Consider the following 144,179-nt stretch of genomic DNA (forward strand, 5'->3'; position numbering starts at 1 on the left):
AAAACGCAGTAAGCCTACAGAGGAGTCTGCCTACAAAATACTTGGCGTCCCATCTTAGTATAGTGCTGAAGTGTGTGGGGTACATACCAAATAGGCCTAAAAAACATAATCATCAGACCGAAAGATTGATTGAATACTACATTTTATTGTTATGCATAGTTTGGTGGTGGTGTGCTGTCGCCTTCCTCCAACGTTCTTAGCTACAGGGGAACCTGCAGTTTAACGTGGATTCCGAACCACGGTTTAACTGTCCTCGTTGGAGTTAATGAAAGTACACAGAGAAAGGCACTACGAAAGGTAGCATATGGGTTTGAGTTGTGGGAAGCGTCTCAGAAATGTTGAATAACCTGAATTAATAGCAAGAGCCAATTATCTCGCGAAAGCCTTGTAACAAAGCTTCAAGAATTAATATAGGCGCAGAACCTAGGAATGTAGTACTGCCCTCTAGGTATCACCTCCGTGGGGATCGAGAAAACGAGATCACACTACGCAAGCGTAGAGGCATTTAATCAGTCATTCTTCCCGTGCTCCATACGCGAAAGAAATTGGAAAAATAATGGCTCTGAGCACTATGGGACTTAACATCTATGGTCATCAGTCCGCCAGAACTTAGAACTACTTAAACCTAACTAACCTAAGGACATCACACAACACCCAGTCATCACGAGGCAGAGAAAATCCTTGACCCCGCCGGGAATCGAACCCGGAAACCCGGGCGTGGGAAGCGAGAACTCTACCGCACGACCACGAGCTGCGGACGGAAGAATAATACACGATTCAATAGGAAGTATCCTTTTCCATGCACTTTTAGTTGTTTGCAGAGTACATATGTAGATGCAAATACAGATGTAGAAAGCGTATTACTACCGGTTGGTTATAATGAAAGTGCAGCCACTCACGGAAGTCCAGTGTGGGCTGTAGTGATCCTATAGCATCGTAACTTACTAGATATGCTAATGTGTTCAAATGGTTCAAATGGCTCTGAGCACTATGGGACTTAGCTTCTAAGGTCATCAGTCCCCTAGAACTTAGAACTACTTAAACCTAACTAACCTAAGGACATCACACATATCCATGCCCGAGGCGGGATTCGAACCTGCGACCGTAGTGGTCGCGCGGTTCCAGACTGTAGTGCCTAGAACCGCTCGGCCACCACGGCCGGCGCTAATGTGTTAATGAGGAACCGATTTCTGTTGGAAAAAAATTAGTTCTACCAGGCGCACATCTGGCACTTTACTACATCTTGTTGACGTCTCCGTTGCTCGTGTTGATCTGTGAAAACGGCGATTAATAATAATATCAACATTATGGCTTTCTCACTTGTTTGACCACCTCTGCCCCCATCCCATTGCTAATGCATTACATTGGAAACACTTTATTTTTCTATGCCTTTCTTGGATTCACAACGCCAGATTTGCACCTGGTGGCCAAAATTGGAACTTTTTTTTTTCAGTGTAATTCGGTTTCTCATTAATGCATTAGAATATCTTCCAAGTTCCGCTGCCATACAGTAACTACAGACCACACTGGACCTCTAAGAGTAACTGCACTTTAATTATAACCACACTAGTACCAAAAATATCGCTAACCTCCAACTGGGTTGTTTACGGAATTAAAATCAGAGGCCGACAGGAAAAACAATATACTTTCTGCGAAACAGTTATCTCCCTACATAAATTCCCGGGCAAACGACAGCTGTAGTAAACAGGAGAGAAGCTGGTGTTAATGCTCGACTGCTCGCTGGAAGCCCCCGGACAACCCCCGTAGCGCGGTCCAGCCGACCCTGCCCGCCGCCGCCGGACTGCGTCTGACAGCTCCCAGCAGCAGCGGCAGCGGCAGCAGCAGCGGCGCTAGCTGGCCTATCCCTGCGCACAGCCACGGCGCAGCCCGGCCGCTCCTCTGTCACTTCAGTAGGCGTCCGAGCGCCGAACCGCTCGCGTCGCGGGAAGTGCGTGCTCGCAGTCGGCCGACATGGCTTCGGACATCTCCAGCTCGCTGCTCGCCTGTGAGTACCCGCTGTTTGTTCCACTACAGGCGCCTCCCAGTCCTCCTTTGTGTCACGCTTGCCTTTACTGCCGCTCCGTGCGCGTTATCAAGCGCGAGTGTTGACACTCGCTGTCACTTGTTCTTTGTTATGACAGCGGTACGGACTGTTCCTCCAGCGATGTTCTTGGCCGCCAACGAAAACGCAACTGGATAACGGAAACAGTTGGATAGATATTTTTGGGAAATAAAAATCTGTCGTGATTTTATTAACTAGACTCTTTCGCATAAGCTGCGGTAGCATTTTTATCACCTATAACTTCCTTTTACAGAACGCATATCGAAAACTTGCAACAATAAACCATGTGATCATCGTATCAGCTCTGTCGCAGACCGTGATACATTTTGTGATAGATACTGGTAGATGTTGTAACGCGTACCATAAATTTAACTGAACCCTTCATGCACTATCCTTCCAAATGCTTTGTTGAGCATTTCTTTGTTTCCACATTTTTCGCTCTTTCGCGAAATGTGTTCTCCTTTTTCTTTCAGTAAAATGAGTTTTGATATCGAACGGCCTATGTCAGTTTTCTTTGTTGTTGAGATGAAGTGGCCTTCCATTGTTACGCCAGCAACACAACTAGTTTCTTTAACTAATTTTGAGCTGAATTCAAAGGATATCGAAGTAGTGGAAATGGTAATACTCTAAAATTAGACCATTGTGAATCGGTCGTGAACTGGACACCGCGAACCACGAAAACCTTCCATTGTTATAGTAATGTAGCCATTGTTTGCGAACATGAAAATGTTACTCTGCTGTGTAACGTGCAAAAATTCGGACTTTCCACAAAGTACACTGTTGTCAGACACATTAAGAAGATAGTGTGACGTGAAAACATTTCAGAAAAAAGCGGATTGGACAGGTTCCTTTCCCAATGAAAACGTTATTTTTGTAATAATTTCTCTTGCTTTCTGATATCAATCTGTGTAACAAAGTAGTAACAGCATTGCACCTATAGTTTATATACAGAGTAGACACGCCTGTTTTTCTTGGAAACGTATAACATTTATATAATATCAAAGTCATAGGAATACTGTCTGTTTGCACCTTACGTAGTTTAACAATGCAATCCCAAATGAAATTTCGCAGATAGTGCTCTAATTTCCGCTATAGAAATCCAATGTAATTCCTCTTACACTGTGTAAAGCAAGCTTATGACAGTAAACAACGGAGACTTTTGTTGGGAGACGTCGCGGAGCGTCACAAATTTTGTCCGTGATGTTCCATCAAGTTGTGTTATTGATTTTATTTTGTCATTAAGTCAACGCTGTTATCGTTAATTGAAACGCAAGATGATTTTTTTTCTGTTTTTATCTATGGTTTCCTGTCACCTCGAAACACTTCAACAATGGTTCAAATGGCTCTGAGCACTATGGGACTTAAAATCTATGGTCATCAGTCCCCTAGAACTAAGTAGAACTATTTCAACCTAACAAACCGAAGGACAGCACACAACACCCAGTCACACTTCAACAATGAGTGGGCCGGCCGCGGTGGTCGTGCGGTTCTAGCGCTGCAGTCCGGAACCGCGGGACTGCTACGGTCGCAGGTTCGAATCTTGCCTCGGGCATGGATGTGTGTGATGTCCATAGGTTAGTAAGGTTTAAGTAGTTCTAAGTTCTAGGGGACTGATGATCCAAGATGTTCAGTCCCATAGTGCTCAGAGCCATTTGAACCATTTGAACAATGAGTGGTCAATAACTCTTAACTACGTTAATGGTTATTATTTTTGTAATGGTTCAGTTATTGCATCTGTTAACTTTGTTAAAGCACATAGTATTGTTTGCTTTAAATAATTTTGTAGACAGTTACAGGGGTAGCGCAGAGGACTGAGCCGTGTTGCCAGATGTCGTGCTTCACCCAACATTGTAGTCGGTAGACTTATGACCGCTCCGCTCTAAGTCGTGGAAGTCGGACGTTTCCGAAGAGCTGATTTTCATTGTTTGTTAATTCCGTACGTCGGTATTCAGCAGCTTTGCAGTATCCATTAGTAAAGGCTACATTTTGTAGAGCACATTTGTAGCTTACGACGATTACTGAAGATAGCAAGATGCCTTCAGTAACGATTATAATAACCTTTCGCTGCTTATTTTCCCCTTTTTATAGATGTTCTGTTCGAAACATACAGAATAGTTAATAGTGGCTGGATTGCGTGAGGAACGAGAGCATTGTTTCCTCTACCCTGCTCCTTTCCTGCAGCTATCCATTTGATGGGTAGAGTTTTTTTTCTCTGTTCTCCACAAAACACCACTATTAACGCTCATAAATTTGTGTTGATAATATTGTTCTTTTTGTCCTGTGCATCTCAGTAAATAAGACAACTTCACTAAATGTTCTCGAACACAGACGTCCGAATCAGTGACATTTTTTCTCCACTATTCAACTCACTTAATCTTTGATCATAGAGGTGCATTGATTTTCCAAAATCAAATATTGCGGACGATAGGTTGGTAACTTCAGAGGTTAACGAACTGAGCTATAGTTCTGTATCTTTCATAAACTGGTGTAAACGTTGCGTTAAGCTCGTGGCGATACTCTTTGTGATTGGAAAATGTTTAATATTTGCCGATGAAGGCAAATTTGTGAAAATATGTTACGAAATGATCCTTTTAAAGTCGATGAACGATTGATAATGTTCTGAGAGGTGAGGAATAACGTGAGAGGTGAGGAATACCGTGATCAGATTTCCTTTATTTGAATGGCTTTCGCCATGCACTTGTACATATTTAACCTCATTAGGCTTCGTCTGTTTGAGTGGCGTTCGCGATATACTTCTACACATTTAACATGACTCGACTCCCTTTATTTGAGTGGCTTTCCCGATGTACTTGCATTTCTTTCTGAGTACGGGAGGTATAACTTTTGAGCAAGGTAAACAAACTAATAGTACAGTACATTGTTTAGAATCGGTATTGTACGTTCAAAGATCTTGTCAAGAGACTAGACTCGTTACTGGGCGAATCGGGAATCATATTTCCGTCCAGTCATTAAGATTTTGGTATACCTCGATGTCTGTAAATAACGTTAAGTGAATGACGAGATGATTACTTTCTTGATTTCTTGGCCCATTCTTGCGAAATCTGTGCTTGTGCTTCGACTCTAAGCACTTTGTTAACGACGGAGCGTTAAATCTTAAAACACCTTTCTCGCTGTTTAAATCCCCGTTTGCCACCATGTCAGCTGGGATGATTCTTTAAAGAGGCTACGACCCACACTCGGCCCGCACGTCTAATGCGTCTCCTCCAGTGACCTCGGTGCCAACGAGACGTTGAACTTTGACTTTGTGCCCCCATCTAGCTCTGGTTCTCATTATTCCGTTCCTTCGACAATGAGGCTGATAACCTAGAACTGCAATCAGAATTATGTGGTGCTAGTGATTAAAAAAATGCTGTATTTCCCGACAAAGAGAATCCACATCCATAGTATTCAATACAGTATCTGAGATGCATATCGCTTAAATATTAAGCGAGTTTACTGATTAGAAATACGCAGCGCTTGATTAAATACCTTGAGGAGTTACTGCCTAAACGAGGTAGACTTCGAAGGCACGTGAGAACGTTGGGTCATATAGACTGTGTTCGAAGGTTGCATAATCCATTAGCATTCGTCGAAGGTGATAGCTTCAAAATGTGTCCAGTATCTCGATTTTATAGATCGTTATTCATAAACAGCGCCAAGGACTTTCACGTGATCACAAAAAAGAACGTTTGCTCTACATCCAACTGGCGCAATATTTAAAATATCAGTACGTTCTTATAATTTCCTTTAGGCGGTTAGCCACAATAATTTGACGTGTAGATCTTGTTAAGTTTCAGTACGGTACGTTAATGTTATCTTTCACCGCTGACAATATGAAGACAACGTTGCTGTTAAAGATGAATCTTACGAGATTATGTTTTTGTTGCAATCCCTTTGAAGTCCGAAACTCCGCTTCTGAGTGGCATCGTAAGTCAGACTTTTTGCCGGTACGTTTCTTACCCGCATAAAATTAGGTGATACCAGATGCTACAGGTACACCAACAAATACGTTCCTCGGCAGACCTCGGCCACTCCTAGAAAGTCAAACAGTCACTTTCATAGTGCTGAAACTATTCCTAAAAGTCCAGAGTGGCGCAATCGATTTTGAGGGTGACTTACGCCCCGTGTTTTATCTGGAATATTGGCTGTCACCTCGTGTAACGAATACCGTGTTATGGCCGTTATCTTGAGCAAACTGCCGCGATAACCGTGTTTTCCGACCAACAGCATGGCGGACAGAAATAGCGACCCTCCCAACTGGCTGCATTCTCTCAGCAGGAGTGATGAATCAGTCAACAAGTCCCCACTATTGTCTGGAAATATTATGCAGTTTCTTTTCAGATATCGAATGAATAATTGGAATGAAAAGTGACATTGGACGTACAACCTTATTCAGCATAGTTAGACGAATTTGCCGCTCCGCATTTGCATAGCAATTGTGCAGAAAATTAGATCCGTTGGGTAACTGTTACCCCTGATTGTGAAATAGTTTTGTTACATGTTTCTAATCAAATTGTGTCATACGATAAATTATTATATTCATCCTTAACGACATAGCAGTAAATGTTGTATTACAAATTATTTTTTTCGAGGCTGATTACATGCCATTTATCAGTTAATAAATAGACGATCTGTCTTCCTGTACAGCTGTCTCGAGCTGTAACTTTGGCAACAGCACATGCCTCTTTTTTGTGGGACTATGTTGAACGGAAAGTTTATAAGCAACGCCCAAACCAGTATCGAAGAGCTGAAAGATCGAATTCGTGAGTGCATTCGGGAGATTCCATGCCCACTTTTATTCGTTTCTCTCAGTTTACCCAGCAATGTATCACAAGAACAACGTCGCCTTTCTTTCTAAGATTCCCATTTCAGTTTCCCAAGCAAAAATTGTTCAAATGGTTCAAATGGCTCTGAGCACTATGGGACTTAACATCTATGGTCATCAGTCCCCTAGAACTTAGAACTACTTAAACCTAACTAACCTAAGGACATCACACACATCCATGCCCGAGGCAGGATTCGAACTGTTACACTTTGGTATAGGCATGTCGACCTGTTACAATCCCAGAAGCATTTCTCTGAACTCGTGTGATGTCTGCAATCATGCATATTTGATGAGGATTAAAAACGATGGTTCTGTACTGTAGAACTGGTCCCAGTAGCGACCTGTATGCGGCCTCGTTAATAGGTGCACTGCAGTTTAGCAGAGGCCTTTCCCAAAGGCTAAGTAATACATGCCCGTCCCTAATATGTGATTTTAAGCGTTCGCCCTACATTGAGGTGACAAAAGTCATGGGATACCTACTAATAACGCATCGGACCTCCTTAAAATGGTTCAAATGGCTCTAAGCACTTTGGGACTTTGCATCTTAGGTCATAAGTCCCCTAGACTTGCAACTACTTAAACCTACCTAACCTAAGGACATCACACAACCATGCCCGAGGCAGGATTCGAACCTGCTATCGTAGCAGCAGCGCGGTTCCGGACTGAAGCGCCTAGAACCGCTCGCCTACAACGGCCGGCGGACCTCCTTCAGCCCGGTTAGTGCAGCAATTCCACGGGGCATGGGCTGAACAAGTCGATGGATGTCCCTGCGGAAATACTGGGCCATGCTGCCTGTACAACGAACGTGTTGCCGGTAGAGATTTTTGTGCGCGAAACAACTCCCGATTATGTTCCATATCCTCGATGGGACTCATGGCGAGCGATCAGCGTGACCGAATCATTCGCTCGAGTTGTCCGGAACTTTGTTCAAACCAATTGCGAACAATTGTGGCCCGGTGACATGGCGCATTACGATCCATAAAAATTCCACCGTCACTTGGGAACATGAAGTCCATGAATGTAACACATTCCAAGTGAATGATGATGTGTTCAGTTGGACCAGAGGACCCAGTTCTTTCCATGTAAACACAACAAACGCCATTATGGAGGCACCACTAGCTCGCACAGTGCCTTGTTGACAACTTGAATCCATGGCTTCGTGGGATATGCACCACACTCGAACCCTACAATCCGCTCTTACCAGCTGAACTTGGACTCATCTGTCTAAAGAGTCTAAACGATATGGTCACTAGCACAGGAGAGACACTGCAGGCGATGTAGTACTGTTGGGAAAAGCACTCGCGCCGGTCTTCTGTTTCCATAGCCCATTCACCCCCAGATTTCTCCACACTGCCCTAACGAATGCGTTAGTCGTACGTCCCACATTGATTTCTGCTGTTATTTCAACGCAGTGTTGCTCGTTTGTTAGCACTGACAACTCTACACCAAAGTCGCTGCTCTCTCAGTGAGTCATCACAAATTCATAATACACACTGTGTTTCGATCAAGGACCGTCTTCACAGTGGAAAATATACGTCACAATGGCGTATACCATATGAAGTTGTCACAATAGATGTTCTACCACGCTGAAGATGGCCCGTGTTCGAAACTGGTAGCGAATAAATGTATTAAGACAGCATAGTGTGTATCATGCATTTCTGCAAGTATGTCGATGCTGTTGTCAATTGCCTCAGAAAAAATATTTCTTAGGGATATCTTCTGTTCTATACTGTAGTAGTCCTTTTGGCGTATTGCCTAAGTATCATGAAACTGTGTTAACTTAGAAATAACACATCATGCGAAAACTACTTTCATCCTCTAGTTTGCACACCAGATGTGTGAACTGTATGCGATGTTCGTCACTAACTGGACAATATCTTTTTCTTCTCCTCGTTTTGAACAGTAACTTGCGTGTATCCACATTTACTGAGAACTGCAATTTTGTACACAAAGTGGATATTTTGCCTAAGCCTTTCTGCGTTTCCTTGCTACCGTCCAACAGCAGCCTCATCTAACAATTTTATAGTGCTGCTGACTCTATTTGAAAAATCGTTTAGCCTTTGAGAGGCCTTCTTAGACGTCTGCTTCGACGTGAGAACATCTCAACCGTCCTAACTGCTGATAAAGAGGACATTAAACGCAGATTGTCTACAGCAAGAGAAGCGTTTCTGAGAAATACAAATTTGATGGCAGAGAATATAAATTTGAGTACTCTTTTATTTACATGGGTCTACAGCAGCTTCGAATTTCCTGGGGGAAGTCATTTTCTTGCGTACGTCGTTTAGATATTTAAACAATGTCTATTTTCATGCTTTAGCTATTAGCACACCGCTCTTGCGGCCGTTGTTGCTTTCTTGACCTTGGAACCGGTATCTCTCACTGAAGTAGCTTCTCAGTTGCCATCACGAGGCTGAGTGCATCCAGTCCCAGTCCTCTCACTAAGATAAATTCCCTGGCAGTTCCGGTAATCGAACCTGGGTCCTCTGCATAGCCGCCAGATACAGGGACTACTGAGCTACGAAGGCGGACTATGCGTAGGAGGGCTGTAGTATATTCCTAAATTCCATACGCAATGCTCGTTTTATGAAGCTAATACCGAACTGAAAGTGCTTCGCAATTGCTAAACATGCGTCCTAGCCTCCTTATCTCCTTCTCTCCCTCTTTCTCTGTCGCTATTCTCCCCCTCTCTCTTCCCCTCTCCTCATCCTCACCTTGTCTGTGTCCGTCGCTTTCTCCCCCCCTCTCTGTCCATCTTCTCATACCCCTCCCCCTATTCTCCACCGCCTCTTGCTGCCATTTCTTCGTGCCCCCCACCCTCACTCTGTATCTCCTCGTTCCACCTCGGTTTCCTCCTACCTCTTCTGTCCGCCTCTATTCCTCCCTCACTCTGATCTTAGGCCTTGTTTGTCGTTGGTGCAAATTAAAGATACGGTAATAGTATTCTAACTATATGCCGATAACCAATAAACAAAGGTTTACTGTTTTCTGTGAAAACTGATTGCAAGGAAGACAGCAAAACAGTACAATGTTGTGTATAAAATTTTTTACTTAAAAATGCATATAAAGAGAAAGAAACAATTTGCTTAATGTTTCAAATTTGCTGTTTCCGTAGTTGCAACTGGCTGTGAGAAACAGAACAAAACCGCGCATTTCCACAGCAGAGAGCAGCACATCACATTCTTTCTCGCGTCGGTACTAACAGAAAACCTGTGCATTGTTTTTTTAAAACGATTTATAGTACAAGCCCATGTGAATGCTCATTACAGTGTCGTGTAAAAATCCGAAGTACAGCCCAAGACCTTCCCGAATGCTCATTACAGTATCGTGTAAAGATTTGAAGTAAATCGACCAACAACTTTTTGAGATTTTGTTATGTCCCTCTAAATGGTCATTGGAGTGCTGTATAAAAATTTGATGTTAATTAGTCAAGGACTTTACGTGATTTTTTGGCAACAGTGTTTCTCATTTCTATACTACATGTATATTTATTATATATGTATTTAAGAAATTTATAGCCTGTGTCCCTCCATACAGCCTCTGTTCGTAATTCGGCCTGGAACTTTTGGGAGTTCTACTAACAATGTTTCTCCCTTGTAAACACACGCATATTTAAAAAAAAATTTATAGCAGAGTATCGTACAAAGTGTGAAGCAGATCGGTAACAACGTTTAACGACTTGTCTTTGTAGAGCAGTAACAACAACCACGAAACGACTGCTGCTTTCAAATAACGTTGGCTTATGCTGCAATCGGTAGCTGGGAATGCGCTCACTTTCAGTAACTGAAACGACAATGGAAAAGGAAGAAACTCCACTCGACGCGGCGGCGTTGCTGAGACCGCATAAAGGAGGCTTTGATCCCCAAATCGGCGTAGGCCACCGCCTGTTTTTGCTGGAGCGTGGCTCGTGGCTCGTAAACAGGCGCCCGCATGGGCCGTCGGAATGCGCTGCCAGATCAGCTGCCAGCCGCGTCCCCACGTGTCGCACTCACGTGTCGCTTAGCATACAATGAACGGCCAGCTGTCCGCCGTCTGGAGCGCGAGCTGTCAGCGCGGGATCCCAGAAACGCCGCCCTGATACACGGCGTTATATTAAACCTGCCTTGTTGCACGCGTTACATTAGCCTCTCACGTGGCACTATGTAATCGCGTTCTGTCAAACTCCCACGCACTTGGTCGAAAGATAGGCCCTACGTGCTTTTTGGACTTAACCCTAGCTAATCCTATCACATTTTCTTCACGTGTATTATCCATATTGTTCATCCCAATTGCCATAACGTAATTTCTTTCTCTTCGCCCACAGCCATATACCTTCCACACTTTGAGGTGGAAAGACTTCATGTTACAAGTCGAGGATGCAGAGAGAAAATTAGCTCCCCAATATACACTGACGGAGAAAAAATTGCAACATGAAAAAAAAATTAATGCAGAGTAGTGAAACGTCGTGAATACATTTGTCTAGGTAACATATTTAAGTGATGAGCGGTGCAAGATCACAGGTTAGATCTGGTGATCGAACAGGCCAGGGCAACATGTCGATACTCTGTAGAGCATGTTGCATTACAACAACGGTAGGAGGGCGAGCGTTATCCTGTTGGAAAAAACCCCCTGGAATGCTGTTCTTGATTGACGGCTCGACATGTCTAATCACCAAATTAACCTACAAATTTGCAGTGGGAATAGCTACGAGAGTGATCCTGGGGTCATACGCAGTCGCTCTCCAGACCATAACTCCAGGTGTGTCTAGCACGGCGAAGACAGGTAGGTTGCAGGCCCTAAAGATGCCTCCTTACAACCAGCACATGGACATCACTTGCACCGAGGCAGAACCAGCTTTCATCAAAGACAACAACAGGCCTTCACGTGCCCTCCAATGAGCTCTCCCTTGACGCAATTGAAGTCGCAAATGGCGGTGGTTTGGGGTCAGTGGAAAGCACGCTACAGGGCGTCTGTGCCGGAGCTGTCCATGAAGTAACCAATCTGCAACAGTTCTTTGTGTCACTGTGGTACCAACTGCTGCTCATATAGCTGCTGGAGGTACATTAAGATGCGCCAGGTCCATACGCCGAATACGATACGTACAGCGGCTATATTCCTGCCAAGCCTTTCTACAACATCGCAGAATTACCATCAAGGTTATGGTAGCGTATTACACGACGTCGTCCAAACTCAGCGAGGCGTTGATAACGGCATCATTGTTGCCTTAAAGGCATTCTCGACCAACATTCAATTCAATTTTTAAAACATTATGTACAAAACTGTAACAGTTAAGCATTTTATTGTTGTAAATATGCATTCTGTATTTGTTTATTCAATTATGTGTACATTGTCACTATGTTGCCGATGGCTAAATTGAGTACACACGCAAAGGCCAAATAAACAAAAAAAAAAAACATTAACTCACCACGTCTACTCTCAAAGGTAACTAACGTTCAGGAACGTTACAGCGTGTATTTAAAGCAAACCCTGATTTGCATCCTCATAGTGGCGCTGCTGGTGGCTTTCCAATGCAACTGGTGCGAAATTTAATTGACCATCATTTTTTAGATGTAGGAACACGCCGCCCAGATTTCGTTTATGTTGCACAACTCCTAGGTGCCGGCCGAAGTGGCCGTGCGGTTACAGGCGCTGCAGTCTGGAACCGCAAGACCGCTACGGTCGCAGGTTCGAATCCTGCCTCGGGCATGGATGTTTGTGATGTCCTTAGGTTAGTTAGGTTTAACTAGTTCTAAGTTCTAGGGGACTAATGACCTCAGCAGTTGAGTCCCATAGTGCTCAGAGCCATTTGAACCATTTGAACTCCTAGGTGTTGTGAATTTTTTTGTTGTCAGTATATTTTCGGACACTATAGTGTGATTTAAATTACTCGGCAACTGACGTTTAAAGACCAGCCGCGAGTAGGCACCCCGCGTCCTTCATTCGGCAAGGCACGCGCCCGCCATCGAATTCGCCCAGCGGATTAACGACGAGCGCCGGTGTGCTGGCCAGCCTGGATGCGGTTTTTAGGCGGTTTCCCATAGCTAGGTAAATGCTGGGCCTTTACCACGCCCTGCCTCATTTAAACGATTCGCAAATATTTGGAAAACATTCGGGCCCTTTCACGCGGGGGAACAACGCAAACGCAGTTCGGAAACGGAGAAATTCCGTGGGGGAGGGGGGCGGGGGGAGGACTGGCGACAGGAAGGGCATCTTTTTCCTACTACCAGCTCAAAAGCCAAATCTTAACGTGCCGATTCGTGAAAACACGGGATAAAGGTAAGGGAAGACAATAAGACATCTGGCGTTTAAAGCCATAAGTACCCAAAATTACTGTTAGCAGGCAACCGCTGTAGCACTCCGCCCTCCTTGGCGTCAGGCAGCCGCATTTACAATCCAGACCCTCGTTAAAAATAACTGAAATTCACGTATAGATTCTCTGTAGTGTGTATAACAATGTTAAAAATGTGTTCTTAATTTCAATTAGCAGTAAAGCAATGACTCTTATTATACATTTTTGAATCGTGTGACACTTTCCCTTCCGCGAAACAGCTTTAAACTTGAAACTTCCTGGCAGATTAAAACTGTGTGTCGGAGCGAGACTCGAACTCGGGACCCTTGCCTTTCGCGGACAAATGCTCTACCGTTTCATATCAGCGCACCGTTTCATATCAGAACTTGTTCTTAATTTCAATTAGCACTAAAGCTATAACTCTTTTTATACATTTTTGAAAGGTGTGACACTTTCCCTTCCGCGAAACAGCTTTAAATTTGAAACTTCCTGGCAGATTGAAACTGTGTGCAGGACCGAGACTCGAACTCGAGACCTTTGCCTTTCGCGAGCAAGTGCTCTACCGTTTCATATCAGCGCACACTACGCTGCAGAGTGAAAATCTCATACTGAGAAACATATCCCAGGCTGTGCCTAAGCCATCTCTCCGTAATATCCTTTCTTCCAGGAGTGGTAGTTCTGCAAGGTTCGTAGAAGATATTCTGTCAAGTTTGAAAGGCAGGAGCACACAGTTTTAATCTGCCAAGAAGTTTCACATCAGCGCACACTCCGCTGCAGAGTGAAAATCTCATTCTAGCTTCAAACTTATTGCCTATTATCAGTAAATCTATTGAAATCACTGAAATACATATTTTCGTTCATCACCAAAATATCTCGCTCGTTAACGCTTCTGCGTATAGCATTTCTTTTGCTATGTATAAAATTCAGAAACCTATTTCATCCCAATTCATAAAAAGTACGAAAATTAAAATCCATCTCCCACAAATACCACGTAAAAATTTTGAAATTCACTACATATGCCGTTGGCTGTTATCAGTAAGTCAACCATTCTTGTGAGCGTAATGTAAGAAAAATAACTTTCGAACACGTTATGCAAAAACTAATTAGGTTTCAAATTCGATCTAAACTTAATCCTTACAAGTATAATAGTCTGGTAGTAAGAGAACCAGAGAAACAAAACGATTTAAAGATTTAATTGCTAATTTTACGCATTTAAAATATACAAAATTGATACAAATGTGTATTTTACTATATGTAACCTCACAACAAAGCCGTTGGCTTAAGAAAGCGAGTGGATATTATAAATCTTGTGTGGCGCGCATGCGCTGTAGCTTAGGTCGGTTTTATAGGCGTAATTGAGTTTGTTTCCCTGTTTGACAACTCACAAGTGTTTTATATCAAACAGTTTGTCTCGACTTCCCCACACCACTGCGGCACTTTGGAGACAGTTATCGTTTACACCCTGTGTGCTTCTGTTGTCCATAAGCACGTCGAAAGTCTGTTCTTAATGAGAGCTTTTCCCGTAGGAATGACTGAAATCTTTGCATCTGGTAAAGTTTCCTACGCGCAGCGTTAATTGGCAATGCAGTAGAAGTCCAGGATCCCATTGGTGTATTGTTGGCGTGAGCAGGCGCTGTCGGTTTATGTTCGAATAATACGTGCATGGATTGTACGTCATACACGAGTCTGATCAAACTCTATTATTAATAGATGCATATGTGAAACTATTCATTATGAAGCACTTTTAAAATTAGTTTCTTCTTCCAGGCACTTTAGAACGTAGTTTTATTTTGATAAGCGCGACGCCTTGTGAGAATTTAGCCTCGTTTTCTGGTGCTTCTCCTTTTTGTATACCGTCGTCTAGTTGTGCGGTATTCGCGAGCAAAAAGAAAAATTACTATTTGGTAAGGATACCACTAAATTTTAATTTATGTTTCAAGAATCAGTTTAAAAAAATGTTCAAATGTGTGTGAAATTTTATGGGACTTAACTGCTAAGGTCATCAGTCCCTTAGCTTACACAGTACTTAACCTAAATTAACCTAAGGACAAACACACATACCCATGAGGACTCGAACCTCCGCCGGGAAATCAGTTTTAAGTTAAGAGTCTAGAAACACACACTGTGTCTCTCCAGTAGGGACGCGAAGATACGATTAGGTTAATTAAAGAGTGCAAAGAGTAATCCAAGCAGTCATTCATTCTCCCCGAGCTCCGTACGCAAGTGGGACGGGCAGAAAGCCTAACATTCTGTACAACGCTAAGTACCATCTTGCATGTTCTGCACAGTGATTTGCCGAGTTTACATGTGAATGCAGCAGTATTTATTGCGCCAGTTAAATCACTGATTCACATAGATATAACTGCAGCCGAAGCAGATAGTTGCCTGAATTTTACCACTTTTGAGATTATATGTATTATAGGCTAAACAGTAAGTCACAAAACTGTTCAAACAGTGCCATCTTCAACTCTAGGGTGTTGTTCTTGACATCTGATTTAAAGAATGGAAAGTCGGAGAAAAATAAACATACTACACCTAATTTTCGAAACGTATGCAACTGGTACAAATTTGAACTGTGATTTCCTAAGGGTACCAGTGGATGCATAAATTGTAACCCGTATAAACTATGTCCCTTAGCTTGAACTAGACGTATGGTAAGGAAATGTTGCATATTTTAGTTCTAACAGCTCTACTTGAAGATTGTTGTTGTGGTCTTCGGTCCAGAGACTGGTGTGATGCAGCTATCCATGCTACTCTATCCTGTGGAAGCTTCTTCATCTCCCAGTACTTACTGCAACCTACATCCTTCTGAATCTGCTTAGTGTATTCATCTCTTGGTCTCCCTCTACGATTTTTACCCTCCACGCTGCCCTCCAATACTAAATTGATGATACCTTGATGCCTCAGAACATGTCCAATCAACCGATCCCTACTTCTAGTCAAGTTGTGCCACAAATTTCTCTTCTCCCCAATTCTATTCAGTGCCTCCTCATTAGTTACGTGATCTACCCACCTAATCTTCAGTAGCACTCCTGCTCTCTTTGGGATTGGAATTATTATATTCTTCTTGAAGTGTGAGCGTATTTCACCTGTCTCGTACATCTTGCTCGCCAGATGGTAGAGTTTTGTCATGGCTGGCTCTCTCAATCAGTAGCTCTACTCCCGAGGCCTTGTTTCGTCTTAGGTGTTTCAGTACTCTGTCAAACTCTTCACGCAATATCATATCTCCCATTTCATCTTCAACTACCTGCCGCGTGGGGTAGCCGCGTGGTCTGGGGCGTCTTGTCACGGTCCGCGCAGCTCCCCCCGCCGGACGTTCGAGTCCTGCCTCGGGCATGGTTCAAATGGCTAAGTTCAGTCCCCTGGAACTTAGAACTACTTAAACCTAAGGACATCACACAACACCCAGTCATCACGAGGCAGAGAAAATCCCTGACCCCGCCGGGAATCGAACCCGGGCGCGGGAAGCGAGAACGCTACCGCACGACCACGAGCTGCGGACCCTCGCGCATGGATGTGTGTGATGTCCTTAGGTTAGTTAGGATTAAATACTTCTAAGTCTCGGGGAGTGATGACCTCAGATGTTAAGTCCCATAGTGCTTAGAGCCATTTTTTATTCATACAGATGGTTCTCTTTTCTCCAAAGGTCTCTTTAATTTTCCTCTAGGCAGTATCTACCTTACCCATAGTGGCACATGCCACTACATCCTTAGATTTGTCCTCTAGCCATTCCCGCTTAGCCATTTTTTAACGGTTTACAATATAAAATCTTCACGCCTTTCCTTGCTCCTGCACTCTTTCCGTGAAACCACATTTTCACCCCATGCATCGTTTTGTTACATTCTATCTGCCTCTACAATTCGCTATACCGTTCCTCCGTTTTGCGAATGAATTTGTATGGTAGTTTCGCAGCAGAGTCTTCATTCGATATTACCTTTTCACAGGTCAAGCTGTACTTACAGATTTCTTCTCCTTCGCTTCGACGAACCTTTTATTTTTTTCTCTCCAGTTCTGTGGTATTCCTTGTCTGGGCACCTTTAGCCGACATTTTACCTGCCATAACTTCAGCATTGAAATTATGCGGCAATCCATTATTTTCTGCAGTGTCGAACGCACGTTTCTTACCTCCGACACGCATAAACCGAACATTATCTCTTCAAATCTAGGAATATCCTCATCCAAATACATTTTTAACTTCGTTGAAAATCTCTTATTTTGCGGACAAAAATTTTTATGTCGCCGTTTGCATTTTTATTTTTGGCGTGCCTTTTAATTGTTGGCCTAGGCTCATTTTATATGCGTGCATATTCATCCAATCCATGATCCCAATGTACATAAGTTATAGTTAAATGCTATTTGTTTGTGCTCCATTTTCCCAAAAGCATTTCCTTTGCCATACTGTAATACAAAACAATTATTTAATTAATAACTTAGGGTAAGGGACGCATTAGAAAATTCACCGCATCCTTTCTGAACATTACACGTTAAACGCATTTTTTAAAGCCTGTATATTATATACAGCGTCCTCATTTTCTCTTTGTCAGTTTCCTACAAACGAATCAACAACGAATACAATTCATGACTGTTGGGTAACTATTTGCATTTCATTTACATTCACCCATAAATAAAACATTATGTTCATATTTAGCTTTTAACACGAATTCTCTTCGCAAAGTACACAGCTACGACATCAACAACGCTGTCTTCAGACGATCTGACGGAACTCATCGCTGTCAATAGGGGTCTAAGAAGAAAGTAGTTCACGCTGACGTTTATAAATGTCGAATAGTGCAAGTGGTACGAATTTTATGGCATTGGTACAAATTACGAGTCGATACAATGTAGACAACTCCCTCCTACATATTTTTAAACCGTAATTTTTTTTACAGTAAAAAAAGAGACCAAGGTAAGCGCAAAGTGCTTCATATCACTCTGTAATTGCAGTCAATGAGACGATCTTGTATACAGAATGCAAAAACAGACACCTGGAAATGAGACTAAATTCTCGGATCACGTAGTGCTTTTAAAAATAAAACAATATTCATAAAGTGGCAAAAATTCGTCTTCTTTATCATAAATATATCCACTGCCACGCTGTTTTCTGCCCAAAGGAAAGAGAAGCTGTGCAGGGTCAGTGATGTTTCTTTATATTTCATATTCTATCGTTAATTCGTTAGAAGAGCGTATAAAGATTTGGAGCACCTACACAAACAAATCATCCATCAAAACCATATAAAAGAATATTATGTATTTACAATCATGGAAATACTAATGCCACTGTGGGTTGCAATAGATAGTTGGTCCCAGTGTACGGCTACAGTTGCGTGTATTGTAATAGCGTGGACTTAAGTTCTGTGGCGTACTTGGAGGTATTAATCATTTTCGTATCCCTACCCGATTGTTAGAACAGCCACTACACACTTCTGCAGTACATAAGCAAAAGCACTTAAAGTAAATGTTGTGATCCGGTGATAGTTGTTTTACTGACTAACAAAATGAAGCGAAATACTAATGTAACTGCACAACCAGAGGGAAAAGTTTAATGGTACTGTAGCAGTATCTGGTTCGCATGGGCAGTCACAAATAAGGACTATCAAACTGAGCGAAACTGTTACGTCACATTAAGACGGTGACCGTGTTAGGCGAGTAGTGACTACTGCAGTCTAATCGGTAATCATTTTGGACGCTGGCGATGATCTTGACCTTAAAAGTGTGGAACCTGTTTCCTACACGGTGGCGGTTTCGCGGCCGCGCACACGTGATCCATCACCGGGGTGTAGTTATAATTTTCTGTTCCGGAACGAAAAGTGACGCAGGTAGAGGCCTGGAGTTTCTTTTTTGCGTCGTGCACACCTGCTCATTTACCGGGCTGCGCCACGGCGTCACCAGTGGCTTCGCTAGACCTCTGCCGCACATTGGGTTGCTCTGCGAACTGAGAGGCTGAAACGCTTTCCAGGTGTGGCAACTGTGGAGCGGAAAGCGCTGGGAACTCTGCGTGAGCTGAATAAACAGGCTTGGACGCCGCAGACAATAGGTAGGGACAAGTTACTTGCATTGCTGGCCACCTCAAATCAGTCTTTGAACAAAAATACCATAGCGTAATATCTTTTGTAGCCATAGTACTTACAAACTTTACCCTCTAAACTGATTTAACGATTAATTAGGAATGAAAGTTGAGAAATTAGTAATCTGCCGAAATTCGTCCAACATGACTTTTGGAACTTATAACAGACAGAAACAGAGAATATTCGAGCAGGTTCACTGTCTTCTAGCTCCCCTTTTGGTGATGAAACTATCAACATCCGACGACTACATTCCTCTCCCTGTCCTTTCCCATTATTTCCGAAGTTCTGTTTTTCATTGCTCGTGGTCAAACTCACAATTTTTACGTGATTTGTGTTTTGTCTCATTGTCGCATGCTAGAATTGGCTGTACGCTAATGGCTGTAGCTCTCTCGATCCAGGCTCATAGAACTTTAATTTAGTTTCCCAATTCAGTTTGCAGAAATAACTCCAAGTATCTTTGTGTGGTCGTGTTTGTCAGTATCTATCCACTCGAAGGATCTAGCTTCCTAATTACTTCAATGCTGCATTATACTACGTCATTAAATTGGATTTCTATGGAATTTGAACAGTTATATTTTAATGGCCTCTCCATTTTACTTCTGCCAAGAAAATATTAGTTTCTATCAGTCTTGGACATAACCATATCATTACATTGTAGCAGTAACATTACGACATAACGACGTTAATGCATAATGTAACGCAGCTGAATACTACCGTCATATTCTACAGCGGCCGTATAAAGAGCGAATACATCTGTTTTATTGTATTTCCGAAGATTGTTTCCTCTTCTTTTGTACTGAAGATCCGACTTATGTCCTAGCTTTAATGGTGATATCGTATTTTTTCCACTAGCCGAATGTAGCGTTTTTCACTTTACTTTTGATCACCGGCTGTAAGATATCGGTTTTGAGAAATCGTCATTTTATTCTCTATACCGACCATGGTTACTACATTTAACATTCTATTCTGTTGAGAATACTAAAATTCTTTCGTATTAGCCTACGTTCCTAAACAGACGCAGCATTCCATTGTCGGGACACTATGTGGCGTAGGGACACTAAACTCGCTCTCGAGTATGGCTGTTCCAACCTCGTGTCCGCAGCTCGTAGTCTAGTGGCTAGCGTTGCTGGCTCAGCTTCACAGGGTCGCGGGTTCGATTCCAGGCCGGGTTGGGGATTTTCTCTGCCCGGGGACTGGGTGTTCGTGTTGTCCTCATCATTTCATCATCATTCGTGAACGTGGCGAGATTGGACTGTGTAAAGATTGAGTCTTTGTACGGGCGCTGATAACCGCGCAGCTGAGCATCCCACAAACCAAATGTCATCGCATCAAATCTCGTCCGGCTATTTTGTTTTACGTATTTATTGGTTTTCTTGATTCGCCCAAGGAAACTGCTGGAATGTCTCTTTTCAAGAGGACGGAGTCGATTTTCTTCTTCAGACCAAACTTGTGCTGCGTCTCTAGTGAACTCGTTGTACTTGGCTCGTTAAACCCAAACCTTTCCTTTCTTTCCTCTTCTAACCCATAGTTTCCTGTCACACCCAAAGTGTTACTATACAGTCATCCATAAGTGGAAATAACTGATTCAGTCAGGTTCTTTGGGTCTATTAAAATGAGCACTGTAGCAAGGAACTACGTACCACAAATCTACAAAATTAAGAGTCGTAAAACCTTCGCACAGTTATGAGCAACAGCATATAACAAGTGATGATTCGTTTGCTTTTTTGATGTTGAATTTCACTGTGCAGCGCAAGAATCTATAGTAGTGCAGAGTTGTAATATTTTACACACGTGTGACGGCTTCCGTATATTTAGCAATATCTCCCAAATTTATGTATGCGCTCTCTTTGAAACTGAATAACTATTTAGAGCAGATAAAACTGAAAAGTTTTTGGTGTTGTAAAAATTAAGGTGTTACTTAAAAGTGACATTTTTTCACAACGACCACCTTCCACCACAATGGATCGCCAATGACTTAGGACAGAGCGAAATACCAGTTCTATTGCTTCTAATAGAATAGTATCACAGGCTTACAATTTGCATTTTTAGAGCATCCTGTTTTCGTGGTTTTGCGGTGTATAGTGTGTTGTTCACATTACCCCCAAAAATAGATGTCCAGCGGGCTTAAATCCGGTGACTGAACAGATACTCCACAACACTCTTCGTCCTGTGCATTCGTAAGGGAACGTGAGGCTGAGAAAGTTTCTCGTATCAAGTTGAAAGTAATGATATTCATTATCAGAAATATCGTTGGGACAAGGAGTTACCATCTGCAACATTTCTAGGTAAAAATTGATGCCCGATTAACCCTCTAGACCAAGGCTTCCCAAAGTTTTCCTCGGACGCAACACTGAGAATCCTAGTATTTTGATGAAAGCTTAATCTAATTTTAAAAATGAGAAAATCTTGTTTTATTCAGTGATTACTTAAATTTTAAATCACCGCTAATAACACAGAAATCATAACAATTTTGTCACAAACTTTAAAAAATAATTAGTATTCTCGCCTGACACTCATGGTTGGTTGCCGTAACACGACTTTCTTCAGTTACGTTACGTGTGGATTTTTGCTAGCTCAGTACAAACAGTACAATTATCGTGGTTAATTGTTCTGGTGGATGTAAAGATCTCATCAAGAATTTGGTCTCGAAACGTTCGTCGTCTTCAGATTGTTGAGAAACCACTCATAAAATTCACTTCGCCTACCGACGTCGTCCTCATTCGGAACAAGAAGTAGTATCGGAATATATCTCTGAATGTATCGAAATATATCTCTGAGTCTCCAAAATTCTGTGTATGCTTGCTTTGCTGATCCTAGTCTCACGAGAGCATTGCATCAACACTTTATCGTTATCTGTTGAAAGTCCCTTTCCTCCGCTACGTTCAAATGGCTCTGAGCACTATGCTACTTAACTTCTGAGGTCATCAGTCGCCTAGAACTTAGAACTAATTAAACCTAACTAACCTTAGGACATCACACACATCCATGCCCGAGGCAGGGTTCGAACCTGCGACCGTAGCGGTCGTTCAGCTCCAGACTGTAGCGCCTAGAACCGCACGGCCACTCCGACCGGCGCATAAATTTATCACTGTCATCTGAATTATTGTTGTTGTTGTTGTGGTCTTCATTCAGTCCTGAGACTGGTTTGATGCAGCTCTCCATGCTACTCTATCCTGTGCAAGCTTCTTCATCTCCCAGTACCTACTGCAACCTACATCCTTCTGAATCTGCTTAGTGTATTCATCTCTTGGTCTCCCTCTACGATTTTTACCCTCCACGCTGCCCTCCAATACTAAATTGGTGATCCCTCGATGTCTCAGAATATGTCCTACCAACCTATCCCTTCTTCTAGTCAAGTTGTGCCACAAGCTCCTCTTCTCCCCAGTTCTATTCAGTACCTCCTCATTAGTTATGTGATCTACCCATCTAATCTTCAGCATTCTTCTGTAGCACCACATTTCAAAAGCTTCTATTCTCTTCTTGTCTAAGCTATTTATTGTCCACGTTTCACTTCCATACATGGCTACACTCCATACAAATACTTTGAGAAACGACTTCCTGACACTTAAATCAATACTCGATGTTAACAATTTTCTCTTCTTAAGAAACGCTTTCCTTGCTATTGCCAGTCTACATTTTATATCCTCTCTACTTCGACCATCATTAGTTATTTTGCTCCCCAAATAGCAAAACTCCTTTACTACTTTAAGTGTGTCATTTCCTAATCTAATTCCCTCAGCATCACCCGACTTAATTCGACTACATTCCATTATCCTCGTTTTGCTTTTGTTGATGTTCATCTTGTACCATCCTTTCAAGACACTGTCTATTCCATTCAACTGCTCTTCCAAGCCCTTTGATGTCTCTGACATAATTACAATGTCATCGGCGAACCTCAAAGTTTTTATTTCTTCTCCCTGGATTTTAATACCTACTCCGAACTTTTCTTTTGTTTCCTTTATTGCTTGCTCAATATACAGATTGAATAACATCGGGGATAGACTACAACCCTGTCTCACTCCCTTTCCAGCCACTGCTTCCCTTTCATACCCCTCGACTCTTATAACTGCCATCTGGTTTCTGTACAAATTGTAAGTAGCCTTTCGATCTCTGTATTTTACCCCTGCCTCCTTCAGAATTTGAAAGAGAGTATTCCAATCAACATTGTCAAAAGCTTTCTCTAAGTCTACAAATGCTAGAAACGTAGGTTTGCCTTTCCTTAATCTTTCTTCTAAGATAAGTCGTAGGGTCAGTATTGCCTCACGTGTTCCAACATTTCTACGGAATCCAAACCGATCTTCCCCGAGGTCGGCTTCTATCAGTTTTTCCATTTGTCTGTAAAGAATTCGCGTTAGTATTTTGCAGCTGTGACTTATTAAACTGATAGTTAGGTAATTTTCACATCTGTCAGCACCTGCTTTCTTTGGGATTGGGATTATTATATTCTTCTTGAAGTCTGAATAATTACCCGTTAAAATTTATTTATATTCGGTTTTATTAAGGCGAGATTCAGTATCATAGAGTAATGAGGTGATTTTGACACTTACTCTTTACAAATACTTCTACTAGAGACGGGACGAGACAAAATATTTACTACTATGTACAAATTTTTATAGTTTATGTACAACTACGACAAAGCATTGTACAAAGAATTATTCATTGAGATAAAAGAAGGAAGCTCACATTGTTATACGCTCCTATATGAATTAAAACACAACGCAAAACAGAAAAAATAAAATGAATTTACCAAAAAAGTAATGTTCACTGTATGGCAGTAGTGTGTGCGTGTGTGTGAATGACGCTAAAGCAGTCATTATTCTTATTAAAATTTAATCATTTGGTAATCCTTGTTTTAAAGTTGACGGTAGAATACAGCGCAGTTTTGGTTATTTATTTTAAAACATCATAATATATTTGGCACAATGATGATTGTGTTTCAGACTAATACGAAGTCAGGTATTCTTAAAAAATGTAAAATAAAGTGACCATAAAAATAAAACTGTTCGTGTTTCGCTGCAGACCAATTTCGACACGTTGAAGTAATAAGGAGGTTGGTCACTACTAGATGATGCCTTTTCCAACGGGGCGGGGGGGGGGGGGGGGGTATTCTCTTACTGCAGATACGGAATGCTGCAACCTAACGTACACTTTCCGGGTGCAAAATGAATAGGCAATATTCCGTCCGTGAGACAGAAAATAATGCCTGCATTCGCTATCAGAAGTCGGTTTCTAAAAGGTATTTGTAAATTCGCACATGAGAGAGCACACTTTTCTATTTACGGTCACTTATTGGAGGAAAAGTGAGAAATGAAAGTGAGATGTCACTTTCGTCTCTTGACTGTTGGACGAGGAAGCGGACGACGACAGCGCAGTAAGAAACTCAGTTTAAATGAAGTTTTCATGGGCTTTAGGCTTGGGCGGCAGCGGACATCGTTCCCGAGACACACAGTATAAAGTACCGTGAATGGCTCTGAGGACTATGGGACTTAACATCTAAGGTCATCAGTCCCCTAGGACTTAGAACTACTTAAACCTAACTAACCTAAGGACATCACACAGCCGGCCGGAGTGGCCGAGCGGTTCTAGGCGCTACAGTCTGGAACCGAGCTACCGCTACGATCGCAGGTTCGAATCCTGCCTCGGGCATGGATGTGTTTGGTGTCCTTAGGTTAGTTAGTTTTAAGTAGTTCTAAGTTCTAGTGGACTGATGACCCCAGAAGTTAAGTCCCATAGTGCTCATAGCCATTTTAACCATTTTTTTGAAATCACACACATCCATGCCCGAGGCAGGATTCGAACTTGCGACCGTAATAGTCGCGCGGTTCCAGACTGAAGCGCCTAGAACCGCTCGGCCACACCGGCCGGCAAGGAATCGTTCATCGTCTACGTCTATTTGCTCCCCTTGTACAGTGGCTCCACTTGTACAATCGTCGATATTATAAGACTTGAACGTATACAGAATAAAAACTTTTCAAATTTCTGCATGGCAGTGTGCTGACAAACAGAATAGCATAGAAAGGAAGGTTAAGCTCCTTGAAGAGGTAAACTGAGTCGTAACATAAGGTTACCGAAACAGGCGGAGCGAGAAAATAGTGCCGGCCGCGGTGGCCGAGCGGCTCCGCTTCAGTCCGGAACCGCGCGACTATTACGGTCGCAGGTTCGAATCCTGCCTCGGGCATGAATGTGTGTGTTGTCCTTAGGTTAGTTAGGTTTACGTAGCTCTAAGTTCTAGGTGCCTGATGACCTCATATGTTAAGTCCCATAGTGTTCAGAGCCATTTGAACCATTTTGAGAAAATAGTCTGTTGCCGGTATATGAAGCCCACTCCTGCAGAATACAATCCTAACACGCTCGAGTCAGTTAGTACACAGACGAGTGTTCTCAGAATTTTGCTGCGCCACGTATCATCACTCCCATCATATTTTGCTACATCAGAAACTTCATGGCGACGGTTTTCGTAATTGCTCATATTTTGTCAGTCAGCTTGGGGCCCGATCAAAATAATTTACAAAGTTGGTCACATATTCAGCAAACAAAATGTTACCGCACAGTTTCTACATCAGACGTTTTACAAAACCAGCAATCCTCATTTTAGTTCTGCGATGGTCACTCAAGATAGTACTAATGGCTGGCTAAGCGAGGGTTCGCTAATTTGTAAATTGATGCCGCTAGACGATGCGGCAGAATTGTCAGTCCGTTGCCGCCTGCCTGTCCATTCGCATTATGGATTTCGTGTTGGGTGGACGCCAGAGCTCTAAACTGGCAGCCGTCCAGCCAGAATCTAATCTCCAGCAGTCATTTCTTTTCGTCTGTAACTTCTTACGCAATTCTCAGGCTCGACTTCAGCGTCACCAGCGGCTTCTAATACGGAGCTTTCGAGGTCGGTCACGCTATTGATAATCTGTGAACTCTGCGTAGCACAATGTTTCCTGGAGCAAATAACAATATATCTTTGTGGAATAGACTAGCGATTGAGTTCCGCGATATAAAGTCGCCCACTAGTGCTTGTCAAGCTGCCGTCTGTCAGAGAATCACGCTTTACTGTTGCGGAAATGTCGACCCACGTGGGACGGTGGTGGAGTTAGTCACTGATTAGCAGACTCGTCTTTCCAGTTTCAAAGTGAAACGTGCGCCGGACGACTTCCTACTGCTATAGGTGGTTTACTGACAAGATGCTCCCGTAAGCTACTGTTGAGCTGAACGGAAGATTGTGTGTAGCTATACTGAGGCAGTAGCCGGCCGCTGTGTCCGATTGGTTCTAGGCGCTTCATTCCCGGAACCGCGCTGCTGCTACGATCGCAGGTTCGAATCCTGCCTCGGGCACGGATGTGTGTGATGTCAGGTTTAAGTAGTTCTAAGTTCTAGGGGACTGATGACCTCAGATGTCAAGTCCCATAGTGCTTAGAGCCATTTGAACCATTGAGGCAATAACTGCTGCATGCGGGTCGTGGAACACATTTCAGGAAGTTATTTGTTCTCATTCCCTTCTCATCTTTACATATAAAAATTCAGCCTGCGTATATTTGTGCTTGCAAAACACGAAAAGCGGTCGGTCGAGTGACTTTAAATTTTGACATAACATTGCATGCCGAATACACACAAGTTTATTGTTGTTATAGAAAATGCAAGTCGCACAGGAAACTGCAATTGCTTTAAGTCGAAGGGAATTTTTAATTCATTTCTGCAAGCAAATTTTCGCAAACGTGACGTTTTCCCTTTAATAAAAGGTGGTAAGTTGCGCCACGTATTGTTACATTTTGCGATAAGTATCTTATTGTGCTTTTGGAGACTTCCTCTCCTATGGTTTCAAGTAGGGCTATGTTTGAGCACAACTCTTAACTATTCGAACAGCTTACCTCACAGTAGGGGAAATACCTGGTCCTGTTCGATCTTTTGATTTACTCGCGGTCTAGTGATGCTATATCCACAACTAACCTCAGCGTTTGTTTGTCGCTGTGGATTTTAATAATAAATGACTGTGAAACACGTTATAAAGTATCTTCTACGATGTAAGTCATATGTAACAACGGCAACAAATCAATAACGAAGAGTTCGCAACCATGGATGTGCCAAATTCTCGAGCTGTCGCTCGTCCCGCGATCTAGCGACGTCTGATGGTACTATCTCCAATACGGGTATTGTCGCTGTAATCTATTCTCGCGATAGGAATTACAGTTACCAAGATATACTCCGTTTATTAGGCATTTAATTTCTCATTAATTTTCTTCTTTGTTTCACCTGAATGAAAAAAATTTGAAGTAAATCAGTCAAGAACTGTTAGAGATTTCTGGAAACAACCTTTCCCCTTTATGTATTATGTTTACACTGAAAAACCAAAGAAACTGGTACACCTGCCCAATATCCTGTTGGGCCCCCGCAACCTCGCAGAAGTGCCGCAATATGACGTGGCATGTACTCGACTAATGTCTGAAGTAGTGCTGGAGGGAATTGACACCATGAATCTTGTAGGGCTTTCCATAAATCCCTAAGAGAATGAGGGGATGTAGATCTCTTGAACAGCACGTTGCAAGGTTCCTCAATAATGTTCACGTCTGAGGAGTTTGGTGGCCAGCAGAAGTGATTAAACTCTGAAGACTGTTCATGGAACCACTCTGTAGCAATTGTGGATATGTGTGGTGTCGCGATGCCCTACTGGAATTGCCCAAGTCCATCGGAATGCACAAAGTGCATGAATGAGTGCAGGTGATCAGACAGAACGCTTACGTACGCAGCACCTGTCAGAGTCGTTTCTAGACGTATCAGGGGTACCATATCACTCCTATTGCACACGCCCCAGACCATTACAGAGCCTCCACCCGGTTGAACATTCCCTGCTGACACCCACGGTCCATGGATTAATGAGGTTGTCTCCATACCCGTACACGTCCATCCGCTCGATACAATTTGAAACGAGACTCGTCCGACCAGGCAACATGTTTCCAGACATCAACGGTCCAATGTCTGTGTTGACGGGCCCAGGCGAGGCGTAAAACTTTGTGTCGTGCAGTCATCAAGGATACAAGATTGGGCCTTCGGCTCCGAAAGCCCGTATCGATGATATTTCGTTGAATCGTTCGCATGCTGACAGTTGTTGATGGCCCGTCATTGATATCTCCAGCAGTTTGTGGAGAGGTTGCAGTTCTGTCACGTTGAACGATTCTCTTCAGTCGTCGTTGGCCTCGTTCTTGCAGGATCTTTTTCCGGCCGCAACGGTGTAGGAGATTTGATGTTTTGCCCGATTCCTGATATTCACGTTACACTCGCGAAATGGTCGTACAGGAAAACCTCCACATCATCGCTACCTCGGAGATGCTGTGTCCCATCGCTCGTGCGCCGACTATAACACCGCGTTCAAACTCCCTTAAATCTTGATTAGGCCTACCTGCCATTGTAATAGGAGTAACCGATATAACTACTGCGCCAGACACTTGTTGTCTTTTCTGCCTCTTCACATGTATCTGTATTTGAATAGGCATGCCTATACCAGTTTCTTTGGCGCCGCAGTGTATGTGTGTTTCAAGTCAGATTACAAAATCTTATGTAGACAGTGCTCTTCCTCTTCTCTTGAAGAAGAAACCTGTACAAAATTTCATCAGATCGTAATAAAACTGTATGTTTGTATGAATTACACAGAAACAAAGTGACAGACAAATACTGTGCTTTAAGTAGATAGGTTGTGAAAGTTGTTAGCGAAAGTCTCGAAACGTTCTTGGCCAATTTACTTCGCAGTTTAAATGGTACTCTCTTAAACATTCAGACTACAGAATCTCAATTTTCAGTAACGATACACAAGGCTCAAGGTCAGATGGGGGGGGGGGGGGGGAGGCTACCTACAGAGTACCGGGACGAGACTGACATAGAAGCGGAAAATAGGAGATGGACGGGGGGGGGGGGATTTGGAGAGGGGGAAGAAGAAGGTGTACTTAAGAGAGGGAGAGGAGATGGACAGAGCCAGGAGGAAGGAGGAGGTTAGGACTTTCTTTGTCTTTTCTTTCTTTGCATTTAACCGGGCCAAGCCACAGCAACACGTGTCGCGTACAGCTATTCATTAATTAAATGAACAGTATACAATCACAAAATAAGTTATAACTTGTGTTGTTGTTTTTCAGTCTCCGCCTTCGCTGCTGAGTTGGTCAGCGCATCTGACTGCCAGCTGTTTCAATTCCCAGTACAGCCAGGGATTTTCTCCATGGTGAAACTAGGTCCAATCAGCCTCCTGAGACCAACTCATCTACATCTACATATATACTCCGCTAGCCACCAAGCGGTGTACGGCGGAGGGCACAATTTGCGCCAAAGTCATATTTATCCCCTCTGTTCCACTCGCGGATCGCGCGAGGGAAAAACGACTGTCTGAACGCCTCAGTACGAGCTCTAATTTCCATTATCTTTGGATGGTGATCATTGCGCGATTTGAAAGTTTGAGGTAGTAATACATGCTCTATATCCTCGGTGAAGATCGGATTCCGGAATTTAGTGGTTCAAAATGCCTCTGAGCACTAGGCGACTAAACTTCTGAGGTCATCAGTCGCCTAGACCTTAGAACTAATTAAACCTAACTAACCTAAGGACATCACACACATCCATGCCCGAGGCAGGATTCGAACCTGCGAGCGTAGCGGTCGCTCGGCTCCAGACTGTAGCGCCTAGAACCGCACGGCCACTCCGGCCGGCCGGAAATTTAGTGAGCAGCCCCTTCCGTTTAGCGCGTCTTCTATCTGCAAGTGTGTCCCACTTCAAACTTTCTATGAGATTTGTAACGCTCTTGCGATAGCTAAGTTTACTAGTCACGAATCTTGCCGCTCTTCTTTGGACCTTCTCAATCTCTTGAATCAGACCCAACTGGTAAGGGTCCCATACAGACGAACAATACTCGAAACTAACGTATTGTAAGCTATTTCCTTTGTTGAAGGACTGCATCGCTTTAGGATTCTACCAATAAACCGCAGTCTAGAGTTTGCCTTACCCGTTACTTGTGTAATCTGATCATTCCATTTGTGATCACTTCGAATAGTCACACCCAGATACTTGACGGATGTTTCCGTTTCCAAAGCCTGGGGAGCTACATTAATAAGTAGCGGCTCCCAGTTCTGGAAAACCGACAGTGGCCTGGAAAGCGGTTTGCCGACCCTACACTGCTTCGTAATGACTCTATTTGTCAGAGAATGAATGTTGCTCGCAAGCAAGTTAGTGAATCTTAAAACAAGGTAATGTTGTTGTATTGTCTATGATATCGGACGCATTTCTCACACACACTTTCGGTATTATGCTCTCGGTTTTCGAATCAAAATGATGATTATGTCTTTACGATGTCTGATTGTAGTCCAGACAGTGAGTACACTTAAGACCACACCTCGCAGCACCTAGAGAAACGAATGATGTTACTCTTCAAAATAATTTGTGCAATAATGGGATCATAATTTTGGCTGGAAACACGCGGCTACCCACTGAAATTCTGCATGTTTTTCGGTGCCAAAACAGAGAAGAGTGGATTTAGGGTGTTGATGAAACAGTACCTGTATGGAAAAGCCTTGAGGAAAGCACGCACCTACATGGTGATAAGAAAACTCAACTCCATTTCGTGATAGCCAAGTTGTGTACTGAATTTAATTTTGTCGTAAGAACAATATCGTGTAGGGCGTCGGGGGTGCTGAGTGGTCACATCTGTTTAGATGTTCTAAAATTATACTCATCACTGTACTTCGCGGACATCAAGCGAATAAACGCATGATTAGGTTGACTGTAAACATCTGAAGGAAACTAATGTTTGATATCCTGTTCGAACAAGTGGTAAGGGGAATGTGTCGACAAAAACAGATGCTAAATCACTATGAACAAAAGACATATGTGTACGTAGTTGGGATTGCTATTCATGGGGTGATGATTACACAATGACTGCAGTTCTTTTGAGAAGTGAATTGGTCTTTTTCTCCGGTAGGTTTAGTGTCTAAAGTGGGAAGGACGTTCTCGCTTGTGACTAGAACCATATGTGTGTTTTTCTTATCTGGGGGCCCGGTTTGCGTTGCTAAGGGCAGTTAATGGAAAATATTATTGTTCCCTTAGATAACAAACGTATGATAACTCAGGAAACACACATATATAGAGAGTAGCTTCTTGCGTCGAGTCCGTGGTACAAAGATATACACTTGGAGGGTAAATGTTTGTTTCTAGAGACTCGTACAGAGTCTCTGAAGAAAGCAGTAAGAAAGTATGCATGAGTGAGAAATGTAGGGTAGAACTTCTAGAAAATAAAGAGTAGAAATCTACCTGGGCTTCTGGGGGGAAGACTAACCCTCAAATGTGTTAGTCTTATTATTAAATAGTTACGTCTGGTGGTGTTGTTGTTGTTGTTGTGGTCTTCAGTCCTGAGACTGGTTTGATGCAGTAACTGTACTGACAATGAAAGGTGTAACACTGATTCGATTCCAGAATTATAGAGAAGTTTATGGTGTCTCTCCTTCAGTTTTGTGTGATGTGGTTTTCAAGTCGAAAAGTACTACTACTGTCTTATTCAGTAGCTACCCATAGAAAATATGACTTTTTTAAATCGTTATCGTTTTGTAAGATGATACCTGAAGTGGTACTTCATCAACCACTATAAATCCCATCAAAACGAGAAAATGAGATTATAGCAACAACAACGCCACGGCAATAACTGCTGCTACAGGGAACGGTCTTCCCTTATACAGGTTGATTCCGTGATGAGTTTACAAACTTTCAGGGATGTTAGAGAACGGTAAATATTCCAGTTTGAGGTAAGGGGCCGTGGTCTGGAAAGGACTGAGTTGAAATCCACCTTAGCCTCACACAGCGCTCTAATGGCCCGTACTTCCGAACCCTGGTCAAGACGTACAGAATTCCCGCTGAATACTCCCCAATACCCTCAGGTAACTCTCCTGTTGATGGACTAGTAACGGCACACGTTACTCGGTGTCAGACTGAGTATACAAAGTCTACCGGACAGTAATAAACGTAATGAGTTCCATTTATCCGCACAAGTTTCACAAGCTGCTACAATTACAGCAGTGTTCAAAATTGCGTCCCCAGCGTTTGTGCAGGCATGGCAAAGTCGCACAAAGTTCTGTCGTACCCGTTCTGACGTTCCCGTTGTCGTTTGAGCAGTGTCCAAGGCAGCGAGAATTCCGTCAACAGATTCTGTATAGCAATGGTTACCAAACTGAAGGTTATTACCCCTGGTAGGAAATTTTCTGCGGGGTAAAAACTAAACGATTCGATTCTGTTTCAGTCACGAAGTTAAATAATTTTCGTAAGATCATTACCATTATCACAGTTTTGTAAGACTATTATTGATTATATAAGTTATCAATAATTATTTTTTCTCGCTTAGTAGCATTAATGCTGTGGAGGTTCCGCACATAGTCCACCCACTACACACATATGTTGTGCTTTGTCCCGCACATTGCTGATGATAAAAGTGACACACATACATAACAAATGCGAAATACCTCAAGAAAATGTCTTCTCCAAGTGTAGGTAGTACCTGCAGTAGCCCAGAAATTCGGAAATTTCTTCATTACTCGATTCAAAACAGTTAAATGAATTAATTGACAGCACGACACAGCAGTAACTACATGAGAGTTACTAGAATGCTGTACACGGTTTTACTATTATATTATTAGAGTAGTTATGTACAAAGCATTACCAGCCTGAAGTCGTCCAATTTCTGCCAGTTCAGAAGTAAGAAGTGCAGCAGTGAACTGATTTACGAACAGTACGTATAGTGCACATATTTGAACTTGTTTGATTTTAAATGGGGCTTCAGTGTGCAGGTCAAGCAAGTGCGGCAATGGAGAGGAGCAATGCAGGGGAAGCATGTTTTGTAACGTCACTATGGATAGTTAGCTTTCTATTCCGAGGAGTTGTGGGTGGCACTTGGCGGTGCACCACGAAATCCGTCGTCATTCATTCTTAAACACACACACACACACACACACACACACACACACACACACAAGAGCGCGCGAGCGTGCACGCACTATATATACAGGGTTATTACAAATGGTTGAAGCGATTTCATAGGTCTACAATAACTTTATTATTTGAGATATTTTCACAATGCTTTGCACACACATACAAAAACTCAAAAAGTTTTTTTAGGCATTCACAAATGTTCGATATGTGCCCCTTTAGTGATTCGGCAGACATCAAGCCGATAATCAAGTTCCTCCCACACTCGGCGCAGCATGTCCCCATCAATGAGTTCGAAAGCATCGTTGATGCGAGCTCGCAGTTCTGGCACGTTTCTTGGTAGAGGAGGTTTCAACACTGAATCTTTCACATAACCCCACAGAAAGAAATCGCATGGGGTTAAGTCAGGAGAGCGTGGAGGCCATGACATGAATTGCTGATCATGATCTCCACCACGACCGATCCGTCGGTTTTCCAATCTCCTGTTTAAGAAATGCCAAACAACATGATGGAAGTGCGGTGGAGCACCACCCTCTTGAAAGATGAAGTCGGCGCTGTCGGTCTCCAGTTGTGGCATGAGCCAATTTTCCAGCATGTCCAGATACACGTGTCCTGTCACGTTTTTTTCGCAGAAGAAAAAGGGGCCGTAAACTTTAAACCGTGAGATTGCACAAAACACATTAACTTTTGGTGAATTGCGAATTTTCTGCACGATTGCGTGAGGATTCTCTACCGCCCAGATTCGCACATTGTGTCTGTTCACTTCACCATTAAGAAAAAATCTTGCTTCATCACTGAAAGCAAGTTTCGCACTGAACGCATTCTCTTCCATGAGCTGTTGCAACCGCGCCGAAAATTCAAAGCGTTTGACTTTGTCATCGGGTGTCAGGACTTGTAGCAATTGTAAACGGTAAGGCTTCTGCTTTAGCCTTTTCCGTAAGATTTTCCAAACCGTCGGCTGTGGTACGTTTAGCTCCCTGCTTGCTTTATTCGTCGACTTCCGCGGGCTACGCGTGAAACTTGCCCGCACGCGTTCAACCGTTTCTTCGCTCACTGCAGGCCGCCCCGTTGATTTCCCCTTACAGAGGCATCCAGAAGCTTTAAACTGCGCATACCATCGCCGAATGGAGTTAGCAGTTGGTGGATCTTTGTTGAACTTCGTCCTGAAGTGTCGTTGCACTGTTATGGCTGACTGATGTGAGTGCATTTCAAGCACGACATACGCTTTCTCGGCTCCTGTCGCCATTTTGTCTCACTGCGCTCTCGAGCGCTCTGGCGGCAGAAACCTGAAGTGCGGCTTCAGCCGAACATAACTTTATGAGTTTTTCTACGTATCTGTAGTGTGTCGTGACCATATGTCAATGAATGGAGCTACAGTGAATTTATGAAATCGCTTCAATCATTTGTAATAGCCCTGTATATACAGTGTAGTGAGGTGCTAAAGATGGCAATAATGTACGGTGGCGGCTCTAGCTAATGTCTGAATGCACTCAGGGGTAATAGTGTAAGAAAGTATGGGTACCACTGCTCCATAACCTCGAGAGGCGTCTCAAGACTTTTCACATGGCCCCACAAGAAGAAATCAAGTGGCTTAATAACTCGTGAACGTGCTGGCCACGGAAAAGGGATTGTATGATCCAGATGTTTTCAAGCCCTCTGTCCAAAGTGAGGGCGGCTCATCATGTTGAAGTGCTCGTTGCGATTGCCTACCCTACGATCTTCGCACACAGCCAGGTGATAGTTGAAAGTGGTCACTGCAACAGATATCTAGTATTGCTGGCCCCTGTTTTGATCACAAGTGAGGTAGATTATTCCTAAACGTCGGTCAGGGGCCTAAAGATGGCGTAGTAAAACGCTGAAACTGGTTGCCCAATAAAATAAGGTTGAAAATTGACGCCTGAAAGGCGTTTAGTTTGACATCCTCTACCGAAGAGCCGAGTCTCGCAGCCACATATACATAAGCCACATAATTAATAATTAATATACGCGTAAAACCTCTCTTGCAATTTTTCGGAATTTCCAGAGTAGTGCATCTTACCACTTGCACATTACGTTGCTTTAATGGCCTACTACTGGTGTGCGAAGTTTGAAGTAAATCTGTGAACTCAGCGTCGTGGCCTATGCTTGTAAGTACAAATTGATATAGTATGAAATGTAAGTGATTACGGTAGATACTGCATTTTCGTGGAGACTGCTTAGAGCAATTGTTTATGAACCGTGTTTTTACGCACTGTGACGTGGCTACAACTAGCAAAAGCATTCCTTGTGTACACATACCATCAAATTGGGCAACGTCATTCACGATGTAATCATTGGCACGTCAAAACACCGTAGCTCCTTTCTGCCGCTGTGGCATGCTCACGTTGAAGATCCATTTTTACTGCTCTTATTCCGTACAATCGACTAGAAAAAATATGTATATGCCGCTTCGCTGCAATGGATTACTTCAACGGTGTAGGGTCACATGTCCGTCTAGTACCAGTTCAACACAATGCTAGTTGTGCAACACACCCGTTGCAATGCATGTCGTTACACGTCTCATGCAACCTTGCACTTCGAAATATAGAAATGTAACACGTGACAATTTCTTCACAGCCAAACATCTTGCACAGCAGCTGGAGCGGGAGAACACAACCATGGTGGGTACACTGAGGAAAGCCCGAAGAGAATTTCCTCCATCAGCCGAGTCTAGTACCAGATCTTTGTATGATACTATTTTATACAAATCTGGTGACAACAATTACTTCCTATCAGGGGAAGACAAAAAAAAATGTCCTCCTATTGAGCACAGCGCCAGTCAGTTGCAGTGGTTGAACAAACACGAAGAAACTCCCTGAAACTGTGAGCTTCTACAATTCCACTAAATTTGGAGTTAATATTCTGAGCTCGATGTCTCATCTGTACACTGAGTTTGGCTACCGCAGATGGCCTATGCACGTGTTTTTCAACGTCCTAGACCTTGCTGGAATCAACGACTGGATCCTTTACAGAGAGACAGTAGGAGAAAAAGTTAGCCAGGTAATGTTTCTTATCAAATCAGCAGAAGAGTTCTCCTCTGTGTACGTACAGTCAAGGAAAGGACCTGTCCATACATTTACTGTTACCACTGAAATACGTAAGGTAATGGTACGGAAGACCTTACAGATAGAAGGATGCATAAGTTCGAACAGAACGAAAAATCTGCGTGCAGTGCAAGAAATTCTTATGACTGGAAGTGTTCAGTACGTATGTGCTGCAAAGTGTTTTGACAAAACTGATGGCTTTGATGGAAAGATATAGAGAGAGAAAATGTTGTTGCCGCGCGGGATTAGCCGAGCGGTCTCGGGCGCTGCAGTCATGGGCTGTGCGGCTGGTTCCGGCGGAGGTTCGAGTCCTTCCTCGGGCATGGGTGTGTGTGTTTGTCCTTAGGATAATTTAGGTTAAGTAGTGTGTAAGCTTAGGGACTGATGACCTTAGCAGTTAAGTCCCATAAGATTTCACACACATTTTTTTGAGAAAATGTTGTTTTCTCATTATTGCTACAGCAGTTTGTGTCCATTGTTGTTTTTGGTACGAAATATAAGCTTGGGGCTTTGGCTGAGTACAAGTGTTACAGATAAAAATGTTATTGTATAATTATAAGTTTATTTGCATTTGTAAGTTTAGTTTAAATTGATTTTGCCTTCTTTGCTTCGACCTTTTCTATTTAATTAAATATACTTTCTATAGAAATTTTTAAGCGTAACGGATTTGTACGAGATATGTACGATATGCGTAATGCACTACTGACCTATAAAGACCCCGTACTGAAGTAACTTAAGAAGTAAAACAGAACAAAGAAGAAAATTTAACCGGTCAAAGTGACCGGTAGCGTTCCTTCTAAGTAGTTCGCCAATGCTGGTCCTCCTAGTGTTAATGCTTGTTTTGTTTGTTTTTCGCTTTGTTATGGAAATTGACGCACTTCGGTTAAGTAGCAGAGTTTGGATGAGTGTGTGTGTGTGTGATATGGTCTGGAAATTGGGGTGGCGTCGCTCACGACTTTGGCGACGCTGTGGATGGTGTACGAGCGGCGACAGAGAACGCTGTAATTGAATGAAACTGGAAAGCGGAGGCTGTGCGCAGACCGCAGCTCCGCCTGATGGATGGACCGGCCCGCTGTTTCCCGGATCGCATTTCCATTGATTAAATAGCGCGGCGGCGCCTAGATGCCCGGGCGTCCGATCCGCGTTTCCCGATGCTAATGAATGCGTCGCTGCGTGACGCGCGTGCACCGCCAAATGCTAAACATTTCCCGTCTGCCCGCGTGTTCCAGGCAGGTGTACCGGGGCACCATTCTACACACCTCTCTCGTTGTGAACCTTTCAGTCCATCCCTAACAAATGATTTCCGGGCCACACCTACACTGATGAGTCAGAACATTATGGCCACCCGCTTAATAGCGTGTTGGTGCATCACTGGTATCCGACAACGCAGTGATTCTTAGTTTCTTGGACTCGACAAGTCCATGGTAGATTCCTGAAAGTGCTGTGGCACCGGAAGTCTACACACAGGGCACGCGATGACGGCAAATTATGGCCCTGTGGTTTGTGGCCGCCTATCTGGCACCTGATAGCGTGACAGATGTATTCCATCGGGCCGTTTCCGAGGTGTTGGTTCACAGACGGTGCCATAAAAATCTGTCCTTCCCCATTTGCGGCCCATATTCTTCATTCATCTTTTCTCCGCTTATATATTTTCCTTACCATGTATTTACTTGTCCAATGACTCTTGCGTATACCTGAACTGATATCTCTCCAACCTCGTGGCGGTGGGGCGGTCCTTTCATAATCTTCCTAAATCGGTAGCGTGGAGGATGTAAGGGATGGGCTCAAGGGCTAGTGATTTCCCTCAGCATCTATTGCAAATAAACTTTTGATATGTTGGGTCAGATGGTTCGGAGGGCGGAATTAGTGTTTACATGAGGTAATCCTTCATAATCAATAAAGTTTTTTTTTTCTTTTTTCCTAAATGCGGGAAGACTACAAGAATCAGAAGAGAGAGTTCCCTTGGACGTGCGTTGAATTCTGTCTTCTCTTTTGTCCAGTTTTTTAGGCGACTGTTGCATTTTGGAAAGTGGTCAAGTTCAAAAATGGTTCAAATGGTTCTGAGCACTATGCGACTTAACTTCTGAGGTCATCAGTCGCCTAGAACTTAGAACTAATTAAACCTAAGTAACCTAAGGACATCACACACATCCATGCCCGAGGCAGGATTCGAACCTGCGACCGTAGCGGTCGCTCGGCTCCAGACTGTAGCACCTAAAACCGCACGGTTACTCCGGCCGGCCTAAGTGGTTAAGTGCTCGATAGGAAGGGGCATCGTACATCAGAAGGTGGAGGCGTTTACTAACTGGATGTAGTGGTCACTGAACGAAGCGAACTTGCCGTTGCTTAACTGAAGGAAGTAAATCCACTCGTTTCTGGGGAAATACGAGTGTGGTGTTGTCTCTTGACCTACTGACTCTGAAGCGTATTCCTGTTGCGTTTTGATGACAAGAGTATTCGCTTAAGTACGTAGCAGCAAGCTGAGACGGTGTGTCAACATTGAGTTTTATGCGTTATGCAGGCCACTAGTTGGATCCCGGAATGTTTCTGACAGTATTAATGTTAACGTCTAAGTAGTGAGATGTTAAATCCTGCCTCGCGTGTTAGCACGAATGTGGTGATACTTCTTCAGAAAGAATTTATAAGCATAGCAGCGCATATGATTTTAATCCGGGTTCATCAATAAACGTTTCCAAATGTGTTTACGGAGTAATACGTCACGTAATTCATACCGCACATCGACAAAGATTGTATGGATCATTGCTACGGTCGCGAATGGTATGTCCATAGAAGATCCGAGAAGGGCTGAAGGAAAGTTCCACATGTGTCTCAAAGTTAGCACGTCTTTGTGTGTCAGTCTTTCATTATCTATACTGCACATCTCAGAATTGTTACTGACGAATTGTCCTCTTCTCTTGGCTGAAGTAGGTGCGCAGTTTTTGATGCGAGCGGGATTCAAAGCTTGATTGGCCACAAAGATTCAGACTTTTCGTATTTTCGTTAAATCAGCACAGGCAACCACCTTTCTTTCGACAAGAACCATTTTCATTCTGTTTAGTTGTCCAACGTTGACTAGATACAGTAACTTTTCAGTTTTAACGTCACTTGTATGTGGATACGTAATCACTCGTTAAAATACTGACATAGAAGTAATATGGGTAGATAGGTTCACTTATACAACATTGTAGTTTTAAGACGTTGTCGTGTCTACCACCACAAACCTGCTAAAGTCTTTATTATGCTGCAAGTAGTTTCGACAGCTTATGTTAAGATTGCTGTACATCAAATGTCAATTACACCAGTTGAAACTCTAAATTGGCATTGTTGACATAAAAATGACGACACTAGTGACAATATAATTAATATTTTAGTAGCTTTGTAATGATGTACTCTAAAATGACATTTATAACAGCCATGCAGTTCAGTCTTATAAAGAAGATGTTATTTTACTTTTATTGTTACCATTTTTACTGTTCCATTTGTTGTTGTGGTCTTCAGTGCAGAGGCTGGTTTGATGCAACTCTCCATGCTACTCTATTCTGTGCAAGCCTCTTTATCTCCGAATAACTACTGCCACCTACATTCTGAACCTGCTTAGCGTATTCATCTCGTGGTCTCCCTCTACGATTTTTACCCCCCCCCCCTTCCCCCAAGCTTCCCTTTAGTACTAAATTGCTGATCGCTTGATGCCTCAGAACGTGTCCTATCAACCGGTCCCTTCTTCTAAAGTTGTGCCACAAATTCCTCTTCTCCCCAGTTCCGATCAGTACCTCCTCATTAGTTACGTGATCTACCCATCTAATCCTCAGCATTCTTCTGTAGCACCACATTTCGGAAGCTTCTATTCTCTTCCTATCTAAACCGTTTATGGGCCATGTTTCACATCCATACATGGCTACTATCCATATAAATACTTTCAGAAAAGACTTCCTGCCACTTAAATCTACACTCTATGTTAACTGATTTCTCTTCTTCTGAAACGCTTCCCTTGCCATAGCCTGTCTACATTTTATATACTCTCAACTTCAAAAGGTTTGTTTTCTTAGTCCAATTTCCCATTCTTTCATTACTTTGTCTAAAACTACGTTGAATAATAGTGGCGAGTCCCTTGAATTACTCCCGTTTTAACTAAGAATGTTACCGAAATGAATTTAATTTTTGATTTGGTTTCTGACAGTATTTGTTCGATCAGCTTTCGAGTTTTGATGTTTAGTCCGCGTTCTTCTATAATATTCCATAGACATTGTCTATCCATAGAATCGTATGCTTTTTTTAAATCAACAAATGGCAGACTATTGGTTTCGACCTGAATAATTTAATTTTTAAAATAGTTTTAAGATTCAAGATCTGTCCCGGCATGATCTAGGTCGAAAGCCTGCTCAGTAATCTGAAATTGTATGTTTTAGCTCTTCTTGTGTCTTCAGAAGACAAGCGGATAAAATTTTGTAAGTGACCGTCAAAAGTGGTATTTTAGTGTACTTCTAATGATTTACGCGCAAAATTCAAATTTCCACTCATTTTCGTTATCACCTCGTAGTACTCACGTTAGATGGCATCCAAGCGACAGTTCCGAAGAGATACTTGAAACGCAGCCGTCGCCTTTTGTAGGTGGACGGCGCCTTAGTGGCACGAGAGCAGTACTTGGGGAAGTGGCCGCAGTTATCGCCGGGCCGTAATGGCACCTGGAGTGGCGGCCGGCAAAGGAAGTGCGCGTGCTGCGCTTCGCCTTCGCTTCGCCAGGCGGCTTTCTTGCGGCCCGGGCGATACCGCACCGGCTGGGCTTGGTGACCGACCGACGGCTCCTTACCATACAATGGCGGCGTTGTGGGCCCGCCAAGGTTTAAAGAGCGCGCGCGCCGTCCTAATGACAGCGCCAACCGGCCGCCCCTCCCTCCTCCTCCCACGAATCAATTAGGCTAATGCCTCGCCCGGACCGCCTTCTTAAAAGGACACAGACACATGGGTGGCCGCTGACGCGCCGATCTCGGCGGCAGGCGACTTTGCTCTGGACGCACGGTTGCTTGCCCCCATTGCTTATTATTGTTTGCTTCATCTTCGTTCCCTCGACAAAAAGGACTGTAATGTGTTGCACAAGTGCTTTTGTCTTCAGTCAGGTGTAGCACACTACCAAAACAACGGTGAGGTAAATAGCAAGTGGTTCAAATGGCTCTGAGCACTGTGGGACTTAACATCTGAGGTCATCAGTCCCCTAGAACTTAGAACTACTTAAACCTAACTAACCTAAGGACATCACACATATCCATGCCCGAGGCAGGATTCGAACCTGCGACCGTAGCGGTCGCGCAGTTTCAGACCGAAGCGCCTAGAAGGCCGGCAAATAGCAAATGATTGGGTTACTTAGTATTGATAGCATTGGTAGGGAAAGAAACACAAATGAATGTGTAAAAGAGAAACTGAGAGCCCATGACTTCAGAATGACATTTTCACTCTGCAGCGGAGTGTGCGCTGATATCAGACTTCCTGGCAGGTTAAAACTATGTGCCGGACCGAGACTCGAACTCGGGACCTTTGCCTTTGGCGGGCAAGTGTTCTACCAACTGAGCTACCCAAGCACGACTCCGTGTTAGACTTCGAGTTTCGGTCTGGCACAGTTTTAATCTGCCAGGAAGTTTCAGCCCATGAATACTCTTTTTTTTGCACGTAGTTAAAACCGTCGTACAACATTCTGTGTTAGTGCCTCGTGTACTTATAGTCTTACAGAAAGCGTTATTGTAAGTAATAAAATCCAGTTGATCGCGTAACATCTGTGCTTCTTGTAACCAAAGCAATTACATTCGATATAAGGTACAGTTTTCATACTCAAACACACACACTTACACATACGTGTTGTTATTGTGTGTTCAATAGAACGTTCTTCATCATGGTCAAAGGCCTTTGTTATTGTTGCTGGATGCAAAAGTTGTTTACGGAAGAATAGAATCGTTTTTTTTCCTGTTATTGGTGAATGTGAAAGTTTTTTATGGGATAACAGAAACATGCTTTATATAAGTTCGACAAATTACTGAAGCGCTGTTTGATGTACAATATATATCACTGAAGAGCCAAAGAAACTGGTATGCCTGCCTAATATCATTAGGGCCCCCGCGAACACGCAGAAGTGCCGCAACATGACATGGCATGGACTCGACTAATATCTGAAATAGTGCTGGAGGGAACTTACACCATGAATCCTACAAGGCTGTCCATAAATCCGTAAGAGTACGACGGGGTTGAGATCCCTTTTGAACGAAAAATTGCAAGGCATCCCAGATATGCTCAATAATGTTTATGTTTGGGGAGTTTGGTGGCCAGTGGAAGTGTTTAAACTGAGAATAGTGTTCCTGGAGCCACTCTGTAGCAATTCTAGCTGTGTGTGGTGTCGCATTGGCCTACTGGAATTTCCCAAGTCCGTCAGAATGCGCAATTGATATGAATCGATGCAGGTGATCAAACAGGATGCTTACGCATGTGCCACCCGTCAGAGCCATATAAGACGTATCAGGGGTCCCTTACCATTCAAAGTGCATACACTCCACACCATTACAGAGCCTTCACCAACTTGAATATTCCCTGCTGACATGCAGGGTCCATGGATTCATGAGGTTGTCTCCTCACCCGTACACGTCCATCCGCTAGATACTATTTGAAACGAGACTCGTCTGACCAGGCAACAGTCCAATGTCGGCGTTGACGGGCCCAGGCGAGGCGTAAAGCTTTGAGTCGTGCAGTCATCAACGGTACACGAATGGGCCTTCGGCTCCGAAAGCCTATATCGATGATGTTTCGTGGAATGGTTCACGTGCTGACACTTGTTGATGACCCAACATTAAAATCTGCAGTAATTTGTGTAAGGGTTGCACTTCTGTCTCGTCGAACGATTCTCTTCAGCCATCGTTGATACCGTTCTTGCGGGATCTTTTTCCGGCCGCAGCGATGCCGGAGATTTGATGTTTTACCGGATTCCTGATATTCACGGTACACTCATGAAATGGTCGTACAGGAAAACTCCCCACTTCATCGATACCTCGGATATGTTGTGTCCCATCGCTCGTGCGCCGACTATTAACACCACGTTCATACTCACTTAAATCTGGATAACCTGCCATTGTAGCAGCAGTAACCGATCTAACAACTGCGTCAGACACTTGTTGTATTATATAGGCGTTGCCGGCCTAGCGCAGCGCCATATTCTGCCCGTTTACATATCTCTCTACTTGAATACACATGTCTATACCTTTTTCTTTGGGGCTTCAGTGTAAGAGTATTGGACGTTTAATATTTGGTGACAATTTTCTAATAAAACCTGAATTGACAATTTCAGTTTTGCTACAAATATTGTTTACTATTAAGTAACAGATAGAAGGGTAACTATGTAGAACATTAACGTTTCGTAGGTTGAGTGGACCTTTACACATTCGCACTCAGTTTCAATACGGTACACTGGTTCCAGCTGGTGAGGGAATCTTGTAAGACATTGATCGCATACGTAAAGGAAGGGTGATCGTTACGAGGTTACGCCGGATAGGTATGCAACATACATAATGTACAGATAACTCTGGTGCGACAGTAACAGACCAAAGCTACTAGGAAAACTACCGTATTCTACACTTAATTATTTTAGTCTATGGTAGTGTACTGTAGTTTTATAACTCGACTTTAGTCCGGGGACTGGTTAGAAGAGGTCTCCAGGCTACGCGATCTTGGGCAAGCCTCTTCGAACAACTTCTGCAATCCACATCCATTTAAACCTCCTTACTTGGTCTCTACAATTCTTACCTCTCCACTCGATAGTCCGACTGAAATTAGGCCTACTTGATACTTAACACTTCACGCTGTGTAGCTGTTTCCCTCTAATCAGAACGCTCAACGTCTCGCCCGAACCACTCGCGGTTACCAAACTGCAGTAACAGTCAGTCAGGTTCACTTCCAATTTCCTGTCCTGCTTTCTTTTTTGGTATATTTGTATCCTGAATCCTGGATTTGACACTTTTATTTTGTATTTCATAACACACACACACACACACACAAAAGAAGAAATACACGCTACTGGATCCTTCCCCCGCAGCTTCATTTACATAGTTATTATGATCACAGAGGTCCGCTTATGTTGAGTAAGTTTCGCACGACATTGTGTGGAGCCAAAGTTTTGAACGTTTCAATTTGTCGTTGCGACTGGGTCGCTAGAATCATAAATATAACTACATAATGCAGTGTATCTCCTACAATCTGCAACCAAGTGCCAACCAGAACTGTTCACCCCACGTAGCCAGTGCGAGGATAGTTTCAGGTAACCAGTAACAACGAGAAATAACAGTTTGCTTTTAGCGCAGGAACTGAAATTTTTCTGTCTTGAATTTGCTCGTGGAGGTTAGACTTAACACCGTGAACAAAGCAATCGTGACTTTAGTTCTACCGCAGCTTCAAATCTCTTCTTGGTTTAATTGTTTATTGTCCACATTTCTCTTCTGTACAAGTCTACACCCAGAAAGCCCTCCCAATATTTTAATTTGTGTAGGATGTAAAAATTTTCACCTTTTTCAGAAATGTTTTTCGTGCTATAGCCAGTCTGCATTTTGTATCCTCAAATTGCAAAACACGTCTACTACTTTCAATGTCTGATTTCCTAATCTAATTCCCTCAGCATGGCATGATTTAATTCGACTGCATTCCAATACCTTTGTTATATTTCTGTTGACATTCATAGTATAACCCCATTTCAAGACACTATCTATTCCGTTCAACTGCTCTTCCAAAGTCTCTCTGACAGAATTGCAACGCCATCGGCAAGCCGCAAAGGTTTTATTTCTTCTTCCTCAAGTGTCATTCCCTCTCTAAATTTCTTCTTTGTTTCCTTAACTGTTCGCTTAGTGTACAGATAGAATAAGATCGGGGATCGGCTGCAGTTACAGTCTCGTTTATGTACGAGTTGTAAATAACGTTTCGCTTCCTTTATTTTATCACTGATAGCTTCAAAATTGCAAGAACTGAATCCAAGTCAGCGTTTTTCAAAAGCTTGAACACACACACAGGCATAAAACCGATTACTGCTAGATTGCGTGATGGGTGACCATTTACTAGAAGGAAGGACGATTAGTATTTTACTTTTCGTCGACATTGAATTTTTTGGAGACAGAGCACAAGCTCTGATTGGATAAGAAGAGGGGAGGAAATCGGCCGTGCCCTACTGTAAGGAATCATCGCGGCATTTGCCTTAATCGATTTCGGTAAATCATGGAAAACAAAACTCTGGAAGGCTGGACGCGGATTTGAGCCGCCGTTCTCCCGAATGCGAGCCCAATATGATAACCATTGCATCAGCTCGCTCGGTATCAGTTATTAATTCCGTAGTAATTCAGTGTGGAATGGCCATACAAACATAGTCTAGGAAAGGGCACATGAGATTCAACGGAAAAATGGGTAGTGAACACACAGGATGTTTCAAAATGTTTCATCCGATACTCAAGAATCTATTGAAGCCATTTTTTTCGTGGTTGTATTGCGTTTCCTGTAGATGAATCTCATCCTGGCGTATGCTTCTGTTTCAATTAGTTCTATGTGATCATTCCCCTGCACGCCTGTGTCGGATGGATACTCTTAGGTATTTTGTGCTAGTTATTGTTGAAAAATGGTTCAAATGGCTCTGAGCAATATGGGACTTTAACATCTGAAGTCATCAGTCCCCTAGAACTTAGAACTACTTAAACCAAACTAACCTAAGGACATCACACAGGATTCGAACGTGCGACCGTAGCAGCAGCGCGGTTCCGGACTGAAGCACCTAGAACCGCTCGGCCACAATGGCCGGCAGTACAGGGTTACAATTTAAATTCCGGGAGAGTACATTCCGGAAAGAACCGGTCATCGTGTTACTTCCTCCCACATAAATCTCGCGATGTGATCATAGCGAGAAAAGTGACAAAGTTACTACGGAGGTTTGCAGACAACCAGTCTTCCCACGCTTCATTCACGAACTGAACAGGGAAGAGGGAGGAGTGTAGCTTGAGCAAACGTACGTGGTTAAATTGTAGATATGCTTTATGATATTAGTAGAAATGTAGACTAATTTAAAGACTGGAAGGTGCGCGTCTCTTTGAATGTTATATTTTTTCTGTGGACTTCAACGTTCTGGTGGAAAAAAGCCCACCTGAGACGGGTATCGCAGCCGCACAGCTTTAGCTGAACGTGATATACAGAAACCTCATCAATGCTAAATCAGCTTGGTCGGCCAGTGTGTGAGGCCGCTATCTGGTGACACCATTATGGGGCGTTCAGGCAGCGCCGTGTTGTGCAGTTTGGCAGCAATTGAATCAACAGACGTATTAAGCAGAGCGCCCCAGTATTTTGCTTCTTGTACGTGTACCATCTATTCCTGTTGACAATAACAACGACCATAATGTGTAGCTCTTGCTATATACACGCATCAACAGAAGTTTTGCATCGTCCCTTTATTTCGAAATTCATGGCAGACAAAACCAAGATTACCTCTGAGGCATGCGAATACACAGTGAACGTTAATAAAACGGACAAACTCCAGGAACGAATTCCTGACTGAAAATGGAGGAAAAAAGGTCCTATGAACATGCGTCAGGAAATGCATAGTTGCCGCCGTATATGACGCCGACGAATGACAGTTCCTTTGACCATTCGTCGTGTTTTCCTTGTGTGTTGCAGGCTGTGTGATTGACGCAGCGTACTGTAAGCAGCAGAATGGTTCGTTATTCATGTCGCGAAAAGCCGAGATAGTATTTGTATACGGCGAAGCAGATGGTCAAGAGACAGAACCTGATCCTCCAGATCTGACGTACACACAATCTGCCTCGCCTCCCTGCACGTTAGTCTGTCTGAAAGGACCCATGATCACACAAACGCCAAAAAAATGGCTAAAATATTGTGTGATGTGGTTGCCGTCTGTGAGAGTATTTGTTTTGGTATAGCCGTGCTGCCTCTCGACCGTTTCCATGTGCTTGGCCGTAAGCAAATACCATTCCGTCTTATTACCGACATGAATACCAGACCATTCTGCTGTTTACAGTACGCTGCGTCAATCACACAGCCTGCAACAAACAAGGAACACATGGCGCATGGTCAGAGGAACTTTCATTCGTCAGCGCCGTCTACCGTGGCAACGATACATTTTCGAACCCATGTTCACAGGCCTTTTCTCCTTTATTTCCAGTGAGGAATCAGTCCCCGCAGTTTGTCGGTTTTATTAATGTTCATCCTCTATATTTATTAGCAATGTGCCCAGATCACATAAAAATGTGTTTCCCACGAGGATTTTTTCACAGCACTTCTGAGCAACGTCAGCGCGAAGTGGAAAGTCCTCTTGCTCAGATACAAACTTGAATGCGTCGTGGCCTACCGTCGATGAGATCAATTTGTCCCACTCTTCATCGGCGATTTTGCGTAAGTCACGCAGAGCTCGAGGTCGTTACGGATGTCCAAAAACAACTCTGTTCAATCGGTTTTACACATGTTGGATTGGGTTTATGTCCAGGAAACAGGCAGGCCACTCTAGCATGCTGATGGAACGTCACTATGGGTTGCACGCGAGTTGTCGTAAGTCAGGATGAAACTGCGACTAAAATGTTGGTGATACAGCTCCATTATTCGTTGCAGAATCTCGTCCCTGCACCGTAGATCAGTGACACTGTCCTGAACAACTATGAGAGGTGTACGGTGGCCCAGTCGAATGCCACCCCAGAATATCACACCACCACCAATGTACATGAGGGGCATAGTGTTGGAGGAGTTCAGTATTACCCGGTTGCCTCCATGCACGTTGTCTAGGATTAACAGCCGGCCGCGGTGGCCGAGCGGTTCTAGGCGCTTCAGTCTGGAACCGAGCGACTGCTACGGTCGCAGGTTCGAATCCTGCCTTGGGCATGGATGTGTGTGATGTCCTTAGGTTAGTTAGGTTTAAGTAGTTCTAAGTTATAGGGGGCTGATGACCTCAGATGTTAAGTCCCATAGTGCTCAGAGCCATTTGAACCATTTCTTTCTCATATGTAATGGAGCGCGTGGTGCTGTTGTGTATGACGTAGTGCTCACCATGGTCGTCGACTAATAGTTCGATCGATATATGTCGTCCTGTAGCCTCTTCACATGCCGAATTCAGTTCTCTGCCTGTCAATTAGAACTGATTCCAAGCCTGCACCACATCACACACATCGCCACATCTCCACATCGCACACATCGAGCGACTCCCCTGATGACAAGACTTCTACATGTTACGTGATGATGGCGGATCCAGACATCGGTCGCGATTGTCCTTCATGGCAAGTTCACACTACTATTCCACAGACGTCCGTAATGCGTCCATATTGGTGCTTTACTTTCAGCTGAAATGCTACATCTACATTCATACTCCGCAAGCCACCGGATGGTGTGTGGCGGAGGGTACCTTGAGCACCTCTATCGGTTCTCCCTTCTATTCCAGTCTCGTATTGTTTGTGGAAAGAAAGATTGTCGGTATGCCTCTGTGTGGGCTCTAATCTCTCTGATTTTATCCTCATGGTCTCTTCGCGAGATATACGTAGGAAGGAGCAATATACTGCTTGACTCCTCGGTGAAGTTGTGTCCTCGAAACTTCAACGAAAGCCCGTACCGAGCTACTGAGCGTCTCTCATGCATAGTCTTCCATTAGAGTTTATCTATCATCTCCGTAACATTTTCACGATTACTAAATGATCCTGTAACGAAGCGCGCTGCTCTCCGTTGGATCTTCTCTATCTCTTCTCTCAACCCTACCTGGTACGGATCCCACACTGGTGAGCAGTATTCAAGCAGTGGGCGAACAAGTGTACTGTAACCTACTCCCTTTGATTTCGGATTTCATTTTGTTAGGATGCTTCCAATGAATCTCAGTCTGGCATCTGCTTTACCAACGATTAATTTTATAAGGTCATTCCATTTTAAATCACTCCTAATGCCTACTCCCAGGTAATTTATCGAATTAACTGCTTCCAGTTGCTGACCTGCTGTATTGTAGCTAAATGATAACGGATCTTTCTTGAGATTCAACTGCCATTCCTTGCACCATGCATCAATTCGTTGCAAATCCTCCTGCATTTCAGTACAATTTTCCATTGTTACTACCTCTCGATACAGTACAGCATCATCCACAAAAACCTTCAGTGGACTTCGATGTTATCCACAAGGTCATTTATATATATTGTGAATAGCAACGGTCCTACGACACTCCCCTGCGGCACACCTGAAATCACTCTTACTTCGGAAGGCTTCTCTCCATTGAGAATGACATGCTGCGTTCTGTTATCTGGGAACTCTTCAATCCAATCACACAACTGGTCTGATAGTCCATATGCTCTTACTTTGTTCATTAAAGGACTGTAGGGAACTGTATCAAACGCCTTGCGGAAGAAACACGGCATCTACCTGGTAGCCCGTGTCTATGGCCCTCTGAGTCTCGTGGACGAATAGCGCGATCTGGGTTTCACACGATCGTCTTTTTCGAAACCCATGCTGATTCCTACAGAGTAGATTTCTAGTATCCAGAAAAGTCATTATACTCGAACATTATGCGTTTTCCAAAATTCTACAATTGATCGACGTTAGAGATGCTGCATTCCATTCGAGTGCAGCGTTCTACTCATACTAGGTAGCGCCTATGGCAACCGTGTATACGTTTTCAAACGTCATAGGTGACACTCCGATCGCTATAGGAATAGTCAAAATAGCTCACATCTGCACGACGTAGCTTGATGATACAAAAGATTCGTCGATGTGTCTAATTCAGCTATTAATCTCCAACGGGAACAAAGACCGGTACGTCGGTGCAACTAGTGCGGACCACCATAAAATCTAATTGAAGTAGCAGTAGGTTTGTAACAGGACAATCTGACCACTAAACACGAAAGGTTGTATCCAATTTACGACGAATAAATGTGTATGAATTTCTAACGGACCAAACTGCTGACGTCATCGGTCCCTAGACTTACAGACTGCTTAATCTAACTAACTTATACTAAGAACAACACACACACTCATGCCCGAGGGAGGACTCGAACCTCCCGCGGGAGGGGCCACGCAGTCCGCGACATGCCGCCTCAAACCGCTCGGCCACTCTGCGCGGCTACGACGAATAAATTGCGGTAGTTGCCGTAAGAAGATGCCTTTTGGCGCCTGTCTCAGGTGTGGTCGTACACTAGCACCTCGTAATAAGCACTTTTTCGTTTTGAAAGCACGGTATTTAAGAGAGCTTTCGTGTCAAACGGAGACCCGAAAGCGAATGTGGTTTCTGTGTCGGCGAGGCTTTTCGATCCGTAAGCGCGTAGCGCAGGTAACTCCCCACACCTGTGTCATTAGCAAGCAGTTAATTACCTGCAACCGGCACGATGCTTCATTTGCTATCCCGCGGGACCCGTTAAGTGAAACCTACCGACTCACGAATGAAAACCCTGGGCCAATACACCGATTAAGTGACTGTTACGAGCCTTTCTACGATACACATGGGGCGTATTTCCATCACAGTACTCTAAATGACACACTTAGATAATAGCAGTATCAATATCCAGGATTTCGGTGATGCAAGTTCGGGAAAGGAAGACTCCCTTAACGCAAGTTAAGGATCATCGTCATTATATGATCTGACAAGTTTGCCAAGGTGAAGAATCCATTTTTGGCGGGTACAACCACTCTTTAGCTCTCCATTAAGAGTTTGCATATTTCTTCGACGTTTTCTCATTGCTCATCTGCCTGCCAAACAAGCAAAAAGCCTCCGCAGCGCTGTGTGTGTCTGAGCTGCGTCTCCTTCGCCTACAATTCGCGCATTCCTGCGAGATACTCTGCTGGGCTGTTGATTCGGGGGGGGGGGGGGGGGGGGTTAGCTGAAAAGATACAAATCGAAGGCACTCGCCAAGACTCATTCCATCGCTGCCAGCGCCGGCCGCGGTGGCCGAGCGGTTCTAGGCACTTCAGTCCGGAACCGCGCGACTGCAACGGTCGCAGGTACGAATCCTGCCTCGGGCATAGACGTGTGTGATGTCCTTAGGTTAGTTAGGTTTAAGTAGTTCTACGTTCTAGGGGACTGATGGCCTCAGATGTTAAGTCTTATAGTGCTCAGAGTCATTTTCCATCGCTGCCAACCTACCCCGACTGCATTAGCAGACAGCACTGAATATTGCACTGTGGTCTGCCTTTGTATATGAAAGCGGACGTGACACGTGGAGTTAACGACACACTAAATAAAACTCATCACAACGAATACTACACAAACCTGCGACAACCATGCCAATATACACTGCATTGTATGCAGAGGTAAGATTGGTTACTACTTGAAACAAGTGAACATCGGTCCTAAGTCGTACACCGTCTTGCGACTTCTGTTGATTCACGTACTACCATCAGCCACTGAACCGGAGTGAGCGTGTAGTCTTCTCCACCTCGTTTTTTTTCTGTCTCCACGGGGTGTCTTTCTTTCATATCTACAGTGCACATTTAAAATGCTTGAGTGTTGCTTGCCTCGTTAAAATTCAGTGTCCAAACCACTGCCACAAAAGCAAGGATAATATTTTATGTCTAGGCTCAATGAACTCCTCACCATCTCTTTAACGTTTTAAGAAAATTTCTTTTGATTTTCAAAGTCTTTCGTGACATCTCCACGCCATTGCGCAGTTATGTCAGTACTTTGGCCAAAATATTTCAAAGATGATAATCTTGTTTTGGTGGTCAAACTTCGACGGAGATTTTTGTGTGTTCTCATACTTATTTTCCATCTGTTATTATCTGATCGATTTACTCTTAGTCTTCATATATATAGTCCGGTAACTTTATTCATTCTTTGCATCATCTTATTGAATGTGTTAGGACCTAGTGGAACTGGGCAGTATTTGTTATTGCAGTACTTCAGCCAAGGGACGTAGAATCTCTTTCAGTGGCCGATTTACAGTTCTCTAATTGCATACTCCATACTTCCAAAACAAACAAAATTCTGTATCACACGTGTAATTGCGGTTCCCTGTATCAGTCAGACCTCCTGCTCCTTCATCTTCTAGCCTTCGCCGCCAACTGCTATTTCTGATCGCTTTTTAAAGCAAGACATACCAGCCGCTTTCAGTTAACTTGTTGAGAGCTTGTATGTTTTAGACTACCACGATGTCGATTCTTCTAAGGCGAATTGTCTGTTTCGCGTATTGTATCAACAAGAAGCTTGTTTCGGTTAAAGTTTTCCAGTGCCATGCTATCTGCATGCGTATACTGTGTTGATGTGCAACGTAGGTGATGTATGTATCCATTAAGACACCAGCTCCGATCCTTTGTTAGAACTTAATTGATCAGGCGAATATATTCACCAAGTTATCAAGAAGTTATTTCGTGCCACCTACGCTATTCTCTTCGCCTAAAATACGTTTTTGACATTGGTAGATTTAGCCAACATTTGTTCTCTGAATATATTACAGTATGTAAATAGTTACTAGAGCTACTCTGCAAAAGAATTTTATGGCATAGTAACCGATCTCCATTAGGCTATATTTTCTTCTCCTTGTATATCTCTCGTGGTTATAACGAAGGCGCTAGTTTTTTAAAACGGCAGCAAAGATGATGATGTCAACTAAAATGAGGGTCATACGTTAGTGAACAAAAGCAGCTAGGCATTGCTGTGGTGTCCTATCGTTTTCGTTTTCCCTGCACTCCCTCCTTTGCGCGCGTCTATTAGCTTAGCATACCATTCTTTGCCGACATCCACTGTTAAAAATAGTTGCCTCCATCTTGAATTAGCATTCCGTCTCTGATATTTCATAGTGCTGTTAAAGTAAAAGAGTGTGTAAGCTGGTGTTTGTTTCACGTACCTTTTCACTGGCCCCCTGCTTCCCGCCTCTCTCGCAAGGTTCCCACGAGGAAACTATTATGAAACAAACGTACGACGATTGCCAGTGTTTGAAGAGTCGACTCACTATGTATTCTCACTGGGAGGTTTTATTTATCTGGCAGGATTCTTAATATGTCCTCGCGTCATTGTTTTGAAGGTTTTTCTTCTCCGATATATAATAAACTGGGTAATACCTCACACAAACAAGGCAAGGAAATAATCGCTCGAGTAGAGCGTACACATTGCATCACGTTCCTAAGAAGAGAGGAGAGTGCGTAGCATACAGGGTTTTGCGACTGTTCACAAATTACACCGTTGGCTGAACTTTCAGAACTATTGCAGCATGATACGACGCGTTTTTGTTAGGTAAAATGTTTGCAGATGCCTACTGTTTGAATCACATTCAGGTCGATCTCTTGAAGGTCTTTGCAAAGGAAAAGTAGGTGCCAAAAACTTTTTCGCAAATTCTTCGCTTCGGTTCGAAATGAGATCCATCACCACACTCCCGAATAAGTAACGACGGAAACCACGAACAAAGGCTTGCGAGGGTTAACCAATAAAGGCGAAGACAGTTTCACGAGATGAGAAGTTGATGACCGCTGCATTTTGTAATCGATATATGAAAAATTGTCATCTTGGTTAATGTGTTTTTTGTCATACTTGGTTTTCTATATGTTATTTTATGGGATTTAGCAACATTTCATTCTGACGAAGACACCCCTAGTAGATGTCGAATCCTAGGTCAATGTATCCACCGTTTATGTGCAACCGGTTGGCTATTTAATCCCATGTTGAAAGCGATCTATATAGATTCATTACTTGGACAGACAAAACCATAACCGTCACTTATTGTGATTCATTAGTGGATCACTGGATCGCTTGATAACAGCATTTTGTTTCGCGTTCGTAGATGTAGGGCAGTTTTTTTTTTCACTTTTTTAAAGATTCGTTATAATTTCATGCAACACTGTTCATGAGCTTTATATAGCTCATACGAAAGCGTAACAGGCATCTTTAGTTAACTTAAATGGTAACTACTGAAAGTGTGAAACCTTGTTCTACAAATTTATAGAACCACTATTCCGGGTAAACTGACGAACATTTCTGCTGCTTCAATCGTGCCGTGCGGCTCTAGGCGCTACAGTCTGGAGCCGAGCGACCGCTACGGTCGCAGGTTCGAATCCTGCCTCGGGCATGGATGTGTGTGATGTCCTTAGGTTAGTTAGGTTTAATTAGTTCTAAGTTCTATTTACAGTAAATGCCTTAAAATACCTGGGAGCAACCACCAGACTGAGTTAAAGTGGAATGATCACATTAAACAAATCGAAGGAAAATCAGATGTTTGGCTGTGATTCATTCGGATAATCGTAAGGACATATGATTCATCCACGGAAGAAGTGGCATCCAAAACAACAGTTCGACTTTCCTTTCATACTGCACATCAGTCTGGGACCCTTACCAACTTGTATCAGTTGAAGAGATAGAGAAGTTTCTTTACGGAATCGTTTAGTCGACGCCAGAGCGTTACGGCGATGTTCCATAAACTCCAGTGGCAGATGCTACTTGAGGAGCGTTGTCAACACGGTGACGTTTAAATTCCGAGAGCTGCGGTGTGCTGACCCCACGCCCCTCCTAGCCACATCCTCCTCGGAGGATGGCACGGCGGTCGGATGGTCCCGGTAGGCCACTCGTGGCCTGAGGACGGAGTGCTTATACGTTCCAAGAAGAGTTGGACAACATATTACTTCCTCTCTCCAAAGCCTCGCGAAATGACCTGACTAGATTATTATTTTTTTCGTTAGTTTTCTGCATGGTTTAAAGCGGCCTGCCACAAATTCCTCTCCTGTGACAACCTTTTTATTTCAGGGTAGGACTTGCAACCTTCGTCTTCAGTTACTTGCTGGATGTATTCCAATCTCTGTCTACGTCTACAGTTTTTATCCTCGACAGCTCCCTGTAACATCACGGAAGTTACTACCTGATGACTTATTATTGTCAGTGTTTTCCAAGTATTCCTTTCCTCGCCGATTCTGCGGAGAGCCTTTTCATTCCTTACCTGTCGATCCCCCTGGTTTTCAAATTCATCTGCAGCACCACGTCTCACATGCTTGTATTCTCTTCTGTTTCGGTTGCCCCACAGCCTATGTCTCACTATCGGGATGCTGTACGGCAAACGTACATTCTCATAAATTTCTCCATCAAATTAAGCCCTACGTTTTGATATTAGTCGACTTCCGTTGGTTAGGAATGCCCTTTTTTCAGTGCTAGTCCGCCTTTTATGTCCTTGCTCCGACGGTCATGGGTATTTCGGTGCCTAGGTAGCAGTATTCCTTAACTTCATCTGTTTTGCAATCATCAGTTATAATGTTAAGTTTCTCGCTGTACAAACACCTTGTGCCAGGTGCACACAAAATATTCCCATTGAATTCCCGGGCACATAAAACATGAAATGAGCGATACGTTCGCGCGTCAATATTAAAATTTCTATATACATCACAATTCGCCAAAACATCGTTCCATAACTTAACCACATCCAACAGGGCGCCAAAAGACTGTTCATAGTATTGTTGACCCCTGGTAGGCCTGACATCTTATGTTATGGAACATTGTTTTCGCGAATTGTGATGTATATAGTAATTTTAATTTTGATTTGTCAACGCATCGCTTATTTCATGTTCTATGTACCTGGAAATTCAGTGGAAAGATGCGTGTGTATCTGGCACAAGACGTTTGTAATAACCTTTAAGAAGATCTGAAGATGGTAACTTAGTTTTACCGAAACCAGTGACCTACAATAAAGTTTTTTTTTATAGCGATCTCGGCTAAGAATTTCTCCTTCTCCTAAGTAAAAAAACTTTCGTTTTTCTTCGATTTATTCTCAATACCTATTATGTACTCAGATTACTCGTTCCATTAAACGGCTCCTGCAATTCTTCTTCAATTTTGATGATGATTACAGTCATCAGCGAATCTTACAATTGATACCTGTTCAGCTTGAAGTTTAATCCCACTGACTAGATAATCAGCGAGAACTCATACCGAGTTTAGCAACAATCACTCTCCCCACACACCATTCGTAAATGGAACTGTAAGGGAGAAAAGATAGCGGACTGTCGCCATCGTAAGGTGACTTCCGTAGCACAGATGTACTGTGAGAATGACAGAAAGTGAGATCAGGTCATGTGCAGATACATGTCTTCATTACAGGATGCAAACAGATAAACATAGTCAGTTTTCCTCGTTCCTTATGCGTCCACGCTTGACTCGCATTCGGGAGGACGACGGTTCAATCCCGCGTCCGGCCATCCCGATTTAGGTTTTCCGTGATTTCCCTAAATCGCTCCATGCAAATGCCGGGATGGTTCCTTTGAAAGGGCACGGCCGACTTCCTTCCCCGTCCTTCCCTAACCCCATGAGACCGATGACCTCGCAGTTTGGTCTCTTCCCCCAAACAACTCAACCCCCTTATGCGTCAGGGTAAGGTAAGGTAGGGAATGGCAAATATTGATAAAGAGTATTACTCTCTGACGTGAACTCCACGTTGGCTTTCATTAGATTATCGGAAAGGGTCAAAGGCCACATTCATGAGAAACTGAAAGAGACTCAGACGAATGAGGTTAGGGTGCAGCAGGAACGACACGTGTTAGTTTGTCGCTGTCGGCTGTGACGTCAGACGTCTCCAGCGCCGAACCGCGGAGGGCCATCAGCCACGCCCCCTTCCGCTGCAGCAATCAACAGCGGCCACCGCCCGTGGCGCCTCGCCGCACGTGTCTGGGTAGTCGCCAGCCTGCTGCTGGGATTACGCGGCTCTCACGCTAACAAGTGGCAGCCGTTTCTGAGACGTTCTACCCTCCCCATCGTAATCAACGTCGTCATTATTATGTTGTGGTTTTGTCGTGTTGCTGCGGCTTATTCCTAGGTCCTCTACCCCACTCTTGGACATGTTTGTATCACTGCATTCTATTCAAGTTTACAAAATTACCAATTATTTTTTGTTCTGTTATTTTACAGCTCACGTACAAAAGTTTGACAAGTGCGACTTATTCTACAGCACATTCTCGGTGTGTCTGTTGGGAGCGGGAAGGGGGCAGGGGGACCGATGACGGTTCTCGAAAATACACTCTAAGAGAAAAGACTACCCGCCTCGAAGGAATGGGACGGAAATCGATAGACTTGATGTACGAGTGCTGACAAACATCGGGGCTCATTTCGAAGTGGAACTCGTTACTGAAGACGTTCAACTCTGGTCACTGAGGCTCCAGGCCGAAGATGTGTCTGGAGACGCCTCGGATAGCGGTGGGATACCACATGTCCCTGTACACGGCCCGACATGAAGGGGTGGCAGTCTGAGCTGCCATTTCGTTTCATAGCAGGACTCCTTTGTTTTTCATCCGCGGTACGTCAGCGATATTATAGATACTGTATGTGAAACAATGAGAACATCAGCAGTATTAGCTAACCATGGTTCAGGATGCGTAATGAACATTATTTTTTTCTATCCTGTATACTGCAGTACGAGATCCCTAGTTTTCTGTGATTTTCAGTATTTATTTTTGTTTACCTTTGTGACCGAAATCGTCAGGTAAGCTAAGGTTGAGAAGTCGTATTTGCTATGTGTGTTATCATATTTTCTGTGTCCTAGGTTGGGGATCTGCTCAGTATTTACCTAAAGGAGCGTGGAAAACCACCAAAAACCATCCCACTGTCGTTGATCCAAGGCGCGAAATCTGTCCAGGTGTGGCTCATATCAGTGTCTCGCTAGCAAGCCTGCTGAGCGTTAAGCTATATGAGCACGCCGTGTTTGGTGAAAATATTATAGTTATCAAGAGATTCAACCATGAAGTCCTGGCTGTATGGACTTTCGAAGTCCGAATAAAAGAAATAATGAAAGCAGTCTGGATATTAAATTTGTGTTGGGTAATTATGCTGTAACGAGATTTGATTCTTATGTAAATTGTTGCTTACCAAGATGCATAAAATTTTAGATTACTAAGGTTCTCGTTGTTTGTCTAGACACAAAACTGTAGCAGTCATCATACCACGCTAGTTTAACAGCGATAGACGATCGCGTTCAAATTTCCATGTTTCTCTAACTTGCATCACATATTCTTGTGTGCTGCTCAAGATACTGTGACTTTTAGGAACTGGGACAATCACTGGCAATTTTAAGAAGGTGCGCATCTCGACTACAAGCTTAGCTACTGCAAGCGTACAGGAAAGAAAGACTGTATTCACACCAGTGCAGAAGTTCGCTTCTGTGGTAGCTCATACTGTGCTCAAGTACAAAGCAGCAATTTGAAAGTTACCAGAACTATGCAGATGAAAGTGGCTTCATGAATAACTTATACCCGAGTTACAGGCACGGTATTTAGTCTTGGTGTAAACAACAGGTTTCCCTTTTCACACAAATAAATAATTTCTGAGGTTTATTTTGTTATGGATGTCTACAGCGTTTCCTTTGACATCTGTGAGAAATAGCTTTCGATCGGCTATGATGCGGAGATTCATCCTTCTTCCTTTGTCCTGCTCTAAACAACAAAAGCACTTTGTTACTTAATGCTATGGTTTTTCGTTGATTTCGCTGTAAATTGGCAAGGCCCTCTGTTACTGCAGGGATCATGTGTGGACAGGCCTGTTCTGACATAAGAAACGCTGTTGACTGACGCATTGTTTCCGTACATAATGCTGTTGCTCGTGGCTTCGATGAATTGACGAGGTCTTTCTTTTTTTCTTTGACAGGAACTAGCACACCAAGACGTTTAATTTTTTACCAACCTTACGTGGTAAAGGTATTGCCGGATTAAGGTGACAACGAGGTAAAAGAAAACAGCCGTTTGTTGCTGCAAAGGACTTGACGCCGATGTAAACGATATGAAGTGAAAGTCACGCCCTTGGCCTCTTTTCCCTGAGTTGTTGCTCCTCTCTCTTTATGTAACACTTGACATTAAGTTGGAGCTATTTCTAGTCCTGTAAAGTCAGCATATTTAAAGCTACTTATCCACAAGTAGCGCCATGTGATGTTTGCTAAAGAAAAGCAAAGACATATTCTGTCACTGACTTCTAGTCAGTCACTGATAGAAAATATAACTCCTTCGGAAGTATACGTTCATAGTTGTCAGTAACCAGCTCGTATTAAAATTAACTAATCGTTACGAGAATCTTGTACAAAATGTTCAGGCCAAGCATTTCTGTTACATGCTAACTGGAAAGAAGGAAAGAATTTATTCATTCGTTATCCAAATGCCTTTTGATAGATTCAAAATACCCCTCCTACGGCCCTTTGTTATTAAACCAGAATAATCTCTCTGTCTTCTGGATATCTTAAAAAGCTTGTACCATATATCAGCAGATATTTATACAGTGAGTACGTCAGAGCTGTAGCTTGTGCATTCACACCTTTTAATATGTACTATATGTATAACAGAAAGTCGAAGCTCCGAGCAAGCCCGGGAATTAAATCCTACAGCTTTCACAGGCGAGAATCCAGTCCCAACAAAAATAACTGTGAATTGCAGATGTATTGCGCAGGTGTCTCCCCTGAATTTCTAAGTATGCATAATGCACCATGCTGGAACCTTTGGTTTGATGTGATTGCAGGTAAAATGATAATGCATTGATATTTGTATCTGCTATTGTGGTTTCTGCTTCGAATGTATTTTTGTAAACGCATAAAGACGGAAGAACATTACGATACCTTTAACGTAATCTTTAATAATTGTGACAGGTGTGTCAGTCATAAAAAATCACACGTAATCATTTCTAGCCCATGGTGCCCGTCCGGACCTATTGCATTTCTTTAGTGATGTTATCCACTAATGGCCAGTGGTTCACATGTCATCGTTACGTTCTATTGGATTTGTTGCATCAGTACCTTGTAGCACGAACTGAATCGCAAGAATTCTCATTAGTCTTATCAAGTATAAACAGTCGAAGATGTGTTGTAGTCGCCACGCATGAGAAATATAGCGATTTGAAAGTCACTTACCGTTTATTCTGATTTTAATAAAATTTGATGGTGACATTTCGATAAAAGTTCGTACGATGCACACAATATTTAGTATATTATCTTCTGTGGCAGTGGATTACTTAATAGCGGGTTCCACATGGGCGCACCAGGGAAAGTGTATGTTTGTAAAATGAGATTACAGTGGGAGATGTATTTGTGAATTAGTTAACCTTAATTCCAGATTATTAGACAAAGAGATTCTGGAATATTTGCCGACTGTTGATGTGTCTGATGAGGGGCTGTTTTTGGAGTTTTCAAATTATGAAAACTCTCCTTACTGACAAAGGAAGAACACTTACAAGAATATTTTTGAGCTATCTGTGTCATTCATTATCCGAATTTCTTAGATAGTTCTGATAAATATCTTGCTTATTTAGATGATGTTCCATTAATGCAAAGGCTTGGTATGACATGAAATAGAGAAAAGTAATGATAGTGAAATAGAAAAGCAGTGATCATGATGTACCTAAACATGACGAAGAATGCAGTGTCATTTAGTCTATTTAATACTTGTTTAGTGTGTTTTTTTCTCTTTAAGAGTGCATCGAGACGAAGCATGTGGACCCTTGTTAATACCCCATCCAATTTTTTTAAAGTAATGAAATTGATACTCTGTGTTATTGGGAGTATTTTACAGTCAAAGATATCGATTTTTTTAAGCGTACGTAATTTAGGTTGTAGCCGTAAATTGGTGGATTTTGTATTATGGCGTACGATCTATAAAAATAATGCTGTTTGGAAGCATTGGCGAATTGAGAATATCACGAACACACGTCTATTTTTCGCAATTAATTGTATCAAAATTACGATGTTTGTTGCTTTCCTTGTTATAACTTGCGTGTTGTGAAAGTATACTGTTTTGACTGTAGTTTTAACGGATAGCAGCGCTGTCTGTTAACTAAAAGGTTTCAGGTTAGCTTCTGCTCTCTGTAAAAAAAAATTCACCTTTAGGTTTCCCAAACTATTCTGGGGCTTTAATTTAATACAAGTATGTACGATAATAAGTTTATGTGTGTAAGAGGGCTCCCTGTTCAGGAGCGGATTTGTTCGACATTGTTAACATGTGAGAGAAGATGGACCATGAATTGTTAAGACCGCTGACTCCATCACTCGCTTACTGTCTCACTGTTTAGCACAGTGCTTATGGACAAAGGAGGAAAAGTGCATCTGGTGCCGAGCGTTGGGCAATGTCGCTGTGAAGATCGCCTTCGGGATGAGCTCTCGTTTCATCTTTCTTCTACCAGTGGACTTCAGTGACTTAGATCTCAGGTCTGTGTAAGTCCCGTTTGACTTCGTCATCTATTTGTTGTTATGATGGCAGAATTTGAAACCTTTTTCATAGTCGTCCATCGAGTCAAAGCAGTACAGTATGCTGCTTGTTGATCGCCTCCAGCGATCGAGTCAATCACTTCCTTTATTTCGTGGTGCAGCTAGATGTTGCTGCTGTAGCAGATGAGTAGTGAAGGAATTCTTCGTCTCTCATTTCGTTGCTGTGCCGGTTCATGTTCGTTATTGGCTTATGCGTCGTTTTCAGCTCGACGAGCAAGTCGCCAAAGTGGCGTCAAATCGAAAGACTTGCACCCGGCGACGGGAGGCCCTAGTCACACGACATTTACATTTTTTTAGGGCCTCGAACGATTTCTCGTTTCGGTGTTGGCTCTTGTTCTTTTGTCCTATTACTGTGCGGTTACAGTTCGTTGCTTTAACGCTCTTCAACACTATATTCGTCTTTTGCTTTTGTGCTTCCGTGTATCTCCATGTCATCATGAGTTGTCACCTCGTTTTCTGAGTACCGCTTGTTTTTGTCCATTATTGTTTCTGTGCTGCTCGCTTCTGTGTCGTATTTAGACCAGTCAAACGGCGCCTGGTCTCTCGTATTCTCTCTCCTCGTGGTGTTTGTCGTTTTTCGTAAGTGGCTGTATGGCCTTCATTGTTGGCCTTGGTGGTTTCTTTATGGTCGTTCTTTTCCGGTTCCGTAGGAGTCTGACAACCACTCGTGCTCTCTACAGCTGACCTGGCCTACAGACTGCGGGCTGGCGGGCTGGCCGTGCCTCGGCAGGACTGTGGGAAACCATATGCCTATCACCCTAGAATCCCGCTACTCCGGATTATCTCGCTTGTATTTCAACCTAACACTCGTGCGAAAAGTCGTCAGAGTATTTTTGCATGTTTCGCGACAGCGGCTCGTAGTGGATTCAGATGATAGCTGCCCATCTCCGCACGCTGCCAGGACTCCAACCTTACTCGGAACAAACAGTGTGGTTTGCGCGACAGATAGCTGCCGCTGTACAGCGCTACAGTCGTAAATGACGTTTAAGAGCATGTTCTCTGTGATGTTCTATCTCGTTTCTGAGCGTGCATCGATCGTAATGGAAACAACGTTTAATGTTTTTTATTCCAGTCTTCGATCACAATATCAATTCTTTAGACGATGACCGGTTTCAGTTCATAATGACCATCCTCAGATCTATAATATACAAATATATACACCTAGTGAACAGTGTGTCTTTCAACATAATACAGCAATATGCATCACAGTATACTATCACACAACCAGGGAAATGTATAGATAAAATACTGTAAAACGTACCTTTTTTACACCATGTCCTAAAGTGATAAGGCCATAATGGCATGGTCAAAACATATAAATATAATCAGCACCGCATCGTCACATAGATCTAAAATGTGACGATGCTGTGGTAATTATATTTATATGTTTTGACCATGCCATTATGGCCTTATCACTTTAGGACATGGTGTAAAAAAGGTAGGTTTTACCGTATTTTATCTGTACATTTCCCTGGTTGTATGGCTCTGAGCACTTAACATCTGAGGTCATCAGTCCCCTAGAACTTAGAACTACTTAAACCTAACTAACCTAAGGACATCACACACATCCATGCCCGAGGCAGAATTCGAACCTGCAACCGTAGCAGTCGCGCGGTTAAAGAATGAAGTGCCTAGAACCGCTCTGCCACACTAGCCGGCCCTGGTTGTATGGTAGTGTACTGTGATCCGTATTACTGTATTATGTTGAAAGACACACTGTTCACTATGTGTATATATTTGTATATTATAGATCTGAGGATGGTCTTTATGGACTGAAACCGGTCATCGTCTAAAGAATTGATATTGTGATCAAAGACTGGAATAAAAAACATTTGACAGTATTGGATCACTGTTTGTATACGCGACCATGTTGCAGTTGGTGAAACCACGTTTGTAGTGTTTCATGTTCTGAAACACACCCCGTGTGAGGATAGCTTTAAGGTAGCTGCCCCATTGCCAGTGGTGAAGGCCGCCTGCCACTGGAGCCGCGACCGGAGGTTCTTGCGGCGAGCGGGCACACACGTGCTCTTGCGGGTGGTCTGTGGTGGACCCGGAGTTAGCGGCCGTCGGCTGTTTCGCGAGCCATACGTCAGAGCCGTCGCCCCGCCACGCCCACCGTGGCCCCAGGCGGGCGCTGTCCCCCGCCCGAGACACCCTCTCGCCCGAGACGAATCCATTTCCCTTTGCCAAGTCTCCCGCGCCTTTGTTTGTTGCCCTTTGGCGGCCTGCTGCGTCTGGGGAGCGTCGCTGCTTTACTCGGCGGCCACACAATGGGGTCGTTGTTTGGAGAGGAATGCTTAAAAGTAGTCACAAGAGAGGGCGACATCGAGAGGAATTGGGAGTACCTGAGCAACGACCCAAACATCGCCGGATCAACAGCGCACCCCTTCCTGTTTATGGAAACACCCCTGGTGCACAGTCTCCTTCAGGGCGGAAAACACTCGGAAGTACCTTTCTTCTCCCTTCGGAGATTTAATTTTTGAGGCGTCTGAAATGACATCAGTTCCCACTTTCTATCCAGTCTCTTGGCAAAATGATTATTTAACCGAGGAGGCTGATACTTAAATCCTTGTCTTGTTCTCAGGAAGAACAGGGATAAGATAGTGATACAGCGTCTTTGATTAAAGCTCCACGTGATTCCTTTGGTATCGCGTTCTGATATGAAAATCCTGAGTCTGTTAAAGTCCTCTGTGCAGCCCATCTGTGGCGACACGTAGCACTTCGTTCGCTTGCGAGGGTGTTCGTGAATTTGACACATTTGCAAAGCGAAAGTCGTTTGAATAGTGAAAGTCATCGTGAGCAGTAAACACGCAAGCCCGAAACACTCTGCCAAAGAAATCCGCGGGCAAGCAGGGTCGTTATACTGATAAGTGGTGCGGGGCGAGCGGAATACCTTTTGATACGAGCAATTGGCTTTTTGGCCGCTGGATTTATAGCGTGCTGTATCTACCGCGGCCGCATCACATGTTTGTGCGCTGTTTCCGCGCCGTTAAGAGTACTGCGTCACATCTCTTAGACAGCGAGTTGGTCTTCGACACACAATCAGGGTCGATACACTGCCATACTAAAGTTTCTTTAAAACAGTGGGGTCGTGTCGAGAAGAGTGGTACAAGGCCATAAGTGGGTTCAATAATACTGTGAACATCGGATGTGCAAAATGGGACGTCAACTCCTGTATTCTAGAACACAATAGTAATATCTTGAAGAGTATGGTAGGTCGCTCGGAAAGAAAGTATACCATTTACTGTCTAAGGTATTGGCATTTAATTGAAACATGCACAGTGGAATACACCATGAAATTAACAACAAAATTCGTAGATCATTTCGTGCACTGCAACGCAAGTGCGCACACTCTGCTTAATCCATAATTAACATCTATTTTTTTATTATATTTATTTCTTTTCGGGTGGAAGAGCAGTGCCATTCGCATACATCACCCTGATATCAATGCACCTATCATATTTATTCCTATTACTACTTTTTTCCTATTTGAAATAGGTATAAGCGAAGCCGTGATCAAGCTGAAGGTTACTTCGAACACCATGGCGCTGTACTGCCATGCTTATGTTACGAGGGGGGGGGGGGGGGGGCATGCTGTTGTGCTTACGCTTTTTTCAGACTTGGGAACCAGCTAAGAGGCTCTAAACATCTAACAGCCGTCTGACATATTGTACAAAGTCAGAAGTGAAAACCGACCCAAGACTGTGGACTCAGTATTCGGGAGGACAGCGGTTCAAGTCCCACCCGGCAGTCCAGATTTGGGTTTACACAAGACAGTTACAAGCTAATGCCGGGAGGGTTCCTTGAAAAGCTTGTGCTGCATCTTCAATGACCTCGTCCTCTACGGGACAGTAAACCTTAACATTCTCGCCGGAGCTTAACGGTTAACAAATGACTATATTGCTGAGCATTTCAAATGTTTGCCGACGGCTCCAAAACCCCAGATAATGGCAAAATCGGTACGTGTTCCTGTGTCCAAGCTGTGGTTACAAAGAATGGCTTTTGATTCGCAGTGACTGTTCTAGTTTTACTGCCGGAGGCATAGCTATACCAGCTATAATCAAAATATATATATATGTCTTTCTACTCTAACGGATTACACAAATTTGCTCCAACAAACGCAGACCTCACTTTTACAAGAAAACTAATACACTAGTAAAGTCACACTAGTAAGTCACGAAGGAAAATTAAATCCTTGGGAAGAAGGTGACAGTTATGTGGGTCAAGGGACACGCTAACATGGAGTACGAAGGCATGCTGAAAAGTGATGCCTCCGAATTTCTAGTTTGGAAACTGTCAAAGCTTCTTAAATACAACAAATGTTATTAACATTCTACATCATTGTTCTTCACGTCTACGTATCTGCAGGTGTGTGCCGCAAGAGGGCTCAGAGTTGTAGCGTGTAACATCGTGGTATATAACGTAATTACGTCAGTGCGCGAGAAACAGCTTGCTGTAATCGAAAGCACGAATTCGTAGAGTTGTCGACACATGGAGCACACGCTCTCCTTCAGCGTGTCAATGCCACCACAGACAACCTCTGCAACAATCACATGCATTGGGTTCACTATCATCGATCATCCTCCGTACACTCCCGATTTTGCTCCATCCGATTTTTATCCGTTGCCAAAAGTTAAAGAAGACCGTCGAGGACATCTAAGTCGGAGGCATTATTCCAGCACGCCCGCGTGCAATGAGATATGACTTAGCGAAGACCGTAGCTCAAAGTAGCACAAATAAACATTTCAATCTAGCACCGTCAGACGTGAGAAGTACATTATATAAAAGGGCCATACTGAAAGTAATGAAAAATTTTTAATCTTCAGTTTTTAGACAAACGAAGTACATCATTTTGATCTGTCAGTTTTCAACATAGCCTCCAGTACTTTGCACACATTTTTCGCATCGTTCTGCAAGTTTGAAAGTACCCTTACTACAGAACTCCGTTTCAGCTTCCCGCTGACAGTGAAGCACTGTTTGACTAACATGTTTCATCGTCTCGTAGCGGTGTTCTTGCATCTGTTCCTGAATGGAACCGAAAAGATGATAATCGGAGAGTGTCAACTGGGACTGTAGGGAGGACGTGGAAGAGTTTCCCACCCAAACATCCTGATGTTCTACAAAGTGATACAAGCAGTGTGAGGATTCACGTTATCCTGTTGTAAGATGACCATCTTCCCCTGGTGTTTGTTTCGAAATGAACGACGGAGCTTCGAAAGAGTCTCTGTACAGCGGGCAGCATTTATTTTATGGTTTGTCCATCGATCAGAATCCTTCCTTGTTGCGTTCCATTGATGAGGCAGTTCGAGGGCGATCGCTACGAGGTTTATGATGTATACTCACGTTTCCATCTTTGAAATGTTTCAGCCATCTCCTAACGCTGCTGGCGCACATACATTCCAGCTGCACATTTTCCCTCTTTAACAAGGAAAACGGTGACAGTGCGCTGTCGAAACGAAACACTCACATCGGACCATATTGGAAGTACAGCCTGTGGTCACGTGGTAGACACTGATGACGCCACAGTGTGGCAACATGCTGTGTAAAGCCTGCAAATCGTGCAGTCGTTTTTGTTTGTTGTAGGTATTGGCATTTTAACAGTGGGCTGCTCACGACTTGCGGTATGGCCCATAGACGACAATTACAAAACGAATATCAGGTATTGAAAGGCGTTAGAGGGAAATATTATGGACAAACATGCATTTGCTCGAAGCCCTTGTTTCACACAATTACGGCAAATAAAAGTTCAATAATCTTCAAAATGCGTTTGGAATTTAATCATGGATCTTTGCCCAATGATCTTAACCGTACATACGTGAGAAATAATCCTTGCTGTGAATATGACTTGCCGCAGTGGTAATACCTGTTGGCGTCATATTGCCGAAGTTAGGCGCTGTCGGGCTGGGCTAGCATTCGGATGGATGACCATCGTGCCTGCTGAGCGCTGTTGGCAAGCGGGGAGCCCTGAGCCATTGTGTGGCAATCTTTGAAGGTACTTGATTGGGAATTAGCGACACCGGTTACGAAACCTTACAACGGGCGGGGGAGAGCGGTATGCTGACCAGATGCCCCTCCATATCCGCAGACAGTGACGCCTCTCGGCTGAGGATGACACGGCGGTCGGTCGGTACTGTTGGAACTTCATGGCCTGCTCGAGCGAGTTTTTTTTTTTTTTTAGTTTATATACAGACCATCTGACGGATTTTTTGCAAAAGCTTCTCATCTGTCATCAAACATTACCCAATAATATACAGTAATTATTCTTCATCAAGATGAAACGTTAATTTTAAAAATAATTACTAAATTTTTGAATATATGTAACCTTGCCCCGCGAAATTCTAAGAAAATGCTAAAACACTGGGAGTTTAGTGTTGGGCATTAAGACAAAAACATTTATAATTTTTGAGAACATTTATCCCTCCTTCCTTTCTTTTTTCAATTGTAAGTCGGTCTATATCCCAGAAACATTAAAGTACTGAAAATTGGCCATTCGGGTTTGTTACCGGGTGGTCATCCGCTGAAAGACGAAGGGTCGGGCAAAAATTTCTTTTTCATCTGGTGGCTTTTTTCACGGCTAGGTGTCGTCAGTGCACATAGAATGCCTGTGCTCTGTAGGCGAGTGGGCAAGTCGCGACTGCGAGCGCGGCGCCTAGCTCCGCCTTCGCCGTGTTCCACGGCGCCAGCTGACACTCGTGTAATGGGAGTGTGCTGTATTAAAGCTGTGTGGGCGTTCCCGGCAGCTGCTACCGCTCGTGCTGTGATCAGGCCAGAGAGCAGCCGCGCACCGCCTCTCGTTGCACGCGAGCTACGCAGCACGTACGCCTTTATCCGTCGTACCAATACGGCGAAGGACATTTAAACTTCGGTTCGGCATGCCCGCTGCCCCAATGGCGAATACAGAGGGATCCAAAAAAATGTATCCACTGTTTAAAAGTTCATAACTTGCAAACTAATTGACGGAGTTCTCATTTTTGGTGAAATTGTAGATTAAAGTCCAACTTAAAGCTATCACAATGAAAAGAACACCCTTAGCTGCTTACAGGCGTTGACATACGTCAACGGGGACAGATGAAAATGTGTGCCCCGACCGGGACTCAAACCCGGGATCTCCTGCTTGCATGGCAGACGCTCTACCCATCTGAGCCACCGAGGACACAGAGGATAGCGCCTGTAAGTAGCCAAGGGTGTTCATTTCATTGTAATTTCAATCTAACGAGCTGCGTGGTCACCGATGGTATCTGTTCTTTCGGACATGTCCGAAAGAAAAGACACCATCTTAGTAAATATTTAAAGCTATCACTGTAGGTGTTCGAAATGGTCACCATTAACATCCACACACAAACGATGCAGCCGAACTGCAGCACGAACTACTGACTGCAACGTGTTCAGTTGGATACATGCACATGAATGTACGATGGATTCTCGAAGTTCATCCAGTGTGCGTGGCTTTTGTCGATAAACGACGTCCTTTAGAGTTCCCCACAGGTAAAAGTCCAGAGGAGTTAGGTCTAACACGATTTTGGTAGTGGGCTGGGGCGCCATCTTGTTGAAAGTAAACTCTTCCGTCTCCTTACAAGTCTCAGGTGACAGGTAAAATGGATGTCTGGATCTTCTGAAGGTACACCTCACCGGTGTAACTGTGCCGTCAAAGAAGAATGGCCCAATCAAGCCCCGGTAAGACAACCCTCACCACACATTTACTCCTGGCAAATTCACAGCTTTGTCTACATGGACGATTGGATTTCCGGCGGCTCAGTAGATGCAATTGTGGCGATTTACTGTACCATTGAGTTTGAACGGTGCTCATCAGACCACACAATCATCTCTGCAAACTCTTCATCGTTGCGCACCATGTTAGTAAACCATTCGCAGTAGTCCATTCTACGATCTGGGTCGTCCTCGTTAATTGCGTGTGGCCATCGTGGGATGTAGCACTTCCACTTTGCTGTCTTCAAAATTCGCCGAGCACTTGAGCGACTCACTCCAGGATCACGGGCACACTGTCTCACAGACTTCTGTGGTGAGCGAGTGAATTGTTGAAACACACGACGGTAGTTACCTGGACTTGTCGTCCAGATTGTTGTTTGTGTACATCTTCATCACAGCCTTCGGCTTCAAATTTGTCTCGAATGCGACGAATCGTAAAACATGTCGGTGGCTCTATTTGATACTCATTTCGCCATTGCCGTTGAACCTCATTAATGCTTTCGTAATAAAAATACCACTTCAAAACTGACTTCCTTTCATCAAATGTAAGCCTTGCGCCAGCCATGTTTACTCGAGTAACTAGGTGCAACTAAGCACAAAACACTGACCATCTGGCGACTGTCTTCTGACAAAACAAAACAACGCAATATAACGCTTGTGTGGCGATTGCCCGAACTACAAACTATTATACTAGCAAAGATGAGACAACTCTGTCAATTAGTTTGCCAGTTATGGACTTTTAAACAGTGGATACATTTTTTTGGACCCCTGTGTATTGCGGACCTTTCTCCAAGGGGAAATCCTTGTTTTTTGTTCTCTTTACTTTTACCTCTTTTTTCCTCTCTTTACTTTTACCTCTTTTTTCCTGATTTAATGCGGCCCTCCACGAACTCCTCTCCTTTTCATCTCACAGTAGCACTTGCAACCTACGTACTCAGTTATTTAGTGGATGTATTCCAGAAAAAGGAATATCGGGTGTAATGTCGAGTCGACATCGATGACCTTAGAGACGGAGCGGAAGCTCGAATCGTGTTAACGATGGGGAAGGAATTGGCCGTGCCCTTCCAAAGAAACCATCCCGGCCTTGGCCTGAAGCGATTTAGAGAAATTACGGAAAATCTAAATTGGATGGTCGGACATAGGTTTGAATCGTCGTCCTTCCGAATAGAATGCGAGTCCAGTGTGGATGTATTCCAATCTGTTTCTTCCTCTACAGATTTTACCCTCTACAGCTCTCTCTAGTCCCATGAAAGTAGTCCCCTGAAGTCTTAACAGATGTTCTACCATCCTGTCCCTTCTTCTTGTCAGTGTTTTCCATACATTCGTTTCGTCGCAGATTCTGCGGAGAACCTCCTCATTCCTTACCTTATCAGTCCACCTAATTTTCAACAGTCTTCTGTAACAGCACATCTGTCCCAGTTTTGCACAGTCCATGATTCGCAACCATAGAATGCTGTGGTCTAAACGTACATTCTCAGAAAGTTTCTTCCTCAAATTAAGGCCTATGTTTGATGCTAGTCAACTTCTGTTGGCCAGGAATGGCCTTTTTACCTGTGCTATTGTAATCTACTTCGTGATGACCATTTCTGATGATTCCTCGTTGTTCTCATTTCTGCTACTTCTCATTACTTTCGTCTGTCTTCTGTTTACTCTTAGTCCATATTCTGTACCCATTAGAATGTTAATATCGTTCAACAGATCGTTTAATTCTTCTTCACTTTCATTGCGGATAGCAGTGTCATCCACGAGTTTTATCACTGATATCCTTTCACCTTAAATTTCAGTCCCACTCACACAGTTTCTAACTGTAGTATTCCGTTTAGTGTGACAATTTTTTTTTACGTAAGACTGTAGTTCTTAATGTGTAAATTGTGGCAGCATTTTAAATTTTTCAGTTTGTTCAATAACTGTATGAATGATTGAAAAGCAAAACTTTGTTGCCCGTGGACACCATGAGATAGGCAACTTGTAACTGTAATTGTGTGCAGGTATCGTATCGATTCGTAGCTGAGTGATCAGTGCAGATGACTAGGAAGTGGAGGACACTGGTTCGATTCCTGGTACTGCCAGGGAGAGTTCGATTCCCGGTACTGCCAGAGAGTTCTCCTTGGTGGGAGGACTCTGACGCGATGCGCTCAGCCTCGTGATGCCAATTGAGGAGGTGCTTCACCTAGGAGGGTAGAATAAAGGGGGATGCCTTGACGCCGAAAAAGTGAAGCCAGCCACCGCCCCCATATTAGTGTGTTTATAATACTTAGTGTCGAGTCTCTCTCTGTACTTTGTTCTCTATGATACCTGACCCATTGCTCACAAAGTCACATGGGACTCTGCCGGCCGGCGTGGCCGAGCGGTTCTAGGCGCTTCAGGCCGGAACCGCGCTGCTACTACGGTCGCAGGTTCGAATCCTGCCTCGGACATGGATGTGTGTGGTGTCCTTAGGTTAGTTAGGTTTAAGTAGTTCTAAGTCTAGGCGACTGTACCTCAGATGTTAAGTCCCACAGTGCTTAGAGCCATTTGAACCATTTTTCACATGCGACTCTATTTATAGACGGTAAAAAGTTGTAAGAGCGAAACCTGCGATAGTGTTGAAACTTTATATTTCTCCTGTTTGAAACTATCCAAGTTTGTGTGTACATCGCTATGGTTCTAACAAAAATTCGTGGAAAATAGACATGGAATAACGTCCTGCGTGTAAGTAAAAATGTCTAAGAACGGTTCTTGGTTCCATTAGAATGATTGGTTTCCTTATATAAAGAATGTATTACGTTTGAGTGGGTCCAGCGTCCCATAGACGACAAAGTTAGTAAAGGAGAATCCTAAGTCTTCAGGGGATTTAAACCGCGGACCTCCCGAATAAGAATCCAGTGTTTTAGCACTGCACCTACTCGCTCCGTAAGATATTAGTAACAGTTGCGAAATTAGCTGAATTTTTCAAACTATTGCTTGGTGCCATATCACCGAGGAAGGTGCCGCAGTGATGTTAATCGCTACACACATTTTTGGAGAGGGCTGCGTGTAAATCTTCCTTCATTTAGCATTTTACTCGTATTTCGTCAGACAAGGAATGGAATCTCTCTCTCTCGCTTCCTTTTTTATGTATTATAAACTTGCTTTCGTTTACCTTTCCCACGAGTGTTCTTATGTCATCATAATTTCTTGTAAATACCCTATAATGTGTTCAAATGAACCAAAACAAAACTATGGATTGTTTCGCTGCTTCAGTGTTGTTATGATTTCATAGATGTGTTGTTAAAAAAAGCTCTATATAACTTACTTGGTGTACAAGTCCTAAAGTAATACATTTTAGTAATGTAAAGCGAGTCATGTGGGATGTATTTTTTTATGCTAGCGCATTCCGACAAATTAACAGAAGAAACTTTGGGTATCGGAAATAACTAACCGGACACAACATATTAAAGTGGAACGCTCGATACATTGAAACATTTTCAGACGCACTGCGCAAGAATCTCTTATTACGCTCGTAAATCAGTATCAGGGCTAAACGAGAAATACAATTTTCAGGAGTTGGAATACTTCTCGTGTCCGCTTACATATTCCCGGACGATTAATTACCGTAATTAATACGACTGTTAAAATAATTATGCCGGCAGTCGTATTAACAAGGACATTCATTAGTGTAATTTATTGGGCTATAATGGAACTTAATATGCAACACTCAACGAATCAAAACAGATTGCATTACTTTTTCAGTCCAGTTTAAGTGGATGCAAAGTAGAATTCACTCCCGCTATGTGCAGTATAATCCAGCAAAGAGCGTAACACAGGTATGCGGCTATCGAATAACAGTGAATTTTTTGAAATCGTATTTAGACAGCCAGTTCTTTTAATTTCCGTTATGTTATTTATGTGTGGCTGAGTTGAAAGGTGTCAAAAAATTGTAGGTTCTGGATTCGATCTGCTGTCGGCCCTAAGAATTTATTCTGTCATTTTAACTTCCGTAATATTATTTATGTGTGGCTGAGTTGAAAGGTATCAAAAAAATTATAGGTTCTGGAGTCGATCTGCTGTCGGCCCTAAGAATTTATTCTGTCATTTATCTTTTTCTTCGCCTCCAGCAAGGCTTTGTGCAGGTCAAAAATACTCATTTGCACTGCTATTCAGATATTACGTTCAACTATACGAGTTCTCTGTAACTGGCTGGATGGAGCAGTCCTAAAGTCGAAGAAATCCAAAGACATAACACCAGTAATAGCTCTAGCTGGATTTTTAATTTAACTTAAAGCAGGTAATGTGAAATTTGAATAAAAGACTGATTTCTTAATTAACGTATCATATGATTAGAAACTTATAAGAAGTATCTCAAATAGCTGCCTGTTCCTCCAACTATCCCAATTCCGATGTGAAGATAAAAGTGTATCCGGTTTTTCAGCTTCGTGACACATTAAATCTGAGACACAGATTCGAACCCTTTCACGGTCAATGTGCTTACCGACTGAGCTATCCAGGCACAACTCACGACCCGATCACGCAGCTGTACTTCTTTCAGCACCTCTTCTCCTGCCTTCCAAACTTCACAGAAGTTCTTCGGCTTGTCTTCCGGAAATAGCACTCTGCGATACTGGCTAGCGACTGCCGTAGAAAAATAATATAGCGCCAAGTGAGTATCTGTGGATTACAATCGACTAGCAGTCTTTAAAATTCTATTTTACGTGTACCTACAGGTACAGTGGACGAATTCAGTTTTATGAGTAAGTCAGATAGTAAAAGCGCCATCCAACAGGCAGATTTCTTGTGTTAGGAGGTTCACTCTACCATACCATTTTAGTACAAACAAAACGATCTTCACAATATTTTTATGGTGTAATGTTCACATGCATGACCTGTGGTCTGCTTCAGGGCCGTTTTTCTTTTCAGAGGCGTCAGTAACCGCTACTGTTTATCTGGATATGTTGGAACGATTTGCATTTCCACAGATAGAAGAACTGCATTCTGACAGCATTCTGCAACAAGATGGTGCCCCTCCTCACTATGTCTCGATCGGTAGGAACGCTTTGGGCAACACATTTCCAGGTCGTTGGATTGGCGAGGAGGACCTATTTCCAGCCCCCTAAGATCTCCAGACATAACCCGAAAGGATTTGTTTTTCTTTGTTGCTTTGCGAAGGAACAGCGAGCTCGCTTCAGAGCAGTAATTGCGCACGTTAATGAGGACATGCTACGCTGGACATGGGAGGAAATGGAATATGCCTTAGATATCAGTCATGTTGCAGATGGAACACACACTGGACTGTGTTAAGTAGCTACTAATTCTTTAGGTGTGCGTGAACATTATGGCGCAAAACGCACTTTCCACCTATCTCCAATTTCGGGATATATAAAAGAAAAAATTACGCGCTCTTGTGTGTGTGCGTGTGAGCGTGCACGCGCGTATGCGTGTATGTGTGTGTGCGGGCGCGCTGTTAGGGTCAAGAAACGACCGAGTTGAAAGTTACAAGCGAAAATCGTTCTGATACCTGTGTCGGTGGAATACACGTACCGGCTGCTAAGATTGTACGATAGGCACTTTGATTGTAGGGTAGGCAACTTTCAGAGGTGATGGTATGGACAAACAAGAGAAAAAAGTCAATTGTAAAATGTCTACCTTACGAGCTGCGGTCACTTGTTCAGTAGAAGAGATGTGTTTCACAGTAGCGAAAGTTTGTAACATCATCATGGAAGAGCATACGTGATTACAGGTATAAAGATCGTTTTGAAACACTCAGTACATCCGATTGTTCATTAGCTGTTGGATGAAGCTCACGGTTTTTACAGGAAATCCAAAAATAAACTGTAGGAAGCGATATGTTGATACAACACAGCCGTTAAGCCCTCAGAAATGAACTCCACCGATCGTGAAAACGTAAGTTCATTTATTACTGAGTTTCGTTACTAGATATTTAGCGCCTGCCTCACTTGTTCACTAATCAGGAGCTGAGCATCTAATCACAGCGGTAGTCAGCCTTGTCCCTGCTGGGCGTTCCAGCTTTCATAATGGGCGAGAGGCGTTTAAAGTATTTGCGTTATGTTTTCACAGCATTTAGACATAAAACATTTGGTAAGTAATTATTATTGTAAACTTTAACTTGCTGCAATTCTGCTTTATAAATTTTATAAAGTAACTTCCTTACTTTATAAATCACCATTACTGTAGAACTGGTTGGCGCTTAGAAAATTTTGCTTACTAACATAGATACAAAGTGAGTGGCAAGGAAAAAAGGTTAACCATCCCTGACCTAATACATGGGCAGTGCAGCGTGCCATGATTGTTTGGATTAAGTGAGGAAATAGGGTAGTAGTAGATTCATAGATAATCTCAGCTTTGATTCGTAGTAACTCCAGTTTCCATATATCTTCTTGGATTGGGAGAGGTGGAACAAGTAAATCAGCTGCAAATTGCTGTAAAGATCGCCAATAGGAAGCATGTGATATCACATTCTCTGACAGAGAAGTAAAAACTAAATACGTCTATGAACTACTAAATTGCTGTTCCTTACTCTTCAACCTATGGAACCGATTTGCTACATTTTCCCGGCGAGCGTGACAGAAATTATAGTTAGTGTGCCCATCAGGATTACGATTTCATTCTAGTGATCATTATTTCGAGGACTGGTCTCAGACCTGTTCGTTGCCTGAATTCCAGACACTGTTGGAATTGTTGGAAGACGTTACAAGATAATAACTGGTCACGTGTAAGGTGACATCCATACGATTCTTTTTTTATGATCAATTTCACATCGGTAAAGATTTAAAGGCTTGACGTACATTCACACAAATTCATTTTACCTGGTGGAGTTCTAACACCACCCATTTGGCTCTATAAAAGTTTAGTTCCTATAAATACGTCGAAATTATCCGTTATAGATTCATGTTAGTAATTGTTATTTCGCTTGAACTTGGCTATTCTTTACGATCATGAGACCTAAAGAGAAAATTTAAAATGACACGAAGGAAGAAGCGGTTAAGGAAGCATTTAATTTATTGAAAGGACTATGTGGTGAAAGTACATAACGCCTCATTTATTTATGAGTGTTCGTAAGACACATAAATTGATGTACTGTCCTTAGTAACACCAGTAGAGTCAGCTCCCGAACGATCTAATTTATAAAATTTTGGTTACCCATTTTGCCAGGTAAATAGAAAAGAATTACTTTATTCGCAACGAAATCCATTGTGACCGATGGTTCTGCTACTTAGCACTTTTCCCTACAAGTTTGTAATACTGGCTGTTCTTCCTATTATTAATATTATTTTCCCTGTCCTGATCGTGACTTTGATTTCCTGCAAGCAACGATTGCTTCTATATAGTTCGAAGACACCAAAGTAAAACGGTTTCCAATATTCACGTCAGTCAGCCAACCGAGAATACGCACGAGATGCAAGAGAACAGCTACTCTGAGAGAGAGAGAGAGAGAGAGAGAGAGAGAGAGAAAGAGAAATGCAGGTGCTTTGGAGCCCGTTCTACACTATCCTTGGTAATATACAACACCCCTGAAATATAAGGGGCGATCAAAAAAAAGGTTCTGTTTGTGGGCGTTGCTGCAACTTAGATGCAACATACCGCGACTCCTATGCAGATATTAAGCACCGACAAGTAGGCTTGGGATTATATGGAGTCTTCCTGACGTGCAGACGGTGAATGCGGGACGTGAACAATGGTGACGTCGTTACCAAATGCGTCCAAGCAGGACGAGTGCGTTGTTATTCTTTTCGTGGCTGCCAAAGCCACACCGATAGACATCCATCCGAGAATGAAGAATGTATATAGGGCAGCATGTCTCTCGAAAACCACCGTGGTGAGACGTTGCGCCAAGTTCGTGCTGGTCGCGATTCGGCACAGGTACGCCGGTCGATCTTGGAGGGCAGCCTCATCCATGGCTTTTCACCTAAAGCACATGATGCGTTCAGTGTTGAAGGCAACATATTCCTTGAGCGCATTGTTGCTGGCGACGATAAGTTGGTGCGACAAGGGGTTCTGCTGCTTCGTAATAACCCACGCCCACATATCGCAAATGTCGTTACGCAGAAGGTACGCCAACTCAAATGGGAAACACCTGAGCATCCCGATCTTTCTGCATGCGATTATCACGCCTTCTGTCCCTTGAAGGGACGACGATTCCTGTCGGACGAGGGCCTGCAGCAGGCAGTTAAGGACTTCTCACGGGGCACGACACGGTCTTTTTACCAAGTGGGTAACTTCAAGCTGGTGCGTCGATGGGATGATTGCCGCAATGGCCGCGGCGATTTTTCCTGATTGGCATACTGGTTCTGAACTGTACGGCCTTCGAACGGAAACGTTTTGATCGCCCCTTATAATTGCCAGTTGCGTCAGTGCTTCAAGTTTGTTTCCGTCAACCCTGTGGCACATAGCGTCCACTATAGTGGACAGCTGTTAATGGTCGCTTCTGTGGCATTTTCAATCAGTCCTGAGGCTGCAAATGCACACAGTACGCTGCAGTGGGCACTCCCTACTGGTGGTGTGTCCGGCATGCATTTGCAGCCTCATGACTGATTGAAACCGCCAGAGAACTGACCATTTAAAGTTGCCCACTGCAGTGAAATTGATGCACCACAGGGTTACGGTAAGCTGTCAGTTCCATTGATCAAGTGAACCGTCTTGTTAAACGGATTGTGTAGACGAGGCTGAAGATCATCATTCTCAGTGCGTCCGGAAAGCATGCAGGTTTGTCTTCAAAGTACTTACTGTTAAAAAAAATGGATTTGCCAATCGGTCTAACTATTGTTGCGTTCTGTCGTAACGACAACTTTATTTGTAGTTAGTTCGTAGAGGTGACTTAGTCACGGCAGGTAGGCTCGGTCGCTTGGGCCACAAAGGACGCAGTGCGGAGCTATCACTTTCTGGGAAGAGACCGTTATCGTCACAGCCTCACGTTTCCGGCGACTGGTATCGCCTGCCAGAGAAAGCGTAAGCCACCATCCACTACACCTACACCTGGATCGGGCCCTTATCGCAGTATACGTTTCCGCCACAGCTTACTTGAAGAAAAAAGTGTCCAGTCGCAAGCTACGACCTAGATAGGGACTTCCCACAGCACAGCACCCACTTTCAAACGAAGTTTGCAAAATGTGTACTTCCTCCGCAGTTTAATAGTGGGAATAAATCATGTTTTTATGCGACTGTGGAATATCGGACGTTGTACATCACGAGATGACGTAACTTTTAAAATTTCCAGATCATGCGTTCTGAGACAGCTCAAAAAAGACAGTAATTTCTCTCAGCTACTTTTAACTTGAGGACCATGTTGGTAAATTTATAGGCTTCCACGTAAATATACTGACGATAATTTATTTTGGTCACCAGCAACGGAGTAGGAAGGGAGCAAATTATACTGGTGCACAATCTCTCTCTCTCTCTCTCTCTCTCTCTCTCTCTCTCTCTCTCTCTCTGCGTGCTGGATTTTAACCCGTGTTGCACATTTTTCATGTTTTGGTATTTTTTTAAATTGCTTTATTCCCACGTTTTTGCCGTACGCCCTTCCTGTCGCCACAGCAACCAGTTAACCTAAGGGACGTAAGTCATGTGTGCCATCTATTTGTGAATCGAGTAAACTTTGTTCTGTATTATCGTACTTTAACTGTTAGCATTTCGTATTTTCTGAGACGGCGATTGGGGACCGGCCCAACAGTTGCTTATACCCCACGGTCTGGCAGCCAGTCTAACGCATCGAAGCCAACGGACGTTAATCCGGCGCGCGGTCCCGATCCGGATCTGATTTATCTATCTGCCTCGCAAGGTATCTTCCTGCGATTGTGCTATGTGGGCAGGGCGGTCCCCAACGAATCCTGCAGCACAAACTGTACATGGGCTACGAAGTAGAGATGTAGATACATCTGCTGATCCTAAACAAATGTTGTCATTTAGTGTTCGCATTCAAGGGAATGGTCGACTTGGTTTTTTTTGGGAGAATTTTAGGAAAGAGTGGTTCATTTGTAAAGGAGACCGCATATAGGACGTTGGTGCGACCTATTATTCGCGAGTGTTAGGGATTCAAATCAAATGGCTCTCAGCACTATGGGACTTAACTTCTGTGGTCATCAGTCCCCTAGAACTTAGAACTACTGAAACCTAACTAACCTAAGGACAGCACACACATCCATGCCCGAGGCAGGATTCGAAACTGCGACCGTAGCGGTCGCGCGGTTCCAGACTGTAGCGCCTAGAACCGCTCGGCCATGTTAGAGATTCGTACCAGCTCGGATTAAAGGAGCAATTCAGAGGCGGGCTGCTAGATTTTTTATCGGTGGGTTCGAACAACACTTAAGTGTTACGGAGATGCTCCGGGAACTCAAATGGGAACCCCTGGAGGGAAGGTGACGTTCTTTTCGAGAAACACTACTGAGAAAACTTACAGAACCGGCATTTGAAGCTGACTGCCGAACGATTCGACTGTCGCCAACATACATTGGCGCGTAAGGACCACGAAGATAAGAAACGAGAAATTAGGGCTCATACGGACAGTTATTTTTCCCTCGCTCTATTTGCGTGGGAAACAGGAAAGGAAATGACAAGTAGTGGTACAGGGTACCCTCCGCCAGGCATCGTACGGTGGCTGGCGGAGAATCTGTGTAGATGTAGATGAAGGACAAATTATTGTCCGCACTTTCACAAACTTCAGTTGTTATGCCTCTCCCCGGCGCTTTCGTTCAAATCCTGTTGTTTGTCCAGGCTAAATTTTCGGCGCCATGTAAGTGATTGGTAAGTAAATAAAATTAACAAAGAAATGAAAATGTAATCCATTTGTAGAACTTAACCTTTCTTAGTTTGTCGGTGAAAAATGAAGTAGCTCGCTTTGGACTGTCCGGCCCAGTGAGGCAGCAAAGCCGCAGGATTTAAGTCGGAGATACGATTCCCAAATGTTTGCACAGACTTGCAGCCTCTTCTTCCTGGTGACATCGAAGTATCGTGAAGTATTTGTTCCGGTGATCTGACAGCACGTCTCCCATGTTATCTGAAACCCGTCTCCCGACCTGAGTGACAATCTTACTTCTTCGCTGCTTTTTTCTTCTCGAGGGGACGGTATTAAGACATTCGCAGATGTCAATCTCGTCTCTGTTGTCACTATTTCATTGTTAGTTGCGGTTTTTACATATGGCCTGCAGGATACAAATAACTGCAGGTCCTTTTTCGTAGTTGTTGTTATTGTTCTTCTTGTTGTTATTAAGATCCACTGTGCATTACTAACCGTCTGTCCTTGTTCTAAAAATAGTTTAATTTATAACACAGAAACACAACAGCACATTATGCAACGGTTATTACCAACGTTTAATTGATAAAGTCATTACCATCATTTAATTGATAAAATAGAGTGGGGAAGAAGAAAAAACAAAAAAGTTTGGGGTACGGTGCAGAGAGAAAGTCAAAGGACAACGTAATTGCAAAACATGCTGCCAGTAATAGATAAAAACGTAAGAAAAATCAACGTGATAATGCTAGGACTAGTTACTGATCAAGATACTATCGCTAGTGTCGCTCTATTGTAACTGCAGATTATAGTAGTGGGAAAGTAGACTTTTCATCACACTCAACGAATTTCGTGATCGTTGACTGCAATAAAATTTATGCAGGGCGTCTGAGTGTCTCTCCCAAGAGGCGCGTCTTCTCCTGTGTTCCGGCAGATATTTGCAATTCCGTTTGTGCGTTGTGAAGCTGGAGTCAACCTAAACAATTACTGCCCGTCACGTCTTTAATGCGACGCACAGTGTCAACAGAAAGCGTAAGTTTGTTCCCACTACAAACAAAATTATTTTTAAATCGCAACTTTACGTGCGCATTCGATAGAGGGTTCCAAACTTAGTCTAGTCCGATATTCGTTTGATCGATATGTATTAACAGGGTCAGTGAAACACGAAGAATGACGAGTGCTCCAGCAGCGACTCAGCAGTCCTGCATGCTTGGTGGTAGCACTCAGCGCGGTCCAGGGCCGTGTTGTCGCTGCTGGGGTACCGGTAATTTTTCTAGTTTTACTGTCCCTATTAATACGTATCGATAAAAAGAATGATGCACTACACTAATCTGGGACCGTTCAATAGAATGAGCACATAAAAATTCACTTTAAAAATCGTTTTGGTTCCAAGGGGAAACGAACCGACGCTTTCCGTCGACACTATTCTAGAACACAATGTAAAAATGAAATGGCAGATATCAGCTGAAACACAAGAGAAAAAGCAAGTGACGACTCTTCCGAGAGAGAGAGAGAGAGAGAGAGAAAGACCTTTTATAGACATCATTTGGTTTTGGGACACGGCAAGCGTCCACAAGAACACACACTCTGGGTCACGAAATTTTAACCCTGGATACCTGATCCCAGTAGGAACCAAAATTACTCATGTTGTTTAGGTCGACAACGCACAATTTTTAATCTACGGAAACTTGACGCCACGCACTCCGATTGGCCGCGGTATTTGCCCTGTTGCCGGATGCTCTGGACAACACTTGACTGCGAATGCTTTGCCTCCAAGGCGGGCCGCACGCTCGGTGGTAGCGTGCCAGCCTTCCACTGTGTGGGCCTGGGGGCGAATCCGCCACGGTCCTGACACATCAATTGTAGTTTCATGATAAGACGTACCGGGAACAAACCCGTCAACAGCTGCTAGTTCGCGTACAGAAAGTCTTTTACAAATTGTGTCCGCCCTGAAAAGGGCCTTTTTTGTATGTAGGACATTGTTTAACTAAAGCAGGTGCCCGAACTGGCGACCCTGTGACGAGACACAAGCTTGGTAACGTCGAACGGTATTTTGCCGAACTCTTTCAAAGGTTCCTGGCATTGCCCTGATGTGATTGGCCGCGTGTTGAATGCGATCCATTAATTCCTCTTCGTTTCTAGGTGGTTCGCGTCCGGGTGGGTGAACTTGAACCTTGAAGAATCACCACAGGAAAAAGTCCGGTGGCGTGAGGTCTGGTGATCGCGGGCCCATGTCCTGTGAGCACCTCTGCCAATTACCCGGCCGTCCAAGAGTTCATTTAAATATCTGCGCACAGCACGACTGTTAACGTGCGGGCGCCTCGTCATGTTGCAACCACATGCGTAGCCGTATGTCCATGGGAACATCTTCCAGCAAGCCGGGTAGAGTTTATTGAAAAAAGTGGAGTTTATTTGCCCCGATAAGTCGAGGAGGTAGACGGACCGGCCCAATCAGATGGTCACCCACAGTGCCTGTCCAAATGTTGAGTGAAAATCGTTCCTGGTTTTCGTGGTCGTACGTGACGAGAGGATTTCCCTTTGCCGAGTAATGAACGTTTCGAGTGCTGTAAAGGCCATCCCGATGGAAGGTGCACTCGTCGGTAGACTACGCAATGGCTCGGAATTCGGGATCTCGTGTAACATGTAGAAACTACCGGCAAAACCGTAGCCTGTGTTTATAGTCCTCCACAGGATTTAGGTCTTGGACAGGGTGGAAACTAAGTGGGTGCTGGCCGTCATCCCTCAAAACCTCCCAGACTAGCTGATGAGTGACCCCCGTGTCGTGTCCAACCGCTAGAGTACTTGTCGTAGGTGCTTGCTCGAAGTGCTCGAGGTCTCTTCAAATGCAGCATCCCGTCGTGTTCGAGGTCTTCCAGCATCACCATTATATCCCGCTAACGAGCCTGTTCCGCCAAGTCGCCGGTGAACTGCTGTAAACGTTTGCGGGTGTGGGTGGCCTCTTGCTTGGGTACCGTTCCTCACACAATGCCGTCTAGATTCGTGTGCATTACCGTCGGATAGTCCATAAACAAAAACCACATGTCGTTGTTCTTCAAACGAATACTGTGCCGCCACGCTTATTGTATGACTAAATAGCAGCTGACGTGTATGTGCTCCGAAGCGAAGCTTACGTGTGAATGCCCCCGACGTGAGGTGGAGACAAACAGCAAACCCTATTCGACAGGTGTGCGTATCACGTTGGGGCAGTGACGGGGCGAGAGACATTTTTTACGTCTGAACGGACAACCATAGCGCTGTCCGTCAACCGACGAACGCAACAGTGCAATCCCACAGCCAATCGGAGCGCGTGGCGCCTAGTTTCCGTAGTTTAAAAATGGTGCGTTGTCGACCTATACAACATGAGTAATTTTGGTTCCTACTGGCATCAGCTATCCTGGGTTAAAATTTCGTGACACAATTTTTCTCCACCCAGAGAGAGAGAGAGAGAGAGAGAGAGAGAGAGAGAGAGAGAGAGAGAGAGAGTCACGGTGTGCGGGACAAACCTTGCACACACTTTCCTCGTCTTCAACACTCTTGATTTAAAGAAGTTCAGTTTGTTGCTTCATTGCGATTTGTGGCACAATGTTGACACTCTACGTCGGTATATCCACTATTTAACAGTGCCTACTCACTGCTGACCAGTCGAAAACATACCTGCTTTTTACATTCTTATTTAAGCTGCCACCGTAGTTACTCTGCTGGACGTGGGTTATTCGCCAGGAATAAAATCCGTCTCGGAACTTTTTGTACGGACAGTGCGCGCTTACCTGTGAATGATAGAACTGACAGGCCGTCTCTAGTCTTCTAAGTGCTGAGGGGACTCCGTTCTGCTCGGGTGAGACCAGTCGCTTCACTCGATTGACGCAGCCGCGAGATACGTGGAAGCACTTGCTTAGGCCGCTGCAGGTGATTTAAAAAGCACAATGGACGCGAGGAGCTAGATTTATTCCGGCTGGCAGCTGGCGGAAGTGTCACCTAATAAATGCGAGCGAAGCGAGTGACGAGAAAGTTATTGCCGGAAGTGACGTGACCGGTGGGCGGAGCCCCCAGGCGGGTGTCTGTGCTTCACTGGGGACGGCGCTCCGCCCGCAGCGCCCGGCCCCCAGCCGGTGTCTGGTTTCTGCCGCCACGTGCACCGACCAGCCTCCGCTGTCTGCAGTAGGTCGCTACCTCCCGGGGGTCGGGGGTATTACAGCGTCGTAAGCGGAGTCACTCCAAAGGCGCCGTAATTCCGTAGACAATAACTCTGCACTCGGGAACTGCGAGGTTCGTCTGGTGGAAGTGTCATTGTCTTGACCGTGGCCACTGTGACTGAGCTAGGGATGGTGGATAAATGTATCAAAATAACCGGTTTCTGAAATAACCGATTTTCGGTTTTTGTTATTCCTATTACTCGTATTTCCTAGGGTTAAAAAAAACGGAGAAATCGAACAAAGATCGAAAAATTTTCACTCTCTCATTTTCAAGATGCATAGAATCAAAATATTAAATTAAAATGTTCAAATATGTGTCAATTGATAAGGGACCAAACTGCTGAGATCATCGATCCCTAGACTTACAAGCTATTTGAACTACGAGAGACATACACTTCGTCCAACGCTGTTCTAATTTGTTGTTCCCTTCCGAATATTAGGAATTGATCAAGTCTCCAAAATAGCTATTACTTGCTGCAATCACCTCGTTCGAATAAAATTTTTGTCCCGCCAGCCATTTATTCGAATTGGGGAACAATTAGTAGTCCGAGGGAGCCAAGCCTGGAGAATGGGGGGGGGGGGGGGGGGGGGGGATGTGAAACGCGTTGGGCAATAATTTTGCGACTACAACGGCTCAGTTGTATGCTGGTGCATTTTCGTGATGGAAAAGAACTTTTTTGCCGTCCAATCGCCGGCTTTTTTTTTCAGCCCGTTTTTCAAACAGTACAATAAAAAAAATTGTTCAAATGGCTCTGAGCACTATGGGACTTCACTTCTGCGGTCATCAGTTCCCTAGAACTTAGAATTACTTAAACCTAACCAACCTAAGGATATCGCACACATCCATGCCCGGGGCAGGGTTCGAACCTGCGACCGTAGCGCTGTCCTTATTAAACCGTGAGTTTTTTAAACTGTGCTGAAGAATAATGTTGTAATCGGGCAGCGCACCAATATTTGGGCATTACGAATAATCATTGCTTAAGAATGAAAACTGATGTTGAAGTACTCTTGTTTTTCGTATTAATTTGTCCTTTTCCTAGGGCTACACGCAGATAAAGGCATATAATGCAAACACAGACAGCAGATCGGTTACCTACTGTTCTTATTGTATACTATGAATGAATTGTTGTTATCTTTAATCATTTTAAGCAAATGAAGTATTCTACTTCATAGTTAACATCACTTCGTGAAGATATTTTCGGAGTAGGCTTGGTGCTATTCTACAGTAAATCGGAGGTCCGGCGACGACAGCGAGAAACTGTCATTTAGACCAGGTTGGGCCACGTCTTGTACATTACATGTACACGCGTACCTTAAGCCACGACACATGACAACAGGGACATAATTGTGCCATCGATACTTTGCCAGTTCAAAATGGTTCAAATGGCTATAAGCACTACGAGACTTAACATCTGCCGGCCGCAGTGGCCGAACGGTTCTAGGCGCTACAGTCTGGAGCCGCGCGACCGCTACGGTCGCAGGTTCGAATCCTGCCTCGGGCCTGGATGTGTGTGCTGTCCTTAGTTTAGATAGGTTGAAGTGGTTCTAAGTTCTAGGGGACTGATGACGGTCGCAGGTTCGAATCTTGCCTCGGACGTGGATATGTGCGGTGTCCTTAGGTTGGTTAGGTTTAAGTAGTTCTAAGTTCTAGGGGACTAGGGAACTCCCATAGTGCTCAGAGCCATTTGAACTTAACACCTGAGGTCGTCAGTCCCCTAGACTTAGAACTACTTAAACCTAACTAACCTAAGGACACCAAACACATCCACGCCCGAGGCAAGATTCGAACCTGCGACCGTAGCAGCAGCGCGGGTCCGGACTGAAGCGCCTAGACCCGCTCGGCCACAGCGGCCAGCTACTGTGCCCGTTCTTGTTCGTTTCTGTCAGCTTTCTAGTTAAAATAGCACTCGCTTTTCTCGTTTTCTATAATAACGCAATATTTCAAACCAATGCAAATGTTAAGAATAAAAATTATCCCAGGTTTTTTTTTTTATTAAAAAAAAGCTATATTGGAAAATGAAAAATTTTGCGTTGCTGCTATGGCTGATGGAGATTTCGGTTTAGTTGCTCGGTTATTATTACAAAATAAGAAACATTATAATAACCGAGACCAAAAAAAACGTTATTCAGAACTAAAGTACCACTTTCGGCTTCAACCGGTGGATTTTCCCGACCCCTCGACTGTGCGTGCTTATCGTGACTTATATATACTGCTGTGCGTTTCGAACATGTTCTGCTCAGGTGGCATTTCTTTTCTTCATTGTATTGCTATGATAATTGTGCTTTGAAAAGAGATTACACCAACAAAAGTAAAACAAAGGGGATGGCATGTAGTCGAATTGAATCAGACGACGCTACGACGCTGAAGAAGTTAGATTAGGAAGTGAGCCAAAAGCAGTCGGAGACTTTTGCTGTTCGAGCAGTAAAATAACTGACAATGTCCAAAGTAGGGTGAGTACAAAATACTGACTGGCAACAAAAAGGAATGCGTTTCTAAAAGAGATAAATTCGTTACCATGGAATTAAAATTTACTGTTAGGAAACATTAGCTGAACGTATTTCTCTCGAGTGCAGCCTTTTACAGAAGCGAAACTGTTCAAACTAGAGGAGAATAGAAACTTTTGAAATGTCGTGCTACATAACAGTGCTCAGTATTGCAAGGGCGGATCAAAGAATTAATAAGAAGGTAGTGAATCGAAATGGGATGAAAAGAAATTTACAGCATAATTTGACCTGAAAGAGGGATCAGTTGTTAGGTCCTGAGGTACGAGGAAATCATCAGTTTGGTAATGGAAGGAAGTGTGGGCGAGGTAGTAAAAATTAAAAAATGTTCAAATGTGTGTGAAATCTTATGGGGCTTAACTGCTAAGGTCATCAGTCCCTAACTTACACACTACTTAGCCTGAATTATCCTAAAGACAAACACACACACTCCCATGCCCGAGGGAGGACTCGAACCTCCGCCGGGACCAGCCGCACAGCCCACGACTGCAGCGCGTAAGACCGCTCGGCTAATCCCGCGAGGCTAGTAAAAATTGTTGAGGAAGACTAAGGCTTGTCTGCGTTATAGGTTCAAATGGACGTAGCTTATAGGAGTTATGCAGAGGTGGAGGGGCTTGTACAAGCTAGGCTAGCGTAGAGAGATGCTTCATTCTAGTCTCAGGACTGAAGAGCACAACAGCAAGATTGTTGCTGTGTACGTCTTCTTAACACAAGGGTGAGGAGAGATGGGCTGCAAAGTGGTGCTGCAAATGTCGTCGTAGGACAGCTGGACAGGGGCAGAAATGATCAGCAAGCAAGTTACCACGGCAAACAGAAGATTTATTTGACTTGTATTTCGCGAAGTGTACGAAGACTCGTTAAAAATACATCTAGCTATCATAATGTGAACAACGACGAGGGTCTCTGTACTGAACACGAACGATGGCGTCGTATCAAAGAGGCTACGAGTACGAGTGGCGTGAACGGCTTCCGCCGGCCGTCCTATATCGCAGTGGCAGAGGGCGCTTGTAATCGAGAGCTACTGGATGCGTGGCGCAGCAGGCACGCACCATTGGGTCTGCCAGATCCTGCGCAACTGCTGTCGGCGTCGGACGGAACTTGCAGTTCCGTTATCAACTTTCTGGCGCCTGTGGGGTGACATTTAATTAATACGAGGGTCACTCCAAAAGAAATACACACCATTTTTTAAACCCATCTTTTATTCTACATGTTTGAAAGTTTTACACTGTGTAGATACATCCTTTAGGAACAATATTTTCATTTCTCCACATAATTTCCATCCCTCTCAACTGCCTTACGCCATCTTGGAACCAGAGCCTGTATACCTGCACGGTAAAATTCTGGACCAACCTGTTGGAGCCACTGTTTGGCAGCGTGCACAAGGGAGTCATCATCTTCCAACATTGTTCCACGAAGAGAGTCTTTCAGTTTCTCAAAGAGATGATAGTCACATTGGAGCCAGGTCAGGACTGTAAGGCGGGTGTTTCAGTGTTGTCCATCCGAGTTTTGTGATCGCTTCCATGGTTTTTTTGACAGACATGTGGCCGCGCATTGTCGTGCAACAGCAAAACATCCTGCTTTTGCCTATGTGGTCGAACATGACTCAGTCGAGCTTGAAGTTTCTTCAGTGTCGTCACATAAGCATCAGAATTTATGGTGGTTCCACTTGGCATGATGTCCGCAAGCAAGAGTCCTTCGGAATCGAAAAACACCGTAGCCATAACTTTTCGAGCAGAAGGTGAGGTTTTGAATTTTTTCCCTTGGGTGAGTTTGCTTGATGCCACTCCATTGATTGCCTCTTCGTCTCTGGTGAAAAATGATGGAGCCATGTTTCATCACCTGTCACAATTCTTCCAAGCAATTCATCTCCACCATTGTCATACTGTTCCAAAATTTCACTGCATACCGTTTTCTTGTTTCTTTGTGAGCCATTGTCATCATCCTGGGAACCCAATTGGCACAAACCGTTTTTAACGCCAACACTTTCAGTATTCTGCAAACACTTCCTTCCCATATCCCAACTTAGCGTGACAATTCCTTCACTGTGAAGCGTCCGTCAGCAGTCACCAATTCGTTAACTCTCTGCACATTGTCTGGAGCGTGTGTAGTACGAGGCCTGCCGCTGCGAGGACAATCCTCAATATTGCCGTGCCCGCTTTCATCACGTAACCTGCTTGCCCACCGACTAACTGTACTGCAATCGACAGCAGCATCTCCATACACCTTTTTTCAACCTCTTGTGGATGTTTGCCGCTGTCTCGTTTTCATAGCAAAGGAATTCTATGACAGCACATTCCTTCTGACGAACGTCAGTTGTAGCAGCCATGTCGAAGACATGCTGTGACGGCGCCACTGACGGGAACAGGTTGAACTAAGTTTGAAAAAAAGCTGGAAGGATGTATCTACACATTGTAAAACTTTCACACATGTAGAATGAAAACTGTATTTTTACAAAAATAGTGTGCATTTCTTTTGGAGTGACCCTCGAGCATGAGACCACAGTGCTAATAGAAGTTATGGAAATAATCTAAAATTAACTATTTAATAATTTACAAAATATGTCTAATGTAACCTCGATGCAGTCGCTTCTTACGAGAAAATGGGCCGCGAGTGGAGGGCGCTGGGCTGTCATCATTGGTAATGTCAAATATTTAACGCATTACAGCTGGTGCCAAAATATCGTCATTAGTTCGACAAGGGCAACTGCACACCCACCCATCCAACCCAGCACCATAACAGCTGATGTCACCTTCTCAGCCACACCACCTCCGTTCCCTTTCCTCACAAGAAGCTCCTGCTGCACCATCAGGTCAACTCAAACTCATGAGGTTAAATGTGAGGCTACCTCAACTTAAAAGAACAGTACAATTAACACGCAAGCTGCCGAAGTAGCGTCAGAGCGGAAGGATTGCTCAAAGCTGGAAGCAACGTATTATTATTATTATTATCATTATTGTTGTTGTGGTCTTCAGTCCTAAGACTGGTTTGATGCAGCTGTCCATGCTACTCTATCCTGTGCAAGCTCCTTCATCTCCCAGTACCTACTGCAACCTACATCCTTCGGAATCTGCTTAGTGTATTCATCTCTTGGTCTCCCTCTACGATTTTTACCCTCCACGCTGCCCTCCAGTACTAAATTGGTGATCCCTTGATGCCTGAGAATATGCCCTGCCAACCGATCCCTTCTTCTAGTCAAGTTGTGCCACAAATTTCTCTTCTCTCCAATTCTATTCAATACCTCCTCATTAGTAATGTGATCTATCCATCTAATCTTCAGCATTCTTCTGTAGCACCACATTTCGAAAGCTTCTACTCTCTTCTTGTCTAAACTACACTCCTGGAAATTGAAATAAGAACACCGTGAATTCATTGTCCCAGGAAGGGGAAACTTTATTGACACATTCCTGGGGTCAGATACATCACATGATCACACTGACAGAACCACAGTCACATAGACACAGGCAACAGAGCATGCACAATGTCGGCACTAGTACAGTGTATATCCACCTTTCGCAGCAATGCAGGCTGCTATTCTCCCATGGAGACGATCGTAGAGATGCTGGATGTAGTCCTGTGGAACGGCTTGCCATGCCATTTCCACCTGGCGCCTCAGTTGGACCAGCGTTCGTGCTGGACGTGCAGACCGCGTGAGACGACGCTTCATCCAGTCCCAAACATGCTCAATGGGGGACAGATCCGGAGATCTTGCTGGCCAGGGTAGTTGAGTTACACCTTCTAGAGCACGTTGGGTGGCACGGGATACGTGCGGACGTGCATTGTCCTGTTGGAACAGCAAGTTCCCTTGCCGGTCTAGGAATGGTAGAACGATGGGTTCAATGACGGTTTGGATGTACCGTGCACTATTCAGTGTCCCCTCGACGATCACCAGTGGTGTACGGCCAGTGTAGGAGATCGCTCCCCACACCATGATGCCGGGTGTTGGCCCTGTGTGCCTCGGTCGTATGCAGTCCTGATTGTGGCGCTCACCTGCACGGCGCCAAACACGCATACGACCATCATTGGCACCAAGGCAGAAGCGACTCTCATCGCTGAAGACGACACGTCTCCATTCGTCCCTCCATTCACGCCTGTCGCGACACCACTGGAGGCGGGCTGCACGATGTGGGGCGTGAGCGGAAGACGGCCTAACGGTGTGCGGGACCGTAGCCCAGCTTCATGGAGACGGTTGCGAATGGTCCTCGCCGATACCCCAGGAGCAATAGTGTCCCTAATTTGCTGGGAAGTGGCGGTGCGGTCCCCTACGGCACTGCGTAGGATCCTACGGTCTTGGCGTGCATCCGTGCGTCGCTGCGGTCCGGTCCCAGGTCGACGGGCACGTGCACCTTCCGCCGACCACTGGCGACAACATCGATGTACTGTGGAGACCTCACGCCCCACGTGTTGAGCAATTCGGCGGTACGTCCACCCGGCCTCCCGCATGCCCACTATACGCCCTCGCTCAAAGTCCGTCAACTGCACATACGGTTCACGTCCACGCTGTCGCGGCATGCTACCAGTGTTAAAGACTGCGATGGAGCTCCGTATGCCACGGCAAACTGGCTGACACTGACGGCGGCGGTGCACAAATGCTGCGCAGCTAGCGCCATTCGGCGGCCAACACCGCGGTTCCTGGTGTGTCCGCTGTGCCGTGCGCGTGATCATTGCTTGTACAGCCCTCTCGCAGTGTCCGGAGCAAGTATGGTGGGTCTGACACACCGGTGTCAATGTGTTCTTTTTTCCATTTCCAGGAGTGTATTTATCGTCCACGTTTCACTTCCATACATGGCTACACTCCGTACAAACACTTAAATCTATACTCGATGTTAACAAATTTCTCTTCTCCAGAAATGCTTTCCTTGCCATTGCCAGTCTACATTTTATATCCTCTCTACTTTGACCATAACGTGTTATTTTGCTCCCCAAATAGCAAAACTCCTTTTCTACTTAAAGTGTCTCATTTCCTAAAGTAATTCCGTCAGCATCAACCGACTTAATTCGACTACATTCCATTATCCTCGTTTTGCTTTTGTTGATGTTCATCTTGTACCATCCTTTTAAGACACTGTCCATTCCGTTCAACTGCTCCTTCAAGTCCTTTGCTGTCTCTGACAGAATTACAATGGCATCGGCGAACCTCAAAATTTTTATTTCTTCTCCATGGATTTTAATGCCTACTCCGAATTTTTATTTTGTTTCCTTTACTGCTTGCTCAATATACAGATTGAATAACATCGGGGAGAGGTTTCAACCCTGTCTCACTCCTTTCATTAGTGATCGTAAACATCAAATTAGATTATTGACAGCTTGAGATGTACATACAAATGTCTTGCTTTATGCGGCCAGTTCGTGAACAGAACTGGTAAATACCTGAACAGAACATTAGCTTTAAGTATGCACATAGAATTACCTTCGAAAAATGAATGTAGATTTAGAAGATCATTATTACAGATTCAGCTTTGTCACGCTCTACACTGTTACGTTTGAATGGAACTGACCGCCTTCTTTGCATATCGTATTGCAGTCTCGCGGGGGGACAAAAGGAAGGCCGATACTCAGTTGTTCGCCAAGCGAAGGAAGGCGGCCCGTTTGTTTTGACGCGGACGAGGCCCCACGAGCTGGCGGCGTTTGATACGCGCCGCTGGTCTGGCAGTAAATTAGCGCCGCGGCCGCGATTCTAATTCCCTGTGATTGCTATCGTGGGGAATCCAATCAGCGGACTCGCGCTGCGACCGTCACAGCCGTCACCGGCTACCAGCCACTTCTGTCACTGTCCCAGCGAGCGCCACCGAAACTCGCCTCTAACATGTGCGTAGCGCGTTTCTTGTGTCTAACAGCTACTCTCCCTCTTGTAGATGGCAAAATGGCTCTGAGCACTATGGGACTTAACATCTGTGGTCATCGGTCCCCTAGAACTTAGAACTACTTAAACCTAACTAACCTAAGGACATCACACACATCCATGCCCGAGGCAGGATTCGAACCTGCGACCGTACCGATCACGCGGTTGCAGACTGAAGCGCCTAGAACTGCACGGCCACACCGGCCGGCCCTCTTGTAGAGTCAGAGTACATAGCACAGAAGCTGTAACGCCCATTACATTCTGAGCTAGCGATCTAACAGAAACGTAGGTTTATAGACCATTGTCTCAGCACAGAGTAACTCGTGTCTGCCCTAGACTTGAACGTTTGAAACCATGCGTCATTTTCATATCCGCCTGTACTCCGTAAGCAACCTTACGGTGAGTGGCGGAGGATACCTAGGGAACCACTGTCACGTCCCCCTTCTCTTGTTTCAGTCACGAATGCTGCGCTGGAACAGCGAGTGTTAGTATGCCTCTAGTTGTATGTTCATGGTCTTTTCGCGAGATATACGTAGGAAGAATGGCGTATACTAGTTGTGGTATCACGTATCGATACCACCCCGCAGGTATCAGAGTTGGCAACAATATTGCACATTTCCGTCAGACGCCAACACCAGTCGTGTGGGTTCCGACGGACCCAATGGTGCACACCCACTTAGCCACACCCCTAGCAGTTCCGTACCACGAAGGCTCACCGCTGGTGCAATATAGGTCGACCGGCGACAGCCACACACTTCAAGTCTCTTCGTTACGTGTTGCTAGACAGATGTCGCCTAGTCGCGACTACGACACCATCGTTTGTACTTTAGTTCAGACAGCCTCTCCTTATTGACATTGAGAGCTGGACTTTATTTCTTACTGCATTATTTGTAATGAGTCTTCGTACACTTGGAGAATTACAAGTCAAATAAATCTTCTGTTTGCTATGTTAACTTATTCGCTAATCGTCTAACGACGTCGTACAAAATACTAGTTGACTTTTAAAGAAAAGTACGTTCTCTTGAATGTAAACAGTAAACCTCACCCGATGTACAACACCTCAGTTGTAGCGACTGCCACTAGAGTTCGATGAGCATGTAGGTTACGCTGTCGCGCCTATTAAACGGACCAGTGACAAAACGTGCTGCTCTTCTTTGGATATTCTCCATTTCATCTATCAACCCTATCTGGTTTGTCCCCTAATGATGAGCAGTAGTTACGTGTAAGTCAAACTAGGTTTTGTAAACTTCATACTTCTTCCTGAAGAATCTTTCAGTGAATCTCAGTCTGACATCTAACTTTCCTCTGAGTATTTTTTGTGGACGAAATTTGTGAGAGATTATACGAATAAATCGCATGCTATAGAGAATAAAAGCCGGCCGCTGTGGTCGAGCGGTTCTAGGCGCTTCAGTCCGGAACCACGCGGCTGCTACGGTTGCAGGTTCGAATCGTGCCTCGGGCGTTGATGTGTGTGATGTCGTTAGGTTTAAGTAGTTCTAAGTCTAGGGGACTGATGACCTCAGATGTTAAGTCCCATAGTGGTTAGAGCCATTTAAAGAGAATAAAAAATGGGGATAGAACTGTAATAAAAACAGGAATATCCTAGGAAGAGCAGCGCATCTTGCCATACGTTCGCTTCGTAAATGTGGAAGTAGAAAAGTTGGTGCTGAACGATGTGTACGACATGTTTCCAGTTTACGCTTACTACTTATTAACTGGCATCTCGATGTAGTTCACCACAGAATATATGTACATTTCTTACTTGCCAATAAATTCCTAAAATTTGTTTGTATATTTCAGGAACAAAAACGTGTGTGTGCGCGTGAAAAGGGGCACATATGACAATTCTAACTTTTCGGTAATGAGAAAGCCTTGGAGGGACTGTTAAATGAAATGGACAAGCTGCTTGGTACAGAATTAGAAAAACAGATTAAGAAATAAAAGAACAAAGATAATCAAAGGCAGAGAAATAGTACTAACCACACGCCGCAGTTGGTTTGAATACGCCGCCCTTAACCCCACCTCAACCCAATAAATGATATAAAGTCAGGTCAGAGAACTCAAATACGAAATGTGTAACAGCATTTATCGAATAAGTTGAACGGAAAGTATACGGATACGAAAAGAATAGAAATACATGGAGAACATACTCTAATCAATCGAAAGTCTCTGAACTGCATTAGTGACATATGGTAGGATAATGGAGAGAAATTTAAGTGGAAGGAAAGCTATATTATACTACAGAATGCGAAGCCTGAATAATTTCCTCGTACCTCACGCATCAAGAACTCGCTGGCTCATGTCGGAAGAAAATTGAGTCAGCGCCATTTCAGTCAAGAGTTTGGACTCTGCATTGTTCGTTGGTTTATCGGATACGACATCCTTGATCGCCAGAACAAAGTAATGTGGGTGAGGTGGGAGGGACATCATGGCCAAAAAGAACACGCTGTTACCAGCCGTCTCAAAAAGGCGTTTCAGAAAATGAAGGTTTCCGTGGGCGTATTAATCTCGTTAGCGTAATGCGCGGTAGGTTGGGTACACTGCGGAGGTGTCTAATTCCTGGATGTGCTTCGCCTCTCGCTCCATTTCTGTCGTGCGAAATAAATCATCCTGGTCTCTCACGGACGCAGGTCAGGCAGTGCTCCGCATTAATCACTGCGCCCAAGGAAAACAATTTGCAGTGTCATTTGCGTCTCCTGCTCAGTGTTTTTGTTACGATACAATTTCCAGCATACGATTCTCTTAATTGCAGTCGGTAAGTGAGTTGCACATATCTCTCTGATGAGTTGCTACGCGACAAGATATTAATGATCTCATTTAATATTGCTCTTTCTAATGGCTTAATGAAAGCGACAGCAATTAAAATGCAGAACGGACGTAAATCACTGTTGATATCACACTTATTTATCTGTCCAGAAAGCTGTTGTGAGTAGCATCGAGTACTCCCACCTCATATACTATTACTAGGGCGGAAGGCCACGTAGCACTCTATCTCGGTCTTAAGATTCGAATACACCATCGAGAGCGATTTTCAACTTCGCTGTTCAGTGCCGTTATTGCCTAGCACCGCAAGTCCGCAACTACCGGTGTGATGAATTCTATACGAAGTCGTTTACCATGCACCCTTTCCATGGTCCTCCGCCCCCCCCCCCAAAAAAAAAAACAAATAGGTGCATCAGTCCTCTTCGGATCCTCCAGCAGTACCACAGCTCGAAGGCAGCCATTCGCCTCTTTACAGCCTTTCGCTGTTAGAATTTCTCGTCATGATAATAATTTCTTCGTAATTGGGGTACTAGGTTTCTAAAGGTACGTTTCGGTACTATATTGGAACTTAAGAGACAGTACGTGTTCCTCATCACGTCTCACCTCTGAATTTTTAACAGTGACGTCGATAGAAATGAAACATATGGTGGCTTTCGACAAGATTTTGGATCTATTACCTCGACTGTCATTTCTAAATAGCAGTCACGCACATCCAGGACGCATCTAAATCCAAACCACAATTGGATTGAAATATCAGTCGCAAGAAAATTGCCAAGAAGTGCAGCTAAGATCAGCAGACCACACACCACTGTTCCAAGTCATGATGGTCAAACATTCCTCAAGTTTTATGTGTGAAAGAGGCAATGATTCGTTCATATCGATTGGGATGAGAACATTGCATTTGGCGGCCTGTCGATGATTTTGGAGAACAGTGCGCTCTGTGTCAATATTTGGTTATCGGCGCGTGATATTGCGGCACTTCCGTTGCCACTAATATACCCAGACTGTCCCCAATTGGATATGGGTGGGACCAACTGGGACGTCAAGTGCCAGTTTCCAGGATATCCAGGTATTGTGGACTAGCTTGTTTCAGGAGAGAATAAAAGCACACCCCGTCGGCAGGTATGTCAGTGATTGGAGTTTCAGTTCTTTGTGACAGAACAGCCACCAGAATGGCACCCAACAGTTTGAAATGGGCCTCATGCTGGTTTTCCATTTTGCCAGCTATTGGAAGTCATGGAGTATACAAAATTGTGGGGCATTTGAATGTGACAGTGGCCCAACGTTGGACCACATGGGAACATCGGGGCAAGAATACTCATCGTCAAGGGTTTGCGTAGGTTTCCATTAGCACAACACAAGCGACTTCGTTCGGAATGGTGTTATCATCTTCTAATGTATTGGAGAGGCATAGCAGTGTGTCATGATGTGGGGATCCATCAGGTATGACTTCAGGTCACGGCTGGAAGTGACTGAGGGCACTTTGGCAACTCAATGGGACACCTCGGGCGTCCTGCTTCCTCATATGTTCCCTCTCTTGCGACGTTATCGTGGTTCCATTTTTCAGGAGGACAACGCTCTTCCACACGTGTCACTTGCTTATATGAACTGTCTGCATGATGTTAAGGTACTTCCGTGACCAGTCAAGATCCCCAGATCCATCCCCAATTCCACATGTGTGGGACCAACTTGCACGTCAACTATGTCCAAGAGCCAGTATCTTGGATGTCAAGAGGATACAACGGTTTCAAGACACCCTTCCCAGCTATATCAGTGCATGCATCCAGGACAGAGGGGTATAATGTCATGCTGATAAGTGGCTCATACTGCCAAGTTCTCCGTAATTATAACATCAAACATCATTTCAAACTTTGAAGTTTTGTTTAGTTTTCTCGTCCCCTTCCAATTGGTCCGCCTTTTTTGTCAGACCAACCTACATTTTTGATACACCTTTTTCGTTGAATGTGATACAATATTTCTGCCTTCCGGACGACAGCAACCATATCATAACGGCTTCTCCAGACGCCTTTTCATAGTAGCGTTGTTAGTGTCACTGTATCAATCAATCGCGCCCCGTTTGCCGCAAAGTATGTCCTCATGATAGCGACGATCACAACATTCACGTTACTACAAAGATTTCCTTCCCCTTACTCTCTCGCACTGTGGTGCTTGTAGAGCTTTATATCTGAGGCTATAGCTGGTGTGCGTGCGCCGGCTGGCATGATACGACGGTATTCCTTGTAGGGACGGGCAAGGGCGCCCCGTGATGACTCCTCCGATCGCCTTGAGCTGCGGCCTGTTTGTTAGGCCTGTTGCTTTTTTACTCGCTCGCCGCTACCGGCTTTCGCTGCGGCGGCAACCGTGCCTTTGTTTTCGTCGCGCATCTCAAGGTGATCCTCCGCCGCTGCCGTATCGGTAGCGAGGGTGGGCCACGTCCCGAATATTTCTGCCAGTAGGGGACCGAGGGCGCGGCACTGGCTGAGAGCGCGTGGGAGTCCAGGAACTCCGGTTCTTAGGCGAGAGGGGTCCAGCCGGCTTGGCGGATCAAAGGGCGCCGCATAGGGCGGCTAGCCTGCTGTAAAAATGTCTGGGTCTCTCTACATTGTCCAGAAGAAAGTAAAAGAAAGGAATGAAGACGCAACAAATGCTAGGTACAGAAAACCTGTGGGAGGTTGAAAAGATAGTACAACTTATCCAAGAAAGAACACAGAAGTGAGTACGAGGGGCGTTTGAAAAGTCCGTCCAAAGTCCGAGAGATAGCACCACCGACGCTTATCGAGGTCATGTTTAGTTAGTAGCATCTTTGAAAAGAACGCACACCAAGTTTCAGCCATATTGGTCTGTTTCTTTGTGTATGGGATTCGTGTGAATCAAGGAAGTCGAGTGACTGTCAAAAAATGGACGAAGAAGAATTTCGTGTGGTGATTAAACATTACTTTATGAAAGGCAAAACGCCTCAGAAGACTAAAGAGAAGCTTGATAAACATTACGGTGACTCTGCACTTTCGATTAGAACAGTTTATAAGTGGTTTCAAAATTTTCGGAGTGGTCATATGGGCACAAGTGACACTGAACGTTCTGGACGCCCTATGGAGGTCACGACTCCAGAAATCATTGATGAAATCCGTGATATGGTGATGAATGACAGAAGAGTTAAGGTGAGTGAGATTGCTAGTTCTGTGGGCCTCTCTAATGAACGGGTACATAATATTTTGCATAAATATTTGGACATGAGAAAGCTATCCGCAAGATGGGTTCCGCGATAGCTCACACTTGACCAAAAACGGAATCGGGTGAAGTGTTGCAAGGATGGTTTCCAGCTGTTCACGAAGAATCCTCAGGACTTTAAGCGTCGTTTCGTCACTGTGGATGAAACATGGATACATTACTATACTCCTGAGACCAAACAGCAATCTAAACAATGGGTTGCCAAGGGAGAATCTCCACCAAAAAGGGCGAAGCGAATTCCTTCGGCCGGCCGCGGTGGCCGAGCGGTTCTAGGCGCTTCAGTCTGGAACCACGCGATCGGTACGGTCGAATCCTGCCTCGGGCTTGGGTGTGTGACGTCCTTAGGTTAGTTAGGTTTAAGTAGTTCTGAGTTCTAGGGGACTGATGACCTCAGCAGTTAAGTCCCATAGTGCTCAGAGCCATTTGATCCATTTTTTTTAATTCCTTCGGCCGGAAAGGTTACGGCAACTGTCTTTTGGGACTCGCAAGGGATAATCCTCATCGACTATCTGGAAAAGGGTAAAACTATTACAGGTGCATATTATTCATCGTTATTGGATCGTTTGAAAACCGAGCTACATGAAAAACGTCGGCGATTGGACCGCAAAAAAGTCCTTTTCCATCACCACAATGCAAAAGCACACACCTCAGCAGTTGTGGTCGCAAAACTTCCAACTCGTTTCACATCCCCCCTGTTCTCCAGACTTGGCTCCCTCGGACTAGTATTTTTTCGCTAATTTGAAGAAATGGCTGGCGGGAAGAAGATTTTATTCAAACGAGGTGGTGATTGCAGTAACTAATAGCTATTTTGCAGACTTGGACAATTCCTATTTCGGAAGGGATCAGCAAATTAGAACAGCGTTGAACGAAGTGTATACGTCTAAAAGGAGACTATGTCGAAAAATAAAAAATGTTTACCCCAAACACGTAAGTAGTTTTTATTTTTGCACGGACTTTTCAAACGCCCTCGTGCTTCTGCATAGTCATCTAATGTTGGCTCGACACCGCTACAATTGTCCCGCTGCGGCGTCGATTCGGCGGTCTTTTTGAACTGCTGTGAGCAATCGCGGAACCCAACTGGCAGCAACATTTCTCTGTTGAAAATACTGTGCAAGATGTAGAAAACTGGTCCATGACTCTTTACACTATCACTTCGATTGAAATAGGCCGGTATTCGACCACCAGGGCCTCCTGTTGAGGCTCCAGAGTCTTAACAGAGATACGGTCTGCCCCTTCCATTTTCTTATTCTACCGAACTGGGAACTCATTCGACCGAACTGGAACCTTTTCGTCACTAGTGACTGTGTCATATAAGACTGCATAGTTACCGCACACTTTCCCCGACTCAGCGCGCGTTGTTGCAACGTTGGAGACCGAGCGTGGCACAAAAACACACTAGACTCGCATTCTGGAGAACGACAGTTCAAACATGCATGCAGTCTTCCTGATTTAGGTTTTCCGTGATTACCATAAATCGCTTCAGGCAAATGCCAGGATGGTTCCTTTGAAAGGACACGGCCGATTTTCTGCCCCATCCTCCTCCCCTAATGGGCTCCGTCTCGAATGACATCGTTGTCGGCAGGATGCTGAACACTAATTTCCTCTTCCTCCCTCCGGCAAGATTGGAATGCAGATAAGTATACTGCCCTTTATCAACTGGCTGTGCCATTTTGTTTTGGCTCCCCTGCCAACGATCTATGATACTGAGGGACGGGAATTACAGTGTGCGCACTTCCGGTAAACAAACATCTGCATTTTTTCTTGGTGGCAATCCAAACTTTATGACAACTCCTAGCACACTGAGGTGACAGAAGTCAAGGGTGTCTCCTAATATCGTGTCGGACGTCCTTTTGACCATCGTAGTGCAATAACTCGTGGCATGAACTCAACAAATCGCTGAAGTCCCCTGCTGAAATCCTGAGCCATGCTGCCTCTATAGCTCTCCATAATAGCGAAGTGTTGCCGGTGCAGGATTTTGTGCACGAACTGAACGCTCGATTATCTCCCATAAATGTTTGATGGGATTCACTTCAGTTTAAAGCGTTTGTGATCCCTGGTCAGTGGTAGTCGACACAGAATCGTGCGTACCAACTCCTTAACTCACAGTAAGTATGTTGAGAGGATCCAGCGACAATCTAACATCAATACTCATGCTGTACAGTCCGTTAAGGCCATTTGGATAAGGTTTTTGAAACCCTATAACGGTCTTGTACAATATGCACAAGAACCAAGAGTGTACGACCATGAATGGAATGTTTGGATTAAAAGGAGTGTGTGACAGGGATGTAGTTCCGCTACTGTTCTATCTGTGCATCGAAGAAGCAATGATGGAAGTAAAAGAAAGGTTCAGGAGTGGAATTAAAATTCAAGATGAAAGGGTATCAATGATACGATTCGCTGATGACATTGCTGCCCTGAGTGAAAGTGAAGAAGAATTACATGATGTGCTGCATGTAATGACAGTGTAATGAGTAGAGGATGTGGATTGAGAGTAAATCGAAGAAGACGAAAGCAATGAGAAGTAGCAGAAATAAGAACAGCGAGAAACTTAACATCAGGATTGATGGGTAGTTGAAGTTATGGTATTTTGCTACCTAGGCCGTAGAATAACCAGTGACGGATGGAGTAAGGAGGACATCAAAAGCAGACTTGCACATTGGCAAAAAGGGTGTTCCTGGCCAAGAGAAGTTTACTAAAATCAAACATAGGTATTAATTTGAGGAAGAAATTTCTGCGCAGAATCTGAAAGGAAAATGTGGGAAACACTGACAAGGAAAAGGGACAGGATGATAGTACATATGTTAAGACATCAGGGACTGACTTCCATGGTACTAGTTGGAGCTGTAGAGGGCAAAAACTGTAGAGGAAGACAGAGATTGGAATACATCCAGCAGATAATTGAGGACGTAGGTTGCAAGTGTTGCTCTGAGATGATGAGGTTGGCACAGGAGATAAATTCGTGGCGGGCCGCATTAAATCAGTCAGGAGGCTGATGACTCAAGGAACTGTCACATGCTTGTTTCAGTTCCTTACAACGGAGCGAGGTGGCGCCGTAGTGAGACACTGAACTCCTACTTGGAAGAATCGCGGTTCAAGTCCTCGTCTGACTATTCGGATTTAGGTTTTCACTAAATCGCTTAAGGCAAATGCCGGAGTGGTTCCGTAAAAGTTCATGGCCGAGTTTCGTCCTCATCCTCCTACGATTCGTCTACGTCTGTAATCACCTTGCCGCGTACGGAACGTAAAACTTTATTCTCCCAGCCTTTCAATTCGTTACCATAGCTGCGCAAAGCGCGACGTGTAACTAGTTTCATACCGTGTCATATGACAAACACATTTTAGAGAGACAGAACAATCTGGCCCAGTTGTGCCACGTTTTAGAGTCGGAGCTATGTTCATTCCTGCAAAAGAGAGCTGTGTTATCATTCGCTTGCTTATTCTCACTTCATTTGTTACGGCACAGTCGTCCCCATGAGGTTTTGCAACATTGGAGCCGCCATCTGGCATTGGCTACAGCATGGCTGCCGTTTGCGTCCATGTCCTTGTTGAGTCTGACGTCATCTGACAACATTCTTGTTCCGATATAGGTCTTGACTAACCTGCCGGCGCCTCAAAGGAATACGTTCCCTTACGTTTTTCTTTGGCAAGCAGTAGCTAAATCGCCCACCGCCTTTCCTGTAGTGAGTCGAGAAACATTACTCTTTATTTTTATTTTGCTGTGCAGTGCAATTGTACTTGACGGGCGGCAGCATATGCTGCTAGGTTTCTACCATTGCCAGTTACAGTGCCCAACGTCTTACTGAAATACTGCAACTTGTAAATTCCCTGGTGGTACGATCTATGACAGAGATGTCTTGGTGCATTCAGTACTTGTAATATTAGTTGTTCCAGTCTTCCCACTATGCCCTATCGAAGGTGTTGCCTTAATGCGCGGCCGAAAAGGCCAACAGAGATACGCTAGACTCTCGCTAATCCGGGCATTCCTGGCACATATGGGTGCCGGATTAGCGAAAGTGCCGGATTATTGAGTGTTTGAAATTTATTTTATTCTTTTATTTTGTTTTGTTTTTTATTTTGAAAACCTAGGGCATGTATTGTACTGTACTTTATTAAACCGAAGGATACAATTTTAAAACATCGAGGATGTACTTTATTAAATCCAAAAATACATTAATTTTCAAAGAAACTTAGTCCTTGAGTGTATACTGTACGTAATTATATAGTCGTTGCGGTCTCCCGCATCGTCCCCTACGCTCTGTTACGGACGGAGTAGGGACTTCTGCTTCATCATCATCATCATCATCACTCACTATGAAGCATGTCCCGCGACGGTGGCGTGCTTTATCACGCAACCGCTTTACAAGCATTACATCGGTACTGCTTGTATCTGGTGCTCTCTCCTGCTGTGTTCTCTTCTTATCACTTTCATCATTACTTTCTAGCACGCTTGTGATTATTTGTTCACCTGTTAAAGTTTGATCTGCATCACAGTTTTCCTCATTCAGCCACTTAGTAATATCTTCATCATCAATTTCTTCTCCTCCTGGAAGGTTGTGGAACATGTCAGTGTGCAAAGTAATTGATAATTGTGAATCGACTGGCTCATCGCTGTCACTACTGGATCCCACTCGGCACAATTTTCTCCAGCTCTTCATTGTGGTAACGTCCAGTTCTTCATTCTCACTCATTCGCATAACCTTCCGTTTTCTCAACTCACTATCCATTTGTGTTGAGTACTATCGAATAACATCTTCTTTCTTTTTGATGTCATCAATAGTTGCTCGTCCAAACACAGTAGCAATGGCTTTCTGCGAAGAACCTCGATTTCATTTATCTAAAATTTCTAGTTTCTGTTTGAGGTCTAGCGTAACGTGTTTACTTTTAGAAGAAATGATTCCGAACTGTAAAGAAAACTACAATTTCAAATACAGTACATAAAGCATTGTTTAACTAAGCATTGTTGCGCACGGTAATTATTGTTTTGGATGTGCGCGGGGTTATGGGTGGCCGTATTAGCGAGAGTCTAGTGTAATACTTGTTCCTCATATAAAAGTTCCGGTTCTTCGATTCCTTTCGTTGTTTGATATGCAGTTTTAGTTTTTCTACGTTGGAGACGAACAAGGATGTCTTATTTGGCAGTCATGCTGGAACCAACCGATCATATCGTTTTGGGATTAATCATTGTTAGATTCGCTTTGTATGGTTTGGGAAAATGGCACAAAACTCATAATGATAGAAATTGGTATTGAATCCTTCGTTGTGGTCTACTTTGACACGCTACTTCCAGGTAATGAGAAAGTCATTGATTTTAGAACCATCTCGGTTTAAATGTTCCGGTAGCGTGTGCATATTTACTCCATTGTTGTAGATTACGATCATATGTATGGTAATTAGTATAATATGGGCACAAAATATGATGAACTTTATAAACAAATAAGCGGTGTGTGTAACTTGGAACACGAATGTTAAAGTGATCTGGATATAATTTATAATGCATTAATGCACTTTATTATCACAGCCTTACGGTCAGATGCAAAATACAGTCTACAAAGTGCGTCATTAATAATCATTAAGTAAGAAGTCGTTTTACTACTCGTGATCTCTTTCTTACGAGTCATGTTTAAAATACGATGCAGTCTACGAAGTGCATCACTAGTTATCATTAAGTAAGAAGCCATTTTATTGCTCAGATTAAAAAATGTGCTTATGTGGTCTCTTTCTTACTATTCATGTGTAAAGTACGATACAAATTTTCCTCTAAGAAAAGCACGCTTTTCAGTCCGCGTGTTATAAAAAGCCACGTAGTAAATTATTCAATAATGTTTGAAGAGGGACTGTGCCAACGGCTCCTCGTCAATCACACTGGAGAGATTGGCGTGCATGTTGTATCGTTAGGGAAAAGCGGTCCCCAAGGGCAATTTACATCTCATCGCACATACCCATATATCACGTTGCTAGCAGTGGGGTGCATTGCCACTGCATGTGATATCGTCGATACTGCAGGTCGCCCACTGCATCTGCGTACATTTACATCAATATTGCTAAAGTCACTGTACCGTGTGCAGCTAATGGGAGATAGTGTACCGTTCTTGGGACTATTGTACGTTGTGCGAAAAGAAAATTCGTCACAGCTCTCAGCCAGTAATCAGACTTCCTACAGCCTAGATAGGTGAACATTCTCTCTTTTTGCAAAAAACATGACGTTCTACAACTTGACAGTCACTGATGCAACAGATGAACGATATATTTGTATTTATTTATTTATTGGCGTAAATGTTCTCAGCTAAATTTGGAAGCAACATTATTTAAATAATTGGTTATTCTTCTTTTTATACAAGGAGTCTTTACCTTTAGATTCAAAATCTTGCTGGTGGTAGACGATACTAACTGAGTACTTTCACCCAAGCGGTAAGGAACGATTGGTCGGATACTAAGATACTTGACAGAAGGAATTTACACGCTGTAGCAACTACTTAAGCTCATAACAATGTCCTAAGTTCTTCGAAGGGTGCATTTCGCAGGCAATATGACGGGTGCTAATTGGTGAATCTTCTCCCGCACTACCAAACACTGACCCCTCGAAGAAGTAAAGGGTGCTGACCCCTCGGAGTCTAGTGTACGAAATTTTTTTTATCGAGAATCTTGACTAGAGCAGGACTATGGAATTCTAACCCGGATCGTTGCTTCTTGGCGGTTGTGTGCCCCCGGCTGTGTAGATTTGGCTCACCAGCTCTCAAAAATAAGATTCAAGGTTCAAGTCACAGAGTAAATATCTCTGGAGTGAGCATTCACATGCGCAGAACAGATTTTGTGTTGTCAACATACATTGCCAGCCTGGTCACGTGTTCTCGGGACGTCGTGTGTTTGTCCGTATAGCGCCCTGTATATTTAGAATGTCACTACATCCCTAGTACAGACGGATTCTTTTCGTACGTGTCGTGGATTATTTATATATGTTGCGCAGACATTTTAGCAGTATCCATTTGATACCGGGAATAAACCAGCTACGTAACTTTTAAGAGGAAGTGATATTACGTTCTGCTTCTTTGCGATAGGTGTCGGTTCAGATGCACTCGATTTTTTGTAGTTTTCGGTATGGTGCGGCAGTTTATAGTATTACAGAGCCTGACGTCCATTTTTGCAGTGACAGTCTTGCAAAACGACTTGTATATCCCTGCTAATTCGTCCTTTTTTCTGCTATTTCTGCATATTTATTTTCTCGTTTTGCGACCTAAAGCACAATTTTTCTTAGTGGTGACACTCTGAAGTATTTATTTAACGCATTTTACGTACTTGCTCCCAGTTTATTAAATAAATAGTAGACAGAGTAATCTTTATACATAATCGACAAGTCACTGATAAATGCATGGTGGATAGTATTTGCTGAAACAACGAACCATTCCCTTTCCTGTTCCACTAGCAAATTTGCGAGAGGAAGTGATTGTTTGTAAGCTCTTGTACGAGCCGTAATATCTATTATATAGTCATAAAAACGTAGAAAAATAGGTCTACAGAATCAAGCCTTAATTATAATGCGTCTCGAAATTCTTAAACATATGCAGTTTCTCTTACTAATATGATAACTATAATTAGAGCTACATGGTATGTACCCTTGAAAAGTTACTATCCCTCCTTTCACATATTTTTCTTTGCATCCGTAGCAACAACAGTAATTCACCATCGCTATCACACTATCAACAAACGGTGAAACACAACAAAAACTCTTGATATTATAAACTTCAAACGCTGCAGAAAGCACACGCGCTCAGCGAAGTCCCGAAAACACGTGACAATCCTGGTTTAATGTTGACAACATGCGCAGAACGCAATGCTCACTCCAGAGTTATTTACTCTATGGTTGAAGTCTTGGTCTGATATGTAGTTGTAATGTGTCAATAAGTTTCTCCGGTCGGTAAGGCTTTCGTTCAGTAATGACTGGGTACTTGTTACTGTGCCCAGTTTGAGTTTTTGGCTTCTCGACGCCTCCTACTATCGAGACGAAGAGGATTACCAGTTACACCATCGGTCTACGAGTCGCTTAAGCATACAGCTTCTGATAAAAATAAAAGTGTCTGAGCACGTATATCTAATGCGGAATTGACCGCTCTATGTCACGAGGGGCATACGCGTCGGTATAAAAAGAGGTTGGGAGTTGGGAGTACTGTGTTGTCAACAAAGAAGCGGTAGCAGCGTACTGCCTTCGAACATCGACAAGTCATTGTGTGTCACCTTAGTAACAAATCGACAAGAGGAATTTCAACCTTTCTGAAGCTGTCCAAGTCGACTGCGGGTTATTTGATTTTCAAGTGGAAATGCGAAGGAACAACTACAGCTAAACCAAGACCAGGGGGCTTCATGTAGGCTACTAACGGACATAGGCCGTCGGACATTGCCTAGCATGGTTTTACTGAGTTCCGAAGTGTCACCAACAGTCCAGCTAGCAGAATGACTGTGCTTGGAAACCTAAAATGAACGGTGTAAAGTGATGTATCATCCTCATACCCCATGCATTTCTGTAGCCAATGTGAAGTGACGCTTGAGGTGTCTATGGACAGTGGATATCTGGAAACGAGTGATACCCTGTGGCAATCGGCGAATGCCTATATAACATTACCTGCCATCATACGGGGGTTGTCCGGAAAGTAAGTTCCAATCGGTCGCGGAGAGGGAACTTGGAAAATCCGGTAAAGCTTTGCACAGATGTATTGGACAGTGTCTCTAGTATGCCCGTCGATCGTGTCGCGTCGCTCTTTTCAGTTTTGAGTAAACAGTGAGCACGTAAAGATGCATAGGGCATAGCGTCTCCCGCCAAGTATGAGGGCCTGGTTAGAGATTTCGCCTGTGTCATGCAGCCCACATAACACAACTGTCGAGCAGTTCCTTCTTCACGCCAATTCGCGGCCGCACACTGCAGGGGCAATGAAGACGCTTCTGCAGCGTTTCCGATGATAAGTGTTTGATCACCCACAATACAGTCCGTAATTGGTTCCCCCTGAGTCTCATCTCTGCTCACAAGAACCGCTGGCTATGAAGACAAAATTTTTCCACAGAAAACGAGCTGCAGACCAGTGCATGTAACTGGCCGAAAGCACAGGCAGCTGCTTTCTATGACCTGGATATTGGAAAGTTGATACAACACTACAACACTTGAAGTTGGAGCGGCGACTATGTAGAGAAGTAGATGGAAGGTGTACCTAACTGTTGCAAATAAAACGTTTCTGGTTTTCACTGTGGTTTCCATTTCGTGACCTATCGGAACTTAGACTTTCTGGACAACCCTCGAATGTAGTTGTAACAGTGAATTACAGAGGAGGTGGCGTTACGGTATGGGTGTGTTTTTTGGCATCAGAAAACGCTAAATATGGAAGGATATGGGTATACAGTATTGTGTATTGCATACTATAAGAGAACAAGTGGGAGAAGATGATTGTAGCAGTAGGACAATGCTATCTGTCGTAGACGCTGGGATGGTGGTTTGTGGACGATAATATTCGTGAAATGGCCTGCCCAGAGTCCCGACCTGAACCCAGTGGAACGCCTTTGGGATGAGTTAGAACGTCGACTTAGGTCCACATCCGAGCATCGAAGATCACCTTCTCTAGTTTGAGAGCTCTTGAAGAATAATAGGTCGTCGTTCCTCCACAGACATTCACACAGAGTTGAAGACTTTATAGGGGCAAAGGGTGGACGCACGCCACATTAATGTCCACTAACAGGTGTCCGGATACTTTTGAATACATAGTGTATATTCATATTCCATAACGGAGACAACGGAACCGTCCCCGCATTTGCCCGAACACAAATGTCAAATAGTGGTTCTTTGACCGTCAAGTGGACAGAAAATAAGTAAACGGATGTTTGCCTCTTTTTGGAAGAAGGAACAGCTGTCGCGACTAAGGCCATTGCACATGTATGGCAGCCAGTGGGAGAGTACAGGCAAGGAGCAGGTCGCAAGCGCCGCGGCCTTCCGCGTTCCTGCCAAGGTGTCGCGTTACAGGCTACAGAGGGCTTGCTTCGTCGTCGCAGCTGCCCTCGTAATTGGGCTGTGCACGGCCGCAGAGCGTCTTTATAGCCGCGGAACCGGCAGAGCGGCTTTTGCGGCGCCTGGGCTCTGTCATCTGGGGCGGCATATGGCAGTACGCTCCTGTTCGTATTTGGTAGGGCGGGAGCAGTTCAGTCCAACGTTCTGCCGTCATTGTCTCATGTTTTACGTCCCTTGTGTTGCCCTCTGGAATAACGAGGCCACTTCTAATGCAACGTAGGCGTCACTGGAACACATGTCTGTTCATTACAATTTATATATGTTTTGACTATGTATATCTAACCATTTTTCTTTATCAGTTACGTATTATGTAACCATCTTTGTTACTGATCGGGCTCGTCAGCTCTGACGCTTTGCGCTGCTAGATGGCTTTACTTTCCCCGCAGTACGACGATCACTGGTTTTCGTGCGTGGCTGCCATCTACCGCCGCGTCACTGAATCCCGGCTTCATATGCGACTGTCACCAGCCCGCAGCCTCGTGTCCAGCGTACGGTGGCCACGCGCCTCATTGTTCAAGTTCTCTTACGGTGTCCGTTGATATTGCCTTAGTTTTTCTCCCTTTGACCGCCCATTTCTTAGGTAATTTTTTTTCATTATATGACGCGTAACCCGTCTTTAGTGTATAAAGGTGGGCAGTGATTCCTATTGTTATAATTAGACAAGCGTTAAGTGGTGTACTAGCTCAGTTTCTCCATGGTCCTATTGCGGACTTAATTTCACCTGAATATGGGTTATAACCTCCGGAAACCGGTCATGATTGAACAACTCAATCTTTTGCAACTGAAACGGTTCATTATCTGATTCCACGATGTTCAGCTGTGGACGTTCTGTCAACTAAATCTTCTGCGTTTCGATTTAAGTTTCGCATGCATTTTTGCAAAACTTTGCACGTCAATATAACGACAGTTCCAGAATGAGATTTTCACTCTGCAGCGGAGTGTGCGCTGATGTGAAACTTCCTGGCAGATTTAAAGTGTGTGCTGGATCGAGACTCTAACTCGGGACCTTTGCCAGTAGGAGACGAGATACTGGCTGAAGTAAAGCTGTGAGGAGGGGACGTGAGTCGTGCTTGGGTAGCTCAGTTGCTAGAGCACTTGCCTGCGAAATGCAAAGGTCCCGAGTTCGAGTCTCGGTCCGGTACACAGTTTTAATCTGCCAGGAAGTTTCATATCAGCGCACACTCCGCTGCAGAGTGAAAATCTCATTCTGGAAACACCCCCCAGGCTGTGGCTAAGCCATGCCTCCGCAATATCGTTTCTTTCAGTATTTCTAGTTCTGCAAGTTTCCCAGGAGAGCTTCTGTAAAGTTTGGAAGGTAGGAGACGAGGTACTGGCAGAAGCAAAGCTGTGAGGTGGGGTCTGAGTCATACTTGGGTAGCTTAGGTGGTAGAGCACTTGCCCGCGAAAGGCAAAGGTCCCGAGTTCGAATCTCGGTCCGGCACACAGTTTTAATCTGCCAGGAAGTTTCATAACGACAGTTCTTACACAGGGTCACATTTTGTTGCATATAAATTCAGGTTTTGCGCGAGTTTTGGTACATTGTTGTAAGTTAGCACGACAGAAATTCCTGGAAGGTGCCACGTTTTGTTATGAGGGTTAGGTTACAAAAACAGAGTACCTCAAATGTATCCAGAAGAAGTAAACACACTGCCTGACTAAAAAAGAGAAAAACCTAGAAGACATGGTCGGGTGCCACTGTAGTGTTCTACACGTACATACTATCGGCGGGGACGTAATTGATTAGATTTGCAATTCTCTGTAATAGGCAGGACGGCTACCAGAATGCTTAAATAACGTTCGCGTTCATTGGCTGTTGTCAGACCTGGTAGAGCATATACGGGACGTGAACAGCGTCAGTTGTTGGGTTGCTCGCTTTGAACAACACGGAAATGCTGTGTACTCGTTTGAGACATCGTTTGAAAGAGGCCTAATGGCGCGTCTCCATTTGGTTGGCTGGTCGAATCGTGTATTACCCAGATTTGTGGAGCACTGACTTGTGACACTGGCTTGATGTTGGACTACGTGGGAACGTTAAAGCAAGCATACGCTTCACGGTTCCGGTCGTCCACGTCTTACCACCACAAGGGAGATCGCCATATTATGCACCGAGCTCATTGTAACCCCTACACACCTGCGCAGGCAAGGTGACAACAAGTAATGTATTCCCTGCAACGTTATGTGTTATCCCGCACCATTGGTCAGAGACTAGTAATAGCTGGATTAGAAAATAACAGTCCAGTGGCTAACGGTCAACAAATACGTGTCTTACGCTTACGCTGAAAATACAGTTTACAGCAAGAACGAAGCATAGTAATTTGCAAGAACGAAGCAGAGAAATTTTCTGCTTATAGGGAGACTCACAAAAACACTTTACAATCAGCAAAATTTAAAATTAATCGGAAAGCGAATAATATGATTCCTTCATATATTTAGTATGCTGCTTTCTCTCCCATTTTGTTGTCGCTGTGTGACGTCGTGCAAGAAAATTAAAGAGTGCGGGAATTGGTTCAAATGGCTCTGAGCACTATGGGACTCAACTGCTAAGGTCATTAGTCCCCTAGAACTTAGAACTAGTTAAACCTAACTAACCTAAGGACATCACAAACATCCACGCCCGAGGCAGGATTCGAACCTGCGACCGTAGCGGTCTTGCGGTTCCAGACTGCAGCGCCTTTAACCGCACGGCCACTTCGGCCGGCAGTGCGGGAATTAAGGCTAATGTTGCATAATAGGTAAAAGGGACACTTATCGCACAAGAAGGTGACAGCTTAAAAATTCGCAACTTACGGTAACATAAAACAAATGTTCATTAGTCGGAGGATCTTTGTCTTCAGTTTTTCGTGGTCACCAGTGCAAGTTCAGTTCATTTGACGAGAACTCTACGGCTTTAATATGGATTTCGTCAACCCAACAACCAGTCATTGTGCACCTGGCACGAGGATAAACCTATTCACGGTATCGTTTTGTGGGATGACAACTTGTACGAAGCAAAAGGCGACATCGGCGGAGCATTAGGAAGTAGGCACAAGGCAGTCGTTTCCAGAATTCTGTGTCATTAGTATCTGCATAGATACGTAATTTTATCCGAAGTTGCGACATTTTGTGGACGCTTGCTGGTCTAAGATGTCGAAATAGATTTGTATCCCAATGAATAATATTAACCTTGCAGAATATCAAGAGTGTTGTTCCTTTTTTGTTATCTGCAACATCAGTTGAGGCATGAAGAGCAGAAGGAAGTACAAGATCAGAAGAAAGTACAAAATTGATACATTTGTGTAATGGCGTGTTCGTTGTCAACATGACATCCCCCTTTCTTTTCCCAGAGTTAAGTGAATGTAAGCCCCTATTTCTCTCTTATCCTTACACAGTGCAGCACTTTTCTTTTGCTGTTGCAAGTTGCTTCCTTTTATTCAGTGCAGTAATAAAACAAGTACGTGCTGTTGTGAAAGATGGATTTAACCAGTGAAGATATTGATACCGAAGTGGTAGAACGTGAACCACACAGTCAAAATTAGTCATCTGAAGTTGAATAGAGTGAAGGTAAAATGCTTGTATACAACGAGATAGTTGATTTTAGATAAATTAGGAAACAAAACTATAGTTAAGGATTATTTGTTTCAAAAACTCTCAGAGTGTGAATATAGTTTTGTGTGGAATTACATTTTAACTTTACATTCCAATGAAAAGTACTGTTAGAACAGTTTGATTTGATTCACATTTCACGTTCGTCTGTTATCTGTTAGTATTACACCACGAGGGTATAAAAGAACTGGGAACGAAATTGTATGGTCATCATTAGGCAGAAGTGTCGCAGTTCTGGAAGACCCGACATAAACGAGAAACGAAGCCATGATTGGATGAATATAGTAAAAGGAAGGAAGGAAGATTGGGTTTAACGTCCCGTCGACTTCGAGCTCATTAGAGACGGAGCACAAGCTCGGATCGTGTCAAGGGTGGGGAAGGAAATCGGCTGTGCGCTGTGAATGGAACCACCCCGGCATTCACTTAGAGCGATTTACGGAAATCACGTAAAACGTAAATCTAGATGCGGGTTTGAGCCGCCGCCCTCCTAAGTGTGAGTCCAGTGTGGTAACCACTGCGACACCTCGTTCGGTAATATAATAGAAACACGTAAAGGGGAGCCTTAACAGCTGGTGACAGTGATGCAGCGTGACGATTAGTATCTACTCGTCACCTGAAAAATCCGTAACGGATGGGAAAACGAAAGTAAGTGCTTACGGTTTGTGAAGAAATTTAGGGAAATACACAACTCCGATATCGATTTCTATTCGATGATTCTCAAAACGAGTCAGAATCGACAATTTAGTCCTCTTGCATTTGTAATAAGAGGAACTGTATGCAGTGAGAAGACCAGTAACTGAACAGAAGAAAAAGGATGTGATGTATCTGTTACATTTTATTTCTTTAAGTCGACATGCTTTCTTTAGAAACGTGCGCGTGATTTTACACACCAGATCGGGAAAAAGACGCCATACCAGCAACAACGAATAAGATGATAACAATGCTGAATCACTGTATGACAATCAGCAGTATATTCTCATTTCTAATTCTAGTAGGATTTCAGACTTGGCTGGATTGTAATGATTAGTTCAAGTAACTGTTAAGTCTATTCATTTGTAATAATTGCATTGTAATATTAAATAAAATTCAACATTTCCCTTATTTGAATCTGTTTGTTACTTCTGTAAGGAACTGTCTCACGAATAAATAGTTATTATTTTTCATTTTTTCAAATTCCGTTTTCCGCCAAACCATGTTTCTGGACATACACCACTTCAGCTCTGCACACCTCAATTATTCTTGCATTACCCAATCGATGATGTAATGTATACTCTGCACGAAATGTTCATGCGCGATGGCCAGAGAGAGAAAGAGAGAGAGAGAGAGAGAGAGAGAGACGTGATATTACGGATTGGAGAACCACACAAATTCCAACTACGGCACGGTGCCTCCCTCATTCTGCTCGTGGGCTTCGCGTATGCAAATGACGGAAATTTATTAGACCGCACCGCACTGTGCGAGCTGTGTGTGTGTGTGTGTGTGTGTGTGTGTGTGTGTGTGTGGCGCCCTCTCGCGCGCCACGCGGGAGTGAGTTGTTGCCCGACAACAAAGACTTACTCCCCCGTCGTAAAGAAACATTACCGGTATAGCGTCCACAGGCCGCCCCGGACTCCAAATCAGGCTTCCGCCGTCTACATGCCAGCCGTCACCTGGATGTTTACGAATTTCTTGACAACTGGACGCGAGATTTAGTTCGGCGCTGCTCACGACCCGTTACGACCAGTATGTAGCGTACACCGAAACCGGTAAGACCAAGTGCTGTAACAATAGTGTAGTGGCTTATACGTTCTCTGCAAGGCGAGAAACTTAGGAGAAGGGTATTTGGGAATGTAAAGGGTAAGCGTAAACTCTATTAGCAAACTTCCAATAGCCTGTTACGGAAGTGATTTCAAGGTGTGCAGCTCGTTTAACAGTCGGGTAACGAAGTATAGAAACTGTATTGATATCTAAGTGCATTATTTATGTGGTACACGCTAATGATAACACAATTTCTATTTTTTGGCACCAGAAATTCGTTCAAAATTCGTGAAATTATCATAAGAATTGAAATACATCATTTTCAACAGTTAAGAAATATGCGACTGAATTCAAACGTATCCATACTTCACTGTATTTCACTTAAAGATGATGCACGTGAAAAACGGCTTATAATAGTAACCACTGGTGAAAAGATCGATTTCACAGTATAGTATTGCACGATCAGGACTTCAGAGTGTTGGCACCAAGGGTATCTCAGAAGAGATGAATGATTTTCAGGTTCAAATAATGGCTCTAAGCAGTATAGGACTTAACATCTGAGGTCATCAGTCGCCTAAACTTAAAAACTACTTAAACCTAACTAACCTAAGGACAGCACACACATCCATGTCCGAGGCAGGATTCGAACCTGCGACCGTAGCAGCAGCGCGGTTACAGACTGAAGCGCATAGAACCGCTCGGTCACAGCAGCCGGCTGATTTTCAGGAAATCTTCATGCAGAATGGGTGCTGCATTTGTGGAATGCTGATCAAGGCAGATATGAACTACTCTAACCTAAAAAAAATTTGAAAATGAAATCCGTATGGTTCTCTGTACCGATCTGTTACTACAAATGTAATTTGGATGCATTTCACACCACAAACAAAAGGGTTACACTGATGAGCCAAAACATTCTGATCGCCTGGTATGTGACAGCAGATGTCTACGGAATGGTCACAAAACTCCTTTACATTACTGGCGGGACGGTAGTGGACGCTTCACTCGCGCTTGTTAGCACCCCAGATGGGTACCATCGAATTCAGATTAGGCGAATTCGTTGGGGGAAGTCATCAAGCATTCCAGATGGTTACCATCGAATTCAGATCAGGCGAATTCGTTGGGGAAGACATGAAGTATGAAGGGTTTCGGCTGATAAGCAACAATGTCCGCAGTTGTCACGGTGCCATAGATTACCGCCACATGTCCCATGCTAGTCCAGATGAATGTCCCTCATAGCATGAAAGTGCCCCCACCGGCATATCTCTGGCGCGTTCCGTGTTTCGAGGAACTAGTCACATGGCTGACGACTGTTTCGGAGACGATCGTCGACCTGGCCAACAAGAGACCCGATTTGTCCGACCAGGCAACTCCTTTTCATTGATCCCCAGTCCATTCTTGATGATCCAGTGCCCACAGAAAAACTGAAGATGTTGGTTCAGCATGGGAGCACACAGGGGCCCTGGCAATGAGGTTGGGTCAAGATGGGAGCATGTGTGGGTCGTCTGGTATAGAAACCCATGTTCAACGGTGTGCGCTGAAAAATATGCTTCGCGACACTAGTTCTTACCTCAACGTTACATTCTGTCGTCAGATCTGCTGCAGACCGCCGCTTATCCTGCTTTACAGAATGGGCAAGCCTCCAGTCCACGTTCTGGGATAAGGCTTCGACGTCCAACAAAGTGGTTCAAATGGCTCTGAGCACTATGGGACTCAACTGCTGAGGTCATTAGTCCCCTAGAACTTAGAACTACTGAAACCTAACTAACCTAAGGGCATCACAAACATCCATGCCCGAGGCAGGATTCGAACCTGCGACCGTAGCGGTCTTGCGGTTCCAGACTGCAGCGCCTTTAACCGCACGGCCACTTCGGCCGGCGACGTCCAACAGTTTGTCGCATACTCGTGGTCTCACAGTCCTTCAACCATTTCCATTGATGCTCACTACAGTATCACGCGAGCAGCCGACCTGCTTCGCCGTTTCTGAGATGGCTCTGGGCCATAACAATTTACTACTTCTGTCAAGTAGCCTATGCCAGTCGATTCCTTGATTTCCGGCCCGTATCGTCGCTGGAATGATTGCCCTTTCGCCTCTGCTACACTTATTTACCGCACCACGGGCCGTAACGCCACCAGACTGGATTCACTCTCACGGTGAGCAGCGATCATAACATTTCGGCTCAAAAGTGTACAAGAGCAGTTAGCGGAAACAGTTGGCAAATCTGTTTATTCTTTCCGGAGCGAGATGGGGTTGTGGTCAGTTTACTGGGCTCGCATTCTAGAAAAGCGTGGCTCAAATTGTTATCCAGCCAAAAGATTTATACTTACCGTGATTTCCCTAAAGCACTTACGATTGGTTCGTTTGAAAAGTGCACGGCAGATTTCCTCCCCCATCCTTTCCACATATGCTCTTGTGCTTCCTCACTAGTCACTCGGGCTGCGAAACTTGGATTGACTACATATTACTGGTGAATACAAACTCCACTGACAAACGTAAGAGGGGCCTGATGACCTCAGGTTTAAGTTCCATAGTGCTTAGAGTCATTTGAACCGTTTGACAAACGTAAGGATATTTTCTGAGTGTTTTCAAGGCGTATCGCGTGATTTTTTTTTTTAATTCGTTCGTTATTGAGTGATTATTTTTTTCTCTTTTTGCTGTAGCTCTTCAAAACTATATAAAAAAGCTGCCCAGAAACTGTAGCCCCCCTTTATTACGTTATCATAGACTGAAGCATGAGCAATAACGCTAATATTGTGCAAGAGTCATGTATAGAGTTATTGGTCCTTTCTGATCAGCTACGGCTATGACATTTGTTTCTATATCTCTGACTGGACGGAACAATTCACGCGATGGCTTATGGGGAAGTATTATTCGATAGCGGTTCGCGCGGCTGCCCCGTGGGAGGTTCGAGTCCTCCCTCGGACTTGGGTGTGTGTGTCGTCCTTAGCGTAAATTAGTTTAAGTTACATTAATTAGTGTGTAAGCTTAGGGACCGATGACCTCAGCAGTTTGGTCCCATAGAACTTACCACAATTTTCCAAATTATTTGATAGAAATAGCAAAAAGTATCCGGATGAAATCTCACTTGTGCAGAAACAGGCAACTACCAGGGGTGTTCAATAAGTAATGCAACACATTTTTTTTCTGAGAGCATGTTGGTTTTATTCAGAATTCTAAGCGTATTATTCCCCACTCTTTTGGCTATAAAACCTTATTTTTCAACATAACCTCCGTTCAGTGCGACGGCCTTAATTACACCACTTTATTATTATTATTATTATTTTCTTCGCTGTATGCCAGCATGGTATCACTGAACTTTTCGACGTCGGAGCCAGCGTCGTGCTGTATAAATTACCTCCCTGTCATCCACGTACCGCTTCCCGCGGTGTGCATCCTTTGGTTTTGGTGTGGTGCTCCGGTGTTTGCAGGATTGGCCGACTAGGTCGTTTCCAGGGGACGCCCGATTGCCTGTTGTTCGTGTGGTGAACGCAACCTTCGTGGAGGCTCCTGCAGTGTCAGACGCTACTATGGAACCGTACAATCTAAAAACAGCCGATGGAGGACACGGAAAAATGGACTTGCACAGGGTAGTGTCTTGGCTGCAATATTATTTAACATGTACAGGAATGACCTTCCCATCAGCCACCAGACACGAATGTTCATTTATGCCGATGATGCAGCAGTGGCCACACAGGATAAAACCTTTGAACAAGTGGAGGAGAATCTCACAGGAGCCTTAACAGAACTTGCTACCTATTACGAAGGCAATAATCTCAAACCAAATCGTAGTAAATCTCAAATAACCGCCTTCCATCTTAGGAACAAACAAGCCAAACGGAAACTCCGAGTCAATGTGGCAAGGGGAAGAGCTGAAGCATACAAACAGCCCAAGATACCTGGGAGTAACATTGGACAGAGCGCTTACTTTTAAGCAGCACTGTCACAACACTAAAAAAAAGGGGGCTGTACCAGGAACAACGTACTGCGGGAGCTAACAGGTTCATCGTGGGGAGCTCAACCACACGTTTTGCGCACCACAGGTCTGGCGCTGAGTATCTCAGCAGCGGAATACGCGGCGCCAGTTTGGAGGAACTCTGCTCACACTGAGCAAGTTGACGTCGCCGTAAACGAAACTGTACGTATTGCCACAGGATGCCTCAAACCAACTCCCGAAGACAAAATTTATCCCATCATAGGCATAGCACCACCCACTATCCGCAGACAAGTAGCCGCCGAGATCCAAAGATCAAAACAAAAGAATGATCCTCGACACCCGATGCATATGCACCGAAAACAACGTGTCCGGCTGAAATCCCGCAGGAGGTTCATTGAAACTACTGAAGAGCTCGCCACCAAGCCCGACGCAAGGCGGCTATCTCTTTGGAAAGAAATGGTGCCACACTCCACAATGGAACTACTTGAGGAGGGATCTGAAGGATTTCAGATGCCTTTTACAACTTGGAGGTCACTAAACCGGCTGCGCACTGGAGTAACTGGGTGCAAATCAAACCTATTTAAATGGGGCTACAGTGATAGCGATAGGTGGGAATGCGGAGCAATACAGGACTTTGACCACCTATCGATTTGCCCAGATATGTCTATAACATGCACTAAAGACGATATTCTGAAAGTCAATGACAAAGTAACCTACGTTGCTAATTACTGGGAAGGGAAGATATAATTGGTGCATCCGGATACGGAAGAAGAAGAAATACTTCTTTGGGCCAAACAGATGGAAGCGTTCTGTTAGGTAGCGAGGAAACCAGTGGGCACACACCGTTGAGTACCCCAAATGGTGGACGAGTGTGTCAGCATTATCAACTATGAATGCAATTGAGCAGCGAGATTGTGTGATTTAGATCCGTCGTTCACCTCGAATGAGGGTGTCCGCACGCTCCGCAACATGCAGGAGTCACAGCAGTGTACGGCCGGCCGGCACGCGGGAGAAGGGCAAATTTGCGTGACCTTGTTGCGACCACGCCAGACGCCTCACCGACCATTCACCGTGATTTACTTCACAGCCAGGTCTCCATAGACGTACTGCAAGCTCATATGGATATCTGCGATGCTCTGGTTTTCCGCCAAGAGAATTGTGTGCCATGTAAAAGGGAATTCAAAAAGTTCTGAGAGCATCCGGCAGCCATGAGAAGACGTTAAACATCTCGCGCACATTCAAAAAACCTTTTTCAAGGTAGACAGCTCCTACACAGAAGACATTCTTGTACGAGGTGTGGCTAGAAAAAAACTGGACTAGTACTGGTGAAACAATAAAACGAATGCAATAAGGCTGAAAGTCGCGTGGCCTGTCACGTGACTCTCGCTCCGCCTACTGCTCGAGATTCATCTGCCTCCTGCACTCAGTCTGCCCGTGGCGTCTGTTTTAAGTAGTTGACGTTTTGTCTGTGCGTCGGAAAATGTTGAGTGTACAGAAAGAACAGCGTGTTAACATGAAATTTTGTTTCAAACTAGGAAAATCTGCAACGTTTGTAATGTTACAACAAGTGTACGGCGATGATTGTTTATCGCGAACACAAGTGTTTGAGTGGTTTAAACGATTTAAAGATGGCCGCGAAGACACCAGTGATGACACTCGCACTGGCAGACCATTGTCAGCAAAAACTGATGCAAACATTGAAAAAATCGGTAAACTTGTTCGACAAGATCGCCGTTTAACAATCAGAGCAGTGTCTGAGTTAACAGGAGTTGACAAGGAAAGTGTTAGGCAGATTCTTCATGAAAGTTTCAACATGAACAAAGTGTGTTCAAAAATGGTTCCAAAGTGTCTCACAATTGAACAGAAGGAACGCCGAAGAATGATTTGTTCTGACATCCTGGAAAACATTGAAAGTGATCCCACCTTCTTACAAAATCGGTGCATTGGAAAACTCCTGGTTCTCCACGACAAAAAAAGCACGAATGTCAAAATCGAAATTCAAGGCAATGACTGTTTTTTTTTTTTTTTTTTTTTTTTTTTTTTTTTTACATCAAAGGGATTGTGCACATTGATTGGGTACCAGAGGGACAAACAGTGAATCAGCATTACTACATTAGCGTCCTGGCTACCCTACGTGAGCGAGTACGGAGAAAACGGAACGATTTGTGGAGAAAAAAGTCATGGATCCTTCACCAAGACAATGCCCCAGCTCACAGTGCGTTGTCAGTGAAGACGTTTTTGGCAAAACACAACATTCCCATCTTTGATCATCCACCCTACTCACCTGATTTGGCCCCCTGTGACTTTTTTCTTTTCCCTAAAGTCAAGTCAGCTTTGAAAGGAACTAGATTTGAGACTGTTGAAGCAGTAAAAGAAAAAGCGACGGAAGTAATGTATGGACTTACCGAAAATGATCTGCAGCATTGCTATGAACAGTGGAAAATTCGTATGGAGCGGTGTAGAGACCGAGGAGGAGAGTACATTGAAGGAGATAACATGAAATTGTAAATAATCGTAAATAAATGTTTTTTCCAGCATCAGTCCGGTTTTTTTCTTGCCGCACCTCGTATAACAGAAAACGATAGTATGCTGTTTTGTAAAAAACAACCCTTTGCCATGAAATTAATAGTGTTTCGTAGAGCAAACGTGCAAATTCAATGCTTGCGACTATCCCAGAGCAACAGCGTATTTCTGCTCCCTGATAAATACTGTGCAGGGAAGTGTCACAAATCACCCAGGTTTATTGTTCAAACTATTCGAGGCGGTTGGCTGGCGTTGGTGATTTTATTATTCCTCGAATTGGTCTACACCAGCAGTACAGATGTAATGAGGGGGAAGAGGGAGCCTGCTCAGTCGTCAACAATCCGGTCGCCGAGACTTTGTGCGTGCCTTTATTTTACAAATACCTTGTGTCGAAAACTTCGGAGGTTGCAATTCTGAGTGTTGCTACGGAATTCACCATAGGGAGTGCTTCATCAGTGCTTGTAACATCCCATCTTTTGGTTAACTCCCATTTACAGTAACTCATATTTGCATTCGATCGTGCCCACCGCGAGTTATCACTAATGCATTAATCATATAGTTTTAGAAGACAAGCAATCTTTTGTTCCAGGTCGTTGCAAAAGAAAGTATTAATGTAATAGTTAACTTCAGTTTGGATATAAGCACAGCGTTTTCCTGTTTGGTTTTGCGTACAGTTTTGAGTATCCTGGATTATCTCTGCTGCAGGCAGCGACTTGCATGCTTCTCAGGTTCATTCTGGGCAGTGGTCAGAGGGGACGAGTGAGTGTGAGAGAGTCTGAGGTATAGCTTTTACTCATAAATCGTATGTTTACATGTATGCTCATGTTTTACAAGAGAAACAAAAGCAATGCAGTAGTTGTGTTATGTGCATGATTTGTAGTTTTTGTCATAAGGTTCTCTTTACATTAAGCCTTTCAATTCATGCCAAGCTTCTTCAGACACGATGATTAATGATTGTATTTCTTTCTGTTGCAGGTAAGTTGCTGCACGCCCCCATTCGTACGCCATCATTGCAGTAGTTAAGAACCGGATGGGTGCACTCCTGAGCGGTATGTCAAGAGCTAACCAGATTAAGATGGCGTTCTGGTGTCCGTTACCGCCAACGTTGAAACACAGTGCTTTGTGCAGTACATGAATCATGTCTGTGGTTATGGATTGATAAATCTGGTTAACTTGTACGTCTCACGAACTAATGAGTGCTATCGACAGGGGATGTCAAATTGATTCCATATTTTCTTTATTTCCAGAAGCCTTTTTACACGGTTCCTCACAAGCTACTTCTAATCATATTTCATCCTTAAGGACTGTCGTCTCAGGTGTGCGATTGGATTCGTGATTTCCTCTCAGAAAAGTTACAGTTCGTAGTAACTGATGGAAAGTCATCGAGTAAAACAGAAGTAATATCTGGTGCTCCCGGAGGAATAGTTAGAGGCCATTTGGCTGTTCCTGATATACATAACTATTTAGTAGACAGCAACCCCCTTAGATTGTTTGCAGATGATGCTGCTGTCATTTACCGTCTTATAAAGTCAACAGATGATCAAAACAAATTGCAAAGCGATTTAGACAAGATATCTGTATAGTGCGAAAAGTGGCAATTGTCTAAACAACGAAAAGTTTGAAGTACTAAAACGAAACTGCTAAATTTCGGTTACAAGATAAAACACATAAATCTAAAGGCTGTAAATACGACTAAATAATTAAGAATTACAATTATGAATTGCTTACACTAGAACGATCACGTGGATAATGTTCTGGGGGAAGCAAACCAAAGACTGTGATTTCTTGACAGAACACATGGAAAATGCAACAGGTCTACTAAAGAGACGGCTTTCCTACCCTTGTCCGCTCTCGTCTGGAATATTGCTGTACACTGTGGGAATTGCATCAGATGGGACTGCCGGAGCATATCGAAAAAGTCCAAAGAAGGACAGCTCGTTTTGTATTATCGCGAAATAGGGGAGAGAGTGCCACGGAAATGATACGCGAATCGGGGTGCCAGTCATTAAACCAGGGACGACTTCCGTTGCGGCAGGAAATCATAGATTGCACGGAAAGATTTAAATGTTCGTTTTTCCCGCGCACCGTTCGAGAGTGGGACTGTAGAGAAATAGCTTGAAGGTGGTTCGAGGAACCCTCTGCCAGGCAATTTACTGTGAATTGCAGAATAATCATGCAGATGTACATAAAAACGGATATTTTGAAAATGGCATGATTGTTGATGAGCGTGATGAACTCTCAAACGTCTGCAGTGCGCAGTCGTTTGTTGGGATCTGTCCTAACTCATCAGTGTCACAGGTGTTGTAGAAATGTATGAAGGCGATTGTTGCGTAGTGGTAAGTCATTTTCATCCGGTCTTTGGTTAAACTTAACTAAAGGAATTTTGTTAAACTTAACTAAGGGAATTGCGTAAGATCTTGGCAACAGCATTCTAAATAATTCCTTAGTGGATAAAAGGGAAACTTGGCATACGTGCAATGCAAGTTTGGGCTCTTCTCTATTCTGATTGAGGTTTCTTCTGAAAGAAGACCATCACCGTAAGATTCGTGAGACTTATGATTTTATACATCATAAGAATGGGTGACAACTACCTGAATGGAGACATCCATATGAAGAAGCTGAGCGCGCTATGGATATCGTTTTCCGTGATTCCAGAACAAAAACACTAGTGAACAAAGCGCTTAAAACTTATGTGGAGAAGATGAAGTATTTGTCCGCTGGACTTCCTTCATTGTTGAGTAATTGTAAACGAAACATAGAAAAGGATTCGTTACACCCCGAAAAACAAAACTAGTCATTCCCTAGATGCGAAAGGGAAACTGCACTAAAAAAGCGGAACCCGTTCTGTTGGCAGCAAGAGTGATGAAATTTTCCACCCTCACAGCCTATAACCGTGACTGATTGATTGACTAACTGGAAGGAGATAAAACAATGAATCTTATTACGCAACATTGGCAGACCTGAAGTTGAATCAGCAGCGATTAAAATTAATTTGCAAAAAAGGACTCTGATATCACATGTTAGCGTTAAAAATATCTTCCTAGTCCCTACGGCAGGATAGTTTTAATTTTTTTAAGGCTTCAGAATTCCATTGAGGAGGCAATTAAGCAACCACACATGCATTCGCTGTATGCCGTAAACACCATGGGGGCTTACATTAGACACAGTGAACGCATAGGACGATAACATTCTGAATATTTACTGGATATTCTGGTGTCTTTAACGTTACTTCTTCAAGTACATTTCTCCCAAAACCTTAAAACTGACCCTGTACTGTTACCTACTTGAAAATCTATATGTACATTACTTCTCATCGCGCATCGTTTTAGAATTTTATTCTAGTTGATGTTCAGTGTGTCACAGATTTTTTTTTTTTTTTTTTTTTTTTTTTTTTTTTTTTTTTTTTTTAGCATCATCTTTATAGTGATTCTTGATACTGCTCGAATCTATTTCTCTTAAGAAGGCGTAAATACCGTCATTGAATCCGTAAGTTCTACGTTTTAAAGTAACTCCGTTCAGAATTTCATGATCGCCTATCTGATTATAGAAGTAGAAGTTATTGTTCCTCAGTGTAATATTTGGTATGGAATAATAGCTAAATAATTTGAATAAGACAGTTTTGTACGCGGGATGAGGCAAATTAACGTCTCTTGTAGGATGGATCAGTCTTCTCTCTCACCATTGTTCTGTCCAACACAACGCCTATACAGCATTTCGGTAAATAATATTTACATTGTTCATCATATCATTCATGGATTCCATAGCGATCGAAAACCGGACACATGTTCATAGGGCTTTTTCGGTTTATTTTCACATGTAGAATCACCGTACAAAATATGTAACATTCCTCGTGAATCAACCTGTATCTATAAGTCAAAACCGTATCAAAATCCTTACAGTAATTCCTGAGGTTAGCCCTCACATACAGACAGATAAAAGTGGCAGAGAGCATTAATTTGTAACGTGTATTTGTAATTTTACTTGAGACACAATCAGGGCAGTTAGGGCCAATAGTTCGGAGAGAAACAAGCGAGAATGCTTTCAATCGCAAATAAACACTTTGCAAGATCAGGCCTCTACAGAGAAACTTAGTAAGATTGACACTACTCCTCTCAGAGAGCGCAAGAAAGTATCTGTTTCCCAAACTGGCAGATTTGAATACATATACCACGACATTCATACCTGCAGAGATTATTCTTGGATGTGGAGTGGATGGGAGGAGGATTCTGGTTCTAACACAAAGTGAAAGTCATTACACCATGTGGATTCTCTTTCGAGCCGACTACAACATACGGAAAAATCGTCTGTGCAGCACAAAAACGATTTTTTTTTACTTTATTGTTATTTTAAACCCTGTACAAGTCAGGTAGGATGGCAGCGGCACACTACGCCGCTCTTCAGCCATAGCGTTTACAATAGTATAAGAACGGAGAATGATAGTGAACAAAGTGACGGGCAAAAGAGAGAGGTCACAGAGACACAAAAAACACGGAGTCGTTCACACGTGACGATAACAACACTGAAAACACGTTGGCACGGCGCACAGAATACTGATGAATCCGACGGCACAAGTGAACGTAGTAGTGGGACGGCGGACACCAAAAACACTAAACGACGTCACACACACAAGACACAGAAGGCGATGATCTCCGGCGCGCGAATGTTCACTATGCGTGTGCGAGTCCGGGGACCTGCCAAGAGAGGAGGAGGAGGAAGGCGAGTGGGAGAGCGAGAGGGGAGAGCAGAGATGCCACGGGCAGGGGAGAGAGGGGGAGAGGGAGGAAGGGGGAGAGGAAGCCCGGGGGAAGAGGGGGGAGGGAGGGGAGGGGGAAAAGGAAAAAGAAGGGAAGAGAAGAGAAGGGAGGGAGGGTGCCGAAAGGAAAGGACACTGGAAGTGGGGGGCGGGGCAGGGTCAAAGTTGATAGGAGGGGTAGATGGAGGGGACGAGGACATCATCAGGGAGAGGGAGCTGGCGGAAGCCACCTTGGGAGAGGGTAAGGAGGGTGGAGAGATGGAGACCGGGCGGGACGTGGGAATACAGGCGCGGCAGCGGGTGGGGGTGGGAGAGGATCGGGGATACGAGCGGGTGAGGAGGATCAAGTTTACGGGAGGTGTACAGGATCCGTATCCTTTCAAGGAAAAGGAGGAGGTGGGGGAAGGGGATGAGATCATACAGGATCCGCATGTGGGAGGGGAGACGGATGCGATAGGCAAGGCGGAGAGCATGGCGTTCAAGGATTTGGAGGGATTTATAAAAGGTAGGGGGAGCGGAGATCCATGCTCGATGGGCGTAACAAAGGATAGGGCGGATGAGGGATTTATAGGTGTGGAGGATGGTGGAGGGATCCAGACCCCATGTACGGCCGGAAAGGAGCTTGAGGAGAGGGAGTCGGGAACGTGCCTTGGCTTGGATTGTCTGGAGATGGGGAGTCCAGGAGAGGCGACGGTCGAGGGTGACGCCAAGGTACATAAGGGTGGGAGTGAGGGCGATGGGACGGCCATAGACGGTGAGATAAAAATCAAGGAGGCGGAAGGAAGGGGTGGTTTTGCCTACAATGATCGCCTGGGTTTTGGCACAAAAACGAATTTACCAGGCAATATTATACAAGAAAAATGAATATGCTCTAAGACAGCTCCCCCTCGGCGTCAATGCCGACTGTTAATGTTAAGTGAATGCGTGCGCTGTTAGTCACATTTTTTAAGATTGACGGTGTAATTTATATTACTATTTAGCAACTGGTTAACACTTTGTAAATGTAATATACTGCTGTTTTCCCTGACATGCAATGACAAAATCTATTACATTATTCTGTATGTCGTACTTTTATTACAACTGGTGTCTACAAGAGATGTGGAGGTTCTCCAACAGATGGCAGCACTGGACGCCGTAAGCGTACCCAGTGTGCAAACGTGGGTTTGAATCAGTGAGCAGTCGTGTGCGTGTCGTGCTAGAGTGTTGTTTAATTGAGCAAGTCCATTGTGTCTGTGGATACCAACACGCCCCATACGTTCACGTATGCGGAATACACAGACATGTTTTTGTGACAGGTGCTGTAATGACAGTGCCCGTGCGGTGTGACAGAATATCAGAGGCGTTTCTATTGATCGACGAACCTCCTGTACCAGGGGATTTCACTGGGTTTTACAGACATTACTTGAATCTACAACACTACCCAGTGCACACGTAAAATCAGAACGTGAGGCCATCCAGTCAGCTGAGGAAAGGCAAGACGTTATGCATTGGGACAACGGAGTCCCACCAGCAGTACACGACGTGTTAGCCGGCAGCTCGATTTCACAAACGCGGACGTGGCCATTGTTACTTTCCGAGGGCTTATACCCATTCCATGTGCACCCCGTGCAACATCTGCGTCCAGGTGACCCTATAAGCATACAACGATTTTGTGAGTGGTTGGCTGTACACAGAGAAGTTGTGTAATACAGTTTATTTACAGATGAGGGCCTCTTCACACGCAGTGGTGTCATGAACACCCGCAGCTCTCATATATGAGACCTTCATGACACAAGGTGAACAAGATTCCAAGTTAAGTTCTCAGTGAATGTCTGGTGTGGTATGATTGATGACCTGATGATAGGGCCTTCGTTTCTGCCACATCGCATGACAGCCGCAGCATACGCATTCACACTGCCTGATAGAAGACCTACCAGCACTTTTGAAAGATCTACCTGCACTTTTGAAAGACCTACCTGCACTTTTGGAAGACTTGTCGCTAGAGCAGCGACAGCAAATGTACCTGCAGTATAAAGGACCACCGATTCACTGTACCTGGCAAATCCCGGTATCTGAATAACACATTTCGTAGTTGGAAATTTGTGGTAAGGTCTTACAGGACCATCCTGCTGAGGTCATCGGTCCCTAAGCTTACGCACTACTTAATCTAAGTTAAACTAACTTAAGGTAAGGAAAACACACACACCCAAGCCCGAGGGAGGACTCCAACGTCCGTGGGGGGTGCGACAAGACGCCTGAGACCGCGCGGTTACCCCGCGCGGCAACACATTGCGTCAGCAGTGCATTGGCCGGGGCAGACGCCTTAACTGGCCTGCTAGATCACCTGACATAACCCCATTTATGGGATTGATTACGAATTTTCAAATATGTGTGAATTCCGAAGGGACCAAACTGCTGAGGTCATCAGTCCCTAGGTTGGTTGCGCTACGCAGATGGATACACGTGGAGAACTTGTCGCACGCATCAGCAACGTTGTTGCCCGCATCAAAGCCCGCCGAGAGACTGTTCGATGTGCAAGACAACACACCCTCCAACGTGTGATGGGGGGGGGGGCTTTTTGAACACATTTTGTAGGATGGTTTAGTCACCTGTCCCACCAACCTACACAGCATTTCGGTAATAAATATTCGCACTTGTCTGATCCGGTTTGGTGATTACGTGCGAAGCGAGGGCAGTTCACTACGTTTTCGTAGGGAGAAGGTGTTACCTTCGCTATATGTAAGGATAACGCAATGTGGGGATCAGAGATCTTTTCATAGGAAATAAAGAAACGTACTATGTTGTCTGGTTACTGTTTTTAATTTGTGTGAGAATCCAACTACATTTCACACAGCTATGCTCTCATTATATCATTTCTTGCAGAGTAGCGTATTTGCTGGAATCTCAGTGGCCCAAAATTTATTCAGTTCACTGGCCAGTAAAATGAAAAATAACCTCCTTTTGCCAAAGAACATGTTAAAAAGTAAGAATTACTGTTATTAACTATACTATTTTTTACCAAACCTTTTTTTGTCATTATCTTATAGTCTGATTACGATTTTGTTCTTGCATAAGAGCAATTTTCATTCAGGGTAAGGAATAGAAAACTGAAAATGAATCCAGTACCTATATCCGTTGGCGGACATTTCTGGATCACAAAATCAAAATGTTAATTCTTACAGTCAGTAGCTCAGGGAATTACCGCTTGTGATAGGGACCGTTCTTTGTTTAGTGGACTGCAACTTGTTTGTGGACTGCGAGTCATTCGCACACATACTTACCAAACCGTAGCAGGGGATCTCATTGACATCCATCATACTACTGCTGCAAGAGCTTTTAGCAATGTGATAAACAGAGAAATTGCCACAATGCCACCGTATGTGTCCATGCCCCTGAACCGAGAAAATATATCAAGGAACAAAAGGGAATTCTGTCGAACTGGTAGATTCCCGAATGCATAGTAGGGGCCAAGGATTGAGTACATACAGTGCGAACGTTATTAAAACTGACAAACTTCAGGGACGGATTCTCGATTGGAAATGGAGGTCCTATGAACACATGTCCGGAAACGGACAGTGTGCGTGCAACGGCTCCCGGAACAGAGTACAGAGTTGCATCCACGTTGACAATAGATGTTAAACATGACCTCCATGGAAAGCAGGTGATGGCGATAGTAATCGTTGTCATGCAGGATATACATAATTGCACTTTCTCTTACACCTTGTTGGCGGGCCACTTGCTGGAGCTTATACTACGGTTCGTCTCAATATCCTGTAGAATCCGATACTCCAAACCTGATGTTTGCATAGTCCGTCGCCTCCCTGCACGTTCGTCTGTCTGTAAGGACCCATGATCACTCAAACGCCCAAAAAGAGCTTGAAATGTTGGTGTCTGTGAGTGTACTTGTTTTGGTATAGCTGTGCTGCCTCTCGACCGTTTCCATCTGTTTGGTCGCACACAAACACTATGTCGGCTTGTTCCCGACATGAATACCGGGCCATTCTGGCCATTCTGATGTTTATAGCATGCTGCAACAATCACACAAGGAACATATGGCACGAGACCAGAGGAACTAGGCATTCGTCATCGCAATCTACCGTGGCAACTATGCATTTCGGGACACATGTTCACAGGACTTTTTTTCCGCAATTTCCAGTCAGGAATCCGCCGGTTTTATTGTAACCATACTTTTTTCCTTCTGGAACACGAGCAGAACTATACAGAAATCGCAAGAATTTCTTTTCTATCAATACACACATCATCTGTGATGACAGTATGAAGATTTTGAAAATGGTAAGCCGTTGGCCGGGTTCCGCGCATGGTGAGCGCATTTGGGACTACAGTACAGTTGCTGCAGGATTTGAAAATGGACGATATGATATATAGCTAATTGTAGGTAGTGGAGACGCTCTCTCCAAATATCCTTTGACTCCTGTGTTTCGACCTTCACAGGAACCGAAGGGCGCTACAACAGGGGCACTGGTTAGCACACTGTACTCGCATTCGGGAGATCGATGGTTAAAACCAGCGTCCGGCCATCCTGGTGTAGGTTTTCTGTGTTTTCCCTAAATCGATTCTGTCAGATGTCGGGATGGTTCCTCTGAAAGGGCACGGTCGACTTCCATCCCTAATCCGACGGGACCGATAACCTCGCTGTTTGGTTCCCTCCCCGAAATGAATCAACCAAGCAACCGAGGCCATATTGCTTCGACGTGTAATAGACCGTACATTCGGTATCTGAAAAACAGCGTCCAAATTCTGATTAAAACAATGCGATACAAACAAAATAACAGTGGGGACGTTGCTGCGGCCGCTGCAGTTCTGTACGACTTCGGTGTAGAAGTTGGAGATTTGTTTCACCCTAATGTTGTGGAGGTGAATGACATCGATCAATATGCATTTCAGCCAGAAGCAGACGCTCCAGGCTAAGCTGCCAGAAGGTCTATTATACTGAATTATGTGTATTAACATTGAACCTAATTTACTGGTAAATATGACCTATTTTGTACATTCTCTGTAATTTTTTCAATTAACATTCTCATTTTTATTCTTACTTCACTACACAGAGCTATACAGGAAAGATGTTTTTATTATTTCTAAGAAAAATAATACGCCTACTTTCATAATTTTAGTAATGCAAATAAATATTAAAACGTGATGATTAGAAAAATTAAACGTGCTGGTAAATAAATAATAAACACAAATATTATGTCATGCGAAATACACGAATATATTAACCACTGGCAAAAATTTCAAGCAAATATAATGTTGCATACATAATAAAACACATGTGTATTCATTTACAAAAACCTAAATTTCTCGAGCATATTGGCTGAAGAACCGAAACCTGAAGATTTGAACTTATTCATAACTTCCATTTTAAGGTTATGCTCTTCTTCCATGATTTCTCTATTTTTCTCAATCAACAAAATTTTTGCGTCACATTACTCAGGTATTAAACGCATTTTTAACGAATGAATCTCATCTGCTTTTTCCAACAACAGTATTTTCCTCACTTCAACCGCATGTTGTCTGTCTTTTATCGTGGGCCATGTTGTCTGTCTTTTATCGTGGGCTTCTGATGAGCTCCTCACAGGCTCATGACTATGCGATATGATTTCACTTTCACCAGTTTCATAACCACCTTCAGAGTAGTTATACATCGACGCTGCTTGAAAGGACCACATTATCTTCAGGTGTTTATTGGCATTAAATCCAGTTATGCCCTTGAAAAGTTGTGGGATCATATCAATAACAATGTCGCTTATATCGTCTATCTTCGTCTCAGCTACTCCATTGCCATTATGGAGTACTTCTCAATCACATTTAACTCATTTACTTTGCTTTCACTTTTATGCCCTGCCAAATTACTTTAAGCTGCTCTTGTGATGTTTGTGTAAGAGCTTCTGCGTTGTATTCAGCGTGTGTTTTTTCCGTTATAGCATATGCGTATTGTGCTTTTTAGATTCAATTGCAGTTACGTGCATTTTCATTATTGCAGCAAACCGCTCTTTTTCACTTTGTGCTATGTTTTGTGAACGTTTCTTAACACTTATATTCTCTCGACGTTGCTTACTGTTTGCTCGTCTCTTAAGATGCAAGTCCCGCTCAAAATACGTCACCCACCAATAATGGAAAGTGGTAGCTGTAGGTTACACTAACATGATATTGTCAAAAATGATGCGATAATGTCTATCGACAATAAATGTTTTCCGAGAGTAAATAAAAAACACATGCCAGCAGTATGCTGAAGTGTCTTACTTCTTTAGTAAAAACGAGTTACTACTTTAGTTAAACTAAAGTAGTAAATAGAAATTGAGCTCTCCAAGAGTTAGTGGAAGAGTATAACACTGCGGAAATAATTTACAAAAGTAGTCAAGAGTAAAGAATGAGAGTTACTGCAAGAGTTGCTAGTTTGGTGCTCACCACTCTGACTAGTGAGGTTTTTATGACGGTATAAATTTCATAGGAACGGGTAGTGACTACCTGAATGAAGTCATGCACGTGAAGAAGCTGAACGCTCTATGGGTATCGCTTTCGGTGACTCCAGAACAAAAAGACAAAGGGACAAAACAGTTACAAACTCTTCTTTGCAGATGAAGCATTATCGGATGGACTTCTCTCATCGTTCTAAGATTTCAGACGAAACATGGATACATTGTACCCCGAAAACAAAACTAAAAGTGCAGAACGTATTTTGTCGGTGGCAAAACTGATGACATTTTCCACATACGCAGCCTATAGCCGAGATCGATCGATTGATTAGAACGAAGGGTACAGAAAACGTAATTTGTGCATAAGTAGGTCTCGCGCTAATCCAGATAGACAATGCCCAGTGATTACAAGTGAAAATGCACGACCCCTGAATATCACAATTAGATGGCCATAAAGCGGGGATGTTCCTTTGTTCTTGCTGTTGGCATTAAGGGGTGCTCGATGAACTATGACGATAAATGTCAAAGGGAACGAAATTGCCGACAGATGTCGGTAATTACATTTCTCCCCACCCCGTATTATCATTACAAGAAGAAAATTGGCCCCTCTTTTATGTAAAAGCAGGCATCTCCATGATGGAAGAGTGAGTCTGCAAAGAAATTTACGGCCTCGTTATTACAAGAACATTGTATGATGAAGTGAAAATTTCAGAAGAGAGGAGAATTTCGACAGTAACCCAGTCGACGAACTCACCAACAACGACGAATGCCCCTCCTTTTTTTCGTGTAGAGATTTTAAATACAAGAAAAAAGTAAGGTGCAGACAATCTACAGGTGACACGAGAGAAATTAGAAGGGACACAACACCCGAAAACAAACCTTAGTAATTAAGCTTCTAGTAACAGAAATCCTGATATGAAAAACTCATTAGACGAACACATTAACAACAATTATTCTCACTTTCTGATTTAATCCTAGATATGATTAAGATGTCTATATAAAAAGAGGTAGGGGTGCCCGATAGAAATCCAAAAAGGTTCTAGTTCTCCGTCCATAAAACTAAGAGTGACTAGAACAATCAGCGAACATCCATTTGACGAAGTAGACAGAGATGTATTTATCGTAACCGAAATTCTTTATGGGACGTCAGAAAACAGATATTTTAAAATACCTTGGCGTTGATCATCAGCAGTTAATGGTAGTGGCGTTTCGCCATTTTGCGTTACGCAGCAGTAAAGGATTTGTCACAAACGTATGTCTAATGAGTTGTCCGTGGCTTGAGTTGAAACCTAGGTGCTGGAAACCACTGCGACGTTCACAGCTTGCTGGACTGGAAAACGCGTTATATAGACGGATTAGAAAACAGAATACGAACATTTTCACAAAAAAGAAAAAACATACTCATTTACAGACCTTCTAATAAGACTTTCTTTCTTTTCCGTTATCTTATGACGCCTCTGCTAGTTCTCTGAACTACCAGTACTATACACACACACACTTGGTCTTCTACAAGGTATTTCAAAATTAATATAGCACTTACAAGAAATTAAAACTATTTAAGGGGACCACACCCTGCCTATCTAACCCATGTTAATTTAGGCAAGTATTTGACCCATTTCTGAAAAAAAACTATATGACGCAGGACCTTAATATTTTTATTGTATGTTACATGATGCTAATAGAGTCAACTGTACTAAAATATTTTTTAAATTTATTAACAAAAATATTAAGTTTTTTCTGCAGAAAATATTTTCTTGTGAACTTCCTAATGGGGGAATATTAATGAATGTAGTACCAGAGGTGGCTTTTTATGGCCGGCCGGTGTGGCCGAACGGTTCTAGGCGCTTGTCTGGATCCGCGCGACCGCTACGGTCGCATTTTTTTTTTATGTTATGCAGAGTCTCTGAAAATTTCATTCATTTATCTATGACAGTTTCTGATATAATGGGACATATGCACTGAAAATTTTAGTTTGCAGGAAATTGACTTTAAAGAAAAAACTTTTTAAATTTTGTTACTTACAGTTAATTAAAACTGTCCTGCTGCATATAATGGCCCTTGTTTGGCCTGTAGCAGGTCTTCCAGCTTCCTTTTCACCTTCCTGGATGTTTTTCTTGCTTTCTTAGCCATATTAGAGGCAGACCTGTCTGCATCGGCTATCCTCATTGTATCGCAATGTTGCAGCCCAGGGATCATATTTTCACCAGGATGAATACCCAGTTTTTTCAGTACCCAACACTTTCAAATATTACCACAATTTAATGTAATAACAGCATCATGAACTCCTAGTTTCATTGTGTGCATGCCTACAAATACAGTTTTAGGAATGCAGTTCCAAATTATGCTGTTGAAACATTCATTTGGGTTCTATGTCTGCCCATGCTGACATTTCCTTAGAAGGTCAGGATGAGCGAAGTCTCTGAAAATAGGTTTAATTGCTGTAATAACAGCAGCAGGAAGAGAATGCTGGTGAGAATAAGATTCTCCAGTTGACTGAGCCCTATTGTATTTGCACTACGAATTTTCTGCCGGTGGACACAATCCATGACATGGCTTATCATCAGTAGAGGACTTATGGAAGAATATGTCCCAATCATCTCTCTTCATTGCCTCCAGATTTTGTTTGTTTCTCCTAATTGCCTGCCCATAGTATACCTGCAAGTTTCCTATTTCAGTTTTAGTTAACCGACCCTGTCTGGTCAACAATTTTCCATCTTCTAATTTTTTTCCTCTCATATCAACAGTTAGTTTTCTCAGCCTTGTACCTAAACGTTTTTGAACATGGCCTACACATTCTATTTCGAAAATAATGGCATCTACGTATGACTTAGAGTTGACAGTAGGTGGGTTGACAGTGGGTGACAGAAAAGTGGCCGGCCGAAGTGGCCGAGCGGTTCTAGGCGCTACAGTCTGGAACCGCGCGATCGCTACGGTCGCAGGTTCGAATCCTGCCTCGGGCATGGATATGTGTGATGTCCTTAGGTTGGTTAGGTTTAAGTAGTTCTAAGTTCTGGGGGACTGATAACCTCAGAAAAACGTTCAAATGTGTGTGAAATCTTATGGGACTTAACTGCTAAGGTCATCAGTCCCTAAGCTTACGCACATCTTAACCTAAATCATCCTAAGGACAAACACACACACACACTCGCGCCCGAGGGAGGACTCGAACCTCCGCCAGGACCGGCCGAACAGCCCATGACTGCAGCGCCTAAGACCGCTCGCCTAATCCCGCGCGGCTAACCTCATAAGTTACGTCCGATAGTGCTCGAAAAGAAATTTTTTCAGCAAAATCCTTTTCAGTGTACTTAAATAAAACCTTAATCTATCGAAATATAAGCATAATTAGGAATCACCGACGCGAGCGTATTAGAAAAGCACATTTTGAATTCTGTGTACGTTTTACCCGAATGCATCTGAAATTCCATTTTCTGTGATCCGTACGCAGATACGGTAGCAGTGTTGCAATTTAGCCATCCCATTTTAACATGCATAGGGCTGCAGTAAATGAAGTTGCCTGTCTCTCTGCTATTTTTTATATTCAGATACACGGTCCAATCACATTTATGTGAGCACCTGTCGAAAGCCTGAACAACCACCTCTTGCAGCGCGGACCGCTGTCACACGTGCAGGAAGAGTGCCAGTGAGGTTGTGGAAGGTACCGACAGCGCTGTGCAAACATCCGACTCCAGTTGCGTGGCCAGCTGCACTGGGTTTCTAAGTTGAGGTTCAATGACGCTTACAGCCCGATCGAGGTGGTCCCACCGATTCTCAACTAGGTTTAAATCGGAGAGCTTGGTGGCCAGAGGGGACTGAGGACTTCAGATGTTAAGTCACATAGTGCTTAGAGCCATTTGAACCATTTTTGAGTATATGGCGTATCAGCTCATGGAGCCGTTACATGTACTGCGGTGAACAATACATTGACAGAAGTGAATTCAGGGCTCAAAATTCGTTGATCTCACTGCTCGCCACCCCCCCTTTTTTTTTAGTGGTACTTATTATTCGGACATGTCCATAGCAAATGTTAACTACCCCACCTCTCCTACATCTAAATCTACGTACATACTCCGTAAGCCACTTGACGGTGTGTGGCGGAGGGTACCTTGCGTACCTCTATCTGTTCTCCCTTCTATTCCAGTCTCGTATTGTTCGTGGAAAGAAAGATTGTCGGTATGCCTCTGTGTGGGCTTTAATCTCTCTGATTTTATCCTTATGGTCTCTTCGCGAGATATACGTAGGAGGGAGCAAAATACTGCTTGACTCCTCGGTGAAGGTATGTTCTCGAAACTTCAACAAAAGCCCGTACCGAGCTACTGAGCGTTTCTCTTGCAGAGTCTTCCACTGGAGTTTATCTATCATCTCCGTAACGCTTTCGCGATTACTAAATTATCCTGTAACGAAGCGCGCTGCTCTCCGTTGGATCTTCTCTATCTCTTCTATCAACCCTATATGGTACGGATCCCACACCGGTGAGCAGTATTAAAGCAGTGGTCGAACAAGTCTACTGTAACCTACTTCCTTTGTTTTAGGACTGCATTTCCTTAGGATTCTTCCAATGAATCACAATCTGGCATCTGCTTTACCGACTATTAATTTTGTGTGGTCATTCTGTTTTAGATCACTCATAATGCCTACTCCCAGATAATTTATGGAATTAACTGCTTCCAGTTGCTGACCTGCTATATTGTAGCTAAATGATAAAGGGTCTTTCTTTCTGTGTATTCGCAGCACATTACACTTGTCTAGATTGAGATTCAATTACCATTCCCTGCACCATGCGCTAATTCGTTGCAGATCCTCCTGCATTTCAGTACAATTTTCCATTGTTACAACCTCTCGATATACTACAGCATCATCCGCAAAAAGCCTCAGTAGACTTCCGACGTTATCCACAAGGTCATTTATATATATTGTGAATAGCAACGGTCCTACAACACTCCCCTGCGGCACACCTGAAATCACTCTTACTTCGGAAGACTTCTCTCCATTGAGAATGACATGCTGCGTTCTGTTATCTAGGATCTCTTCAATCCAATCACACAATAGATCTGGTAGTCCATATGCTCTAACTTTGTTCATTAAACGACTGTGGGGAACTGTATCAAATGCCTTGCAGAAGTCAAGAAATATGGCATCTACCTGGGAACCCCTGTCTATGGCCCTCTGAGTCTCGTGGACGAATAGCGCGAGCTGAGTTTCACACGATCTTCTTTTTCGAAACCCATGCTGATTTCTACAGAGTAGATTTCTAGCCTCCAGAAAAGTGATTATACTCGAACATGACACGTGTTCTAAATTTCTACAACTGATCGACGTTAGAGATACAGGTCTATAGTTGTGCACATGTGTTCGACGTCCCTTCTTGAAAACGGGAGTGACCTGTGCCCTTTTCCAATCTTTTGGAACGCTACGCTCCTCTAGAGAACTACGGTACACCGCTGAAAGAAGGGGGGCAAGTTCCTTCGCGTAATCTGTGTAAAATAGAACTGGTATCCCATCAGGTCCAGCGGCCTTTCCTCTTATGAGTGATTTTAATTGTTTTTCTATCCCTCTGTCATCTATTTCGACATCAACGATTTTGTCATCTGTGCGACAATCTAGAGAAGGAACTACAGCGCAGTCTTCCTCTGTGAAACAGTTTTGGAAAAAGACATTCAGTATTTCGGCCTTTAGTCCTAAGTTGGTATCCGCGAAGTTAAACTTCTACCTGTTAGGATGGCGCCAGTTGGAAATGTGTTCTCTTTACATTCGTGCTGCTGTACGGGCGTTACATCATGTTGCACCGTACATTAATTGCATGTCTGCTTACTCTCGTGACGAGTAATGTCCCATCTTTGACTACGCATTATGCACTGTACACAGTATCCCACCCCACCACGGACACATCACAAGCTGTTTGATGCAATGGACAACTGACATTAGTCTTAGTAGTGTGTGTACGGTATAGGTTAAGGCGTTGGTGTGATGCATGCGGTCGTCACGAAAGATACGTGCTCTGAGCTAAGTTGTCTACCGTATGTCTGGTGGCGACGGGTCGCGCTGTTTATCACCCGCTGCTTGTCACGTTGTACAACAAAGACACCCGTGAGCTTTGCGAGAGTGCGGCAGAAATGCACGCAAAGAGACTGGCAGTTGTCGCTTTGAACACTTATTACTGTGAGCTACGTCGTTATTATGTGGTGTACGCCGTGTATGCCCATAACACAATAAATATGCATTTCCGCCCATTGTTTCCCCCATCTCAGTATAATCAGCCTTGGACGCACTATCACCTGTTTCAGTATGACCCAATAGATTTGAGAAACCCTGTAGCCACGGGAAATTACGCGAGGCTGCGATCCCGAGTCTGTTAGTGAACCTTCGCTGTTACAGTCTCTTAACCGGTTAGGGGCGAGGGTAGGAAAAAGATGTGCTGGGTATACCGAGTGGGGTGGCACAGAGATTAACACACTGGTCGTATTCGGGTGATCAAAGATCAATTTCCTGTGCGTCTAATGCTATTTAATTTCCCCACGGCGTCTAAAAAACGTTTCAAGCAAATAGCGTCAAGCAGCAGGGTCAATTCCTTCTTGTGTCAATTCCCACCTGGGGTACTTTCAGTGTTTAATGGCCTCAATGTGGTTCTCTAGCCTCACGACTAACTACTAACCACGCAGTTAAATGAATACTGTCCCTTGTTCGTTTCACATGGTAGAGACAACACAGTTAATCTACATTCAGTCGCGCGTGCCTTTCCTCAATAGTTGCTGGAGTATGGTATGTGGAGGTACGTGAATTATTGTTGTGGTGATATGTATCGAAATGTACATCAGCTTGAATCAGAAGATGATCTACGCTGAAACATTGTATTAATGTGTGGTCTGAGATGGTCTGTAGAGATAACACGAGATACTGCGTATAGGGTTGAGGTGTACTGCTGCACACAGCAGTGTTGTATGTAATTAATTCATAAAACATTGCAGAGAAGTTTGTGAATCTGGCCATGTTCTGTGTCCATATCCATGAGGCACTGCAGAGAGCATTGGGTTCGAATCTTAGACAGCAGTGAGGTAAGTCATAGGACACTGCAAAAATCTTAATCTATGGGACAATTGGGATCTAATATTGAACAAAACAGCACCTTAGGTCATTAATTCATGAGATACCTCTGAGAAATTTGGAGAATCAAGCACGTTGTAGTCCTAATTCATAAGAAATTGGAAATCATTGGTATCTCATCCTGTACAGAGCAGCACCGTAAGTTAGTAATCCACGAGACACTGCTAGGAAGTTTGGGAATCCAGAACATAGTCATGTTGTACGTCCTACTTCATGAGGCAGGGCGCCGAGGATTGGGATCGAACCCTGGAGACAACAGCACTGTAAGTCATTGTTCCATAAGAGCCTGTGAAGAAGTTTGAGATGTAACCGCAAACACAGCAGCACCGCAAGTCATTATTCCATAAGGCCCTGTGGAGAAGTTTGCGATGTAACCCATGACGCAGTCGTGTAATACTTCATTCATCCACGAGATACAAATGGGAGGTTTAAGACGTAACCTAGGACATGTACACACTCTGGTTACCAACAATTTCACACCGTAACATCTCGTATATTATCTGCCGTGAAAACATTATTCACTATTAGGAAGTGAACCAGCCACTCCTGGTGTCGAGGGCCTTTAAAATGCGTGCGTTAACTACGTCGGCGACAGGGACGGCTAATACCAGAGATGACTCTAGTATTCTTTGTTTTCAGTACAGCGTCCCAGCACAAGTGTCGATGGTGGTGGGGCATAACTGAGGCGGACGTGCACCCGTCCGGGACAGACGCGACGCGCACAGCAAACAGGGCTGGCGGCCCAGTGAAGCGTGCGCCCTCCATCAGCCGGCGCACTCGTCTGAGAACGGCCCAGCCCTTTTCCCACGTTGTGCCCCACTGTCATAGAATAAACAGCTGTTTCAAAAGCCGACAGTCGTGAACTATTATCTACACAAGAGACTTGACTTACCTGGAACGTAGCCATCTACACGCGAGTTGTATATTTTCCTTGACGTGTTAACATGAATGTAAAGGTGTTGAGAAGTTGTCCCTTTATCGTTAATGGTTTTAGACAAATACTATTTTTTGCTTCCCCCCTTATCGGTAGCCACTCAACCTCCTATTTGTTTATATATTAGTTTTTACAGGTATTTTGCCGTATATTTCTGTTTTTTGTTTTTTTTTGTTTTGTTTTTTTAATCTTTATTTCCAAATCTTAATACGAGGGCTATCCACAAAGTACATTACGTTTTGGAATTAAAAATAAATAAAGTATACGAAAATTTTTTTAATTATATACAGATGAAAGCCACACTTTAATACTACTTTTCTACATAGTTGTCATTTAAATTAGGGCACTTATCGTAGCGATGGACGAGCTTGGAAATTTCTTCGTCGTAAAATTCGGCCGCCTGCGCCTTCAACCACGTGGTTACCTCTTCTTGAAGCTGTGCGTCGTCATCAAAACGCTGCATAGCCAACCACTTCTTCATTGCTGGGAATAAGTGGAAGTCGCTCGGTGCCAGGTCGGGACTGTACGGCGGATGAGGAAACAACTCCCACTTAAAAGATTCGAGAACTTCACGAGTGACATTTGCCGTGTGGGCCCGGGCGTTGTCGTGAATCAGCAAGATCTTTGAGCCCAACTTTCCCCTGCGCTTGTTTTGTATTGCTCTTCTGAGGTTGTGCAGAGTTTGACAATACCTTTGAGAGTTTATTGTAGTGCCTATTTCCAGGAAATCCACAAAAATCACACCTTTTCTGTCCCAAAAGAGGTAACCACGTGGTTGAAGGCGCAGGCGGCCGAATTTTACGACGAAGGAATTTCCAAGCTCGTCCATCGCTACGATAAGTGCAACTGTGTAGAAAAGTAGTATTTAAGTGTGGCTTTTATCTGTATAAAACAAATTCCAATACTTTATTTTTAATTCCAAAACGTAATGTACTTTGTGGATAGCCCACGTAATTATAAAATTTTAACCCACTACCTTATATGATTAGTGGGTCCAGATGATAATACAATGGCTACAATTGCAGCTAAATCTTAAGTTATATTTAAGTAACTAGTTATTAAAGTGAGCTACAGGATAACTGCAATGGGCAAAGTTAGTTGATTTTGATTGTATGTGAATTACTTAATTAACCTAACTATTAACTAGTTATTAATGCCTACAGCGTTACATATGTGTCAGCTAAAAGCATGTATCTACTTATAGAGTCTTGGTCATTGAGCTAAACCCAATGAGCGTGCCCCTGACACTGGGCAGGCCAAGATGTGAGTCGCTGCAGGTTCCTAGAAATAGTACCTAAATCTAAGTCCTGCAACTAATCCTATTCTAAAGTCAAGTTCGGTGCTTGTCCATGATCGGTAATGTTGCACCCCACTCCCCCTAAGTCCCGAACGCGGCGGATTTCCAGACTATAGAAGTCGGCCTGTCCGCGCTCAGGCGGTATGGGAATAGAGTACCAGACTCTATAGGTGTTTAAATATGTCTCACATTCTTGCTAATTCAAGTCTTTCAGATATTCCTTTAAAACTTTCTGCGATACCACATTTGCCAATTTGTTGATGGTCTGAAAAGTGTCGTGTTGTCTAAGTAAGCTGTATGTGTTGTGGTGTGGCAGTTGGTCACGTAACATTGAAGCTACATCATTGAAAAGGGGGCACTCGCAACCGACATGGTCAGGAGTACCCTCCGGAACACCACAGTCACACGCAGGTGTATATTTCTGTTACCCGTAATCAGGATGCTGTCTAACCTAGAGGATCAGCTGGATCAGCTAATTCACTGCCCATCACTCCCTGTACCGCCGCGTGAAGTCACATTCGCGACCGCAACCTCAGTCCACGCTCTCTTGGCGAAGTACGGCACGCGAGGCAGTTACGCGGCGTACTGCACCGCCGTTTTTACTGGTAACGTTATTGGCAGGTCCTGTTTCATTCTCTGCGTTTCTACGCATGTTAAATCCGTTTAACTTGAGGTCGTCAGCCTTGCTTTGACCCACGAGTGGGGGGGGGAGAGAGATTAACCAACTCATTTCTTCAAAATCAGTAATTGAAAGCCCCACTCTCAGAAGAATCCCAAGATCTTACCACTGGAGTGGAACATATATTGTACACAGCTGACTCCTCGCAAATTCGACGATTCTCTTCTCAGTGACAAAACACGAACACAATTTAACGTTAGTAAATCAGAAACACGCAGTGTATTTAGTTGCTCCTATTGAAACGTGTCAAGTCCGTATCGCTCACTAAACACCACCGTACAGCCAGCTGCAGTACATGGCTTCACAAGGTCTCTGTTTATTTGACCGCCCTCACATTTCGGTAAACGACAACACTCACATCACTGAAATGACTGGAATCGAAATTCACGCTCGCTTACGGTAATGCTCTTTACAGACCTCGCAGTATTGCGAACTGCAAGAAATAACTCGGTTGATCACGAAGGATCACCTTCCGCCTTCTGAAATACAGTACGAAAACACATCCCCACAGAGGACACACAAAAACTGCACCACACTGACGGCTGACGGGACTCTCCACGAGCTCCAAACCACTCCGCGGAAGTATCATCATTTAGGCTTTTCAATCCAGTCAGAATCAGAAGCAGAATGTAGGCATTTTCACTGGCTTTTTCCTGCTCATTCTCGCAGCGCTGCCGTAAGGTGCCAGGACTTTTAAGTTTCTCTGCTATGGGTATTAAAAGTATGTTGCCGTCACGGATAAATCACTGGACGTTGAGCCGGCCTAGTATGCCCGGAACACTACACCTTAAGGGCGTTAGTTCTGTTTTCGTAGCTGCGGGAATGTATCGCAAAACCCTGCTTCAAACGCGTGCGAGACTGCGCTCCCCACTTGCACATGCAAACATACGAGCCGTTTTCCAAGGGCGGCGTTGCAGCTCTATCTGCGGGAAACGCTTGCGTGCTGCACGGAGAGTCTGTCCCGCACGTCCCAGCGATTTGCTTGGTTGGAGGAGTGGGGATGGTCGCGGCGCGCAAGTGCAGCGACACAGAAACTAATTCTTCCGATCTAATTATTGGAATATTCACCAGAAATGTCGGCTGACCGCTTTTCTAACTCCTAGAATGGGTAGCTTATCGAGTTGATGTCCGAACATCATATTTTGTAGAACATGACCAACGCCGAGTTGAAAGGCCAAATGAATTTTTCATTTAATTTGGGCAGAAATTTGAAGAAAAATGAATAAAACAAGTTAAGTAGAAATGTCTTTGATTATGTCCAGTATAATACAGTGTATTGAGCCTTTAACCACAGTTATAATGAGTTGGATGTTGTTGCTGTTGTAATCGATACTGTTAACAACGATTAAAAACCGGCCAGTTGAGGTAATCAGTAAATCCGCTCCTCACAGTGAATCCCTCAGTTTTGGCGTAACCGCCGACCTCTACCAAGGGAATCATGTATTTCTAAGGCAGACCATTAATTTCTGATACGTCTTGAGATATAAGGCAGTCGTAACTGGCATTCCTCGACATGGTCGAGCAAAGCTTCTTCTTCTTCTTCATGATGTAAACACTTGTCTGATTGCTTTGCACTTCCTGAGCACTCTTCGCAATAATACACCGTCTTCCTTCTCTTTCCTAACTTCCCTGTACTTTCGGCGTACCAAAGTAAGCAGTTTTCTAGATCGAGTACTGCGCTGTTAAGTTTGGTCTTCGCCGTCTCCGCTACTACTGCTGTGCCGCACTGCTCCGCTCGTAGTTAAATGCTCCTCGCAGCACGCTGTAAATTGCATCGCGCCAGTGAATCACACAACTGCTCTCGTCTGGGAGGAACTGTAGCATCCAAATTTAGATGTTTCCGAAACATTTTTCTCGCTTTCCTTCCCGACAAAAAATGTAAAGGGGAAAAAGTTTGTCGCTTACTACATTTCTGATGTCGGTTTGGAAAATGTTTCGCGTCAGACTTGAGATTTTAATTTATTGCTTCACTGTTACTGACACCATTGGCCAGAAAGTTTGCTGATGTTATTGACACATACTACTTGAAGGGAATTGATGCGCGACACATAGTTTAGGAAATCTGGTGTGACAAATACTGAGTAGCGCGAGAATATCAACTTTTTTAAAGTGCTTAAATACAAGGTGTGGCACTTAAATCCGGAAAAATTGAAACTTTTTTTTAAAGCAGATTTATTAAAACAAAATACAAATGAAAATTCTTTTACATATATGTAGTGGTACCTTTCAAGAGTAACATCACTCCATGTAAACTCCTTCAGTCACAATGACCGCCTCCATTCTTGAACTCAAGCGATCGCAAGCGCTGTCCATATTCGTGAATGCTGCTTCGATAGCCGCCTGGAGTGGCCGAGAGGTTCTAGGTGCTTCAGTCTGGAACCGCGCAACCGCTACGGTCGCAGGTTCGAATCCTGCCTCGGGCATGGATGTGTGTGATGACTTTAGGTTAGTTAGGTTTAAGTAGTTCTAAGTTCTAGGGCACTGATGACCTCAGGTGTTACCCATAGTGCTCAGAGCCATTTTTTGAGCTGCTTCGATGGCGGTGCGTAGATATGCGGCATTATGGTGCCTCGACTTATTGGTAACTATCGACTACACTCCAGACATAGTAGTTGATGGGGTTCAAATCCGGGTTATTCGGAGGCAAGAACTCCTCTGACGAGAACATGTAGGTGTTATCCGAGAGCCAGTTTTGGACTAAATGGCTCGTAAGAGTCCCTCCTCTTCCATCCGATGCGCTGTTAGCTCGCTAGCATTCAATACTGACGCCAGTTTCCTTAGCGACTGGCTCAGGTCCTCCGAAATAGGCGCCTCATCCTTTTCGATGACTGCTGCAGCTCGTGACACGCGTTTCCTCGAATGAGGTTTCCTCGCCGGTTTAGCA

The 144,179-nt window shown here is 43.9% G+C and overlaps 1 non-coding gene across 1 annotated transcript; it reads right to left on the reverse strand.

The window, feature by feature from the left end:
• Positions 1–68,453: 68,453 nt before the first annotated feature.
• Positions 68,454–68,527, reverse strand: Trnaa-ugc (transfer RNA alanine (anticodon UGC)). Its single transcript has one exon. It is a non-coding gene; the product is annotated as a tRNA-Ala (tRNA).
• Positions 68,528–144,179: the final 75,652 nt, after the last annotated feature.

Source organism: Schistocerca serialis, chromosome 6, assembly GCF_023864345.2.
Source record: "Schistocerca serialis cubense isolate TAMUIC-IGC-003099 chromosome 6, iqSchSeri2.2, whole genome shotgun sequence".
In the NCBI taxonomy this organism is placed as follows: Eukaryota; Metazoa; Arthropoda; class Insecta; order Orthoptera; family Acrididae; genus Schistocerca; species Schistocerca serialis.